A 104,499-nucleotide genomic window follows, 5' to 3' on the forward strand; every position below is an offset into this window, starting at 1 on the left:
ATGACCTTCCACGATTTCTTTTGTTTAGGTTTTATTTAGGTTTTTTCCATTCAATGTCTTTTCAGACATCCCACTGGACTGTGCCACCAGGTTGCCTGATTATTTACACTATTAAACATTCCAACAAGGGAGCCAGACTTTAAAAAGTGAATGCTTTATAAAAGTGATATTACAAAAAAGGAGTATGCATATTACTTCTCAGTTGGTAGCTGTGAAGTGTTGGGACTGCAGGCCTGGAGAGCTAAACTGATATGTAAAGAGGTGTGACATGACCCTCAGTGCCAGGACAATTTCTTAGCTTTTCTTGCAGTACTTCACTGTTATCTTTAAATGTAATCTGAACTATGAATATGTAGGAAAATTAAAGCATTTTAAAAATTTTGTCCATCTCCAACCAACTTTTCTTTACACTGTTTTCAAGAAAGCTCAGGAACCTTAACTTGGCAAGAAAACAAGTTGAAGGAGATGGTAGTCACAAAGGTATAGAGGATTGATATTTGATTTTGCCTGTTCTGCTAAATAGGTGGGCTTACGTTCAATCTCTGAAGACCACCTGCTGCTTAGGAGTAGCCCACTCTCTAAGGACTTCCTGAAATCCTCTCCTCAGAGCAGTGCAAATATATCTGGAGAGCAGCTTTACAGATAAGCAGTGTCAATTACTGAGAGGTCAGTGTTTCAGCTGCACCCAGCTGCTATTTATTTTTTTCATTTAGCAGTATAAATATATAAGCAAAGTCTTCCCTCCAAGTTAATGCAGAAAGAAAAGTTTCTTTACTGGTTGTTTTAGCTCCCCTCACGTAAAGTCACTTCAGAGAGGAGATATATTGCAGGAATCTCCTTGTGTTAATTAGTAGGAGTGACATCCGTAGGTTCAAATTCACTGTATATCTGCAAATGTCCTACAACAATTCTTGAACATCATGCCATGAGCCATTTCTGCAAACATTTCAGTACCTTATGCCAGCCAGCAGCTCCTAGTGGCCTGATTATTTAAGATCATTTTTCAGGGGAAAAAAAAACCAAAACAACAAAACAATTTCAGAATCTGTTCATTTGGCAGTTTCTGAAGTTCTTGAGGGTTCTTGAGTTTCTCCTTTTCACAGCCTTTGACAAATGTTACAAATGTTCTTTTGGGTTTGAATCTTTAGGAAAAGGAAAAAAAAACAAACTCTAGCATGCCTATGGCTTACACCTAAATCAGTGTTTAACATAAGAGAAATTAAACATATAAGATGAATTCCAGACAGTTGGATATATTTACAGGTGGAAGTCTCAAATAATTAACATAAAATCAGGCTGGTAAAGTCTCAGGACAAAAGGCTGCAAAATATATTTTTAAAAAGTCATGAGCCATTCTACTAAAGTAATTATGGATGTTAAAAATGTTCATTTCTTATTTATTTATTTAAATTTCTTCTGAAAAGATTTTGATTTAATCCTAGTCATTTTCATTTCTTCATCCATATTACAAATGTCAATGTCATGAAGAAAAAAATAAATAATTTGCAAGACTTGGCAGCTGGTAGATGACCTCCTGTTGTTATAGTGATGTCCTAGACTTCACAAAACTGAAGAATTTAGTATCTTGAAGAGCAAAGCACTAAGTTTTGTTTATGTTTGTTACAAGAAAAGCATAAATGAGGCATAAATGCAGATTCTTTTCTCAGATGAAGGTGCTTCCACCCCCTCCCCTGTCAGTTTGTCAAAACTTTTTTCTAGCGATTAAAACTTTAGTGCTACCTTAGAGTGTTATATACAGTGACAGGGTGTTCTGGGACTTCAATACCAATTTCTGACACTGGGTGGATCTCTGAAGTCAGGAGAAGAAGAAAATGAATCTTTAATTGACACTGTTCTGGCATGAGAAGAGTGGGTGGGCTCCACCCTGTTTGTTAACGTCTTGATTTCTCCATTTTTAATCTGCTTTAGGACAGAATGATTTCCTGTGGCATCACTTTACTGTTGTTGACCAAAAGAATGGGAATAAATTTTCACAGCAAATAGACAGTGCAATACTCTTCCTGATGAGAAACTTCAGTTGCTGAAAACATTTGGAATCTGCAATTCTTTGTCATAGGACTTAAACTCATCTAACTTTTGAAATACTCTTTCTGCATCAGTTCTGCTGAATCTGGGCTGAAGAGAAAAAGGTAAGAGATATTTCTGCTTAACTTTGAATACGCGTTGTTATAGCCACCTCTTTTCAGTAAAACTTTCTTTCCTTATTCTGTAGTTTTAGTTTTCCAGGATATTTTCACATTTCATACTTAATTATCCAGTTTCTAAACAGAAAAACTCTTCAGTTCCATAGCAGTGTTGGAAGTTGGATGTGTGGGTATTTGCCCTGGGAGAACCAGGACCAAAATTCTGTACTGCCAAAATCAGAATATTGTATTTGCATGACTTATTTTTTTTTAATTTAATAAGTATTCAATGATACAAATTCATTCTTTATTAAAAAGTAGATTTCCCAAAATCCAATTGATAAATCACAGAGCACTTGCTGCTTTTGTCTATCTGAAAAATACAGTTATATTTGTAGTGCACTTGGCAAGTGCATCATCTTCTAATATTTATCTCTCCAAGGGAATAATACTTACCTGATTTAACAAAAAACTGAACATTCTCCGAGGTAAGATACAATATATAATTTTTCAGATACAACCTTACAAATACAAATTCACAATCTACAATAAATCTAAGAATTATGAGTTTTAATTTATATTATAAACTTCATAATAATTGCTGCAGTATATGTAAGAAAAATAATTCTCTCCCAAAATACAAGGCACCACTGCTGTCCATAGTAGTTTTTAATAGGCTACTACTAAATTATAGGGTCTTCTGTGGCACAAGACCAAATCAATACAAGATTTCTACATCATATTAAATGTGGAAAGTCCCATTGTGCTGTGGATTTGAATGTACATTCAACCCACAGGCAGATATTTCCCTTATTTCCTTATAACTTCTTTGGTAGTTATACGGGTAACAACTGAAGAATGATTTTATAATTTATTTTATTACAGGATCCAGTGACTCTGCTTAAGGCTCGAGGCAACTTTTACAAACATTTAATACAATGTTTCACTGTGTATTAAAAAAATGGCAGATCATCTGGGTTTATGTAGTTGTTAAATTTTTCATGTGATCTGGAACAAGGCATTGACCAATATTACTTCTCTTCCTTAAACTTTGCCCATTTGTGAAATTTTTTAACTTCTTCTGATTAACTGATACAGAAACGTAAAGTACTTGTTGCTATTCATAGAGACACAATATCCTCAGTATTTAAGCTGCATCTTCATAGGTGATGCTTGTACACATAACATCCATCCATAATGTAACACTAATAGTGCCTTTATTAAGTTTTAATATTTATATTAATTTTGAAACTTCACTTTCAACTACTCCATGTTTTTAGTAACATAAAAAGATGAAATAAAGTGCAAGGTGATATAAGAGGCATTTTACATGCTTTAGTAGATTTTATATAATGGAGTATAAATGTAAATTAAGAAATATAACTGCAGAAAAGAGGTATGACAACTATTTTTTTATACTTCCCTAGTCAGAACTAAATTAAGGTCATATGCAGTAGCCTTTACTGTGCCTCCAATCTTAATCAACTAAAACAGACATAAATGAGGGCTGCATTCATAGTGGACGAAGTGAAGAGATGGTTACTGTATTTCTCCTATCAGAGCGACCAGGAGGCCATCAGTATTCATCACATGGTTTCACACTTTTTGATGGTGTTGATATAATCTCCCTTGAGTTTTTGAGTCAATCTTCACATTGTATCACCACATCTTCCCTGACTTGCATGGCATTGCAGCATTGTACATCCACAAAGAGTTCACACCAGAATGCATGAAGTCTGTTTTGTTAAAAAAGCATCCCACTCTCTTCCCGTGGATAAGGCAGAGAACTGGAGTCACTATAGCTTAGAGCTTAGAGCAACTGAAAACAATGCTGGCAAAAGGCAATGGGGAAGATATCAAAGTCATATCCTGACTGAAGACCCAACAGATGAAACACTATCACCCATTGATTACACTGGCAGAGTTCATCCTTCAAACAGCCAGTGTGTAGTTTAGTGCTGTTTTATTTCAGATGTAGGTAAAGACATTATGAGCAACTCCTTGAAAAGTCTCAGTCAAAAAGTATTTACATACACACAGCATTTTGGTACTTGAGCCATTGTTCAAAGAAGGCATAATTTACCGTCCCATTAAGGAGATTATTTTTGGAACGAGACACACGTTTTCATTGCTCTTCTTCTTCAAGTGACTCACAGTGTAGTCTATGTTTTGAACTTCTACAAGGAAACATAAATTCACGAATAGTTGGACTTTACAGCCTGTCCAAGTGGTTTCTTTATTAGGAAGAAATGTTTAGGAATACTAAATTTTTTTTTTTCCTTTTGCTAGGTGCTGCTGAGCTAATATAAAAGCATATCAGTTGTAATTGATTTTTTTGGGTTTTGTTTTGCTTTTTGTTTGTTGAGTTTTTTTGGTTTGGATTTGGTTTTTTGTTGTTGTTACAAAGCTTTTAAACTCAATACAGAATGCAAACAAAACTTCTGTAGTACAGACATCCCCCAGAAAATCCATTAGTCTGCTGGTTGGAATTGTTAGTTAAAAACAGTACATCAAATTTCCATCCTTGTTCTGCTTAGTTCTGGCAAGTCAAGACTAGTAAGCATTGGTTTTCTACATGCCCAATGATTTTCAAGTTGTTGATAAAACTGTCATGTCTGCAGTCAGACATCTCTTTTTGAGTACATTACATTCAATCTTGATAACCAAGAAGACACAATTTTATTTTTTTTTTTAATGCTTGGCAAGCTTGGAAGAATCCAGGCCTGATCACTAACAACCTGTAGGCAATATTTTTTTATTAAGATTTTACTCCGTATCTAGCTCTTTTTCTTCAGGCAGGAAAAGCCGATCTTTAATGTTGCAGCCCATTTTTATACAGTTTTCAAAGACATCATGTTTAACTATGGTTATTAACTTTCTTGCCAGTCAGGTAATTGGTTAGAAGGTGCTTGTGTGCGTACATGCCAAGACTCCCTTTCCAGAGGTGTTTACATATTTTCTTTGCAGATTCTCATGGGATAGAGTTCTTGTTTTTACAGGTGCAGATGACTTTTTTACAAGAATAGATTGTTGTGCTAACTGATTCTCATTGTCCTAATTCTTTTTCCTGGGAATTAACAGGCTAGCTATTAAATCAGCTGCACTTATCTGAAGTAACAAGCCTAAGCCATGATTTATAAGGCCTTTTTTTTAATAGGGGTTTTTTACCTACATGCAACAAGTATTTACCAGAATTGTCTGCTAAACAACCTAAAGGTAAAAATGACCAAATTCTTGAGCCGAAGAGCTGTCCTGGTTTAGACTGGGATAGAGTTAATTTCTTCTTGATAGCTGGCACATTGCTGTATTTTGGATTCGGTATGAGAATAATGCTGATAACATCCTGGTGTTTTGGTTGTTGCTAAGTTGTGTTTATCCAACGACTTTCTTGGTCTCGTGCTCTGACAGTGAGGTAGAACACAACCAAAAAAACCACAAACAAAAAACAAAACCCAAAACAAACAAACGAAAACCCCACAAAAAAACCAAACCAAACCAAAACAAAAAAACCCCAAACCAGCAACAACAACAACAAAAGCCAAACAAACAACCCCAACCAAAACAACCCCCTCTCACACACAAAAAAAAGAAAGAAACAAACAAAAAAACGCACCAAAAAAACCCCCACCAAAACAGAAACAAAACCCAAACAAAAACCCCACACAAAACGGCTGTGAGGGAGCATAGCTTGGGCAGCTTATCTGAACTGGTAAAAGGGATATTCCACACTATAGACCGCCCTGACTTGTTGCATAAACTGAGGGAGTTACCTGTAAGGGGGCTAACTGGGGTTCAGGGATGGTGTCTGGCATTGGTCAACATATGGTGAGCAATTGCTTTGTTCATAATTTGTTTTTCCTTTTTATTGTCATTATTATGTCTTTCTTTTTTTCCTTTATTTCAATTATTAAACTGTTCTTATCTCAACCTAGAAGTTTTGCTTTTGATTCTCCTCCCCATTCCACCAGGGTAGGGAGGAGGTAAGAGAGTGACTGTGGGGTTCTTAGTTGCCAACTAGGTTTAAACCCCAGCAAGACTCTAAAATCTAACTATGACCAGTGTGGGAAAATATATATATGCATAGTTCCTTCACTGCTTCTCAGTCTGCCTAAACAAGTTAAACTGCTGACTTGAATCTTTATGTATGACAAGTTACACCTGCTTGCTGTGGCAGATGTGGAGGACATGAGTTTTCACAGGATAAAAACATATGTAACTTAATGATTCTGAATCTATGTAACAATGATTCAGAATCATTTAAAAGTTATCTCAATCTAAAAGCCAACCAATCCTGTTCCCTGCATAGCTATAATTCTGCACAGACTATGCTCTACATTATACAGCAGAGATGCAGCTCTGATGCCAGTCAGTGGTACTCTACCAAGTAGACCCTTGAAGAGACTGGTCTCCTCTCCTGAAGTCCAGGCCAAGTGAGCTTGCTGTGCACCCTCCTCACTGCCCTAAGGATCTTGAAAGCCACCATTCAAGGACAGCCAAAGCTGCCCTTGAGCGTCATGCTGCATCAGCAGCCCCTCCCTGTCGGTGAGAACAAGGCCCAGCAAAGAACTTCTCCTTGTTGGCTTCTGTGTCACTTGGAGAAGGAAGTTATCATCAACACACTTCAAGGACCTCCTGTACTGCTTATGGCCTGCTGTGTCGTCCTTCCAACAGATATTACGGTTGAAGTCCCTCGGGAAGGTGAGGGCTTGTGAATGTGAGGGCCCTCCTACCTGTCACTGAAGAGATGCATCCTTCTGGTACATCTGAGAGTCTGTATCCTTCCATTCTAACACTAGTCATGGGAGCCATCCCGCCATGTCTCCATGGTTCCAGTAAGAGTGTGACCCTGTGGGCATGTGCGCAACTTTAACTCCTGTTGTTTATTTCCCATGCTGTGTGCGTTTGCATAGAGCCATGCAAGCTGGATCCCCCGATGAAGCCAACTCACTGGCTGGAGTGGCTAGAATTCATTTGTGCTGCTCTTCAGGTGCTCTCCTGCTAACCTATTGTTGCCTAAAATCAGAAGAAAAACTTTCCAAATAATATTAGAATGGATAACATAAAGAGCAGTCTTTTAATAAAAGCTTTCAGGTGCACAGATTATCCCTATGTAAACACGCAACATCAAATTCTTACAATTTTTATAAGTTTAACTAATTAGTACATCTAGCTAGTGCATCCAATGGGAGACTGGTTGCCCTGATAACCCACCCTTGGACCTGCCCCACTGGAGTCCCTCCAAGGGGCTCTTAGCCCTGTATCTTATTATGTCTCCCAGGTGCTGATGCAAAACAAGATGTCCTTGTTGGAAATCCTTTTCCTTGAAAGTAAGACCAAACAGCATTTCAAAAATGTGACATAATGTGTGAGAAAGGATAGCTGCTGTTCTAAAGTGTAAGAAAGTGCTAGAAACTATATAGCTATATATCAAAATCTACAAAGCTACAGATGATAAAGAAGCTAAAAATCTTTAGGCATCACTATGATCCTCCTCCAGGTTCTGGGCATCTCTTACAAGGGCACTGGCATCAAACCAGTGGGACTGGAATGGAAGGAGGCTCTCCTCCCCTGGCCTCTTTACCATTTTGGCAAGTCTATGACTGAAGATGGTCATTCCTGGTGCATAGTCCTTTTAGATCTTTATCTGCCTTGCTTACTGTTACCCTTTCCCATTACTGAATTACCCACTGCTGAACTCTTTTTTTTTTTAATATTAATTTGTTTTTGCACTCTAGTTTAATTCTTTAACTTCCTCCTCTGTAAAATGCAAATATACTAGAGATACCACAATCTTGAACACATGCTGCTTTCAGTATGTTGGTCCTTTCCTAAATTACTTGATAAAGTAGAAAAACACAGCAAAAATACATAGTAAAAAGGTGGATCATTTGTAATAAATGATCAGAAAAAGGACAATTAGACTACTATGAATAAATTTAATTGGTGTCATTGTCCTTGGATAAATTCATTTAACACAAAGCAAAAGCCTATCCACACATACTTAATACATTCAATACTTAAAGCTTCATTCTAGGTTCTGTTCTTTTTTGGTAAGCAATTTGGATATTTATTCTTCATTTGCTGCTTTATAGACCACAATCCAAATCCTCATATGAATACTTCTGCTATAGTGTTAAGCACTGACATTTTTAACTGCCTCAAAAATGTTAGGAATTTATCTGTAAAGCAACTCCTTCAGGACGAAAATTACTATTTGCAATTTGGTTGGTATTTTCACAGGTGACTACTAATTGTGAATGCTCCACTTAAGATGAATATCTATTTGCAGTATTACTTTTCCCTTCCTGCAGTATAACTTTTCCCTTTCTGTGTTTTCTGTAGCTATCTAAATACATTATCAGCATAAAAATTTATAGTCTTACTATGCTGTCTTTTCTAAAAGTGTGAGTATTATTCAAGGCCCTTGTGAACAGCTATACTTAATACAATGTTAACAATGTTTGCAAATTTATAATTTCATGTATTGAAAACTATTTTGTCTTCAGTTTTTGATTATTGAGAAAACAAGATTGTCAATGGAGAATAAAAGATGTTTAAATTAGTACTTAACTTTCAAGCTATATTATTCATAATGCATTCTATCAAGCATAAATATGAATAATGTCTTAAGCAGTAAAGAGAAATTGAAAGTTCTGTCTCAGAGATACAAAAAAATAAGGCAGAAAGTCTATTTCTAAAATCATCATGAAAATTTAAAATTGTTAGGCTGTATTATGGCAATTCTACTAAATTCCTAGGAAAAGAATGACTGTAAAAGAGTTATTAGCACACTGTGTACAGTAACATCATATTATCTTCTTCCTGTTGCACTGCTTTTAATCATCCCACATTCCTGTCTCTTATTAAATTTTTTTTTTTTCTCATAGACTGCATTGGCAGTGCTTTGCATCCTATAACTTTGGTAAAAGGTAAGAAGAAACTCTTCTTCTATATATTGGGTAGCTTATAATTATAATTTTTTTAAAAATTTAAACTTCTCATATTTTTCTTATTCCACATATGAATTTGGATGGAAAAGCATGGGGGAAAGTTTTCAGGTCTATTTGTCATAAGCAACTGTTACTTGCTGTTTTTTTTAAATTCTCAAGCTTATCACTACTATTAGGTGTGAATAAGGAATAGGGAGAGTGTTATAAGTAAAACCTGATTATGAAATGAATGTATTGCATGTATTAAATATACATAATGCTTTTCTGACTCATTCAGGATACATTTAAATACATTCATTCTGTATTCACAATATTGTAAGCATCTAGATGGCAATTTAAGTTTTTTTTTAAACCCAGCTTTTACTAATTAAAAGTGGTGTTGTTATTATCACTATCATTATTACAGGACCTAGTGAAAAAAAGGGCAACATCTAGAAAAGAGGAGTTTAAACACAATATATGGAGCAATTACAGAACTGTTGTAGATATTACTCTCAAAACTGTAGCTATTTCTTTCAGCTTCCAAATGTAGAAAAGTCTAATTTTGTGTGCCTTTCTTTCTTGTTTTCTAATCTGCTTGTAACATTTAACGTATACCAAGCTACTCCAGAAAAAATTGTTGGTAATCAGAAACACGGGAAGAGGGATGTGTGAAGCCACATTTAACAAAAGCTGAAAAGGGAGTCAAAGCCAACATTAATCATGCACTGGTTAGACATTGCCTGACCAGAACCACCTTTTTCACATCAGGGGTAGAGAGCTGTGCTCCCTTTTGCTGTTCTTGCTCAGGTGAACTCCAGCAGCAGCACCTTTGGCTTAAAGTCAAGATGCAAGGTGTGTAGATAAACCAGTGCAATATTCTGGTATGTCCCTAAATCAGTGCCAAGTGCTACTTCACATGTGTACAGGATCTGTGAAGGACACTGAAGAGTCCTTTAAAGCTCCACAAACCTGCCCTCTCTTCTCACCAGCTTGTGTGTTACCATTAATCACAGTCCCACAGTTCTATAGAACCACAGATAACAACCAGGGCTCTTAGGATTCCTTCAGGAACATTTGATTCTCCACCAGAAATGCCAGTATCAGTCTGTTGCAGTTTAAAAAACAAAAAGTAAGCAATAAATTAAATAAAACAATTTATTACAGTTAGGGATGTATTTGAATGAGTAAGCTTATGGGAGTTGGTTATACCAGAACAAGCAGCTGCTTCAGCCACCAGTTTAAGTAGAGTTGATCTTGTTCTGGTTGAAAATCTCAGCTAGTTAGATTTTGGCAGAAGAACCTAAGCAATGTCATTAGTGCTATTCTTGAATGGTGTCCCATTTTTACAAACCAGCCTAGCTACTGAGTCCCTAATTCTTAGATCTCAAATTCATACCTCAGATGGATATTTAATGAAAATTTGGGAGGCAAGAAGGAAAACTAGATATACCAAAATCAGTACTCCTACATTAGTATTATTGTTTTAGGTATCTCTTCTTGAGATAAATTTTGGGTGTTACCAGTATTTGCTACCAATAAATATAGCAGAAAATAAAATACAGCCTTGTCTAAGTAACCTGTTGCAAGTTTTGTCTCTAATTGCCTGGAGAAAATACACTGTAAGCACCCAAGTATTAACTTTAGCCTCTACTTTCTTCAGCTAAAACCCAGGTATCTGTAAGTCTTTAGGGAGTAAGTTTCTTAGCTTAGAAAACATCTGAAGAAGCAGCTCTGAGTCATAACTATTAGTTTCACAACAATACAAAAATATATCCAAGTTTATGAGAGAAAAGAATCATGTTCTTTTTCTGAGAGAAAAAGAACACATGGACTGTCTTTGCACCTTGATAGAAACCTACTCCAGATGCTGAATGAAAAATAAGAAAACATGCCTCAAAAATAAATAGGTGCCATGACCCAGAAACACTCCTAAATTAACTACAGAAATTGTCATCTCTTAAATTAGAATTGCTCACTTGAATTTTCTAGCTTTAAAAACTACTTCTGTTGTATATCAAAGATCTTTTATTGTCCTTTTTTGTACTACTCTGCCTGTCACTGAATACTTAAATAAATATTCTGTTCTGCTGCTGCTGCTACTTGTCCATGAGAAAAAAGCACGTGAGGTTATTGATGTTCATGAGGTGAATCATCTGGACAACTTGAAGGTTTTGGTCTACATTCCACTGAACAAGTGCTGAATACATAAATGCTTCTTCAGCATTACCTCCTGGGTAATAAGCCTGAAGTCTTATTTATTTCTCGTTTATTTTGAGGCTGCTGCCTCAAAACAATGGGTTTTTGACAAGTTGTGAAGTCACCTCTTTCTGTGCGTTGTTGACAAAAGTTCTAAGTGTGGAAACAGAAGCTGTGCAGTCCGTCCCGTAGTAATGTCAGCTTATTTACAACTCGAGCGTTTTGGGAGTCATCCTGACGTGCCCCAAAGAAAGCCACCAGGCAGGTCTGGCATGTTTTCATCCCAAATCAACTTTAGCAAACGTTTTCAGCGTCTTTCTTCTGCTGTTAATGAACTTCGAAGTGCTCCAACAAGTTTCAAACCTCATCCAGGTACTCATTGGTCTCATTAATTATCCACAGGCCTCATGCCTTTCACAGGCGTGTCGCTCCTGGGTTTATTTCGCAAACCGGACCTCCCTTGGCGGCGCCGGTCGGAGTGACGCCGCCCCACGGCAGCCCCCGGGCGGCGCGGCCGCCTCCCGAGCGCGGCCCGGCCGCAGCGCCCCCTGGCGGCGGGCGGGCGCCGGCGGCGCATGCGCGGGGAGGCGGCGGGGCGGGTGTGGGCGGGGCCCGCGGCCCCGGGGAGCAGGTCGGTGTCGGTGTCGGTGTCGGGGCGGGCGCCTCCGGCCGCCCAGCGCTGCGCAGCGCAGCCCGGGGCCGCCGGCCGGGGTGGCCGCAGCAGCCTCTCCATGAGCGCCTCGGTGCATCCCGGCGGCGCCCCGAGGGAGGTGCGGGCCGGGCCCGGCCGCGGCTCCGGCCGGGCGGGCGGAGAAGGAAGTGGTGGCGGTGTCTCTGATGCCATGCGCCTTGTGTTTTCCCATCAGGTGTTGTCCTTCTTGCTTCCCATGTCCTATTACCAGGAGGATTCCTTCAGAGAATACCTCAAGATGATGGCGAATATGGTCATCCTGAACTTGCTCATTTGTATTTCGCTGGCGTTCTGGATCGTGTCCATGACTGCAAGTACCTACTACGGTGAGTCCAAAGGCCGGGGAGAGGCTGGCGTGGCACGGCCACGGGCGAACCCTCCCCTCCGGCCTCTCTAGGCAGGACACAAAACATGGGAAGAGGGATGTACACGGCCCCTTACTTCGTCAGTAGAGCTGATAACCTCACCTTACCGCAGTAGGAAATAGTGGTTTAGAAGATGCTGACTGCTGCTTACTTACAGCTCCACCCAGGGATCACGTACAATTTAAAATGTTGGCGTCCTTTGGAATTTCTTTCCCCGAAAGAAAGCAAATAAAAATTAAGAAGTGAATAGGAAGACCGAGCTGTCAGAGGTCTTCCTATATCAGGCATAGTACGTGACAGCACGGGGGGAATGCACTAGCTTCCAAAACTCTTTTAGAAATCAGCAACATCTGCAAAGTGCAGAACAGGGTGTGCAGGAGGACTTCCTTAGTCGAGGAACAGAGAAAAAGGAAATGGTATAAGAAGATAGGGATGTATGCATGGAGTGGCTGGCTTAGGTGTGTAGTGTCAGCTCAGTGTTCTGCTCAGGCAGGCTGTGTTGTGTGTAGTTGCAATGACGCAAGCCCTCTCTGTAGTCTCTCTTTTCGGCTCTAGGACCATTCTTACAGCAGTGTGTAAAAGCAGCTGGTACTGCCTGTAGTATCAATTTTAAGCCTACAAGAATTTAACTGCTTTTCCAAGACAGGTAAAGACATTATTCAGACCCCAGATGGTTTGATGCAGGAAGAGCTCCAGTGTCATTGCAGTATTGCTGAAAGTGCCTAGGGATGCAGTGTGAACACCTTCAACTGCCTAGTGTCACCTTGGATCCAGAAGAAGCTATAATAAATACCCCACCAGTATAAGTTGACTTTTGTCGAGGCAGTTGCATGTCTCTGCGTAGTGTTTTTAGTGCTTCAGTTTTTTGGATGGGTTAGTTCTGGTACAGCATTAAGTCTGTGTTGTCTGGATGCTTCTACTTTGGCTTGTAGTGAGATGCCAGATGTGTAGAAGGTATGCAGAAGCAAGCTTCACAACCAGCTTTTATTTGTGTCATTTGTAGCTACCCAAGTTGAATTTAAAAATGCAACTTCATTTATGTATGTCTGCTCTTTAAGGGTATGGCTTTTCTGACAATTACTGTATTCTAGTCCCTGCTCTCTTACGTGAGTGGGAATTTGCAGTATAGCGTGGAGAGGCCTGGCATTAGGTGAATCAGGATAGGGCCTAACAGAAAGGAGAAGACTGTGGACAAAGCCTCCTTTTTGTAGGGAACAGTTATGGAACAAGAAGGACATAAAACTTCTGCTGTTCATTTGCCTGAGACTGGGGAAAGACCTTGGCTTTTCAAGGAGGTGAATGAAGCATATTGTAGTTAATGGGCTTAAAATTATTCAGCCCCTAAAAGTGAAATTCACAGTCATTAATATATAAAAATACTACAAACATACTTTTATTAATGTATAGTTTATAGTAATTCTTAAGCACCAAACAGTGGGCCAGATGATACTGAAGCCAGACTGTCAAAGAACACATTCGTTGTTTTATTAGAGATCCTATCTTAGTCTTAGTTGCTTACATTTAGTAGTAATTTAATACAAATACTTTTCTCTCCTACAAGGAAATCCAGAAAGGTTAGTATAAAAATGACCTTGAAGAGATGAAAATTCTGTTTGTTAGCCAAGCAAAAGGAACTCCTTTGTATTCCAGTACTGCTTACACTCAAGTTTGCACCAAGAGCTGCTTGGTTTGTGATAAGCAATACCAGGCTACAGCACTGGAGGGCTCTTCATACACAGCTAGTGCTTATCTTCTGAATTTCTGACTCAGCCCTTGGGCTCCTTGCTCACCTACTATGGCTTGGGGCTTTTCAGTACATGGAAGAGATTTTTTTTCTTGTGAATCTTTACGTTGCAATGAGTGTTTTACTGTGGTTTCACAGACATGTTTGTCCTGCTTTGCACCAGGGAGCCTATGTTTGTGCAAAGGCTGGGGTAGGGATGACACAGAAGTTATTGTTGAGAAAACCATCATCTTTATCTTTCCAGCATGACAAGCCTCTGTGCCTGTGTGAAATCTTTCTTTTACAAGATCGAGACTTACTTTAATGCAGGATTTGTGATGTCTTGTATTTGTACAGGAGATGTAGTAAATAACTTGTCAAGAAGTTCTTTTAATTTCAAAACATACGTTAACTATTGGCTTTAGCTTTTAGAAGTTTATGGCTTTTTCAAACTGGAACTGTCACTTCAAGTCTTGTCAAGGTAGTCAGCAGCTCCAAGTATATTTTAAAGAGCCTTACATTAGGGTCAGAAGAACTGAAAGGGCTGAGGTTTCATAAAGTGGTCACACTACTTTCACCTAGCAGACTGTTGTGCTTGGGATTTTTTTGGTAGTGGAATTTTGTCACAGTAAATTCAGATGTTAGCTTTTGAAGTTCATTAATCCCTTTTAGAATGAAAAATATCACCATATTTATTTCTTGTCACATCTTGCTATTTTTTGGTAATTAATTTTAGTTCGTTAAATATATTTTCATTTGGTAGCTGAATAGAAAAATTGAGTAGATAATTGCAGATATATTGTCTTTCTGTCCATATGAATATCTTTCTTCTGAAGGATAAAAAATTTTAATCTCAGGATCAAAATCTAAGTATATACCAAGAAATAATGACTTTTCAGACATAAGACATAAAAAAGGCTTTATGAGGTTCATCTGTAACCCAGTTATTTGCTTTATCAGGTACTTTACGACCCATTTCTCCATGGCGTTGGCTTTTTTCAGTCTTGGTTCCACTAATTATTTCTACACAGGGTTTTAAGAAGAAGAGTCTTGATCACAGTGGTGCATTGGGAGGTATGTTTTTTCTGAGACTTAAGCTTAACATTTAGTAAACTAAAGGTCCTTTTTATTGTTTGCAGTTTAAGACTTTACCTAGTTCTATTATAATAAAGTATAAATGTAAGCATAACTACCCCAAATTCATACTGGGTTTTTTTTTTCCTCATGTCTGTTTAAACAGTCATGTCAAGTTAATTCTGTGCTACTGTTTGTAATTGATTTGATTAATATTATTATGCTTATATAAACCCAGAAGATTCTTTTAAACTTCAGTACAGTATGCAGTTAAATCACATGGTTTGGTTTAACATATAGAATTCACAGAGAAACAAAGAAATGGCAGAGGTAGTGGTAAAGAAACATTCTAAACTGATTGTGTCAGCAGCCTTCCTGCTTGGTAGGTAATCAGTTCTCCTTTCTGTAATAAAAGCAGTTCTAGGCATTTTTTACCCTGGCAAAAATAAGAAAATTAAATCTGTACTTCACCCAAAACAAATGACTATTTCTGAAAAGTTTTTCTAGACCACATGATAAAAAACCCAGTGTAGTGTATGATAGTGTTTATTGAAATCTGATGCAACGTTTCTGGGTGAGGTGATTCACCCTTGTCTTGTGACATTGTCTGAATTCATGTTCAGTGGAGTAAAACAGGGCCTCAAATCCTTCCTTCCCATGTCATCCATTTTGCAAATGTTCTGTCTATGAGAGTTGAGGGAAGCATTTTCTACACTGACAAAAATCTGACTTTTCTGTTCTGACCTCTTAACAGCTCTACTAGCCAATTTATACTGGCATTTGCTCTTAAATGCACCCATTTTTCTTTCAGTCCTTTAGAATTGTAATCTCATGGTGAGGAGTGAAATTAGGCCTCCCCTGTGAATGGGGAATAAAAGTAATTGCATCAAGGAGATCAAATACTTTAAAAAACTACAAAAATAAAGGGGTGGAATAAAAATTAGAAACTAAAAAAGAAAAGAACAGAGAAGCAGCATCTACTAGGATATAGAGGAAAGTTTTGTGAGTTATCTTAGAGACCTTGGATGTGGGATTTGATACGCAAACTGATGATTGTAAACTTGCTGATAGAGGCACAGCCACAGCTATATATTTGCTCCTTATAAAAATATTAATATTATTCAGGCAGAGTACTTGAATTTCAATTTTATATTTTTTGGATTCTGTGGGTTTTATTGCTTCTGTTATTTTTGCACAGTATTACTGATTTGTGGCAAAATGTCTTAAAAATCACGTGGTTCATCAGTTACAATAAAATTAGCAATTTGGCAATAGAATCTCTCATTGCTGATTGTCTTAGGTTTATCAGGAAGATACTCATCATATTCAGAAAATCTGAGATACTTAATTGCTTTGCAGAGCAACCACTGTTACATGAAGGAACTTGTATACTTCTTTTTTTTTTTATAGGACTGGTGGTTGGATTTATCCTTACAGTTGCAAATTACAGTTTCTTCTCTTCTTTGTTTGTATTTTTTGTTACTTCTTCAAAACTTACTAAGTGGAAAAAAGATATAAAGAAGCAAATAGATTCAGAATACAAAGAAGGTAAGCCAAAATACTTGAATTCTTTCAGATCCCTTGTGGAGAATATATACTGCACTTTCTTCTTCCCTTCAAAGGGTCAGATGAGATGTAACATCTAGAATAGGGAACACTGCTGAGATTCCCCTCGACCCTATCCCTCTGAATGTTAGCAAGCCACTTCGCTTTTGTTTCTGTTCTTTTTAATAAATTTCCATTGTTTCTTTTTTTAGTGTGTGTCATTTAAAATTTTACTTCATATATGTGTTATTTTGCTTTTGCCTCATGCTGTTGACTGAAGTGACTAAAACTCATTTTTTTATACTTCAGGTGGACAGAGGAATTGGGTTCAGGTATTCTGTAATGGTGGTGTTCCTACTGAGCTGGCTCTCTTATATATGATAGAAAATGGACCAGGTGAAATTCCTATTGACTTTTCAAAGGAATACACAGCATCGTGGATGTGCTTATCCCTTTTGGGAGCTCTGGCATGCTCTGCTGGTGATACATGGGCTTCAGAGATTGGTAGTGTTATGAGTAAAAGTAAACCAAGATTGATAACAACCTGGAAACAGGTTCCAGTAGGTAAGGTGTTACCTCTTCTACATGTTCTTAATATTTTGTTAATCTGTTTTGAATTATGCATCAAACTTGAAAAGTTCCAAGAAAGACATAGAAAAACATATTAGAAATCTGGGATTAGAAAAAGTTATCAGGAATGTATTCTCTGAAATGGAATATAGTCAACTATGTTTCTTCTGCATCTTGTTGATGAGATGCACAAGCATAGCAACCATGGAGCTAAAGTCATCCTGAATGCTGTCATCTCTAATCTTTGACAATAGTAAGAGAGTTATATTGCTTATATGAAGAATACAAGTTATCAACTGATATTTTTCAGGCATTATTTTAATCGGTAGAATACATATGTACTCAACAGAGACACTACAGAAAATTGACTTATTAACCAAATCACTAATTTCCTTTAATATCCTGCTAAGGATGAATAAAGTGAACTCTCTGTCAAGTGTTGTCTCCATGGTGGGTGTCATGGCTGCTTTAAAGCAGTATGCCTTTTTTGAGTCTTGCCGGCAAATTGATCAGAGGTACACATCTTGTTGGATAGGAGTTAAATGAATGGGAATTTTTTTTTCTTTATATATGTTCTTCAGATTTTTATTCAATGAGCTATCAAACATCTCTGTATATGGATTTAGTTCTTTGATTTTTAAATGTGTTTGTGAAGCATGTCTTAGTATACTACTTCTGAAAGAGGGCATTGCTTTAATGTTCACATCTGAAGATCTGGTTTTTTTGAGGAAATCTCTTCTTTGATTAGCCCACCACCACCTAAGCAGTGACATTGACACCTAAGGTGTGCTATCTAGTTTTGTTTAATTTAATGCTAGTGAATATTTCTAGAGAACTAGCCCTAGAGACAGGAAAGGAGTAGTAACAGGCACTAATTGTACAGGTTAAGCTGCTCAACAGCATAATGGGAATTGTAAAAAGCTGCAGTAGCGGAGGCTTCTGGATGTAAGAGGAGAAAATCGCTATAGACAATTATGATTTCACATAAAACATTTCAGTTAATACAAGTCTTTAAAACAAGATTGTAAATCCACTACATTTTATTTGGTTTAGGTACTAATGGAGCGGTTACTTTAGTGGGCCTGGTCTCAAGTTTGCTTGGAGGCATGACAGTAGGTATAGCCTACTTTATAACTCAGCTCATTTTTGTGACTGATCTGGAAATGTCTGCTCCGCAATGGCCCATTATTGTGTTTGGTGCAGCAGCTGGCTTACTGGGATCAATTGTTGATTCGTATTTGGGGGCTACGATGCAATACAGCGGTAAGAGTCTTCTTTCTTTCGGTTTTTTTTTCTCTATCTCCCAATGTAACCTAAAACTGGACTTGAACTTCAAGAAGGGCTGAGGATATGATTTTTAAATGGAAAGAATACAGAAATGGCAGCATAAAGGAAAAAGGGAGCAAAAGTAATGGACATAGTAACGAAAAGGAGCAGGGATGGTTGGTCTTTTTCTACATGTCGATTTGTTTATTGTAGTTTTTTGTCTTGTTGATAGCTGAAAGAGACAGAGATATCCAACAAGTTACCTTGGAAGAAGCAATTGCTGCCCTCTCCTTTTCTATATGTCTAATTATAGTAACATTTTATAAGAAAAAATGTCAGTTTAATTTTATCCAGTTACTTGGATTAAGCTGTCACTGCAGAAGCTCCATTCCTAACTCTGAAGTCTTAGCAATAGGCTCAAATTTAAGAATTAGAGAAGAAAATGTGAATAACAGTTTACCTTCTGGATTTTTTTACTGCTTCCTGTGGAAGCTCTGTAATACAGAACACTGTTTCTTATAAGTTAAACTTATCACAAACTAGCTGTGACTTTACATAAAAAGACAATATGCATTCTAAAAAAAAATGTTGACTGGCTGGTTCTAAATTATTTCAGTATATACTCATTGCCCTAAAGGATCATTACCTGTGAATAAACACTACAGACAACCTTTAGGTGAAGCTGTGAACGTATCCAATGTTTCAGAATTGTTTGGAAACCATATATGACACTGTTGTGTTTAACAGCTTGTTTAGAGAGAGAACTTAAGTTTCCAAGTTTCATTGTTGATATGCTTACTAATTGGAAGTCAAGGTGTGAATGTGCAGATGAATTGCCTGAGAGACACAAGTCCTTTAGGTTGGCCATTACAGTGAGACCTACAAACTGTTGTTGATGCTCTGGGTTTGGCTATGCAGCATTTTTTATGCTCTATTCCTTTTAATTCCATGAAAGTTTAGACTACAATGGAGTGCTTAACTATTTGATGAATTTTTAGATGTTTCTGTTGTAAACAAGAAACTTAAGCACGCAGACACTGTTTCAAGCTCCTAATGAGGCAGATGCATTAAGAGAATGGAGTAAACCTAGCTAATGCATGCCTCCATTTATCAGCATCTATTTCTTCTTCGTTTCATGTATTTTTTCCATGCTCAGCAACTTACCTTTTTAGCTGCAGCAGAGACAGTATGCAAGTTCCACAGTTTCTTTTACAAATTCATAAGCATTGCTGGAGTTTGTATACTATGTTGTTCATGTATATACTGTGGTATATATGTGATGTGATACAGACAAAACTGTGCTGCTCATTTGTCTCTCTTTCAGCCTACTTTTTCATTCCCTTTTCATTGTGGACTCAAAAGAAATACTCTAGTCTCTTCAGCATCTTGAAAAACAATAAATATGGCAGTGGGAATAAAGACACAATAAATTGTGTCTCTCTTTTTAAAAACTATTCTGCTAATCCTTTCTGTCAATATTTTTCCTTTGGATAATATTCCTAGATGTGGTATATATAATAGCCTGTGATACCCACTGTTTCTGAAAGAAAATTAACCCCTGCCTGCAGTTAGTAATTAAAACTTTGAATAGCTGTGCAGAATAAGATTAAAATTTGCCTATGTTGTCAGACTATACTTATTCTGTAAATAAAAAAGCAAAACTTTTAAAAGTAACAAAACTGTCACTTTACCTACTTGTTCATGCTCAGATTATACACTTTATGTACACTTGAGGGATATATTTAGAAAAAATTATTTCCAGTTTTTCCTCAAAAAAAGTACTACTCTCTTAAACATAGTGAGTGTTCAGAGTTAAACTATTAGGCTTTTGCATTATTTAAGGCCAGGTTTAAATGCATGTTGCAAAACAGTATTGCAAACTATATTACCTGCCAAGGAGGTTTGTATTGGGGGTTGGGGGGGGGGGTTAAGTTTTGTCTGAGGTGCAGAATTTTTTTTTTTTAATAAAGCAGCAGCTTTCTTTGAAATTTCTAGGTTGTGAGTGTTGACAGATAGTTAAATCTAAGAAAAAAAAAAAAACTATAAAATATACTGATTTGGTTTGGAATGTTCTAACCTTAAATGTGTGCATGTCCACGTACCCAGTTATACTTCACTACAGTGTGAGTTAAAATCAAGCGTTCTAGGTTGCTGTGCTTTTATCAGCATACAGAATGGAGCAGCTGGACAAAACATAGGACAATGGTGTCTGTACAGTAATAGCTAATAAAGCACAATATTAAAGTATTTGTAATACAGAGGCAGAGCAAGAAATTACCTAAGTACTACAGAAAGGATTCCAGCTGTTAGTAGTATAAAATTGCTGTGTAATTAGAATTTATAAATTCAGCCTTTTTAAGGAGCTTGTTTTCTGTCAGATTAAGTAATAGTTGTTTCCATAATTTTCCTTTTAAAGCTAATACATCTTCTTGCTAGAAAACATGTTGCTAATAAGTGTTTCTGTTCAAAACAGCATCTTTTGCTTTAGAGTGATGCTTTTTTGTCTTCTGATTTAGCTTGTTTCATTCTTTTCTTTGCTGTGAAACCACATAAAAAGAGAAGATTTGACAGAAGTGCAACTTCTCAAAAGAAGTAACTTCTAATGTAAAGTATTGCATTTATACCCCATAGATACCTCTTTGAAGGTACCAAATTAAATTGACTGTAATTTAGTTTAGTCTGATGATGTCTTCTTACAGAGATTTAACACTGTTACAGTAAAGTAAATTTAGGAAGGTGTATATACTTGGTTACTAAGTTTCTCTTCATTTTGGTTGGCTTTGTAAAATGAAGTTTTTATCTTTTTCCAGGTTTTGACCAGACAATTGGCATGGTTGTTAACCACCAAACAACAGACTCCAAGCACATATCTGGAAAACCTATATTAGACAACAACGCTGTAAATCTTTTTTCTTCTGTAATCATTGCTCTGGTGCTTCCAGGCACGGCATGGTTTTTCTGGCCAAGGCGTTGAAATGGTTTACGGTTTTCTGCATGCGATTCATTTATGTTCAGTCTTGCTCAGAGACTCAAAGAGTTCCAGTTGAACTCTCTCTAAGAGATGGATCTGAAACATTCGGAGAGCCAAAGGACTTTCTATCTCAACTTGTTAAGGCTGTAAACCTCATGTGGCAATCAGCAGCTCACAGAAAGGTCCTTTGCCAATAACATTCTTGCTGCTCCTCAGGTGGATGTAGGCAATTTAGAAGTCAGGTGAAGCACTTAATTCATTTATCCTCCATTTATGGAGCTGAAGTGTTGGTGTCTGTTCTCTCCAATTTCCAGCATCTGGAAGAGCAAGAAGCTGGAAATAGAAGTCTAATCCACATCAATCTGTGTGATGGAGCCTTGTGGCTGTTGTCCAAACTAGACACAAAATACACTGCAGCTTCATATAGGCAATGGTAACATGGGTAAAGTGGGTGAATTCTGGTATTTCCCATTATCTACACTTTGTAAGTTCTTTTGGAAGTATTTGGGCAGGGGAGAGAGAATTCAGCCTCATTGCCGCATACTATCTCCACTTCCCTGAGAATAGGTTTCATAAAAAGGATGATCCATACATAACATTTGAAGCAAAAATCTAAATTGAAAGTAGAAACTCACTAGCTGTTCCAGTAAGAATTATAAGTTTTTCTATGCTTTTTTGACATTTTTGTTTCAAAATTGATGATATTTATGAAGATTTGTCAATACTGTGGTATTTACAAAATAATTGAATTATTACTTATTAAAAATTATTTTTAAATTACTGTGGTAATTACAAAATAATTTAAAATGAAAGATGACAGTTGGGAATTCACATTCATCTCTTTAGGTAGAGAATGCTTTTTTCTGTAAGTATAGAATTGTTCCATGTTTGGCATTCTAACCAAACCATACTCCTTGGTTATTTCTCAACAGTGGAAATGTACCCCATTTTGTTCGGGGCTTCTGTTTGGAGATGATGGCCTCAGCCAAAGAAGCTACAGATGTTATCCTTGTAGCAAATGGGGGAAGTCACACTTACAAACCGTTTGACAATAGAAATTAATTTTTGATGCTTAGGTAATTCTGTCTCCCGTCATTCATTTATAAAAGTTGTGGAAGTAACGTAGCCAGTACAGATTGTATTTTAACTTTAGAGATACCCTCATAATAACATCTCAGTGTTGATATTCAGAAGCATGGGCCTTTACTTTTAACTTACGAAAAGCTTTTTCTTTTATTGCAAGAGATAGATGAATATTTTGTATTGAACATCTGGTTTTTTTATAAGTGTCTTATGTATATTGCCTGTCTTAATTCAATTGACTTTTTTATTTTGTCACCTTTTATGGAAATATTAAAAAACTTAAGCACCTTCCATACTGAGTTTACTCTTTTGAAATCTATATAAATCTGGAATTCATCACTGGAACTACTTCACTATATTACTCAATTACAAAGATGAGATTTCAAAGTAGTAAAAGCTTTCTGAAATGAACAAATTGTGTAGCTGCTCTGTGTCTGTTCCTGTGGAAGGGCACAAAATTATGGAAGTAATATATGCACTTAAACTGTAACAATAAACATTGGCAATTTTATGCACTGTTTGGACTTACGCTGCTTCTAAATAAACACTGTATTAGTTATCTTGTAAGAATTTATTAATACTGTTGTGGTTTCTAGAATTGAGCAAAATAAAAATTTTGTAAGATACTTTTTTTTCTCAATTAAATGCCTTATTTTTATATTCTTTTGTTTCCTGAAGTGAAGTGTACTTTCAGCCACTGAAGTGGACATGGTCAGCTTTTTTACTATTTTTATTAGCTCATTTGAAAACTAGCTTACCATAGTGAGAAGACATCTGATTTCATATTCATAGCAGCATGAAATGCTTTGATCTGTGATCATATGAATTAATGTGATCTGTAGTTAACATCTTCAAAGGCCATTATTTTGAATTTTTTTTCAGTCATATCTTAGTGATGACACTTAAGTTGCTTTTGAAATTTCCACTCATAAGTTTCCGGTATACAGAAAGATCTGAGCACACTTAAACTGTGAAAAGGACAGCGGGTATATTGCCTATACCTTAGGCAAATATTGTTACATTTAACTACTTAGTAGCTGTAAAGCTTTGGGAGAAGATGGAGGCAGGAGTAGGAGATACTAGGAAGAAGTTGCAGAATGTGACAAACTGCCTGTAAACTGGTGTGGGTCACTAAGCAGTTCCTGGGCTCACAAGGCAGGAGACAGAGATACCACCTGTCCAAGTGCTACTTGGAGAGACAGAAAATGCAGGAAGTAAAAAGAAAAAGGGAGAGTTAAGAGAAAACCAGGAAGCTGGTGGTAGATTTGAAACTGCAAAATGTTTTACTGCAGTTAACAAATTTAATTTCATTCTTTAAACACTTGAATTCTTCTTTAGCTTCAGAACCATCAGTACCCCTAGTATATACTCCTGTCACTGATTTTGCATTCATAATTAAGTGGTATCAGTATTTCCACAGCACCATCATAATTAAGTGGTATCAGTATTTCCACAGCACCAAGGCAATACACTGAAAAATTTTTTAATTTAAGTGGTTACAATTGTGAGTTACAGATCCTCATGCTTGGCTTGATTGGTAGATGGAACAGATACCTAAGTAAAATTTTGACATAATTGCATGTAAGAAATCTTTGGCCAGGTCTCACCCAGACTTGGTGCCATGATTGTTGAAATACACTGGTATCAGAGTCACCGGTATCTATTTTTTTTAATTTCTATTTTATTGTTACAGCTGCAGATTGTTTTGGGTCTGCACATGCTGCATTTGAGTGGTGCATCATTACACAGTTTGCCAGAACAGCAAAATAAAGTGGTATAAAAAACAAAAATGGTATACCACCTCTCTTGGGTATTAAGGACAAGCTGATTCAGCAGACTGTCTTTTTCAATAAAGGGCTGAAATATCATGAAATACTGTTGGTATTTTACAGAACCAACTTGGGCACTATTCACATTGCAATCTGTTAGGACTGGACATCTTAGATTTGCAAGTAGGATTTGTTTTCCCTGCATTTCTCCCAGCTGTACTTAGGTCCCCACACAGCCTTTTCTTTACATTTCATTATCTAACATTTTAAACTGCCATTAAGTCACTTTTCTTCAAGCAGGAGTTAACCTGTTTTACAGGAAATTTATTCCCTTAAACCTTTGTAGGTATGTTACAGTCTCTGCTTCTGGCTATTGCTATAACTGGATAATAGTTTTCAATTTAAATACTGCTTCTATTGGGAGATAAGGTGCAGCTCTGGGATACAATTATGGGTCTGTTGTAATCCATAAATCAGAGAAGGTACATGAATTCACTCAGACTATGTGGATCACTGCAGCACTCCCAAGCCTGCAGCCACCCTCAGTAAATATTAATGCAAATGCCAAATGAGGATGAATACAGAAATGTGGAAACAAAGCTACTGAGCAAATGGCAGCTTGTACTTGGGTATTCCCAAGTCTGTAAAACTTGATTCCAAGTGAAGAAATTCCACCAGGAATATTCGGTAGCTTTTCTACAACATTCATCCCACAAAGTCAATTTTCAAATCTTCCCACTACAACCACTAATTAAATCATAGAATCACAGAAAGGCCAAGTTGGAAGGGACTTTTGAGAGATCATCTGGTCCAACCTTTTGTGGTAAAGGGATTTTTGGTGGGATTATCTAGAAATAAGCAGTCTGTCCAATCACGTTTTGAAAACCTTTGATAACGGGCACTCTACCACATCCTTATATATCAGTGTTGCTTGAAACACAATAAGGCAGATGCACAGGAAAGTAGTTGACAACTGTTCTGATCTCTGATCAGGAAACATTTTGTGATTCACTGACGGTATGAAGCAAATGTCATACGCTTAATCACTTTGAAAATATCTCCATAATAAATGTATTGTCTTATAGCAGACCACCCAGCAGCATGGCTTGATTTGTGCTATTCTGGGATTTGCCATTTTAGGGCAAGGACAAGTGTTTGCTAATCCAGGTAAGTTTCAAAGAGTGAAGACTATTAACTGACATGTGGAAGAACCAGCCTGAACAATGCTGAGGGAAGGAAAATACCACCACTATGGAAACAACTGCCTGTTTGCAGGGACCTACCTGGCTGGACCTGCTGAATCACCTGTGAAGCCTTGCATAACTTGTTTGCACCTCTCTCCTCTGGTGGCTGCTTTTTTGTGGCTTTGTTCAAACAAGCATAAAGCATAATTAAATACTGCAATGTGATCACTGTCCAAATTGGTCTTGGAGGTTCAAACCCACATCATTAAGCAAGGATGACAGTGGTTTAAAAACCCAGAATGTATCCTGCAATTAGCGGAAACATCAGTAGAAAGCAGTAAGAAGTCTTCTAGTGCTCGTTTGTTAATACCCTTTAGTATCTTCAGTAACTATTTTTGTAAGGTATTTGCAGCTGCAGCCCTAGCTGCAAAGCTGGGAAGATAAAAGGACATCATAAAAAATCATGCGATTGTGCTCTGATGTTTCTTGGTAAAGGGCTCTTGCTGTGCTGGCTTATCAGAGTTTAGCCCAGTACTAGAAAAGCAATTACTTCTGTCATGCTATTCTTTTTGTCACTACTACTTGTTTTCCTGATATCTCACTATTTCACTTGTTGACTTCCTAAGTCCTGAAATCATTCCACTGTCAAAAGCTGCTACCTACAAATGCTCCCCCGAAGCAGCAGCAGTTTCAGTCTGCCTTAAACTGCCAAATGCCCTGGTTATGGTGCTTCCAACAGGTACACATCATCTCATTCCATTAAGTGTCTCATCCTAATATAATTTAAAATGAAAAAGTGAAAGGAGCTGATTCATGATACACTGGGATGAGAAGCGTGAGTGTTACCTCTGAATTCTGGAAACTCTGTCTTTTGGTAGGTGTCATAAGAAAACAAAGATATGAGTGTCAGCATCTGACATTGCACTTGGTGGTGTCTACTCAGGGAGCACTGTAGTGTATTTAGCCTGTGCAAAGCTATTCCAGGAAAAAAATTCACCATCAACCAAACCATAAAAAGTGCCCAAAGCCCTTACCACAAGACAAAAATGAAGTGTATTGTATTGTTCTTTAGAGTTTGAAGTTTAATGAACAAAAATATTCTCACATTGTTTGCCTGCAGATTTGAGTAATTAATACACCACTCACATTCAAATAGGTTTGATTTGAAGTAGATTAACAAATGTTCCATTTGGGTTCAGAACTCACCTGAAATAAGAATGTAATCTAGATATTAAACTTATATGTCTTACCTTTTTCTTTCCTATCTCTAATGAAGACAATTTTTATAATATATTTTGGGTTTTCTCCCCAGTGGCAAAAAAATGGACGCATTCAGTCTGTGCCCATGTCATGGAAGTCCAAAAAATAAGCCCTGCACAAATGCCATTTTGGAACTTTTGTCCCTAGTTATTTGCAATTGTAATCATTAAAGATCTTTTACAATTGTTAAATATCCCCTCGTGTTTGTTTTCTGCCGTTATTTGAAGAAAGCAGGTTGGGTTTAATTTCAGTTTCCTTTATCTCTTTCTCTGGTTTACCACCCCAACTCCTGGACTGGATTCTGCAGCTCCCCTCTGATCCTCACTGTGAGTAAGAGGAACCACAAAACAATGATTCTTTTCATAGCAGCAGATACAAAGTCAGTGTCTACTGTTCTGGGCATGACACAGGACTGATCTGTTTTGTGCAATTATTTTTCTTTGCTAGTGCAAGTAGTCATGTAAAACTACTATTTGATGTCCTCTGGGACCTATAATGTTTCCCTTTCCATCCAGGTTTACAGAAAAGTGAAATGTAAACCCACAAAGCTGGCAGCTATGGCTGAAAGTTGCAGAAATCTGAGTTCCACTTTTGCATTAAAGATTCTGAAGAGTGCTAAGATAGCCTTATATATATGAGAGTTTAATGCAGAATTTAGGTTAGAAGGCAGTTCTAAAAATATTAGCTCAATGTCTTCCCCAAAATCACAGCATCAGGTCTGTGTGAGGCTATATAAGGACATGACAGAGACAGATGCGCACCAGGATTGTTTTATTACTCTAGCCAAGAGGACCTAGAATAGGTTTCTTCCCAATTTTTTTCAGCCAGGAATGCTGAAAAGCAGATAAGTAACCCTGTGCCGGCGGAGGCTTTACAAAGCCCTGTTCAGGGGTACAATGCAACTTGGTGTAGTGCTCTCACTCACAGGTGGGTGCAGGTGGAGGCTTTGGCCAGAAACACATCACTGATGCTGCTTGTTACAACATAGTTCTCAAAAATGTAATCATAATCTAATCAGGCAATGGGGGACCCCATGGGACCATTCGTGTTCAGAATCTCTTGACAATGCATAAGATTTCTTTTTTCCTGCAGAACTGAAAAGACAGATGTAAACCCCCAGCCCCTCATAATGCCCCAGAGCATCACCGGCTTCAAGCGTGGGTCATACATACTTTAGCATTTTTCTAGACAGAAGGTGAGACCAATATTTCTATCACTACAGCTCTCCACTTCTAACAGCAAACTGCCAACATTTTGATAGAAAATATTTCATTGGTCAAAGTAGCAAGAAGATGCTGGTTTTAGAGGAAGCATTCTGCTGAAAGTAATATACATTTGATTTTGATAAAGACTTCTTTGCATTTTGTCTGTGTGACTTCCTTGAAACTGGGTTACTTAGTGTGATTAAAAGCAGCACTGGCTTTAATTAGAAATTTCTAAGGGAAGAAATTATGAAGGAAAGGAATAAACTGGCTGATTCAATTCCATTTGTTCAGTCACAGAAAAGAAAGCATTTTAGGAGTTTACATGGTCATCCTGGTATCCAGTCACTTGTCCTTTACGCTTGTCCTATTTTAAGATGTAGGACTGAGCAAGGGTGATAATTGACCTTGTTGTTGCCAATTTGTTTATCTGCTCACTGCCAGTATCTGCTGAGCAAAATACATCAAGGAAGACTTCACAAAAGAAAGTGTCTGCAAAATTTATGTATTTTAAGAGTGCAACAATAAATTTTATATCAATAGTAGGAGCTAAATGATAATGTTAAAATGATTTATTAAGTCTTTTTCCTTGTTTTAAAGGCTACTTTAGGATAAATTGCCTCGATTCAAGCCATACAATGTCCTGGGATTTCTCCACTCATTCCTATGAAGTATATGTTTAGAATACGAGTTTTCCTTTAAATTTTAGAAGTCTCAGTTGAAAGCTCTACGTTTTAGTGGGATGTGGTTCTCATTTGGTCATTAATAATTCTGACTCTTTTTTCAGCAGTGAATATGATGCATACAATATCAAAATAATAAATTATTTAAAATTATTATTAGATGTGAGAGCTGGTAGAGATAGTCTCCTGTGAACTGGGCCTGAAGACTGCCTGAAATGCTATCTGTGTCTGGCCAAACTCACGTCACCAGGCTACCCAACACCATCACACAAAGCTGTCAGAAAATAAGGAATTATTTTCTTCACTTGGTAATTGGTCATGGTTTTAAAAACTTGTCTTTTGTTTTGAATCTGAATGTGTCTGGCTTTAGTTTCTTGCTATTAGTTCTTTCCTTGTGCCTGTTCCTGCTACAGCACTGATGAGCAGACCAAAGTGAGCCCTTTCCTGCTCTCTGCCCTATTTTTAAACTGTGTGCCAAATTCCAGTACAAGTTTTATCAGTGCCATGCACTGAGATAAAAAAACTTATTCATTACTTCCTTATTTCATACCCAGGAATTACCTCTGCCTTTTTACTGCAGTCATATGCTTAAGATACCTGCTAGGTTTTGACTCTTTAATTTGTTACATTGACTAAGAGGTAACACTTTTATATTCCTTATAATGTTTCTACTTTTCATTTTCAGATGATTTTTCATTTTCATCCAGTTTTTGCTGGATACCCCATTCTTGTCACTGTTTATCACACTGACAGTGCCATATCACTTCAAGTTTGATTAGCATTGATTTTATATTTACTTTACAGGCCATTTAGGAAACCCAAAAGGCCCTAAAGGAAACATCAGTTTTCAAGACAACTGTCTCACCAGTAACTACTCTGAACTGCTCATCCAGTTTTTGATGCAATACATTTGTCCTTCACTGCATCAAAAAGTAATTTTTTTCGGATTGTTAGCATGTAGGTACTAAGTCAAGCTCCTGAAAAAATTAATACAGCTATGACCTCACCTTTGAACAGCCAAAGACTGTAATGTCTTCTTAGGTTTCTCTGATGAGACCTATTTTTCCATTAGATTTTGTTGACAGTCACACATAACATTTGAATGCTTCATTTAATTATTAGTCTTTCTTTTGTTTCATTGCTTTTCTTTGTGCCAACATCGGCTCCTCCCCACAGCTGAAGGTGTGACTGCCATGGTGAAGATGGGTGTATCAGGGCTTATGTGAGTACAGAAGACTGTGCAAGCCTGTGTGCAAGAGGCAATTACCATTGCCAAAGAGTAGGTCTGCGGACAGGCCGGTTGGTTGCTCTTACACTGATGACGATTTGGATGAAGATGTATAGGTAATTAAGTAAGCCTTCCATGATTCAAAACAGGCCTGTTTTGCTCGCAGTGGCTCATTTCTATCTTCACCTTAGTTTAGCTGAACTAAGTGTTACTGAGTTTCAGTTCAGCTGAAGCTCAGTAACACTGAAACTGGCAGGTTTTAGAATGTCCCTGAGGAACCCTTTTGGCACCCACACTTCATTTCTATGTTCCCATTCCTTTATAGAAGCTCTTGAAAATCTGGCTTATCACCCAGTAAATGAAAACTTCTCTTTTACTATTGCTGCTGTGGCCCATAGTCAGCACACTGCAAGGTCTTGCCAGGGATCTGCTTGCACACCTCTCACCCCGAGCAGTGTGTGAGGGAGCCTACAGGGCCACTGACATCCCCATCTCCTGCTGTACCACACAGCAGAGTTATTCTGGTGCAAAGTTCCATTCTTTATACATCCCATGCAATGAATACTGCCCTGTGGGTATGTTCTTGAACCTACCTGCTTCTGTGTTTGAAAACATTGGCAAGACTGTTTGAACAAGGTTTGCCAATCACTGGCATTATTCTAGGTAGTTTATGATTGTATGGGTCCCATTTTTACTTTTTAAATTTTAACCAGTTCTGCCTTCCTCTGGAACTTCCCTGGTCTGCCAGCATGTGTTTAAAAGGAGCATTTCTGTTCCTTTTTTTCTTCTTTTTTAATGTTTACATTCTTAATACTGTTATAGCATACATCTAGTAAACTGACTTCTGCAGAAGGGAAGTCTTGTCTTTTGTAACCCTGACACTTTAAAACTATTACCTTTTTATAAGCCATTGGTTTACTCTCTCTGAGAGGGTTACAGCCTCTCATTTGGAGTTGGAACATTGCCTTTGCTCCTGAAAGTAGAAACACCAATATCAAAGGGTCAGTGAAGGGTAGAGGGGCATGCTTGCTGTTCTTAGCATGCATCCAGGATGCTGCTTGTCAGGAAAGGGATCTGTCATGATTGCATGGGGATGGTGTTTGGCATCACCGTATGTCAGTGTGGGTGTATGAAAACCATAATGCAAAGAATTCAGAACTGCTTTTCCTGGGGGGGGAATGACATTTGCAGACAATTCTGCTTCAACATGGAGAACTGAACTTTTAGAAAATAAAAATCTTTTTCTTTATGAGAAAGAAATAACATTGCTTCTTGCTGGCATTGTTTCTTAGGTAGAAATCAGATTCTATGTTTTACTTGTTTCTTTAAATCAGAAAAAAAAATTTCCTGCTGCACAAAGTTTTCAAGGACATTATTGAACCTGTCAAGTACATCCCTGTGGGTACATGGAGTCTCTCAGCAGTGGAGAGGGGGTAAAAGACATTCAGAAAACTCCCTCCAGGTCAACAATCTACTACTTCTTCTCTTCTCTTCTCTTCTCTTCTCTTCTCTTCTCTTCTCTTCTCTTCTCTTCTCTTCTCTTCTCTTCTCTTCTCTTCTCTTCTCTTCTCTTCTCTTCTCTTCTCTTCTCTCTCTCCTCTCCTCTCCTCTCCTCTCCTCTCCTCTCCTCTCCTCTCCCTCCTCTCCTCTCCTCTCTCCTCTCCTCTCCTCTCCTCATCCTCTCCTCTCCTCTCCTCTCCTCTCCTCTCCTCTCCTCTCCTCTCCTCTCCTCTCCTCTCCTCTCCTCTCCTCTCCCCTCCTCTCCCCTCCCCTCCCCTCCCCTCCCCTCCCCTCCCCTCCCCTCCCTTCCCTTCCTTTCCCTTCCCTTCCCTTCCCTTCCCTTCCCTTCCCTTCCCTTCCCTTCCTTCCCTTCCCTTCCCTTCCCTTCCCTTCCCTTCCCTTCCCTTCCCTTCCCTTCCCTTCCCTCTTTTCTCTTTTCTCTTTTCTCTTTTCTCTTTTCTCTTTTCTCTTTTCTCTTTTCTCTTTTCTCTTTTCTCTTTTCCACATGCTTTGTTCTTCACCTTTATTATTTGTCTTCTGAGCTGGAATCTTTCTTTTTGACAATATTATTAGTTTCATTTTAAGTGGGTTTTGTTGTTATTGTTGGGTTAGGGTTTTTTTCCTGTCTTGATTTCTTGCTTTTTTGGACCTCTTGTATTCTTATGGACATTGCTCTTATACAACTGTTCATTATTTGGCTGAGATTTTGTAGTATGATTATTTTCCAAGCAAATTCAATAAATTCAGAATATTTTTCTTCAAGTAAATCAAATTATGCCCAGAAATACTCTCCAAAGGAAAAAATGGAAAAAAAAAAAAAAAAAAAAAAAGACTGAGTTTATCTGCAAATCAACTGGTACCATTATAATATTCAATACATAATTGTCCCAGAAATGAGTTGTGAGTTATCCACAGCTTGGGAGGTGCTGTTTATGCTGCTGTAGGTTTGATCAACTAAAGTATCTCCACTGACAGCTACTGTATACGCTGAAGTTCACAGTGGAATCAACACACTTAGTATTTTCGTAAGGAGATCTAATAATGCAAGTTGAAAGAACATTATTTTCACTTTTAGAGATTATACCACTTGTGAAATAAAACTCTTGAGTAGTCTTACCAGAAATGACAATTTTTTTTGTTTGTTTGTTTAATAACATACAGAGTATTGTAGTATCTTCATTAAATATAAAATATATCTTGAAAGGCATTTCTTACACAGATATAATCAGCAACATAGATAACACACAATGTCTGTACAAATGTTTTTAGGAAGCTGTGTAAAAAGGGGAAGCAAAATAAATTGAAGGAAAAGGAACCATTCTCTTCTCAAATTCTCTGAAACAAAATAAACACTTCCCAAATTAAATTAGCACTATTAAAATAACTTTGTAAAAGTCACAGATAGTTAAACCTACAGATTTTACAAGGTTGTGTATGAGATTACAGTGAAATGTGACACTTCAGGTAGCTCTGACAGAATTTTCTGTTCTCAGCCAGATCGGCTTTTTAATTTTATTTAAGACAGGTGACTGAAGTTTTGGAAAGCACAGGACTTCTCATACAACAAAATCAGTAATCACAGGTTCTACACCAGAGAAGAAAGTAGAAGTGGTGGAATACCATAGCTACTTGCAGCGGTCTAATGTCAGCAGGAAATGCATCGTTTAACTCTGCACCATTGCAGAGGATTCTTTGAAAATAGCCAACCAGAACTGAGCTTCAGTCAGTGTCTTGCTTTGGTGTGCTCTCTGTTAGAAAAACAGGGCCCACAGTTGTGCTGTCAGGTGCATTCAGCATTCATACCAGGTATCTCTTGTGCAGCCTTTTCCAAAGCTTTGGCTCTCTTTCTCACTGGAAGATAGCCTCTATCTCCACTACACTGTTCACTGTAGTGATACATTTAGGACTGATGAAAAATCACCGAGGCAGAAAGTACCCTTTTAACAAATCAGATGTATCAGTATATGGACCATTTCCAGGCAAAGAAGAACTGAAAAGTACAAATCAGGCACCTTCTTCAGTACAAACCTGTGTATTTATAAAGAATGTACATGGAAACTGGTTTTGTTGAAAACAGTAAAAAGCTGTAATAACAGGAAGGTTTTCGGAGACAGTCCTCCACACAGCCAGGTGTCTCAGCAGATGCATTTGCCAGGATTTACCCAGGAAAACCTCAACCTGCTGGGCCCTGCAAGCAGCTTGTGCTCATGAGCACTGATTTCCATTGTCTCTGGCAACCTTAATCCAAACTCTATTTTGCCTCCTTCTTCTATTCAGCCTGAAAGGATAATTAACATGCTGATCAGTTTTATTGCCTGTCTGCAGAAGGCATGTCTGACAGGAGCCAGGATGACTTTTCAGCAGGACAGGATTTTTATAGCAACTTGCTGGAAGCACCTACATGCTAATAAAACTGGAAATTTATTTGAAGAAAAGATATACCTGAAGATTGTGTCCGCATTGGGGTTTTTTTCCCTTGTCCCATTTTCTTTGTTTACTAAAAAGGTTTACTTTACTTACATCTGGAGGAAATAAAAACAATCCATTCTGTGTGTGAATGTAATACTGTTCAGTGACTTCTTATTTCAGAAAATCCAATCCTTGTTCTCCTGGATGCATTCTCTGTTCCTTGCTCTATTCTTTCTCATACAACAGAGCATAAATACTGTCTGACAGAGAAAAGGGGAATTGCATTATGGAGCCCTTTCACAGACATTATTTTTCTTACCACTAAATTATCTCTAGAGAGAGGTCGTGCTGCAGCTGTTTGGATTGGTTTGTGAGGATTGTTTTTATTAAGGAATGATAGCCAGTTTTATAAGGCAGTTATCCAATCCTTGTGTATGAAACTCTACTGGACCCGTGCAGTCAAAGGAACTCGACGGAGGAATGTTTTTCCTTTTCCCTCACCTGTTCCCACGCCCCTGTTTTAAGGTACTTTATGACGGACTTTTATTTTGCAAACATTTAGAGACCAGCGCTGCTCAGTTCACAGGAACGAAAACCACACAGAATCCGTGCCGGTGTTTATCTGGTGCTCTCGGTTTCCCGGGGCACGGCCCGGGCGGTGAGCGCCGACAGGACCAAACCTCGGCCGGGGCCGAAGGGACAGGTCCGCACGGCCGGCCCCGCCCCCGCGACGGCCCCCGCCCCCGACCCCGCCCCCCGCTGGCGCCAGCCCCGCCCTCGGGCCCGCCCCCTGCGCCAGCCCCGCCCCCGGCCCGCCCAGCAGCCACGGAGGGGGCGGGGCCTCCTGCCGCCGCCGCGTCCCCGCCTCCAATTGGCGGCGGGGGCTGCGCGTGACCGGGCGGTGCGTGACGTAGGAGGAAGGAGCCGCCATTAGGGGCAGCGGGGCTGTGGGCGCGGGGTGGATTCGGTTGCCGTGTTCTTTTCCAGCCTCGGTTTCCGCCGCCTCGCCGGTGACTCCGCATCCCCGCCGGTCTCCCTCGCGGGTCCCCGTCCGGGCGGGCGGCGGCGGCGCCGCGGTGCGGCCCGTTGATGTGAGGCGCGGCTGGGCGGCGGGGCGCGGATGGCGGCGGGGGCCGGCGCGGCGGCCGGGGGCCGCAGCTTCTCCTTCAAGGTGGTGCTGCTCGGGGAGGGCTGCGTGGGGAAAACCTCGCTGGTGCTGCGCTACTGCGAGAACAAGTTCAACGATAAGCACATCACCACCCTGCAGGTGCGGGCCGGGCCGGGGCGGGGCGGCGGTGGTGTGGGGGGTCCCGCTGTTCTCCCCTCACCTTGCGCACCTCCTCGCCCCGCTGGCAGAGCCTTGTTTGCAGCTCAGCGGCAGCCGGAGCCACCGTCGCCTCTCGCCAACGGTGGCTGTCCCCTACCGAGTTTGCTGGATGCCAGTTTTCTCGTTCTCTTCCCGCCTCAGTTCTAAGCTTTCAGTGTTTAGGCCTCCTTTCTACTCTACATATTAACTGCTCTGTTTTTTCCATTTACGTATATGAGTGTCTTCATTTGAATCTTGGAAAGTATGATGCAAAAGTAATGTTGTTATTGTAACCATTGTTAGTGGACTGATGACTAAGTGTTTCATACGTGCTGCGTTTCTGTTAATCACAGTCTTCCTCATGCTCTTAAATCCTAACACTAGCACTATCTAGACGTTTCTGGATAAGGAGAACAGCTTTCACAAAATGGTTTATGAGATTAAGGCTTATGATTTAATAACAGCAAAGATTCTTAAAGCTTAACTGCTTGTCACGACAGCTCCCTGAATTTTGGCTGGATTCTCCGTAGTCTGCTGTTATAAAGAACTAGAAAGTGACGTTCTGGTAATGAAATGTGACAGGGTGCCTGCTTGAAAGAAATGGTTTTTTTTCATGGCCTACTAGTTAGTGATGGATGGCGTGCATGACATGGTACAGAAAAAACTGCTTGTACTGTACATGGTCTCAGAAAGCATGTTTTGAGGTTTGTGTTGTGAGTGGTGTGTTAAGTCTTTCAGGATGTCATCTTGCATAGGTGAAAGTGTGGTTTTAATGTATACTACTCTTAATTTTTTTTTTTTTTTAATAAAGAAACAAACTCTGCCACTTGGTGGACCAGTAGTGGGTTTTGAACTAATTTTTAGTTTCTTGACGTACAGAAGAAATAGTAGGTGATATTAAAAACGAAAGAGTTTTAAGGTAGCTATGTGCCATTCCCATGCATTTAGGAGATATTTCTTGAATCATGTCTCACAGAAGTAATTAATAGTGAAACTTGCCCTTAAAACCAAAGTAGCATTATAGATACGTTAGAAGCAATACAGGAAATGTTTCATAAACAGGTAATGTAGCTCCATTTTTGCTGTGAAGAGGTAAAAAGAATATGTTTTAGACTTTGTTATTCTGTGTTCATATCCAGCTTTTGGGTTAACCTATTGGTAGGTTTACTAGGCAAGGTATTTAGGAAGCTAGTTGTAGCTGTCATGCCACAGAAGTGCCTGATAGCTTGTAGGTGTCAGAGGTGCAGTAAAACTGTAGCGTTGAGCAAACAATCAGTTCAAGTGCATCAAAATAATCACGTGTATCTGAGTTCTCATATCACATGTTTTAAGAGTTGGTCCAAGTAGATTGTTATGTAATGAAGCTTATGCTTGTTGTTTGGGTTTTTTTGTTTTTTAAATCTATAGTGGAAAACCTAAAATTATAAACAGAAACTGGGTTGGAATACAGGCTTTGGTCACAAATATCATTAAACATACTTCTAAATTGCTTCAAAATGCTGATAGGAAAACGTCTGTAGATAGCATGGCTCCAAAGCTTTTGCTTTTGACTGTCTGGAGAAGGGTGTGTTGGGGAGTGGAAGCACGTGCTCGCAGTTCCTACTGAGATTTTGTTTCTCCATTGTAACCAGATCTGTGGTTGCTACCTCTTTTAACTGACTGCACATTGTTTATCGAGTTGTTTGCTTTTCTGTTCTGAGCCCCTTTGGCCACATATGCATTTTACTGTGTGTAAAATACAATGTCAAGTGCGGTTGAATCTTATTGTGCATCGTGTGCACTTGTAAATTATTATCTTTATTACTTTTATTGCTCTACATCTTACAGTTCTGGGAAAAAAATGAAGTAAATTAGAAGATAATTTAAAAATAGGGTGAGGAGAAACTAGGGTATCTGATTAAGCAACGAAGGAACATGTTTGCAAAGCACTCTTTGGTTTTTTTAAGATAAAAGGCTTAATCTGATAAGGTTGCTTTGTTTCATGGCAACAGTTCAAAGTATTGCACCAAATTCCTTTTGTTCCAATAAAGCCAAAATTAGATAAATACTTTGCTTCTGGTCCAGCAAAGGAGTGACAATGATGAATCATCTGAAGATGATCGCTAGATATTGAGACAAGAGGCTCTCCATCTACAATATTCTCTAACTTAAAAACAGAAAGTATTGCGAAGTGCTTTATTCCAGTATGCAACAAAAAATGTGGTGAGACTGTAGCCTTCTGGAAACTTAATTTAGGGATGTTATTGTGCTGTGAATTTATTCTTTGTATACGCAAGTAGGTAAGTTTCTTTGGTGCTAGTAACAGAACACTTGGACTAAAAGGGAGCAGTTTCTCCTCTCTGTCCACTGCCCTTCTCTCAGTGCTAACCAGAGTGCACTGGAAACTCCTCTGATTTAGGAGGCTGCTGGGATGTGTTGCTGCAGTTGTATTAGTATCAAGTCATGTACTTAAGATATTGATGATCTGCATGTTGAAGTTAAGGTAGCTATTGATTCACAGAAGAAAGCATCTAGTTAGAACATTGTGGAAAAGCTGATGCAGGAAAAGTAGGGGGTTTTGCACACAATTGATATAATTCATAACCTGTTGGCAGACCTGGCAGGGCAGTTAGAATTGGTTCTCATTGTTTGAAATATTAAACTAAGTCCTCTCATCTTGATACAATAATTGTAAGATATAAATTGATATCTAGTGAACTGTGCTGGAGTTACTGCAATAATAAGCCTACTGTCAAAGTATTGGTTTTTTTAATTGGGTAAATACTTTTAATTATTTAATTACCCAAGATAAATACAGCTTCTGAATATTGCTCTCTTAAATGTGTGGAGGATTGTGGAATATCCAACCCAAGAGAGCTGCTGATATGGTTGTAATTGTAGAGTTCCTGATTCCTTTGATGGACCTGGCATAACCTGGAAAAGCTGTCTTTGTTATCAGAATAGCTGGGGGTGATGGAAGACAAGGTAAGGAAGTTCAGTGCTGTTATGCACTGGTTGTATGCCTGACCTGCTTCTGTTGAACATGGGGCACTCAACGGCACATGCCACACACCTGCTTTTGTTCAGTGACTTTCAGGAGACTCTTCCAGCTGTGTCTTCCTTGTGTTCTACTCAAGCCCCTTTATCAGCTCCTAGCAGGGCCTGGTGGGCATACAAAACTGAACTCACAGAATAAAGAAAGTATTTCCTACAGCCACATCAAAAGATTGGAGTTGTAGCTCTTATAATTGTGTTAGTCTTTTCTAAGTGCCTATGTATTCTTTAAACCAGTCATAAGACAGTAGAGTCAAAATATGAAAATTAGAAGCTTCAAAGAGTTGTTTGAAATTACTTATCTTTGAATTAACCATGGTCCTGTGAGTTTTTGAAAGTCCTAGCAAAAATGAGCTATCATAGTTATTAATGTAATGTGGAAAAGAGCTTCTGATTCTAAATGAAGTCACAACTCAGACTTGCAGTACTCAATTCAGTAACTTTTTGGGAGATTAGAGAAAATGTTGAAGATTTTTCTATGTGCAATTGCCTAATGTCCTGTAGGAAGTCAAAGGTTTGACTTTGAAACTTGACAATCTTTAAAATCTTGACAACTGATTTTTTTCTTTAGACTATCTGAAAACAGAAGTTAAGGCTCTTTCTTATGTGTCGGGTTTTTCCAAATTTCTAAAAGCTACATAGTCCTGCTATTCACTTGGTTGGTTGTTTTTCTCCCTCACTACCCTCAGAATGGTTGGGGAGGAGTATGTGTGTGTTGAAAGGCTAAAAGATATTAGTTGGTTTACCTTGGACATGTTTGCCACTGTGGATGTAAAATATGTTTTATTGATGATAAATACACCAAACTTAGGCATGCCTACTAATTAATGAGCGGAGCTTGTTAACTGTATTCTTCAAGTATGTGAACAGAATAAAGAAGAATGTAGCATTAAATCTGTAGTATAGTATTGTGACACTAAAAAGCCTTACATGCATGTAGGAGTCTTTTAGTACTGGGGTATATAAAAAATGGAAATCTCTATCTGAGTGATAAAGGACAGTATTCCTATCAAAAGCTGTAGTACCTGAGGTTCAGGTTATACTGAAGCAAAACTCACCTATGTAGATAAACCTACTTTAGTTTTTGGTTTGTCAGGTAGGAGATATACTTGTGCTATTAGCTGGGCGATTGTCTAAAGCTACAATGATATGACTTTATGGATACTGAGTTCTCTGTGTTTTGAAATATAAATACTTTCTGTGGAAGATTTTTCTGCTCAGAAATTGATTCTCAGATACTTGTGTGAAATTCACATCAACTAAGCAGATTTGGATTGTTGGTGTTATGACAAAAGCAAACATTGCTCAGAAAAGCTCTTCCTTTGAGATTTGCAGTAGAATATTGAGTACTTTAATACAGCAGATCAATAAAATATTGTCAGGTAATCTTTCTTCATTTTGTCTAACAATAGCTTCTCTCCCTCTGGCCCAAGTGTTGGTGAATTAAAACTTCTGAAGTTGCCTCCATGCTTTTGGCTTTTAAACTATGGTGTAATACAACAAATGATGAAGACTACTGATGAGTTAATCGTCAGGGACAGCTGTTTGAAAGCCATCAACTACTTTCTCTAGAGCTTTTAATTAAAGAATGAAGTTTCTGATGTTGAAGATTTGCTACTTCTCTGTTAAACTGTTTGTTACAGGTTCACTAGAGGGTCAAATCCATTTAATGTGCTGTCTGGAAGTTTTTCCAGACTTTTTGACTCACTACTACAGTGAGTCCCTTCACTGTAAACTGAGGGAGTAGTGTAGTGTTAATACTTTAGTTATGTTGGTCACAAGGGTTGTAGTGATCAGTTCTTTGCTATCTATTCTTGGAAGGTATCTATTTTTCTTCTGTTCTTTTCTCTCTCTGTTCTTTTTATCAGACTTTATGGAAAGGTGTGGGGGAAGGTGCAACTTAAAGATGAAGACAGTTTTTTTTAATCATGTCATCTTGGGTCATACAGATGTCAGGGAAGTAGCTGAAGAGCTGGAGCTGCTCTAGCAACTGAATGTTGAATGACTTTAACTGTAGTACAGGCAGCACTTCAGAATGGCACTTTGACAGCAGTTCAGGCTGGTGTACATTGAACTACTGTGATCTTCTGTGTGCATTCTGGTTGCTTGTGTAGTTAAGCAGCAAGTTGGTTCAAGCAGCTCATCTGGCCCATGACACTTTGCATATATGTGACTCTTGGTTCTGTGGCTGGTCAGTGCTTGTACAGAGAGCTCCTCTTGGGCTGCTGCAATCCAGCCTAAAATAATCTGTGATGAATGTCTCATAAAATACCACTGAGTACTTGTTTGAACCAAATGTAAACTGAGGTAAAACTGAAAGGAAACTGACTAATAATTTAAGGCAGAAGACACAAGTTAGCCCTTGGTAACTGAATTGTTTGATATAACATGTTACTGCTAGTCTTTAGAATGAGGGAGCAGGTTTGTAATGCATTAACACCTTGAGACCCTCTTCTGGTCCATTAAATTGTATTAAATTATATTCCCTTTCTAGCTGTCAAATTACAGACTTGGTAACAGAGGTGGTGTCTGAACATGTGAATCATACAAGTTTGGAGTAAACCAGACCTACTCAAGTTACTGCAGTTAGATTAACCTTGCAATGTGCTCTGGTCCTGTAAAACATTTCCAGAAGTTAAAGTAGTGGAATTCTAAGGCAGCTTGTATGCTAATTCTGAGGCTTTTCAGCTCAAACGAACAAAAACAGAAACAAAAAACAGATGAGGGTGAGTTGTGGGCTCACTTCAGCAAAAAAAGGGAAAAGTTACAAACAAGGAAACTGGTGAAATACTAGTGTTCCAAGATATTTGGAGATAACTGAAAACAATAGTTTATGGTTCTCGTAGCTTACTAATAGTGAACTACTTTGCCTCATTCCTGCAGATTAAAAATCCTGTTAGACGGGTTCCTACCCAAACTTCATGTACTCTTGTGAAATGCTTTGAGTTCAGCTTAGACTTATGTTGTGAATTCAGACTGTTTCCACACAACTCATCCTTCCCAAATCATTTGAAACAACAGCAAAAAGATCTAGTAAATGATTTGCTTAACCCAAATTTTTTTAGAATAGGCTGCTGGCAAACTGTAGTGAAATGACTAACCAGCTTAGTATTGACTTAGCCTTCTTGCTTACAGTCTTTCGATCTGGAAATACGTTTTTTATTGATTCTGATGCTTTATTAGTAAATTATTTTGAAATCAAATTATGTATTTAGTATGTAAAACTTAATTCTATTCTGTTTTCCTTTCCAGGCGTCTTTTCTTACAAAGAAGCTGAATATTGGTGGAAAAAGAGTAAATCTTGCAATATGGGTATGTTTACATTTCTGTTTTTTTCCTTCTTAGCTAATTAGAATTTCTTTTTTTAAACAAAAAAATTACTTAACCTTACTGTATAACTAGTCTTAGGCACTTATTAAAGTAAACTTTCCCAAGTATTTGGATTTCCTTGAAGTATTGTTTGCTTTAAATGCTAACAAGTGTATCTTAAATGCAGGATACAGCTGGTCAAGAAAGATTTCATGCATTGGGGCCTATCTACTACAGGGATTCCAATGGCGCTATTCTAGTATATGATATAACAGATGAAGACTCTTTTCAGAAGGTACTGGCAGCTTTTACATCTAAACTGTGAACTGGTGGAGAGATCATCTGTGATATGTGTAAACAGAAGTCTTCTGTTTTCAGCAATATATATTTGTAAATCGTGTAATGAAAGTATATAGCTTATTAGTATTCTTTTGAAGACCAACTTCCCTGCTATCAGGTTATTCAAAGAACACCAGAGGAGTAGTTCAGTTTCTTAGAGCACGGTGCTAATAAGACCAGAGTTGTGGGTTTGATCCCTGTGTGGGCCATTCATTTAAGAATTGCACTTCATGATCCTTGTGGGTCCCTTCTGACACAGAATAAACTGCGATGTAGCTGTGTGAGTTACCTGTGACAGGCTATAAACATAAACCTGGACTGTTCTCATGGTATGCCATACTGATCTTTACTGTATAAACCAAAATACTAAAAGCTACTAAGTGATGTCACCTTTTACGGATCTGAGAACTCTGAAATTGCAGTACATGGTAGTGGAGACATTCCTTCTCTGTGATAAGTTACTTGTTCTTCAAATCCTCATAAAAATGTGTAATGTGATGGCTAGTTATTTTATGGCTGTATTAGTTTATTAGTTTGGTCAGGTGAGGTTTTTTCCTACTCTGTGTCAATCTGTGCTCCCACTCTAGGATGTTTCAGCTGAAAACTAGTGACATTCTTTTCTAAGCAAGTTTGTCTCTGATTAGATTTTGGCAATGCCAGTTGGACTTCTGTGTAGAGAGAAGTGAGAAATTGTGGTTGTATGGGCAAGGCTTGGGTTAGCAATGATAGAAATAGATGTAAGGGTACATACGGATTGACAACAACTTAATTTTAAAAGTCTGGTGTAAGGCAATTAAAGCACTTGTGGTGGCAGTTAAACACTTGCTGCCACCTGCAGAATGGTGATGACTTCTGGATACTGCTTCAACTTGTGCCTTTTCATGCTGAGCCCTACACAGTAAAATGAGGAATACCAAAACATTTAAATGTGCAGAAGAGGGAAGGCTGATTTATGGAAGATTCTGCAGAAGTACTACTGTATCACGTAGCCTAATTTATTTTTAGGTTCTTGAAGTGATTTCCTCTCTTCACAATTATTCCCTTAAAATAGCAGTTCCTAAGTCAATGCAGTTATCATACAACTTTCAAAGCCTGAGAACAGATTTGATAAGATACCTTACCATCAGCTGACTTGACATGCTTGTCCCATCTGTTCTCTCATGAAATAAACATCTGTTATAATCTAACCTGAAAAACTCAACTCAGGTGTCTCGACCTTTAAAGTATTATTTGTGGTCTGTCAGTAAGTGCCTGTGATCTCATGTCTGACCCAAAGTGGGCCATGCAGTGAACTTGCTATATTGAGCGTGAGTTATATTTCTGGAGTAATTGAACCATTTTATCTAAGTAATTTGCTCTTAATTTCACTTGCAAAATAAAACCTGCTGAACAAGGGCAATGTATTTTTCCATCTATCTTGTTGTAAACATTTTTGCTTTAAGTTTAGAGTAGATGGTTAATGAAGGAAGTGGGATGGTTCCACATTGCCTAAGTTAATAGTATATCAAGTGAAAATAAACTCATCTCTGTTCTTTTTGCAGGTAAAAAACTGGGTTAAGGAATTAAGAAAAATGTTGGGAAATGAAATCTGTTTATGTATAGTAGGTAAGTCCTTTTCAACATAACTTAATTGAAACACATAGCTTTTTGATTAATAGCATCTTCCAAATGCTGGTTTGATAGCTTGTACATGTGAGGGGTAAAGCTTATGTTAGATATTTAAAATTAAATTGGAGCTAGACTTTCAGTAGATCACATTGAGGAAAATAAAGAGTTTGATTGAAAAAATAAGCTTTTTAATTATACACTATCAGAAGGGCATGGTCCAGACACCTGCAGACAGTAGTTCAACAAAAAATATATATTATCCTTTTTTCAAGTACTCTAACTTATGGCTTTTCTTGGTGGCATAAGCTAGGTGCTTGTCTGTTTTGATAATTAAGTGCTTGCAGGTTGGAGTGAGTTTTAAAGCTTGGCTATTTCAATGCAAACAGAATGCAACAGAAATGCTTGGTTTAGATTTAAATCTGATCTAATTACTAAAATACTTCCATGACGTTAGATATGTGGACATTCTACAAAAATTACCTCTGCAGGTAAGGTGCTAATAAGTCACCAAAAAAAGGGGGGCAAAAAGGCTGAATTGTGTGCTTTATATGGAGGCATTTAGCTGTCCTGATCGCTATACAGAAGTAGCACTTCATTGCCTGTAAATGCTTGTGTGAAATGAGATTCTCAAATCATATTGTCCTTGAAAGTGAGACCTGGGCAAGAGCTGATGTTTACTGGGACAGCTTGAGAAAATGGAGTACCATAATTACATGTCTGCTTTCTTTTTTGGGTAATTTTAAAGTACAAAGACTTAAAAGATTAACTTGCTTTCAACAGGTAACAAAATAGACTTGGAAAAAGAGAGACATGTTTCAGTGCAAGAAGCAGAAATGTAAGTCACACTTATTACTAATGGAAACAGTCATTGCAGAATTATGCTGGAGTAATAAACTCGTGATGGTGTTAACACAGCAGCCAGCTAGGCACTGCTGGCTTATGCCTGCCAGTTGTTGAATGTTCTGTTAGTGTCTGAGTCACAAGGTGTCCTGACTGACCAAACTGCAGCTTGAGAGTTGTTTGTGATTAAAGTTGACATTTGCAGTTTAAATCCATTTTTAGACATGAAATTTTCTTAATTTCATCTAGTGTGTTGCATCAGTCCTGGCTGTTTTAAGCACATAGCTTTTTTTTTTTTTTTTTTTTTTTAAATTAAATAAGCATGTGTAGATGGACTCACAAGTCAGAATGAAACCTCTTGTGATCATCTTATTCCTTCATATAAAGTGTATTAGAAAGATTGAGTCCTTTTCCTACAATGAAGCTCTATATCTGCATTTCTACAGGTATGCTGAATCTGTTGGAGCAAAACATTATCATACGTCAGCTAAACAGAACAAAGGAATTGAAGAACTGTTTCTTGACCTTTGCAAAAGTAAGTATTATGCAGTTGATTGGTAAGGAGCTCATTTATAAAACACATCAGGCTTCAGAAATACTTTTCAGGCCATATAGAAAAGTTTTAGTGTAAAGTACTACTTAGAACTTCATTTCAGTCTACTTCAAGCCACTTGTATTCTGTCACAGCTCTGGAAGCTTGATCTGTGGGTGCTTACAATACTGTAAATTCATGCTGTACTCCAAAAATGTCTTGGTTATTTGTTGGATCACTGACTGCTGTTCCACTTACCATACATAAGTAGTAACCCAAATCAGACTTCATGTTACTGGTCTCACCACTGCTTGCTTCAAATCCTCTGTTTCAACCTCTTTCAAAAATCTTCTCAAGTAATGTCAATTACAAATCATAAACGCAAAGCTTAAATTAATGCAAGTTTTACACAGAAATCTAAACAAATGGTATCAAAGATCATGATATGTCACAAAAATGCAACATAAGCAAGTAATCCTATTAGTTGTATTTCTGTGATGAAAGACTTTAAGGAAAAGGTCTCCTGCGTTTCTGAAGAGGTAATTGGAGGAGATTTTTTTGGGAGGGTGGAGTTTGGTTGGTTGGTTGGGTCTTTTTAACAGTGTTAATGATATGGATGGGTAAATCTAGCTTTTGAAGTTGCTAAGTCCAGGAGCACCTGAGGATCTCTATGGTTTCTCTTGGTTACTAGGAGCTGCTTTGTGTTGGGTGCTTTAGAAAAAATATTTAGTATGTTCTTGCAGCTATGCCATGTGATACCTGAGTACTTAGTTCTGCGTAACAAATAGGAGAACCATTCTTGCTGAACTTCTGTCTCTGTGCATGTAGTTCAGATAGATTAAGGTAGCAGAGTCTTAATCTAAAAACTTAGTGGAATGTCATCTAATACACTTCTTTCTTTACAGGAATGATTGAAACTGCTCAAGTGGATGAAAGAGCAAGAGGCAATGGCTCCAGTCAGTCAGGAATGGCAAGGCGAGGTGTACAGATCATTGATGATGAGCCACAAGTACAGAGCAGTGGAGGGTGCTGTTCTTCTGGATAATTATAAAACTGTGCATCACTGCCCTCTCAATATGAAGACTGCCATATTCCAAGTCACACATTCTTTACCAATGGAGTAATAGAATTAACAGTATTTAAAAATAATCACATGTAACACTGCAGAGACCTTAAGTGCTAAACTAGTGGCGTCTGTGACCAGAGAATTGGCGTTTTCTACAGTGGTTAACAAAGCAATTACCAATGGCCTTTTTACATATTTTTCTTTAATGAGGAATAATATGCATGTAGAAAAGACCTACTTAAAGGCTTCATTTATATTCTTTTAAATCAGATCATTATTTAATAACTTATATACATTGTTGTTGGAATGGTATACGTTTTTGCAGCTCTTTGTATTTTGTGGTAGATGGAATTGTATCACTTCTAAAATGCAAATTGATTTTTTTTAAATTAGCAGATATCTGAATTAATATTTTTGCAGGGCCTCCACAAGCCTATAACTCAACTACTTTGATATATTCTGTTCATCTGTATGCCAAGCTGATAAAATACATTGTAAATTACATATTAAATATTTTATCTGCTTTTACAGTTGCAGGTGCAGAAATATGTACATCAGTCTTGTCAGTGATTGTGAAGTGAATAAGTCAGTGAAAGATGCAAGCTTTTCATGTGCACTGTTAAATTGCTCATTCTATTCCCCTACCTGAAAACAGCTTTGGTTTTGGATGCATCCATAGCTACAGCAGTTCTTTAATCCATTTCTGGCAAGCAGCAGTATTTAAAGTATCCCCTTACTGGAAGAGAATGTTTCCGTAGACTGCTGTTTAACACTGAGGTGTTTGACTCACAGCTAGAACAGTTGGTGCATGCACATACCTTGCCTCTGCAGTTACTTTGTCCTCTCAGAAGATCCCCAGAAAGTCAAAGCAATTTAGCCTTCATCTGTCTGGTAGCCAGTAAACCAGATGCATGGGAAACTTTTTAGCTGCTTTAATACATTTGTTTCCAAAGACAGCTTTATAAACTATTCATGAGCATATTTTTTCCCCTGCAGGGCTTGAGTGAACACTTAATTGGCATTAACTACAACTTCTGATTCAGAGTGATTAAATTGAAGATGTGAAACTTGCCAGACGTAGCTGTAACTTTGGGGGTTCTAGGCAGAATTGAACTTACTCTCAACTTGCTCTTTCTCCTGTAAAACATTTTGAAAAAGCGCATTTAAATTTCAGGAGGAGGGTTTTCAGAAAAAAGTGTAAACTATTATCACAAAAACACAAGTGGTGGTAGCTGAAACTTCAAAATGTTTTGTGCTCTTGACTTTTTTTTTACTTAAGTTGTCATGCTTGGAAAAACAGTAAAGGTGATGTCTATGACAAAGTAGAATATCCTTGGCCTTCCTTTTTCTGAAAGGTAGATTTAGTATTGCATATGAATGCACTGAATGGTGTGGGTATGTTCTGATACACAGAAAAAGTAGTAGTAACAAATTAGTCTGTGTAAGAGAAGTGTGCTGTCTTCGATCTGATTTTTATTTTCTCTGAAATAATAGGCGGCTTTGATACAGACTGATCCTGGTGCATTTTTTCCTTTTTTGCCTTAACTGTGGTGTAGGTACTTTTTCTTAGACTACCATTGCTGTGCTCTTCTGATGTGTTTGTATGCATGATGGAGAAAGGTGGTCTGTTCATGATAGTGAAGATAAAGTTTCTTGGCTGTGCAGAGCTTTGGTGTGAATCTAAAATCTGTGATCATATGTGTCAACATGTAGCAACACCATTAACTTTCACATATCTAACAAAAGTCAGCTCTGACCAAGTTGAAAACCAGATAGATACCAGTGTTAGAAGAAATCAAACAGCCTTGTAAGTGTTACAATATATGAAGATGCAAAGAGTGAAATTGTCAAGTCTTGATGCTTGAGAATAGGAGTTTCAGGGGTTTTGATTCAAATTTAATTTTTTCCATCTCTGCAAATAAAATCCCAAACGGCCCAACTTCAACTAAACTTAGTTGAAGCAGTTGTGTAGAATGTATCTTTCTGCCTGCAGCTAAAGAGTTTTTAAGTATATTGTGTAGTAGTGGCATCCCATGTGACTTCTAGCAATTACAAAACTGTCACAGGCATGTTGATACTAGTGTTTAAGTCTCTTACAGAATTAAAACTGTTACTGCTGAAAACTTTGGTGGGGATAAAGAAGTCTACAATTTTGTAATACTAAAAAGGTTCTGGTTGCTATTAGTGAAGTATTTTTTCTAAGAAAATCTCAAGTTACTTTTCTTAAGCTACAACATAAAGAAACTCACTGGAAACCTTCCTGTCTGAGCTGTGGTTTGGTTGGACTTTATTTATGAAACTTAGAACTTGTATTTGCAGGGTGTCATTATATAACTGGATGAAAGTATAGCTTTGCAAAGTCAGGGAAGCCTGGTTGAAGACTAGACAGAGGTGAAAATATGAATTATTTAGACTGATCAACATAAGGCTTCAGCTATTCATTGTTAGCAGACAAAATACAACAGTTCCAGGAAAAAGCATTTTTGTCAAAGATACTGAGAATGTTCTTTGTACTTGATACACAAAAAAGCACAGATAGCTTGATTTTCCTATATTTGAGTAGGATCTTACTCAAGTAACCTGGTGTTACTAGTATGTGGCTTGCTTTTCAAGAACGTTGAATCTTGCATTTGGTCTAGATTGCCTGGTCTGTACGTCTGAAGGAGAACTGTTTTCTTGTTGTTGACTTCCATGGCTGTAAACAAATAAGCTATTTCTCATTCTTTTGAGAAGTGAAAGGGAACAAGGCTTTGTTCTTTACAAAGTACCTCTGTTGTGGGGCAAATAGCCAGATGTAGCCACATGCCTGCTATAGCATGTGTAAATCAACACTGAGCATGCTTCCTCAGGGTTTATCTTGACAGAGATTACTCACATACATACTAAAATAAAACGGTCTTACTTTGTACCATACCTTTCTAAAACAACTTTTAAGTGCTTGCTCACAGTCTTGATGCTGCTACTATGAATACATGAGCTACCTATGAAACTTTATCCCTTGCTGAAATAAAATCCAACAAGCCAAAGTCCAACTGTTTTAATGCAGCAGTATGTCTCTCTGATAGTAGTTATTCATGGACCTTGTGTACTGCACTTGGACTTCACTTCAGAAGCTATAAAAGATGGGATAGACTGATTCAGACAAGGACAAGCAAATTCAGATGTGTAGCATTTGGGCATGACTGTAACTAGCTGCAAAGACTGGAAGAGATAGCTTCATCTGGTTAGCAGTGGTCTTGCACATGATTCCAAAATAGGGGTATCCAGATGAACTGTATGGGATGGTCTGTCGAAGCAGTCAAGTAATTGTGTGTTACTTTCATTATATTATATGATTTTCTTCAGTGTTAACACATTGTGGACAGGTATTTTTGCATCCTACCACGCTGAAAACTGCCTACAGTTCTTAAAGAACTTAGTAATTACATTTCTACTTTAGTTTCCAAACCAGATGAAAAAAGCTTTGCAGAAAGGTATGAAGTTATGGAAAGTGGTTAGATCTCAACTGGAGTTCTCAAAAAATGTGGGATGCTCTCAGGAAAAAAAGTTTAAATGCAGCTCTGGCGTCTCCATAAGCTGAGACCAGTTAAGTGATATGAATAGTAGAATAAGAGGGAATAAGAGTTGGAGCCAGCCACAACCCGTTTTTCTGCTTTTAGTGGAATTAAAAGGAGAAGTAGGTAAAAAAAGAATGTTTGAAAAACGGAGGGGCTGGTGGTAGGCTGCTGAGTAAGGTGCTGAGCTAACCTTTAATTTAAGTTGCTACAGAGCCTCAGCAATGGCAATATCTTATTCAGAACTTCTAATACCACCTCTTGGGTTGTTCTTACTTCTGTGAAATACCATTTTTGCTTTATTAAAGAGAATGCAACTAACTCTGAGTAGGCTTTCAGGAACTATGCTAACCTGCTTAAAACTTATTAGAATATGCTAATGTATTTACTATTTACATTTCACTGACTTTGTTAATCTTAGTTTGCATCAAATCCTACAATTTTTTTCTTGAGGAGTCAAGAAGTATATTGTGCTATGAGAGTAACTTTTACTTTACTACAATTGTGTCAAGGAGTAAGACGATGACCAAGATCCTTAGCACTACTTGCTGTGCAAGCTCAACAAGGTCCCCAGACTAGCTCTTAACAGTGCTGGGCACTTGCTCCTGCTACTCTTTGGAGGATTCTGCTCAACATCAGGATTTGCCGCCTTTACAGGCAAGCCTGTACATATCAGTGATGTAGCTGTCTAATAAATTTAAGCTTTTTTATCAAATAACAATGTATATTCTTTGCTCCTGCATGTTTTGGAGCTGTCACTGGCCTCTGTATTGAGCAGAATTAGATGGAGATGATTTTGAGTGTAGCATAGTATATGGAATGTTTCTTGTCTTGAGATGGCTTGAAAAGTGACAGTCCCTGAAAAAGTCATCATGATGACAAAGTATTATTCTGCGCAAGATAACAGAAAATAGTTTGGCTTGGAGAAATTTTTACTGCAATATGATTAAAATGATGAATTGCTCTACTTCTAAAATGAAAACTTGTTTCAAGCTGATCTCGAGTCTTTATTTTTTTAAGACCTAGCTTTGCTTAAGTTGGCCAATGCATTAAATTGATTGCCATGTTATACAGCCATAAACGTAACTTTGATTGTTGGGAGAAACAGCATACTTGTTCATATTCTACTGACCAGTTTAGATCTTAGATTGTGTTTATTCAGTACCAGGATGTTGAAAGATAGACTGAAAAAATAGTTGTTTTAATATATTTCCACTGCTTTGTGCACTCAGGCAAGTCGCAGGGATGTGATGCAGCTGCAGGCTCACTGTGAAAAATGGACTTCTCTCTCTTTTCCTGCTTCTTGGCTGCATTGATCCTTGCTGCTAAATTACTGTGACAGGAAACTGGGTGCTGTGCAAGAAGAGAAGTGCACCTTCTCTCCTTGCTTCTCTAGCTCTTCTAGACAGTAATTGGCACTACAGCAGTAATACCCAGTTCCTCTCAGTTTGGTAAGATTTCTTTTTTCCTTGAGAGGAGCTTTTCTTACATCCTGACAAATACTTTTTTTCAGTTTATCTAGTCTCACTGATCCCTTCAAGGGATTTTAGTACTTTATTGTAGGCTACCAAAAATTGTTTAATTTGAAAGCATGACAAGGAAGGATAATGAGTAGCAGTTTTACAGCAGTCTTCCCTAACAATTGGTCATATCCCATCTCCAAAACAGTGAAGAGAGAATATTGAAAGTTTAATGGTGAGTCCTTGCTAGCTCTGTATCTGACTCTTGATTCTTGGCTATTAAAAGTCAGTTAAAAGAAATCTCAGTTGAGAGGTTTTGAGAGAGCAAGGGCTCTCTCATCATCAGATGCATTCCTCATCAGATGTAAATAGTTGGTATCCTGTGACAAATCCAACGTCATGTTTTTGAACTGTTGAAACTGTTAAATCATAGACTCTTCTTCAAGTTAACAATCACTTCATTCTGATAAGTTACCGAATTTCAGAGTTGCAATGGAAGAGAACAAGTAGTTTCTTTTTCAGAACAGGAAATGTAAAACTGCCTAATAAGGCTTGTTTTAGTAAAAAGAGAAGAGAAAAAGCATGTGATACCTAAATCTTTAAGTGCTGTCAGTGCTATTTGATCATAGAGGCATTGTAATGATTGTCTTACTAGATTTTTTCTCATCAGATAAGCTCATTAACCTTATCAGTCTCATTCAGATGGAAAGAAAACAATAGCAGGGCAAATCCAGTGCTGAAAAGGATGCAATATTTTTAATGTCAGGTAACTTAACATTGTCAAATGTTGTAGGAATATTCTATCTGGCATTTGTGGATAAAAGAAATTTTGTAAAAACATATTAAATACCTGGCAGAGGCTTGACAAATTTAAACTTTCCCAGTGCATTTCTGCACTTAGAGTTCTTAAATACATCTTGATGTATTTTATTTACCAGTGCATTTACAGGAAGATATTTCTGTGATAAATTAATGCCAAATGGTCAATGAACTATAAAAACAAGGGGTTCTTTTGTCATGACTATTGGTTTATTGATGCCCAATATTAAACGTGAAAATGCACGGAAGTGGATCAATAGGGGAAAAAAAGATGTGCTGAAAATCAATACAGAAAGAAAACATTGTCACTTCTTACATTTACAGAATGTTACAGAATTTGAAACTTGTTGACAGTCTATAATAAAGTGGCCATGAAAGTTACTGGAAATTGGGGGGCAGTGACTGAGACCACAGATTTTTTTATGTTACACATGTAATGTAATATTTCTGAACCCACCTGAGCATGATGTGTCAAAAGACGGCTTTAAGATGTCAAACCAGGCTCACTGAGGTTGCTGTAAATTATGCTAGCATATACCCCAGAGACTGTAGTGTGAGCATATCCCCAGTAAAATACAGCTTTGATTCTCAACACTGGTCTTTGGCATCTCAGAACAGAGGAAGGAGCAGTTGCTGTTGAACCACATTTATGTTTAACAGTAGCCTCAGGGATGCTTCCTCTATGCAGCAAAACAAAGTCAGACATGGAACCAAGGCTAAGGTGGGAATTTTCCACCAACTAGTACTGTATCTGTAACCTACTGCAGTCTTGTCTGTGCCATCAGTGCTTGTTCATGCTTCCCTAGTGCAAACTGCTGGTCGACTGATGCTGTGGATTTGAACTGGGTGGACATTGTGAGTGAAAACAGCAAGGAACAGGAAAAGCACGCAAGATGAGAGCAATTTGCATGTTTCTGCTTTGGCTCTTCTTAGCCTTTTCACTTGCAGTTCTAAAAAGTCAGCAACTATATCCTACTATCTTCTTGTCATAATCACTGAAATTGTCAGGTTCGAAGGGACCACAGTGGGTCATCTGATCCTGCAGGGTTGCCCTAAAGCCCATTACATGGAATTGTCCAGGCAGTTCTTTAGTATCTTTAGTAAGGGAGACTCCACAGCCTCTCTTAAAAAAGGTGTATTTTCTAGTTAATGAGAAATTTTTTTTGTGCAGGAAACTAAAATCTGGAGCGTTTTAGAGTAAATGTAGTTCTTTCATAGATTTAGTTGTTCCAAAATCTGTCAGCATTCCACTAAAGGGATTATATTAAGTGGTGAAGAGCAAGTGTACTGCTTGTAATTAACATCCTGTGATCAGAGTCCTAGGGTGAATATTTCAAACAGCAAGAGGCAGCAGGGTATCTGATACACCTCTGAAGTCCATCTACTCTCCCACTGTTTTGTGACATAAAGTAATTGCAGAAGAATTCTCAACTGTAAGATGTGCCCATCCTGAAGTTGGATTGAGGTTTAAAATTACTCAAATCAATTGCCTGCAAGGATTCCTTTCAGTACGTGAATACTGCAGTGCTTAGCACTACGTACACCTATTTTTTTCAGAGACTTGGAGATTCAACCTGTATGGGAAATGGAGTGATCTCTGAAGTCGATTACGGTGGCAAATGAGGATCAGGAAGTAAACATTGACTGCCCTTACCCTAAAACAATTGTTCTGTTAGTTTTCTGCTCTTTCCGGGAAATGTTGTTTGCTGCCATTATGATGTATATGTAGAAGTGATAGGATTACGACTGTTTGTCTTCCCTGCTGCATTCCTAGCTCTGGCACTACTCGTGTGCCAATCGGCAAACAACAGATCAGTTTCTGTTTAGTCATCACACTCGGATAGCTTCCAGCTACATGGAGGCTGATGCAATCATGAATTTCTCCTTGCATGACAAATGCAGAGCATTCATGTTAGCATCTGCTCTGCTTCTTTCTTATTTAAAACCCTCACAATTTTATGCCCAGTTGAGAGAAAAAGCTATTGTAAAGTGATAGTTAGTTACACCAACCATAATATTTTCTTATGTATGTTTTGGGTTGATTAATATTCTAGAATTGATTGATACACTGATAAAAAAATTCAAGTTCACAAACACAAACTCAGTGCTGTGCTTAAGGATATACAAATGTGACAGTGCAAATGCTTCAAGGAATCTCATCATCCAGCATACGTGCCTTTGTGTCTTGTTACATCTCCATGTGTTCACATTCTAAATGCAATTAATTCCGTTGAGGTATGGCATTTCCTTCTTTTTAATTTTGGTCAATGTATACTTATTTTGTTGGTCTCTATTCTTGTCTAACCCTGTGGCAGAAGGCAGCTAAGCATGGAACAGTAGTCTGTCTGCATCCTCTACTTGTGCAGGTTTTAGTGCATTTTTATGTTTTCTTTGAGAAACAGGTTAGAAAGGCTATCATATATCACTCAGTTTCTGCTTTGAGGTAGAAACAACTGATAAGTAGAGAAGATCCTAACTGGTCCCAGAGGCTACATTTTTACTAGCAAATAAATTAGGCCAGAATGCATAAGGAGCTCTGGCCTTGAGAGCAGATGGCACAGTGCAGTTTTAATCCAGGTGCTTTAGTCCTCTCCTGCCCTTTAAATCATATTTACATGCTGCCTTCTTGCCTTCTGGCTGTGCTGTTCCCAACTGTCTCTACGTATTAGTAGTCTGAGAAACCTTAAATGGTCCATAATTACATAAAAGAGCAAACTAGTGGTACAATGCAAATGATGACTGTACCCCAGGGGCTTTCTTGGTTGACCTGTATGGATGTAGCCAGAGCCTGATCTCCCTCCTGCTCTCCTAATTGTGGAATAGGATGGGAGGATTTTTTCAAAATCTTTTCCTCTTGCATGGGGAAAATAAAAACATTTCACAGCTAAATCCTTGGGTATTTCCTTTATTGTCTACAATACAATTCATTCTGAGGACTGGTACCTCTTAAACTATGGGGAACTTGAAAAGCCTAGTCTGCAGTTATCTCCCTGGTGTCTTGCTGCACCCAGAGTCCAGGACAGCACCCCATATATTATCTCATTGTGATCTATGACAAATTGGAATAGCCTAGAAAAATTGTGGGTTGCATCTGTCCATGCAAGGCTTGGAATACATCCATTTCCTATGAGGAGAAATAAAGATCAAAGGGAAAGATATTTTTGGCACTATTTTTCTTTGTTCCTCTGCTGTGGTGTTGTTTGTACAAATTAAGCCTGTGATGGAAGGACTTGACAGAATCTGTACTTGTCTTGTGTGGGCCAGGTTTTCGTGTGGTTGAGCATGTGGGCAGCTGACACTTCTGAATACAGGAAAGTATCTTGGAACTCTGCTGAAATAGCTGTGTGAACAACAATAGCAGCTGCTGCAGCTTTTGGCACAGCAGTAATAGCTATGCTTGCAGCTGTGACAGCAACAGAAGCCAGGGGAAAGCCTGGAACACTCTGGCTGCACAGTCAGTGCTGGCTGGTGTGCTGTGACTACCTTTTATGTGACAGAAGTATTAGAGCAGATGGTTAATTAAAATCCAACGAAGAGTGAGCCCCCAGGCTAATGATACCCTTCTCCTTAGATCCCCATCTGTGTAGTGTGTGAAAGGTTGGACTTCAGCATAGAGCTACAGACTGTCCCGTTGTTTTCTTTAGGGGCTTATGGAGAAGGGAGAGGAACCTGCTAGCACTATGTCAGCCTGTGGAACTTGCTGTTGTTATCATTCAGGTTTGTAAAGTGCAATGGTGTAATGCACCAATAGTGTAGGCTGGGAAGCAGCTTTGCACAAAGGTATCTGAGTGTCAAAACCAGTGCACAAGTCAGTCATGAGCCAGAAAATAAAGCCATCCTGGGCTCCCTCAGGAAGAGCACTGCCAGCAGGCTGATGGGTGACGATACTTCCTCAGCTGTGGTGAAAGAGTCCTGGAGTGCTGAGTCTAGTGCTGGATTCCCTGGTAAAATAGAGACTGACATCCTGGAGTGAGACCTGTGAAGGTCAATCAAAGGCAATTAGGAGACTGGACCATCTGTCATACCACGAGATGCTGACAGATGTGAGACTGTTCAGTCTCTAGAAGGCTCAGAGGATCTTTCAATGTCTCAAAATAGATTATGAGAGGGAGTAAAGAAGACAGGGCTGGTCTCTTTAGTGGTATTCAATGAAAGAACACGACAAAATGGACCCAAACTGAAATACAACAAATTCCATTTAAACATAAGAAAAACCTTTGGTATTCCAAAAGCAACCAAACACCGATTAAACAGTTTGACTGAGGAGGTTGTGGTTATTCTTGAAGAGTCTCAAACCTCAAACTTTATAAGGCCCTGAGCAATCATTTGTAATCTGCTCTGGGCACGAGGGTTGGATTGGATGATCTCTTAAAGATTCCTGCCAACTTTAACCTTTCAGCAGTCCTTTGATAGAGCAACCTTATAACAAAGAGTAATTTTACTCCTCATCTTCAGTAAGAATACACGCATTGTTAGGCAATGATAATTTGCTAAAGAACAAGGGAGAAAGCTCAAGATGGATGTCTAGAAGATTGGGTAAGTGCCCAGAAGATAGTCATATATCTCATGGAGAGAACCGGTCTGTGGGACTGAGAGTTCTCTGAGATACACCAGCCTTCTTGACACCGAGGTAAATGGTGACTGGCATGCTGAGAGCAGCACAAATGGGATGCTTTATCTTTTAATTTTTTACTTAGTTGACAGCTCCATGAAGGTCAGCTTGAGGAAAAAGCTTTTCACACAACTTGTGTGCAAACTTTACAAATAATAGGCAAAGTCTAGCATTGAGCTGACTTGATAGAGGCAGGACCTTTGGCAGTAAGAGTGGGCAGTAATTGTCCTCATAATGAGTAATGGCATTTTATCTTGGGCCTTGTAGAAGCGTGAGAGTGGGTAGATGAACAGGAGGAGTTAGATGAGAGGTTTAAAATAATAAGGGCTGGATGAAAGACAAAAACATTCCACAGAAGTCTGGACATATCAAAATGGTATTAGTTACTGTCAGCAAACAGAATGTTACAAGAAAAAACATTTAGCTGTATGGATAGATGGGGAAAGCTATGATTTAGTGCTGTTGTACTAGAAAATGTCAGCAAGGGAGTTAGGTAAAACATGGATGACAAAGTCCAGAGAATTGTCTAAGACTAAGGCATCAAGCTATATTGAAAAGAGAGAGATGAATGCCAAGAGAATCTGGAGGAAAGTAAAACCGTTTTGTCTGTTAGCTGCCTGCAGTGATAAAAACAGATTTTAATTTGGATCAGAATTAATGTCTGTAGTAGAAATATAGCAATGACTCATGAGATAAATATGTATTTGTTGACACAATTTCCTACAAAGAAACAGAGGCTTTGATTTAATATGCTAGTGATCAAGAGACAGGAGAACTAAAAGTTGGCAATTATGCTAAAATAGAGAGCAGACCTCAAGGAGTCCATTGTAGATTGTGGCTTGGCTAATGAAGTTGTGATGTGACTCAATTTTGAGCTTCTCCTATGAAAGAACTCTTCACAAAGCAGTTTCATTGAACGGCCAGAATGAAGGGATGCAATGGAACTAATCAAAGGAAGTCCTCAGTGTTTATTGCAAATTTCAGGGAAGTTAGAGATGAAAAGGAAGTGTAGAGGAAATAGGATTACAGATGGGTGTGAAACTAATGTATGGCTATATTGCAAGGAGTAAGACACAAAGGAAAAGGGTAGGAAAAGGAAAGGATGAAAATGAACATGGGACTCCAAATGATATGAAACCTATGTAGATGTGAAAGATGGCTAAACAATTGCACCCCTCATAGCAATTAATTTATGGTGATGCATTTTGAATGTGTCCCTTATATCCACCATGACACTAAGTTGTGTTCTTATTAAATTTAAATAAAACGACCACCAAAGTTAAGGTGTCCATTTTTTGCAACACTAATACAGCTTTCCAGACCTAGATATTGCTACAAGAACTTGGGATCTGACTGTGTTTTTATTTAGTTTTCTCATCTTTATGCATGTTTATATACAGAGAGTCACAACAGGCTTTTCCAACTTTGAAGCAGATCAGTATTTGTCTTGAAAATTGCAAATCTGGTTTTTCATGGTTAGTATGGTATGGGCATTAATCTAACTAAATGGGTTTTTAATTTGAAAAGTCAGAAGTGAATGATAATGCCACTTTATGACAGAAATAAAAAACCCCAAGCAACACATCCCAAACCCCAACAAATTACCTTTGCTGCTTCAGAGAAGCAAATCACTTCCCTGCAAGCATCTCTTGTCTCTTTTAAATAAACAGTATTTGGGGATATACTGTTTGCTCAAAATATTTTATGGTAGTGTTGGGATATAACCAATGACTTAAAAACCATCTTTATTATGTTTCAGACATTAGGCGAAAGCCAATTTTTTAAAAATCCCCCACATGATATACTTTTCCAGATAAAGAAGACAAATCAAAATCCATTGACTTTTTCAGAATTCTTTCAGACTTTATAAATCTGTACACATTTGAAAGCTGAATTTCCTAACATGGATGAGATTGTAATGAAGATTTACCTTTGTCCCTTGATGTGTTGAGTGCATTATGTGTTGAAAACTACCATCTTGAAGGTGGTGTGTTTTTCACTAACATTAAAGATCTGGTATATGAGTATTGGGGAGGCTTAGTAGTGCCTGTGGGTACTGTGATACTGAGATCTTAAAGCACCTTCCAGTACCTAAAGGGAGTCTGCAGAAGAGATGGAGAGAGACTTTTTACAAGGGCATGGAATGGTAAGACAAGCGGGCATGCCTTCTAGCAGGCAGAGGATAGGCTTAGGACAGACACTAGAGAAGTTCTTTCCTGTGTGGGCGGTGGGACACTGGGACGGCTGCAGAGACAAGTGCTGGGTGTTCATCCCTGGCAGTGTTCAGGGTCAGGCTGGATGGGGCTTTGACCGACCTCGTCCAGTGGAAGATGTCCCTGGCCATGGCTGGGGGGCTTGGAATTACATGATCTTTAAGTCCCTTCCAACCCAAACTATTCTATGATTCTACGACTGGAGTATGATGTGCGTTTTGTATCAACTACAGAACGTTGCTCAATTTATAACTGCAATCTCAGGGAGCTCTGAAAAAGCTTTAAGCGTGAGAGAAAAAAAGAAGAAAAAAGAGAATAGCTAGAACGATCTCCTCCTCGCCGCCGTACTCGCAGGCTGTGGTGGGGCGGTCCCCGCGGCTCCGGCCGCACACTGCCACCCTCCCGGAGCGCTGAGCGCGTACCACGGACCCGGTACGAGCGGCGGCGGAGCGCGGCCCCGGCACACAGGGCCTCAGCCCGGCCCCGCCCCCGGCCCCGCCCCTCCGCCCCGCCCACCCCGCGCAGTGCGCGTGCGCGGTCCGCGGCTGTGACGCCGTTGTTGTGGCGCGGCGGGGAAGCACGTGAGGAGTGCGACGTCACCATAAACACTCGTGGGCAACATGGCGGCGCCGCCGAGCGGCAAGGTAACGGGGGCGGGCGGCGGCGGGGCCGGCCTCTCCCGCCTCTCCCCCCGCGGGACGCGCCGTGTCCGGCGCTGGATCGCCCGGGCCGGTGGGAGTCGCGGGAAGGGTGGGTAGGGCCGCGGAATGGCCGGGCGGGTGTGTCCTCACGGGGCCGCCCCTCCGGGCAGGGGCCGTCCTGGCCTCGGGCGGGCCGGGCGATGGCCGCGGCCGCGGACCCCCTGCGCTCTGCGCCGGAGGCGGTGGCGGCCGGCGGGCGGGACTCGGGCCCTTCCCGCACCTGCCGCCCGGGCAGCGCCCCGCGCCGCCGCGGCACTCGGCTCCGGCCCCGGGTAGCAGCAGGAGGCCGCTCTCCGCCGGGGGCGAGCGGCGCCGCGGCCGCGCCGGCTCTCGGCCTGAGGCGGGGAACGCGGCTTGTCCCGTCTACGTGGCCGAATGTCCCGGAGGTGCTCATGGACGGTAGTGGCCATTCCCGCGGCCTGCGCGCTGGTAGTGTGCGGGAACCTGCCCTCGGCGTGGGTACAAAGCCTTGTCAGTCCTATAGTTTGGTAATTTAAACATTTTTTATGCCGCGGATTCTTGCCGAGCGTTCCGGAACGAAACATTATTGCTTGACAGAGACTGAGCTCGCAGAGGGGGAGGTACAGGCAACACCCACTGCTTCCCTCCGCCCCCGCCAGCAGATACGAGTTGTGTCCGTATTGGCTTTTTTAGAAATAGTTTTATTTCATGGCTGTCTTCAGAAAGCGTTGCCTTGCAATGCGGTGTTCTCCAGCACGTGGATCCTTTTTCTAGTATTTAAAATCTCAGTGTCGTGTCCGACTGCATGTAGTGGCCACGGTGAGCGTGCGATAGTCTGCGGTTTCACTTTTCCGGCATTGGGCAGAAGATGATAGTTTCAGCTCCCGCTGATCTGGGCGTAAGAGAACACACGTAATTAGCCACGTCTGCGCTTCTCCGAGCGTGCTGAGGAGTGCACTTAGCTATAGCACGAGAAGAATGTAGAGTTCTTTCTTTGTGCCACCTTAGCATATCCATTTCAACCCAGATTGTTGGAGCAGGCGATTTGTGCAGCTCGGGTTTTTGCAATTTTGTCTTTATGTCCTTCACTGCTGTTATGTGTATGTTATGTTAGGTGTATAAGTCTAAAGATAGCCATACTGTCCGCCTAGCTGTTTCTAGCACAGTTTATTGGATGAAGAGAAATATTTTAATTTTGACATAAATATTTTAATATTTTAGTTTTTCAGGTTGGTTTTTGTTTTCCACTTAAGCTTTTATCAGGATCTTCTTCAGGATGTTTCTCGTGAAAGCAGCTGTGTTATGATGGTTTACATGAGATTGTAGATTAGTTGTTTGTAAATTTGCTGTGTATTCATTGTTCCTTTCAGAGAAGCCTGTTTGCCTGAGATTAAATCTCTAAGATGTTGCAAAACTGTTTCAATTATGCCAGGTCTGCAATACTAATGCAACTTGTTGATGCACATTGTCATTCAGTAACATTCTTTCCATGTCTCTTTTAATACAGAGAAAAAAAAAAGACAGTTGTGTTTTCTCAAACTTTGTCAAGTGGCTGGGCTGGTTTGACATTTCGCTTCTCTCAGGTGCAGTTCTATCCTTCGCTCTATTTCCCCGCCTGTGTGTTGCAGTATTGCTTTCTTGGATACTGTACTCATTTGATCTGTCACTGATTAGACCTGCAAGCTGAAATAACTCTGCTTTCTTTTGTCAGGGTTAGTTTTCTGTTAGGAGAACGTTGGACCACGAATTGTTCCTTTGAGTGGCACCAGGATTTTGGAAGCGCTCACAAACTAATAAAATTCCACTCCAGGTGGAATAAATGCAGTGTATGTTGGTACAGACCCAGCACTCTCACTTCAGGTCTTTTGCACTTCAGTGTCTTTTTAAGATGTGGATGTCCTAAGTTAGCTGCAGTGTTCCTTCTGACTGTGCAGTGTTGTAATGGGGTGTTTCAGGTGGTAACTTTCTGGAAGAACAGCAGGCATTAGTTTGTGGGGTGCTTTAGTCTCACATGGCAGATCTTATGGTATGAAAGTAATGTATTTTAAAGTATGTGCTCTTTTCTGCAGAATATTACACAAAGTGGTTCCCATGGAAAACATGTGGCAGTATATTAAGCAGCTGGGATAACCTGCACTGTTTCAGCCTTCACAAAATCTTGTTTTAGGAAACCAGATAAGATTGTGGTTTCTATTACATTTTTGCCCTGTTTGCCTTTCTCTTCTCTATAGCAGGTATTTGGGGTTTGGACTGGCCTTGTTCGTTTTTGTTTTGTTTGTTTGTTTTTCTTTTTAATTTTATTTCTCAGGCATTATTACTATCAGTAGATTCAGAATCTAGCTATTTCATGTAGTCTCTGGTTTCTGTTCCATACGTTAATGGGATATAAGTTACAAATTTGGTTACCTCATGTACTATTTTACCTGAACTTTTGTCTTTTTTTTTTTTTTTTTCTTGCTGGAACCTCTCATGAGTTTCTTATCAGTGTTTTTCTCTGTATGGATGGTTAACTCGGTTCAGGAAAAGTTAATGCGCTTCAGTTCTGGAGTTGTGACTCATTCTTTATTAATGACCATCTGCCCTAGAACAGTGTGAGCTTCAGTTTTTTCCCTTTCTTAGAGTTGCCAGTTTTTTCTGGAAGTCACTTGGTAATAAGGCCTTTGTTTTCAGAGCTTTTGACTTTATGCAAACAGGTATATTTATGTATTATGGATATATTAGACTTTATGAAAATTTTCTCTCATTTTGTTGCTTAGCAAATGGCAGTTTGTTTACAGTATTCAGAGAACTGACTCTGGATTCACCCTTATAACAGAAAACCATGTTAGAAAATGAACTAAAAGGTTGTGTGTGGGGAGCATTTCAGTGTGTCAGTATACAGGTGATTATTGCAGCTGATCTAAAGACAGTCATGATACTCTGAACTCCAAGAACACTAAAAAAGTATCTTCAGCACATGGGCTGTTAGGTCTTTCTCAAGTTACCAGTTGACACATGGGCTGTCAGATAAGTTATTTTTCACTTGCTTGTGCTCTTGCTCCTAAAGTTAAAGTTTCAGAGTGTTAACTGGCCAAACATCTCAGCTTTATCTCTGAGCTCAGATGTCTGGCCAGTTCAGCAGCTAGAAGTGTTCAAGGAGCAGTGTAGCTATTACTAAATAGTAGTGGTGTTAATGCTGTATTGTTTGGTGAGGGGATTTGTGTTTGCAGTGGAAGGGGGTTTTTAATTTTTTTTTTTTTTTTTTTTTTTTTTTTTTTCTTGTAGCTAAGAACTAGCCAAGAGATTTTAAATATGGTATGTTAAAATTAGCCTTGCATCCTTCAGGTAGTTTGTTGGCAGAGATATAGTGAATTATTTTAGGTGTATATCTATTTTGTGGGATAGGCACTGTCTCACTCTACCTTCTACTATTTAAACTTAAGTGCACAGAAGCTCCTGTACTATGCTTTTTTGTGCCATTTTATTAAGTATTTGATTTAAAATATTTGTTATATCTTTTTCAGCCTTTATAATTTACTGGGAACAGAATCATAGTTCTTTTTGATTATATTGTACCTTGTGAGTTTTCTTTGTAAGCTGCAGACTGTCTCTCTTGAATTTACTTAAGGTTTTATTGCTTGAATGTAAAGCAGTTCAGTGATAATTCTGAAATTTCTGAGAGCTCTTGCTCTCAGTACCCTGAACAGCTTGTATTTTCACTGATACCCCACTATTGTTGTGTAAGTAGCAGAAATAATTAATGGTTCAAGAAATCTTCAGAGCACAAGGCAGAGTTTGAAATAGGTACTGTAGTCAAGTAGGAAACTTTTTTTAGTATATGTAGTTCTGGTGTTGAGATCTTTCTCATATTTGTCACAACATGAACAACATTTGTGGGATTCTGCCTCTCTCCACCCCACCCCTACTTAGAAATAGGGTGTTTTCGAGACTGGCAGGGTGTGAAATTTTACTTTCTTGGGAAAAAAGTTGAGCCATAGGCTCAGCAAACAAAAGGTTCAACAAGGCCAAGTGCAAGGTCCGTAGGGCAGTCCCAAGCACAAGTACAGGCTGGGTGGAGAATGGATTGAGATGAGTTCAGGGGAGAAAAACTTGAGGGTGTTTGTGAGTGGAAAGCTCAGTATGACTCAAATGTCCACCTGCAGCTCAGAAAGCCAACTGTGTCTTGGGCCACATCAAAAGCAATGTGATCAGCAGATCAAGGGAGATGATTTTCCCCCCTCCTGTGCCGTGTTAGGACACCACGTGGAGTACTGTGTCCATCTCTGCATCCTCACTGTAGGCACATATCTTATGGAGCAAAAGAGGGTTATGATGATGGTCAGAGAGCTGGAGCACCTCTCCTATGAAGGAAGGCTGAGAGAGTTGGGGTTTTGCAGTCTGGAGAAGAGAAGGCTCCAGGGACACCCTAGAGCACCTTCCAGTACCTAAAAGGGCCTTACAAGAGAGCTGCAGAGGGATTTTTCCCAGAGGTATGTAGTGATAGGATGAGGGGCAATAGCCTTCAGTTGAAGGGGGAGCATAGGTTTAGATTGGATATCAGGAAGAAATTCATTGCTTTGAGTGTGGTGAGACAGTGGAACAGATTGCCCAGAGAGGTTGTCTGCTCCCTGTCCCTGGAGGGGTTCAAGACCAGGCTGAATAGGGCTGTGAGTAACCTTGTCTAGTGGAATTCCCTGCCCATGGCAGGGCACTTGCAGCCATATGATCTTTAAGGTCCCTTCCAACCCAAACCATTCTGTGATTTGTATTTTATTATGGTTCAAATGCCAGATGTTGTAGCATATCTTCTGTGGAGCAGGAGATCATGCTGGTCAAGTAATGTTAGCTTGCTGCTTTGTGGAGCACTCAAATGCACTGGCACCTATTCATTGGAAAAAGACTCTTGATGCAGTGGTACTTCAGTGTGCCCAGTGGCACTTTAGCAGTGGATGTGTGAGAAAGCTTTGGACAAACATCAACTGTTCCAAAGAGGAAGATGGAAATTCAAGTAGTGTAATGTAGACTTTTATATTGAGTTATATTTCTTTTTAGTTAATGCATAGTTCTAAACTAAGATGCTTTCTTTTGTGGGTGTAAGGTCACTTAGTCCAGCCATTGTCTAAATTGAATTAATTTTATTGGCCTGTAACTGTTTCCTTACAGTGTTGCTGAAAATAAGGTGCTGCACAGCTCCTGTATCTATTGATGATGTTTGTGGACAGAGGCATTTTTCCTTAATTTGAAGTTTGCAGAGCATTCAGACTTTTTTACTCAGTCATTTTTATATGAACATGCCTGCTTACTTTTCAGCTGTTGAATCCTTGGTGAGGTCCTTTACCTGAGGCAAAAAATGAAGTAACTGCTGTTGAAAAGTTGTTAATATCAGTATTTACACAGCGCCATAGTTACTGACTCCAGAGCAGTGTGTGATTTACCATTTAAGTGCTTCAGGCTGTGTCTGCTCTGAGACACTGGATGGCATCTTGGCAGAGCAGTGCTGGCCTTGAGCTGCGCTCTCTGGCAGAAAAGGGGAGTGAGTGGAACACACTCTCCAAGAACACAGGGTGAGAGTATGAAGTGTCTGAAACATGGGACAAGCTGGGAGAGTTGCAGTCCTCCTCCTTTCTCTCAAGTGTTCTGTGTTTGGCAGGTTGTCGGTATGTGACAGACTCAGGAACCGGAGTTAGAAGATACGAGCAATCAGATCACATGGTGGCAGCTAATACTTAGGTGCCCAGCACAGGCAGGGTAGAAAATTCATGAGTGAAGGTAGCAGGACCATCCTGTTCTGTGGTAGCCCCAGGTCTTAGCTCTCCTTTTATTTGGTGTCTTTCTTTGTCTTTCTTTGTAGTATTTCATTGTCTCAGGGTGCAATGTTTTCATCTTTCATTAGCTGGTAGCACAGGGTTGTAAATTGCTATCAAATGGCAAGCATTAAATCACAAGGCTTTGCTTATATTCTGGAATATATTGTTGTTGGTGGTGTGGCATCCTAAAGGCCTTCTGCTCATACATGTTTTTGGCAATAAAAATGCTACAAGTATTGCCTGTTCGCTGCTCACTGAAAGCAGTACAGTAGGAGATATTTGTTGTCCATGCTGTGTCCTTATGGTATTAAGAATGATAAAATTTATTTCTTGGAAAATGTTACTGGGGCAGTGGTGGGACTTCAGAAACCTATTTTTTGCTGGACACGGACTATAAATACTTGAAGAGTTTTCCAGAACCTTGACTAGCATATGCCATGACATGTAAACTGAGCCTACATCATGCTGCTGCTGCTGTCTGTTTTTTTATAGTAGGTGGGTAGACAGCTATCGCTTTGTGCAGCTTTCCTGAATTTTCTGCTGTGGTTCCCTGTTTTTACAGACCCTCAGTCAGGATACAAGTTGGAATAGCTGTTGTCTCCGTGTGGTACAGTGCTTTCAATGATAGATCAGAATGAATTGTGAATTTGCCTTTGACCTCTGTAGCACCCAGGGGGGAAAAAACAGGTCAGAGTGGCTAACTAGGATTTGGAAACTTGCGTAAATTTTTAGGTTTTGGTGAGGTTCTGGAACAGACAGGCAACGAGTCTAGTTTTCATTCAGTGGACAGATAAATATGCCATCAATTGTCCTTGCTTGTAGGATGCCAGCATGGATTTCTTGACAAGTAGGAAAGACTTATGAGCATAAGCTTCTTGAGTACATCTTATTTCAAACGAGAAACTGCAGGATTATTAAAAAGTAATACTTAAATCATACACACTTTTTTCCTACTGTCTCCATCATTTTCTTAGAGAAAAAAAGTTGCCAACCGAACACTTTTACAGTCTTAAGTTGCCTTAAGTAATGCTTATGATTTGAAGTATTCTAGGAACTTAAGGATTCCACGGATGGATAAATTTGTTCCACTCCACAACTAGCTTTAAGCTACTAAAATGTCTGAAAATCTTCCAGTAATTCCAGTGTACTGCCACAAGATAAAATTTGACATAAAGTCATTTCCAAAGTTGTTCAGCTCCTGTTACATCTTCATTTCCTTTGGTTGTGTTGGTGTGTGTGTTTGATAAACACTCTTCTTTTTTCATCTGTGTTTTTTTTGTGGAACCAGCAGAGTCTGGCTTTCATGTAGGTAATAACGTCTAAACCTGTGACATACGCATCTCTGTGGGCAGTTCAGTAGATGTTTGCAAACAAGTATAGAAGAAAACAGAACAGTTGCTGTTTAAATCTGTAGCAAGGCCTGTCATTGCTGGACAGCTGTTTTGGCCTCGAGCATCTGGGCAACACAAACGGCTTTTGTTCCCTGAGGTTCTGTTTCAGAGGCCAGTGGATAGACTGTGCAGAGCACAGAATTCTTACTAGCTGGATGGGTGGAAGGGCTGTAGCACAGGGGTGAGGGGTACTTTTGGGATTTTGTTAAAATCCTAGGGATGTGTCACCTTATCTAGTGACCTGCGGTGTGCACTTATTAACATTAACTTGTCTTTTTTTCATGATGGGCTTATTGATTTTATGTAGATTTAGGGGAAGAGTGAAGTCTCTAATCGTATGAAAAGAAAACGAAAGGTTGAGCTTGGCTCTATCTACTTCTCACCTTTGTAAAGGAGCCCATGATGAATATGTAAAATAATGAATAGTACAAAACCAAGGTGAGCCATTAGTGTGTTTTCTTGTCTTGTAATACAAAAAGCATAATAGACTAAAATGAACAGATAATAGTCTTTAAAATTCTTTCACACAGTGGGTAATAAGGCCTTCCTAGTTCACTGAAGGCTAAAGGTTATCAAGATTTAAAGGGGGTTAGGTTGCTTTCCCATGCTGAGGGTGTTGACAGGTAGTACGGAAGCAGATTTGGGTTGGGTTTGGAGAGATTATAGTTACTTCAAAAGCTAATGAGGGGGCACCAGACTCATTATCTTGCCCTGCCCTTGTCTAGTTCCTTTTACCATCTCCATATATAGCAGAATTTCACTATATAGATGTTGCATGCAGACCTTACACAAGTCCATGGTATTTTACTGATGCTTCAGGTCATCCTGCAACACCTGCTGCCTTTTTGCATGTTCTGCAGTAACCTACTTCTTAGGCGAGAGGCACTGTGTGATGCCATTCCTTAGTTTTGAAATCTGTTTCCTTGAATGCTTTAGATATCCAAGTGTGCTGACTGATCAGGCATTTCTCTGAGTTTTGGGCTGCAGAGGCACTGAGCAAAAAACCTTTGCAGGCCACATGGTGTATGAGATTGAGTTACAAAGAGTAGTAGCTGTTGTTTACTGATGGATGGGGCTTTATTCAAATCTAACTGTTGGTATACTGTCTTTCAATCTGATACTTTCCTTAGTACTAATTACTTGTACGTGTAGTTTACCATTACTTTTAGTCTTTGAATTGACTTTGAATGGCTTGCCAGTGTTGCAGTACCAGAAAACAAAAATCTGTGTAACGAGCTACATTTTACTGTAAGGTACTGTAAGAACACCTAATAGCATTTTTGAATTTTCAGCTTGCTAAGAACACTGTGAAATAGCCACCCATTGGAGCTAATTTTCAGGTGCTACCACTGTAGAATTACATTTCCAAACTCAGTTTGTTCAAATGCATTTATGGAGTCATCTTACAAAGTACTGCTGAATAGAGTGGCTCAGTATTTTGAAGAATTCAAGATGATAACTTCCAAAATGTTATGCAGAGGGATTAACTGTGGAAAAACATCTAGATATTCTTTTGTATGATCAATGTTATCTTTCTTCTAATTAGTTACAGTTCCAGTTAACAATTGGAAAAAGTAAATAAATAGATCACCCTTGTGATTGGAAAAGAAAAATTGCAGCAGCTTGGCTTTCTGGCCTTTCAAACTTGGAGAAGATTTTCTCTTAAATAACAGTATGAGGGGAATAAGGTGCTTTGTGACAATTCCTCTGTTTTACAAACACCCTCTGAAGTTCTGAGGATGTGCTTTGGTTTTATCACTTGTTTTGGTGGAGCATGGCACAGGGAGCTGAAGCTGTTACAAAGAGTGGTGTAGAATTTTTCAGTTGCCTGATGACTGTGGCATTGGAGACACTTTTTTTTCTCATGTAAGGAAATGTTTGTCCTTCTGAGATGGGCAGAAAATGATAAAAACATTAGATCTTCTCTAGAAGATCTAATATCTGAGAAGATATTCTTTATGATACTTGCTAACGTTTTTGGCAGAAGTGGGCTTCTACCAGTATAACTCCTGATACAAATAGATTTCTTTTTCTGGACCAGTTGTCCCAGTGGTTGATAACTGCTTCATATTTCTGACTAGTTTTCATGATAGATCAGGTCCAAATAGCTAGAAGGTAAAATTTAAATAAATGTCAAGGTTCCCTTGTTTGAACAGAGACTGAATTTGAAAACAGATAATTGGTAGAAATAGAGGGAGGATCTTTTTGGATAGAAAAGAGAAAAAAACTGTAATAGAGAACAGGAAAGAAGACTTCCAGTATTTGAAAGGCAATGATGTTAATAATCCTTCAAGAGGGAGATGTGCTAAGTGACCTTTAGAGATTTATTTCAAGTGATATTTCTGTTTAAACAGGACACTCCTGAAATTTCTTGCTTGTGTAACAGGTAGAGAAATTGAAGTGAAACTAAAACAGAAAGGACAAGTTAAGTGAATTTTATTGCTCTATTTAAGCTATGTTTTCTCATCTGGCTAGTTAAGCTTACACACCTAACCTTTAGTTTACTGGCCTGACTGCAAGTGTAATGATTTTAAAAAGCTGACAAATGAGAAAAATAGCTCCTGGTATTTTAGAACCAAAGAAATAAATATCTGTCTCTGATTAGTTAAGAATTTCTAGGCTTTATATGAAAAAATATGCTTCTTAAGGCTGTGTTTGCAGCTTGATGTGAAAATGAAAATGCTTCTGAAACAATTACTGTTATTTTTTGATTTATTTAACTTCTACAAAATCATGGGGACATTTCACTCTTAGTGCTGTATAAAATAGGACCCATTGACAGTTATTTATAGAGCTTTTAAGAGTATGTGTATGTAGCTTTGAAAAGCCTGCTAAATTTTGACAGACAAGGGCTCTCTGATTTTATTTTTTAAGAGCATGATCAGAATACTCTGAAGAGTTTTGCAAATGCTTAAATGCAAAAGTTATGTGGGCACTTGTAGGAGTGTGCACTCCTACAAGCCTTTCTTATTAAACTGTTAAATATTCTGCCTTTCAGGTGGAATCTTTGCCACTGGCCCTGAACGTAGGATTAGGCATTTAATTTCAGGGTGTAGTTTTTTATTTCTCTAAAGTTCATCTTTTTATGCTGTTTGGTCAATTTTTAATTTAAATTAGTTTTATAATTTCAACATGCTTAATGGCAGTGCCAGAAGGGCAGACTGTTTAAGAAGGCCATTTAATGTTTTAAAAGCTGTATAGGACTTTAACTAACCTGTGCCTGCTGATATAAAAAAAACTAGGTATTGAATGCATCTTGTTGTGCTGTTCTGACAAAGTACTAGTAGTCAGTATGTTGCTTAGAGGGTAAGCTTGACAAGTTCCATTTTCTATTGTTTCTTGATTTAAGTAAGTGAACGACTTGGATCTTGGACTCTTTGTAACAAAATTGCTGACAAGACAGAGATGTTTATTTCAACTTCTGTAGCGAGTCAAAATGATAATGATGGGGGATAAACAATTTTAATTATTTTTAAACATTGTTTTTTAAAATTTCATTGCTTATTTTGTTATAGGTTGTATATGAGCAAGAAGGAGTTTTCATTCACTCCTCCTGTGGAAAAAATGATGACCAGGACAGCTTGATAGCAGGAATATTGCGTGTCATAGAAAAGGTATTTGCATTATACAGTTACAGAAATTTTGTGTATTTGTTGGTAGAGCACATAACAAGTTCGGCAAATCTTAGTTGTCTTTTTGAAGTGTAATAATTTGTAAATGAACAGACATCACATTGTGTTTGACATTGTCATCATTTATATGTATATGTAAGTTCTAACATAATCACACCATGACTATATATGGCAATAGGTACTTTGCTGTGTGGTGTTTAATTTTTTGTGATTTGTGTTGTAGGAAAATGAAGTGGTAGTAGACTGGAGACCACTGGATGAGACTTTGGATACTTCTAATATCCTCTGTGCTGGAAAGGTTTGTTAGTTAGTTAGCAGTGCTCTTCTTTATGTTTCTTTTATTTATTTAGATTTTATTTTGTGTTAACTAACATGTAGGTGATCTCATAACTGGAAGCATATTAATGCTTATTATTTGTTTTACCACCTATATGTAGGAACCTTGTTTGCAGACTGCAGCTCAGTTCAGGTTATTAGAATACATGCGTAGGTTGACTGTATTTAGTTTTTACTTGGTTCACAAATAAAATAGTAGGGGGTCTAACTATGAATAGTAAAACCAAATGAGTGCAAATATATCAGTGTCACCAGTCCCTCTGCATCTACTGTGTCGTAGTTTGGTGATTCACTCTTCATAGTTAGACAGAGAAGTGAGAGGTGCTGTTCTAATGCAGAATAAAAATAGAAGTCTGTGGGGGTTCCAAGATGCAGTGATATGTGGTATTTAAGCAGTATTAAGAGGATGTGACTAAATAAAAAAGATCCAAGTTTTACACTTAAATGAATAGTTTGTTGTGTTCACAGAGTCTGCAAGAGAGGCAGAGATATTTTAGGATGTTGGAATTTACTTAGTAAAACCACATAGTCTTAGTCATAAGTCCAAATTTCCTGTATTGAACTGTATCATGTTTCTGAGGTTTTCAATACCTTTTCTTTTAGTCTATGAAATAAAGATGCTGATTCTTCATGTTGAATCTGAGAAATCAGGTCAATTTTCATGCCTTGTGTTTTTTGATAGTTGCTTTTGTTGTTTTTCTCAGGATTCCAGTTCTGTTGTGGAGTGGACTCAAACTCCAAAAGAAAAATGTTCCCGAGGAGCAGACCGTCCAAGCAGTTATGAAGCAGAGTGGGACATGGTCACCACAGTCTCTTTCAAGAAGAAACCTCATTCAAATGGAGGTACTTAAAAAGAAAATGTGGAGGGCTTTTTTGTGTGTAGAGTGTTTTGGTTTTCTTCTGTGATGGTAACTTGTGACTGAAGAATTGCCTTTTAGATACAGTAAAATGGAATTTATTAGGACTTGGAAGGCTGGGATTCATTTGTGGTAAGTGATGAATCTGTAGGTATGGAAGAAGTTCACAAATGGAATAACTGTCATCTGCCTCTTTTTTCCTTTGAATTAGTAGAGAACTGTGTTGAAAATTAACATTAAAACTAACTTCTTGCTTCATCAGTAGATGTAGTAGCAGTTTTATCTGCACTGGGTTTGCATTCTTTAAAACAAATGGAATTCAAACTAGATGTCATGTTAGAAACAAAAATCGAAAAATAAGTGGTTAACTACTCAAATGCCTTCCCATATTGCAGGAGCAGGGGGAGATGGAATGTAGAGGTCACATGAGGTTTTTATATGGTCTTTTTTACTTGGGCAAATTAGATCTATAGCTACACTATTTTTGTTATAGTGTCTTAGTAGAGATGTTGAAAAATGAGTTGTGGCAAAAGAACAGTGATTCTCAAGTAATATTTTTTCTCTGATTCTCATGTAGTGTTTTTCCCTTAATAATACTTGCTTTCCGTGTATTATTTCACAGCCTGTAACTGGGGGACTATTGCGCTTGTTTCACCATCTTTATAATGGTTTTAAATGTCATGTCTGTCATGTAGGACTACAGGGTTTGGATGTCAGGTTATGAATAAAGTTTTTGAGTAAAGCACAGTCTCTGGCTTTTACACACACGCACACACACACACACACACAGCATATCTGTTGGGTAAATGTGGTTTATCATATCACTAGGTTGTATTGAATTTTCATCTCCAGTCAGCAGAGCATGTCTTCATCCATAGTGAGCGTTACTGAGCACTATTGACTTGGATTATGCTCTTTGCCGCTTCTTGCTTATTTCTGATTGCTGTAATTTGATGGGAGCAGGCCAGGGGATGTCTCAAATTCCTTCTGGGCATGCTGGCAATTTTGTATCCTCTGGTAAAGTACACTTTAATCCCTTCTCCTTGAATATATACAGTCTTGCACAGCATGTATAGAAGCTTGCATGCCAGGGGAGGAAGTGGTGAGGGGGAGATTTCCAATTCCTTTGCCTTAATTTGGTAGCAGCCTTACACAGCACGTGGCCAATAACTGGGCAACATATAGGTTACAGGATTGTAGTGCATATCATGTGTAGTTTAGTAAGTAGCACTACCTGGTGGAAGTGACGGTTGGATCTAGCTTGCTGCTGGAATTTGATACAGCAGATGTACAGTTAACTGCTAGATCACTTCTGTAGGATCACAGAGTATCTTGAGTTGCAGGTGACCTACAGGGATCTTCAAAGTCCAGTTTTTGGCCCTGCACAGGACAACTGCAAGAATCGCACCATGTACCTGAGAGTGTTGGCCAAACGCTTCTTGAACTTCTGTTGAGCTTAATGCCATGACCGCTTCCCTGGGAGCCTGTTGCAGTGCCCAGACATCCTCTGGGTGAAAAACCTTTTCCTATAAACTGTAGGTACAGTTTTAGGGGAGTAGCCTGCTGGACTTGTTGATTGTTTCACAAGTCTGTAGAGGACAAGGAGGCTCAAAGGGAAATCCGAAAATAGCAGTTAGAAGCTCATTTTATTATTAGAACCAATGCTAGTGTTTATGTTTTGAGGTTGATTTTTAGGAAGAGTGACAGCTATAATGTATTTATAATTGCTAACACTGAAAGTCAAACCGAAATCATGTGCTAATTTTTTTTTTTTTTAAGATGCTACAACTCATGCAAACGGAGAAAGCAAGTGGTCGTTCCTGTTCAGTTTGACAGATCTGAAATCAATCAAACAAAACAAAGAAGGCATGGGATGGTCTTATTTGGTGTTCTGTCTGAAGGATGATGTGAAGCTTCCAGCTCTTCATTTTCATCGTGGAGATAGCAAACCTTTGATTAAATGTCTTGAAAAGCATGTTGCACTGAATGAGTAAGTATCAGACTGCTCTTAGTTCTGTAAAATACAGAATATTAGTTTACTTAAATCACATAATGCATTTCAGAGTAATACTTCCTGATTGTTATTCCCTTCCGTTTTTTTATTAGTAGAAATAGTTTTCAAGGTGACTGAAAACTGTTTGGAATCTAAGCTGAAGTTTACAAATTGTTGGATTGATTTATGAAGTATTTTAGAATCTGAAGTGTTATTAGCTCTGAATGCCTCAGTTGCTCCCTCTAGTGGGTGCAGAAGCTTCTTGTGAACATGCAGTGTAAAAGGGAAATCCTTCATGAGCTACTTCTGTAAAATGGGATAATTTGTGTTACAATCTGAGATTGTCTTCTTTGTGCAAAATATGCGCGAGTATTTACATGAGTGTGCAAGGTAACTTACAATACTGTCAACTAAATCAATTGGTATATAAATGTTTTCCCTCACAATTCTGTTCCCCTGTAATTTCTTGCCTAGTTGATGTTTCACTTTTGATCTGTACTGCACAAATCAACTTTCTGAGTGTAAATATAGTTAAGACCTTATCATTCTGTTAAATACTTTGGGGTTGTTATGTAGCTATATTGTGTTACCCCCAGGTTTTTTACTAGGATAAAAGCCTTTTTGATCTGCATGGCATAAGTGCAGAATAAAGTAAAATTTTGTGCTCTCACCATGCAGGCGAAAGTATAATTTAAGAAGCCATCAGGTAAATAAGGTTAGATAGAATATGAAGAAATAAATGCAATGTGATGTGTACCTATAAGAGCTGTAATATCAGTGTAACATGTAATTGTTTTCAAGTGTTTTGCTATTGTCACTTGTAACATAATAGTCTGATGACAGATTTAAAGGTGGACAGTGAAATGGCTGTGGGAATCCTTACAGAGGGCACTTCTTACACTAGTAGATTGCTGAGGTCAGAGATGCCTTCAACAAGTAGGGCAGGCTGATGCTGAGTAATACTGAGGAAAATTTTGTGGAGAGCGAGTCAGTGAGTGGTGGATATTTGTTGGACTGATTTGTGAAAGGCTTTGACAGTTTCAAGACATGGCGTTGGTATTTGTGATAATCAGAAATTTTCAGCTGCTTGGAGAAGCTGGTCAGTGTGTCCAGTTGTCCTGAGTTAGGGCAAATTTGGGAGGAAACTTTTGAATGGGATTTTTCTGGAGAGCAAACCTAGAAGGCCCCTCCCCCCAGCCGGTCTGGGAAAAGGACTGTTTCGGAGAAAAGTGGAAAAAACTATTTATTTAACAAACAAAATGTTCACAAGCATAAAGAATGAATAATACGAAGCAATAAAACCTCTCATCGCTCTGAAGAGAGATGGCAAAACTGAAGAAGTCCTTGCTGTGGGTGTAGCTCAGCTCCCTCAGTCTCTTACTAGTGTCAGTCTCTCCGGAGGTCCAGGCCCCAGTGGGCCGCAGGTGCGAGCCCTCGGTGCTCCTCTGGGTTTTTAGTTCAGAGCAGATTTAAACAGTCTCAAGAAAAAGGGAAAGAAAACAGTTTAGGGAACTTCTCTGCTTAAGTTAGCTAAAACTAACTAAAAGCACAGGAGATCTTTGTCCTACCACTGTCTGTGCTTCAGATGAGCAACACTGTCTTGAGAAAAAAAATGCAGAAGAGCGAAGGCTGTTTTTTCAAAACAAACTGTGCGCTTTTTTTTTCCCTGCTTCGCTCTCAGAACCGGTCTTAAAGGTACAGAACTCAATGTACAGCACACACAGAACAGATGACTGGGGATACAAGCATCATAAAGTCACTCTAGGATACCAGTTGGTGTAATGGTACTGGCTGTAGCATTGTATATGAGTTTTGTAAAGGAAGACCAAAGGAGAGGCTAATGGGGGACAAGATTAACTTGTAAATAGGAATATTCTCTCTACAGCTGTGGGTTAGAAAATCCTGAATGACAACGTCATCTTAAATCCTGAGGGTTTTTTTTTTTTCCTCTAGGTTCCCCTCCTTAAGCATCTTTTCATTTAGTTTGGTGATTTCCCAGCCTCTGCAGGCATAGAGAAACATTGTTGTCCTGTCATCCCCCTTCCTCCATTCCTTTTTCCCCCAGGAAACTGTTCCTTTTTGAGCATCCTGCTGTGTTTACTTATTTGTGAATACCATTTGACTAGCTGCTGGTAAGGTGGGGCAAGTTTTGGGAGCAAGTGATGTAGCAAACACTGGAAAAAGACCTGAGTTATATGGTGAGTTACAGAAAGCTTTGTGTAAATCTATTGCCTGTGGACTGCAGCAGCATATTTGAAATTTTCTAACTAATTTCTAGGATAAGACAGCAAAACTTGAGGTGATGTTCAAGCTTGCAGGATGTGTTGTGCTGCTTGGTATTGCCACTTTGAACAGTTGTAAACATTAATGAATGCAAGGGCAGATACTTCAGGATCATTAAAGCAAAAAGCAATGACAGCTACGGAAATTCAATCTGGATGGCCTTAAGCATTCACCTGAGCAGGAACTTCCAGTTTTAGTTTTCTTATTCATTTAAGGTCTCCTCTGTCACCAAATTCTCTTCTGTTGTCTAGTTATGAATTATGACAATTACTTTTTCTAAGGAAAGAGAAAAGAACAAATAGGCCATTCAAGTTATGGAAATGACAGAGTCAATCTGTATGTTTCTGTTGTTTCCTAATGGTTATTTATTCTTTAGTACATAATGTAACTCAGCTCACACACTCATTTAGGGAAAGATGTTTGCTCTGCTGTTTGGATGCCACAAGCAAATATTTGTCAGTGTAATTACTCATTATTCCAACTTGTAGTTTATAAAATGTGTGATATTGATATTAAGGCAAAAATTCCAGCTTATCTATATATCATCTTTATGTTATAGGTATTTTCCTATATTCCTATTACTTCAAAAGATTTTGTCCTTCTCTAACACTATTCTTTATAAAATATCACATCATTGCTGAAATCAGCATGAAGCAGCCAAACTCATACAAAATAATTGTAAGTTGTTGCCCTAAGGATTGTGTGCCTTCTAGTTGGATTGCCCCAGTCTAATATTGAGAAAATACCACGTGCACAGGATGGCACTTTCTAAGTTGCAGCCCTATGAGGAAGTGTAAAGAAGTGTATAGCTTAAAAAATTTTTGAACATTACCTATAGGTAATGCCTGCCTTGCTGTCCAGAAAGTATGTGTAATTAAAAGGGAGTTATAGTAAAAAGTTTTAGTTCTTTTAGTTAAGGAAAACATAATACATGACTCAGCCTTTGCCCCTGTGCTGCTCTTTAGAAAAAGCCAGTTGAGCTTCATTAACTGTTGCTCCCTCAGAACCATGACTGTGATGTCTGGCTGTCTCAGAAGATCATCTCTTGTTGCATTTCATATCCGTCAGTGTTTACAGTGTCCTGTCCTGTTGGAATGGGAAAAAGATAAGGCTTATTAAAGTTCTTATCTTTGACTTCAATAACATGGTAGATGATGCAGGTGCTAATAAAAAGGAAAGTAATTTTTCTTTCAGAGACTAGAAATAGCAGATTTAAACTTTGTGAGAGAGCAATAAAGAGATATTTTATAAATGTAAGTCTGTGCAATGGATTAGGGTCAGATGGCAAAGTGCTTGGCTTTCTGCTGCCTTGATACAAACTCTGAGGCTTGAATGCCAGCCTGCTTTCTGAGCTGTTCTCTCTTCCGTCACCTACTGAGCAGTAAATTGGTGATTCAGCAGCTGCTTAAGGAAGTAATGGGGTACCTGTGCTGAAGAAGGGGAAAAAATGGAATGTTTCAGGGGGAGTAGGTACGAGAGCAAAAGAACATATTAATTATTAGGAGCAGCACAGTTTCACTGCCTTTGTTGTCGCTATTTTCATCTACCTATGGAACCCTGTTGAGTAGCAAATTGAGCAGGAGTGTACAAATACACTAGTGAATTAGGCCAAACTGGGTTTGTGTTTGTTAAGCCTTTGGAGTGGACACAGAAATATGTTTGCAGGGCTGTAGTGAGATGGTTCTGTTTCACCGTCCAATGGCTCTGGTGTCTTTTAAGCTCCTATCAGGATGAATCTTAGAATTATTCCGACTGGATCTGTTGTAGTACTGTTAGTTAGAAATTTGTTGATGTGCTTTTATATATTGAAAACCAGTTTGTATTTTGTAATGTTTTGTAAAAACAGTTTTATATTCCTCCATGTTTTACAGGGTGCCAAAATACAAGATTTACTAATGGGTAGAAATAATTACTTAACTGTATGGGTGACATAGGCTCTTTGCACTTCCTCTATTATGTTAAGGGAGCTTCATCATATAACTGTGTTGAGGCTGACTTTGTTTCGCTACATTTCCTGTGTCACATTTTTTTGTCCATTGTAAAAAACATAAAACTGTACTTGAAGACATTTTTGTCACCTACATGTAAATGGAGTTATCTTCCAGAGTAATTCCTAAAAAAAAAATTCTAAAGCTTCATTTTTCAGGGAATGAAATAGTACAGTTCAGAATTAATATGGAAATTACTAATCTTTTGAAAAATGAAAGTTGTGTTTTATATAGCATTAGTTGGTTAACTTGTGCCAAGGACTAAGAATGATCTTGCATCAAATCTTTTATTTTCTGTACAAAGCCTGAAATGTGACTACAAAAATCCAATAAATTTTCTGAAAACTTTACAGAAAAAAAAAAAAAAGAGTTGCACCCAGACACCCTTTTTTAATGTTATTGTAGATCTCCAGATGATGAGCGGGTTCTTCTTGTGAAGACTCAGAAGTCACTATCTCAGTCTTTTGAAAATCTCTTTGATGAACCATCATATGGCTTACTACAAGTATGTATTATCTTTGAATTTTTTGTTCTGAAGACCTGTATTAAAAAAAGCACCCCACCGTGTCACAGGAGTATTGACTGAGTAATGATTTAATGCTGCTGTAGAAGCAATAATGCCGTTTATTATATTGTTGTTAAGTATTGCCAAGAATAATGCCATTATAGAAACATTGACTGTATCCTAAACCAAATGCATACTGTAGAAAGTACATTTAATTGTAATTTGTTTTCTGTGATGTAATAATTTCTCTACTTTCCTATGGTATTATTTCAAACTTATTCAAGTTAATGTTCTGTGATTCATACATTTGGGTACAGAAAGTCTTAGGGGGAAAAGAAAAAATTTTAGGAGATAGCAAAATGTATAAATTCTAATTTTCTATGTTTTCTTTGATTAAGTATTCTTTTCATTGATATTTTCTGAGACTTTTGAAGGGATAAGGGAAATACAGCAGCAAAGAGGACAGTATTGGCTAAAATATGGGGGTTCTTTAATACTACAACTGCTTTTCATTTGGTGAGGCTTATAACTTGGGAAAGTCAGCAGCAAAACTTGAGTGACTTAAATGGGGCCAGAGGGTTGACCCACTGATGTGTTTAATTAAAGAAAATCTTCGTGAATTAATTACGTTAGTTTTTGGATTTAGTTGTTAAATCAAGATTTGTGTGAAATTCCTAGCAGAGTACATGATGGTTCAGACTGTTTTCTCTGTGAGGGTAGGGAAGCTGAGTGTAAGATCTGTTTTGTGCCAGAGTCACTGGTAGCAAACAGTGGAGCTGATCCACTTCTATGTGTAGCTCAGGCTTACTGAGGACACTGCTATCCAGTCTTTCAAATCAATTAGCAGTATTATCTTCATACTTAAGATACGTTTTTTAATCATGAGATGATTGTTCTGTATTACTACCAATACATGAAACTGAAATAATTTTGAGATCTACAGTACTTTTCCTGATGCTTTGCTTTGAGTACAAGAATTACAAATAGATAGATATATATTACAAATATATTATAAACACAAATGTTTGTGTTTCGCGTGTTTTCCTTGTTGTAACAGAAGTGGAAGAAAGATCCGTACATAGTAACAATGGGAAAATTTTCCAAAGTCACAAACTATATTGTTGGTAGTTTACGTTCAAGTGATCCATCAAATCAGAGGCGACCACCATCAGAAATGGCAGACTTTTTCAATGATACCATTCCAGGGCTGAAGATAAATCAGCAGGAAGAACCAGGATTTGAAGTCATTACACGAGTGAGTCTATAAATTAATGATACAGATACATTGATTGTTTTTATGCACTCCTTTAAAAGAATGATAAGACTTGAAGCATGATAAGTTATACTGTTTATGCAATTGTGGCATTTTACCATTTATTCTCAAGAGTTAAGATCATAATCAGTTACTTTTGAATGTCATTTTTATGCATGCAAATGTGAGTTTTCTTTGAAAGGAAGTTTGTAATAAATGAAATAGGGACTATAGTTGTGTGCTACCTTAATGGGTGACCAAGGCTGCGTTCAGTATTTCCTCTGAGGTCAATTACAGCTACATTAAGTAAAATTGTAAAATGCAGGCTAATAACCAACTTTCTTGGCTAATAGCTCCTAACATTTCAGTTTCTTTTAAGATTAAAACAAAATACTTAATTGGATGATTAATGTCTATAAATGTGTATAAATTACAGATTTATGTATGATTTAAACCAAAGCTAGAATGACCTTAAAATTGGATCATGAATCACTGTGGACTCCTGTTGGAGTCTTTTACAGATATGTGGAAAAGGTTCATTTTTAAATGCTTGTGGTTATTATTTAAGCAGCTTACATATTTTTAAAACATTAAACTGTTTTACATGGGGGATTTTTTGAGTTCAAGCTGGTGTTAATATCTTAGCAGTAGCTGCATGAACTATGTAATTCTAAGTTGCTGCCTTGCACTTAGTTAATTTATCAATGAGAAAAAGTATAACAAATGCTATATATGTAAAACAGCATTGACCTATATGTCTTCATGTCACAAATGCCTTGGACTTCTAAAGAGTTAAAACGCTGATACGGAGGTTGCTATCATAAAAATATTTTTCGGAAGTAAGAATTTACTTTCTGCTGAATTCTCATGTACTTAGACATGCAATTTGGGAACTGAGAGACTAAGTACAAACTGCAACTTTTGATGGGTGTTATAAATTCTGGAAGTACATACATGCTTGGGATTTTTAAGAGGTTGTGTACCAAAACTGATCTTTCCAGTCACATTGTGCAGTCTGTGTAGAGGTAGCACCTCCAAACCCAAGCTGGTTTTCAGTTCTCTCATAAGTGGCACTTGCGTATCAGGAATGTGTTTTTGAAGTGAAGCTTCTGATTGTCCTTGTGTTGCATTAGTTTATGGGAAGCTAGCTCAGAGCCATTTGTGGAGTTAGAAGGTTATTTAAAACACACATACATCCTCCAGAATCTGAAATATTAACATGTATAGCCATGTCCTCAGCACCAAGTTCTTACTCTAAAGATTTACTTTTGTTGGCTCGCACTACTTGCTCACGTGGGTGCAATCTTAAATCCTTAGAGTGGCTAACTGAGGTATGTGCATGTGGAAATGTAATTGCACTGAATATAAGAAACTGGCAAGCTCAGTACCATTTGTGCAGTTGTTTGCAGCTACTGAAGCACCTTATTGGGACTCATGTAATGCCTTTGTGTGTGTTTCAGATTGACCTAGGGAAACAACCTGAAGTAAGTAGAAGAGAGCCTGTGTCACCTGAAGAATGGGCTAAGAATATGGACTCTGAAGGAAGAATTTTAGATGTTGACTACATAAAACGATTGATATTCAAAGGGGTAACTAGTTTTTCTAAATTCAGCAAGACCTATGGCTTGATTCTGGCTTCTACTTTCCTTCCCAAACCGTGGCTATGCTGCTTTCATTACACTTGTAATGCTCCATGCAGAACTTCAAGCATGACTCAGACAGTCATTATTGAGAGACTTCATAAAGCATGGTTTCATGCCAATCAAATACCTCAGCAGTCTTGCAGCTATATAAAGTGCTCTGGAAGGAGAGTGATCTTACTGTGGTTGGCTAAAGGAAATGAGTTGAAAATACTGAAGCTTAAGTGATAAAACAAATGGAAGTGGTTCTCAGGAAAAAAACCAGCATATTAGTGTTAGGATATTTGGTTTATTCTTTTCTCTTAAAAGGTTTTTTCTTATCCTTCTCCAGAAAAAGCTTCTGTTTTTGCCCAGCAGTTTGGTGGGATTTGACCCTCATCAGAGAAGTGCTAAACACTTTTGCTGATATTTTTAATTGAACTGAGGGGTTTTGCAGTAGGAGTGTGAATTTAATCTCAGTGATGAAAACTTTGAAAACTTAATTGTGTCCTGTAGCTTTTTCACCTAATGTTACTTCAGTTTTTCTGTGTTTTGTTTGGAATCCAGCTGCCCTAAGGCATGCATTGTGTTCCTGCTGATGCATATTTGCAAGCAGAAGTAGAGAATAACACTGTGCCTTAATATTCATGTGCCTGATGTGCCCAATTAAGGACTCGTCCACAATCTTGAGAATTAGTACAAAACTTTTCTTCCTGTATCCCACTTTCCTGTCATCTCTGCCCATTTCCAGGAGAGCGAGTGCTCTCTTTTATGTATGACTCAAGATCCCCCAATTTGGGATAGCAAAAGTTCCTTGTTCTTATGGTTGTACTGTAGGAGTTGCAAGAAGCTCTCTTGATGAGGGCAGAATATGATTCAGCTCTATACATTTTTGTTGTCTAAAAGTGTTGAGCATTACTTGGAAAGACTTCTGACTAGCAGGCTTCTTGAGTGGACACTACTAATTTTGACTGAAAGGTTCATTGAAGGTGGGCCATGTCTTGTGAGATAAAAATATTTGTTTAAAAAACCAAATAAATGGAAGACTAGTCCTTAAGAGCACCTTGTGGCAAGACCAGAAGTTTGGCATCTGTAAGCAGAAGCACCATTATATTTATATAGACACATTTTAAATGTGGTTTTTTTGCTTCGTAAAGTCTGTGATGCCTGTAAGGTTTTTATTTTTAGCAGTGAAGCAAAAATATAGGAAGAAAATTATTTTCTGAAGTTCATTTTTTTACCTAAGTGTGAATCCAGTGCTTCTACAATTTTCTGGTTAATCATACTCTTTTCCTCCTGTTTCCTCTCAGTGTCTCTCATATGAGACTTGACTACAATGTAAAAAATACTTTTGTTGATGCCTCATATCCATTTTTCCCTAGGGTCTCTGCCATACTTTAAGAAAAGAGGCGTGGAAATTTCTTTTGGGGTATTTTCCTTGGAATAGCACTAAAGAAGAGAGAGCAAATCTGCAAAAAAGGAAAACGTGAGTACAGTGACTTTTTTTCTTACAAAATAAAATTTAAAAGCAGCATCTTTTTTAGGATGTGATGTAGAAAGCCTTCTGAAACACGGCTGCTAAAATTGTTGAATGCAAGAACATGTGGCATTTTCTTGAAATATTATATATGAAAGACATTACATGAAGAGGGTGTTGTTATTCTATTTATCTCGAAGAATTGATGGAATGAATGCTTAAATTAAAAAAAAAACCGTGAATGTTATGTTTCAAAATTGTTTTTCTTCTTCAGGGATGAATATTTCAGGATGAAATTGCAGTGGAAATCTGTCAGTGAGGAACAGGAAAAGCGAAATTCAAGATTAAGAGATTACCGCAGTCTTATAGGTAAATTCACATTTAGAAACATGCCTAACTGCACACCTACTTCAGAAGTACCCTTTCAAAGAGCCTGCATGAAGAGGCACTAATAACAAGATGTTGCTCTTTTCAGAGGTGTCTCAACTTGGTTTTATACTTAATATTAAAACTTTCTCAATGAGAGTAACTCAGAGCTTTACATATTAGTGTTACATACTGGCTGGATTTTTAAGATTCCTTTGTTTAATAACAAAAGATGCTTCATTTTGTGTTATGTCGTAATGACAGCATTTTTACTGGAAATGTTAAAATAATGACATACAGTAAGAATGTGAAAATGTGTGTGTTCATAGTTTATAATTTCTTATAGGGATTTGTGTATGTGCATTATGACTTCTGGGGTTTTACACCTACTTCTAAAAATTTCATCAAATTTGCTGCATATTAGTAGTTTGTATCCTCAGTTGTCTTTGGTAGTGAGATTAGGGCACCAGTGTTTAAGATTACTAAATATTTTTTCAGGTAACAGCCAAGATTTCTTTGTTATTCTGAGAGAAAAACGAAACTTATTTCAGGCAGTTATTCAACAGGCAAGCTGAAAGGGTCAAAGTAGTCTGGTCTTGGTAGATGTATAAACTACATTTTTAGAAAATTGTAACAGAAAAAAAAAATATTCTGAGTTTAAAAAGGCTGGGTGTTTGTTTCTGTTGAGACAATTATTTTAATTTTTAAGCATTTGAAATGTATGTGGCAATATTAGGGTTATGTAGTAAAATAGATCCAAAACTACAAAATACTCCCTTTATCAAACTGCATTAAAAATTTCTCAAAATTTCAAAACACACTGGTCTTGAATTTCACCTTATTAAAGAGTACACTGTGTGCTTGGTATGTTTCAGGCATCAAAACTGCCTGATGAAAGAGGTGGTTTCATCTGTTATGAGTTACAGGAGCTTGTTACACAGTATTTATAAAATGTTGTTATGAACTTTCACAGTATCTTTGAGCTGATCATGTGTGAACTTTCCAACTATGGCTTATGCTGCATTGCATCAGTATTCATAAATGCCATTGTAGAGTTAACTCGCATAAAATTGATTTTAATCCTCTTAATGTAAAACATTTTTGCTGAGTTATAATCAGGATTTTTCCATAAAATGCATTATCAAAGGAAAGGCAGAAAGCTTTAAAATATGTTTATGAGAACATCCTTTCATTGCAGATAGGAGGGATTTTCTTTATTTTAAAATATTCATGTTGAAATTACATTCTGTTATGCAGTTGTCTCTAACACTTCAAAGCTTTGCAGCAGTGTTTGAGGAAGAAATCATCAGCTTTGACATTCTGAATTAATTTGATACTGGCTTTCTAGGACTGGTTTTGAAAGTGTTTTTAAATCTGGACTGTTTTCTTAGAAAAAGATGTTAACAGGACAGATCGAACAAATAAGTTCTATGAAGGCGAAGATAACCCAGGACTGATTTTACTTCACGATATCTTGATGACGTATTGCATGTACGATTTTGACTTAGGTAAGTTGTGTCCCTCTGAATGTAAAAGCCTTCTTGGCTTCTGATGCAGCTTTGCTTATGCTAAGTCCTATTAATAGAATTGAACTTATGTTGGATACAATACTTTTTGTAAATGTTTTAAGAAAGATTTAATATTTTGTGATATTTAATGATGTAGATAACTTTGTTCTGTTTTTCTTCCTCTTCAATTTGTGCCTGTCTTAGGCATCTGAACTCGACAATTATGGTGGGATTGGGAATTTAGTGGTTGGTTGTCTTTACCACAGATCTACTGCTGTGGGGTTCTTTTGTTGTTTTGGGGGTTTTTGTGTGGTTTTTGTTAAGTTTTGGTGGTTTGGGTTTATTTGTGTTAATTTTTTTTAATAGAATTGAAGCAGGCTTGCCTTTTCAGAGTTTTAAACGGGTTTTGATCTTTGGAGCTTGAGTGTTATATATATGTTTAAGACTGATAATATCGATAAAAATGATAAGCCAGCTGCCACTGCTGTAATTAAAGCTCAGCCTGCTGAACCAGCTGTTTGTAATGTGGTGTTCTTGTGAATATTTTAAAAGCCCATTCTTGAGAAGTGCACTTAGCAATCTGTCAAAAATTACATTTTAGTGCATGCATCTGCTGCAGAGGGAAGAGCATATATCATCTTGCTTTAATCTCAGTGTTAATGTGATGGCTAAGTCTTGGCGGCTTGTTGATTATCTTAAGAGGGAGGGAAAGATACTCGTAGCTGATTCCCCCTCCACCCCTGGCATGAACATTTGGCTGTTGCATACTTAGGAGATTTTGGGGGTATTCTGTATCAGAAAAGTTTTCGGATTCTAGAAGCGCACTTCTTGCCAGATTTTGAAAACAAAAAGTAAGATTAATTCTTTAATTGCTAGTAAACATGCTGCAAAGCTGTAGCTCTTGTCAGCTTCTTTTGTTCTCTCTGAAAGACAGTCTTGATTTTTGGCTTAAAAAAAAAAAAAAAAAAAAAAGAAAACTATAACTGATGTAGCTCTGTTTCACCTCTTTCCGCATTTCAACATTCATTAATGCACAGTGGCATTATAAGTGAAAGTAAAGCAGATTCACCACCCACTCTGTTAAAACATTGTTGAGATGGCTTAAATGTGCACACTGGGTAAATCTTTTGTTTTATAAGCAAGTAGAAATATTGGAAATACAGTAAATTTGACATAGTAACTGTCCAAGGCTTCTACACATTTGTGCAGTGCTGCTTTTAATCTTTTGACTGCAGCTTTAGAGGGGTCTGAATAATGCCCCAAACTGTTGGATGGGGGGGAGGGGGGCACAGAACAGCTGTTAATAGAATATTTTTCTGAATTAATTCCTTAAGTCTACATTAATGAAGTTTGTTTTATTATCAACTAGACTTTTAAACTGTCTTGGACAGAATTTTCTCTGCATTTATTTTTTAGTTAGCTGTAGTATTAAGTATGTGGGGAACAAAACAATTTTTTTCTTTTGACCTTTTAATTATTTACCTGTTTGCTGTTAGTTTTTTTTAGTTTTTCTTCTCACAGCTACTCCATAATTTCAGTTATTGACTAATTTTCTTTTCAGTTACATAGTTACAATTACATCCTTAAGAAACAAAGTTAGCCAACTGAGAAATGTTATGTTGAACAAATCACTGATGATAGATAAACACATCAATTTTTTTTCTGTTATTTAGGGAGGTCAGCAACAATTGGGCAATAGATAAGCTGACACTAGCATCAGTGGTAATTGGAAGAGTTGGGAAGAAGGGGAAAAAATGACCTGTAAAAATCATTATGCTCTACTTAAATGGACTATTAAGTGCAAACAAGAAAGTTGGAAGAAGCATTTAAAAACCAAAAATTTAAAAACTTCTTTTGTACAACTAAAATTTTATAGCTGTTTGTAAAAATGATATGCTTTAGTGGGCATTTCTTTCTCCCGTTAAATGAAATCTTTTCTCGAAAGCGTGTGAGTACTTTTTAGGTGGTATGAACTTTATTCACCTATTCTGGGCACAAAACCTAAAAATACGTCCTTGAATGAGATCTAGATATGCATTACTTTTGTGCTTCTTGGAGGCAATACTTTACTATTAATTCCCTTTCTCACTTTGGTTGAATTCTTCGTTGTTGTCTGCCTGGTTCTAAAAAAGTACAGTCCAAGCAGAACAGTCCCAACTTCCTTAAATAAAAGAATCTTTAAAGCATGTTCAGTGACAGAAAAAAAAGGTGTAAAATGCAAAGTTTTCTTCATAACAACCGTTGCACTGTGATTTTCTGGATTTGCCACTCAACATCTCTTTAAATGAATTTAAGAAGGAAAATCTTCATTGAGGGTAGGTGAGGGAATGCAAAGATATTAAAAAATTTTAAATGTCTAGAAGAAAGTAACCAAGTACAAATAGAAAGGAGACTATGTACAGGTTTGTTTTTGTGATGGCACAAGGTATAAACTTAATTTTAAAAATATCTATGCTCCTGAGTTCTAAATAGGAACATTTTTACTAAAAATCTATTGTGTACAAACTCAATTTGTACATATTTTAACAACTACTAGAGCAATGTGTTTGCTTTATGTTCTCTTTAGATTGGCAGAAATAGTTGATAAATCTTATTAGATCTGCTGGATGTTGGTGCCTATTAATACAAATTTGGCTTTACTGGTAGTTGAATTGGAGAATTGTAGTATCTGTATGTGCCAACATTTGTTTCATTCAGTCATTCATCACACTTGAAAAATTACTGTTTAACTTCTGAGTTTAAATTCCTTTTTACTTTTTTTCCCACTCTGCTTTTTTCTCCATCAAGGTTATGTCCAGGGGATGAGCGACTTGCTGTCACCTGTCTTGTATGTTATGGAGAATGAAGTAGATGCCTTTTGGTGCTTTGTATCATACATGGATCAAATGGTAAAATGAGCCTTTTTTTAGCTCACATAACCAGATAAGCTACAGATAGTATTTGGGGTTAATTTTACTTTATAAATTTCACTGAGTTTTTTGAATTGTTTTAAAGCAGTCATTTTATGTTTGGAGTCAATACACTTTTGTTGATTGAGATTGTTGTGGATTTGCAATAATATTGCTGTACAATACAGGTATATTTGGCTCTTAAAGAATTCCAAAGTAACCATCACAGACAAATTTGTGTTTATCACGAGTCCTCAAGCAGGATTTTCTTCAGCATAATGGTTTCATTGTATACCTGCCTTTTGGCTTTTGTTAAATGCAGTTTAGACTTAGCACAAACTGAAGTTTTTATGACTTTTGCATGTGCCAAAAGAGCCACAAGAGAGACTGATATGAAAGTAAAAGAAAATTTGGGTTTTTTGTTTGAGTGCAGTCATGCTGCTTGTAAGTACCAAGCTTAGGCAGGTTTAAACTATCATTTGTTACATACAAAAATGTTAGCAAAGAAATACAGTTCAGTGCTTTAGTTAAACTTCTCAATAAAAGGCAGACATTTCATTAGAAAGAAGTACAGTTAAATATCTGTATGTTGTGTACGTAAAGGGTGAGGAACACTGTTGCAATAACAAAACTTCTTCTAAAATTGCTGCAAATCTCAAAATTGAGTTAATAAAAATGACAGTGCAAATGTTTTATTCCATACAGCATCAGAATTTTGAAGAACAGATGCAGGGTATGAAGACACAACTAATTCAGCTGAGTCATTTGCTTCGTTTACTAGACAGTGGATTTTGCAGTTATTTAGGTAGGTGTATTACTCATGCACAGTAACTGAAATAGCTCCCCATATTCTATTCCTTACCAGTGAAAATATAATTCCAGTAGTATATGAGTACAGGACTTGTAACTTTATAATTTTGCCTAAAATATTTCAATAATTGTTCTATGCTTATTGAAAAACAGGGTCATCCTTTTACCAGTTTTAAAAATATGCTCTGCTGTGGCAAATATCTTTGAATCAAAAAGGGTCTGCCATCTTAAAAATTAATGATGTGAACATGTACCTGTAAAGTATGAGATTTATTTTCTTTTTCCTGTTTCAACCAAATTTGATGATTCTGAAATGTCACACTCTTATTCCTAGAATCTCAAGACTCAGGCTACCTTTATTTTTGCTTCCGGTGGCTTCTTATCAGATTCAAAAGGGAATTTAGTTTTCAAGATATTCTTCGACTCTGGGAGGTAAGGAAATATTTCATTACACAAATTCCAGCAGTTTTTGGACTTTAGAACAAAAAGCATGGATCATTTTGCAGGGTATTTAATACTCTTATTAAAAAAAAAAAAAAAGTATTTAGTACAATGATCTGAGGACAAGCAAGTATTTCTTATGTCTTTTTAGCCTAAAGAACAACTTGTGAAGTCAATGAAAAAATATCTACTAGAGCTGGTTTGGATATACTAGCTTTTGCAAAAAGATTTGGACAGTAGCCTTCAGCTGAGACTCTTAAGTGAAAATAGTAAGTTAACTGTTAATGGAAAGCAGCTTATGATAAAAGAAAGAGCATTTGTTTGATTAATTTCTTGGTAGTGGTAATTCTTTATAAATAGACTTGAAGCCCTGTCAGTGTAGTTTGTGTTAGCTAAAACCATGAGGAGGATGATGTCAGAAGATTGTTAATCTTGATGATAAGGTCTTGTGATGCCAAATAACATGATGTAAAACATCAAAATGTTGAAGTTCTGATAATTCTGGGTAAATGGGATCTTTTTTGATTTAGGTGATCTCGGGATCAGACGGAATAATTAAGATGAACTAATATTTTTGTCTTTAATCTTTTTGTTCTGAGAAAATTGAGAAGTGTGTCAACAGTACAGTCTTATTGTCTAAGATGCATTTAACAGGGGCACAATATTCACTGAAAACTCAGAAGAGAATAAATGTTCAGATGAACGGAGGGAGTATTTTCTAGGACATAACATCATGTGTATTGGGGAGCAGAAGGGTAATGAAAAGAACAGGGCTGAGATGCATAAAGTTTGTACTATAATGAAAAATAATGTTGTTTCTGGTGTGATGAAAAATAATGTTGATGCTTTTATTTACTTCTCCACTAATAAAAAAGGAGTCACATAAAGAGGAGGACCAGTATTTAAAACTGTCTAAAGTAAATATTTTTTAGCTTTTTTATCATCACTTGGTGGAATTTACTATCACAGAGTATTGAGGTGGTATTTCAACCAGAGGACAAAAACGTTTATGGATAACATTGATAAATAAGGAAACTGATATGTACAAAACCAGAAGAATTCTCTTATTCCAAGGAATAAATGATAATGATTTGGGAGATGCACTCATCTCTTCTCCCACATATTATGTTGTCTTCTCAATATTTTTTTAAGTTGATGGCAACAGTATTCTTATTTATAGTTTATAGTCCCAAGCTAGCATGTTTTTATCACCTCTGCTTTAATGCATATATATGTGTGCATACAGAAAAGAAACACTATTTCTCTCCCAAGTTTTTTTTTTTTTCCCTCTCTTTGGGAGACCATGGAAACCTATTGATCTATGATAGTCTTGTAGGTTTCTTATAGCACATCATAATGTATGTTTACTACAAGTATGCAATTTCTTTGCTAGGAGATAAGGAATGGGAAAGGGAATATCTTGTTTTCCTTTTCCAAACAAAGTAATTAAGGTATTATGTTGATGTTTTTATGTGAAAGCCAGTGTCACCTTGATCAGTCCAGCTTACAGTGGGCTGTTTTTTTTCTCCTGTGAATAGCCATGCAGCTCCACTGGTATCAGTAAAGTAAGTAGGATTTACAAAGACTTCTAAATTAACTACTTTTTTGGGTATTTGGCTGAGCAAACCTCATGTCCAGTTTTGTAATAGCACATGAATTGAGGGAATCCATTTGAAAGCTATATTACACTGTGACATACTCACAGACCATAGAATGGCATGAAGGAGAGGTACCATCTGAGATTTCAGTCCCTGGTTCTAGGACTTCTGGGGCTTTTTTGGTCTAATGTGTTAATTTCAGGATTCTGGTGTACCTCTATTTCTGTTCTCTGACTTGTATGAACCACTAAGTTAGCATCAGATACTTTTTCCCTGTACCCACTGGCTTAATGACTTCCAGTGTTTTATCACAAAAAAAGGAATGAGTAAGATGCTTCCCTAGTCTGGTTTCTCCTATCTCCATTCACCTTGGGAGATACCAGTTCTCATCATCTGGAGTAGAGGCTAACTCCCAGACTTTGCAGTTCCTGAGCAAGAGACATGATCAGATTGTGGCAGAAAATGTTAGTGGTTGTTCGTTGCTCTGTGACAGTTGCACATGATAGAGAGGTGATGTTCCACTTTGTGTGGATGAGCTGAGACATGTTATGTGAGTGCAGTTATTTGTGATGTTACATGCAATGCATTTTGTGTGTGGGTTAAACTTCTCTGGCTGCAGAAGCGTTTACGTATAGCTCATTTTAGCAGCGCTTCTCAAACGCAGCCCAGACAGCCTACTGACTCACTGCTTGGCTGTCCCAAAACTGAGAGTAGTTCAGTCCCTCCTTGACCCTGGAGAGACAGGCAATATCACCTGGTAATTCCAACCAGTTCTTAATCTTCTGTTTGTACAGTGGGCAGCTTAAAAGAAACCCAGAAGAAAAATTCTGTGACAAAATTACAACTCGCACCTAGCTCCAGTGTTATTCTAGTACCACTTGCATAACATAAAGCCAGAATGACTTGGAAATCAGTTACTTTACATAGATTGGTTACAATATTCATGGCTGCTGAGGTAGCCCTAGAACAAAGGAATTCTTACTTGTTATTGCTCCTTATTTTTATATTACTTTCACACTTATAATTTAAATGCTGCTTTTTCTTCCACCTTTCCAACATGTTGTGATGCTGCTGTTATGTATTTACATACATAACCTTAACTTTCTGCTCTACTCCAGACTTCAAAAGGTTTATCAGAAAATGGTAGCAATGGATTATTTTTTTGCAGCAACTTGATGTTGAACCAAATCAATGCAAAGCTGTCAATATTTCCTTCTTATGAATTAGGAGTAGAAGAACACAATAGTGTGTAGACAGACTGTTTTTAGTAGATTATAGGCATTTTCATTCAATAGTTAATTGTTATCAGCCTACTTGCATTCCAGTCTTTTTCCTGGAATGAGAGAATGCTTTAAGAGAATATTGGTTGTCTGAAAAAGATGCGAAATTTAGTTTCTGAACTGGATCTTAATTGAAACATTCAAGATTAATTGCACCTTATTTTGGGTGAACCTGGTTTGGATATCTTTGGGTTTTATGCAATTCTCTTTACAGGTTACCTTTACTAGTGATGAAAATTCAAGTATAAGCTCTTACTCAGCTATAAGACTTTATTCCATCAATAATGATGAAAAATGTTTTTTGCTAATGAAGTAACTAATTTTCAGCAATCTGATTTCTTACCTGCCGTTTTTGAGAGTAAATCCATTGCCTTAAATCCCTTTATCTGTCAGGGCAATTCGTGCAAGTAGACTTCAGCTTCTTTCTGTTTTGTTGGCGAAATTGTTCTGCAGCTCTCGGCCCACCACACATGTTCTTTTCAAATACTTTTGTTTTAGAAGATTTTTCTGAATCTACTAAAATAGGGTATTAGTAGTGAGGTTGCACTTTTCTGTCCCAGTGAACTCAAGAATGATTACTTGTGTCCTCCATGGGACCGAAAGCCAATGTGTCTTCAGTCAGAAAGGAATACCCACTCACCTCCAGTACCTGCATGTACACGTCATTGGGTTTTCAAAGTGGTGGGATTGGGAACAATTTTAGCACCTTATTTATAAACATTAGAGCCTTTTTAGCTGTTGCTGGGCATGACACATTTCTGCCAATTCACACATAATGCAGATACTCTAAGCCACACAAATAGTTTGTTAGCTTCAGTTACTTCTCTTTCACATGAACTGAGGCAGAGCCCACACTCACAAGACCACAAGCTCAAGCAGTTTAGTAGCATTACAATGGACAATGTCTTAAGAACCAGATAAGCATTTGGTGACTCACACGTACAATTGTCTCTAAAGAGCCAAAAGTAAAATTCCAAATAATTTTACAAATTCTTAGTTGCTTTCAAAACCAGCTTATTGTTAGTTAAGTGATGTGGCTGGAGGACTTATTTTCTAAGAACTACTTTTCAGAAGAAAAGCAAAAACATTTCAAATGCGGGGTTTTTGTATTTCAACAGGTCATGTGGACTGAACTGCCTTGTCAGAATTTTCATCTTCTCCTTTGTTGTGCTATCCTAGAATCTGAAAAACAGCAAATAATGGACAAGCACTATGGCTTTAATGAAATACTAAAGGTACCAAATTCATATGCATTATTGTGCTTTTGTGTGTTTTGGCTGCAGTGGAGTTGTCTTCCTAGTGGTTAGTATGGGGCTAAATTAAAATATTAATTAACTTTTTGGAGTGAATGCAATATGATTGTGGTTTATGTTGGGGGAGGGAAAGGTGCATGCTATCTTCTGAAGGGTTAAATGTCAACTGAATGTCTGTCCTGCAGGCTTTCAAAATGGTATTGGATGTCTGTGTTTAGTGATAAGATCATTAATAGATCAAAAATGGTTCTCCCCTCAGATGACTGCTTATTATATTTTATACTAACTTTTGCTTTATCTTCTATGATGTAATTTATCACCTCTGAAAACGTGAGCTGCTGAGGGAAGTATGTAGGAGGGCCAGATAGTATGTCATGTTTAGAGGTACTATGGATTCCTCTTGCAGACCTTGGATGCTGGTGAAAGGCAGCTGTTCTATATTGTATCTTTGAGTAGCCTTAAAGCTTATAGACTATGTCTAGCATTTCACAGCTTAAGGGGCAGGCTAGTAAGGTGCAGCTCAGTGCTAGTGTGCAGTAGAATATTAGTGTATTTTGGGTAAAACATAGTTATCATTTATCTCATGCCTTGTGAATCTATTTTTAGCATATCAATGAATTGTCTATGAAAATCGATGTGGAATATATACTCTGCAAAGCAGAAGCAATTTCTATGCAGATGATGAATTGCAAGGTAAGGATATCTATCTACTGTGAATGTTTATGGACAGTAAAAGTATGTAGTTAGCTGTAGGTGTTCATGTATGACTTGTGAAATAATTGAATGCCTGGGTACAGTAAAGCATGTTGTGTAGCTATGCAATGCCTATGTTCAAGAGGTCTGTAAGCAAGAGTGATTTTTATAGAGTAATACCGTTCACTGGAGGAAAGCTGAATTGTGCTTTTTGGTTGTGATTTCTCAGCTCTCTAGGTAAGATCAAGAAATTTGATGTTTGGTGTGCTTGAGAAAAACTAGTTGAAAGGTGCATTGCATTGAAAGCATGCCACACTTATTAGGCAAAAACTAGCAGGTCACTCAAAAATAATTTTAATAACATGAAGTGTAATTGTAATAATTAATTAGACTTTTAATTTTGTAATGAAGATTATATTGTTAATCAGGAATTGATTCCTGAGTGTGTTCCTTTTGCTGTCTTTTTGAACAGCCGCTACAGAAAATGTTGTTAACTGTAATGTAAGTATTGCTGAAAGAGATGCTTTCAGTACAGTTAAGTTCAGATGAATGATTGCTCAGATGAATGAGTACTGGGAATGCAGGATGGACAGAGGGGACTTAGTTGTTAACTTTTTGCATTTAATTACGGTGATTTTTAATATTTCCCCTGCTGCCTCCTTTCTAGGAATTGCCTCAAACAGTGAGTGAGATCCTGGGGATAGAGAACAGTTCAGTAACACCGGATTCAGATACTGGAGAGGATGAAAGTGGAGCTGAGTTGAATTGTCCAACGTCACTCTATCAGAGTATCTCAACCCCTGTGGTCGCTGCCAATGGGACAAGGGACGGCGCTCCACAGACAGCCGAGACTCCAAGCCTGACACCTGCGTAATTACACTCGGTCACGATGGAGAAAGACTTTTACTGAGCGCGTTTTGTCCAAGCACTTGAGAGATGGATATTTAAATTTGGTGTTGATTAAGCTTTAAGGTTGTAAAGAAAATCTGTACTGTAATGCTTTTGCATTAAAGCTTTACAACATGACTCAACTATTTTTGTAGTTTCTTCTACCAAAATAGCCTTTTGTTTTCAATAACATTCCTTAATATTTTTGTAGCCAAGTGCATTTTCTTTTTGCTGGTAAACTGGAAATGGATGATGATTTAAGAATGAAAGAAATTTCTGCATTTTCTGGGCTTTCACACATATTAATCTAAGACAGTGTGAGCTCTTTGATTTGAGCAGATTCACAATATGCCAGCTGAAGCTGCTGTACAAAATTTTCAAGCTGAAGTGATCCCGATGTGCTAAAGGAGGATTCTTTTGTAAATGGATTTTCCCTATCTCAAATGTTTACAAAAATACTTCTAAGTATTTGTTGCTGGTTGAATGTAGATTTGAAATGGACATTCATACTTGCACAGTTTAATGTCCAAATACTGAATTTTGTGTAATTGGGAGTGGATGAACAGTATATTTTTACATTAACATATCTTCACTTTATATATACATATATATATTTACACACATACACACACTATATACACAAATGTTTGTGAATACTAAAAAGGATAGTCGTATTTTCAATATCTGAATAAACTTGACTGTTCATTCATATGAATCAGTTTGACCAAATTAATGCACAGCTCCAACCTGGGCCCTTTTTCAAAACTTTTCTAACTGAAGGTAACTTTCATGTGAATACATTCAGTACTACACTTGATGTAATTTTGCAATTGATATCTTGCAAACTTTACTAATGTTTATATTTGCTAATATATTAACTGATCAATTAACTACTTACACTGTTTTTATGACAACATTATTTGGAGAATTAATAAGCAGGTCATAAATATCAACCACCAACCCACACACCAAAATAGTGATCACAATTAACATTAATGTGTTTTTTGTATCTGCAAAAGGCAGTGAGTTTATTCCATGCCATGCTGATGTCCTTTGACGTTATGTGAAATTTAACATAACTGATTAAGTGTATTCATTATTTGGTAACTATTGTACATATATAAAATAAAAGTCAAAGCTGATTTAGTGTTTTTAATTAAATAATATTTAGAGAAAAAAATCTAGTTGTCTGGTTGTTAATGTAAGAACATGAGACAGAGGGGAGAGCTAGTGGTTAGTCCATGGATATGACATACTTTGTGGGCAATGAAGGGTTGTACGAGTTTCTGCTTGTTACTAGAGAGTGGAACATGCCTTTCCTCTCTAGGTAGTTGAAGTGTGGGATATGGCAGAGCTTTCTTTTCTTTTGAGCAGTTTACTTGTACAAATGTTATTTATGCCATCTTAAGCAAATACAAGTAATACAAAAGGCTGTAATAGATAAATCAAGTTACAATAATTTGGGAGTCGATTCAACTTCTCTCACAAGTTGTGTGCAAACACTGGACAGCGGAATCAGTACAGATTTTGGTTTTAATATCGTCAATGTGCTATCTCTCATCAGTTAATAAGAACTTGAGTTCTGTGCCGTGAAAGTCAAGGATTCACAGCTCAGCGTTATCTGTAGCCTTTCATTTCCTTCCCAGGAAATTACTGTGAAGCGTCATGCCTTTGTTCCCTGCTAAGCATTGTACTTCTTGGCAGTTAATTTAATGTGACAGAATACAGAAAGGCATTAGAACTTAGATATTCAACACTTTGCTTCAAAGATGTTAAGCAAGTTAGTTTCAGTATTTTTTGGAGCACCTAGTTCACTTTGAAGTGTACTTGCAAAATATTTTTCATCAAAAATTATGTTCAGTGAAACTAAGGAAGGAGGAGGGAAATGTCTACAACAGAAATGCAGCAGGCAAGCTGTCAGTTAACTGTGCGTGCTTCTTAGTTTTTCAGGATGTGCAGCCACAAAAACTCTATTTGAGATCTTAGTATCTTCAAGAATGCCATAACTGACTAAACATGGATATTCAAATGTTTGGGAAAGGCATATTTAAGTGGAATTGTGTAATTTCTTAGAAATATAGCTGTGGCTTGTAAGAAGGTCTACCAGCCCTTGAAGTAAAGGTTGCCTTTCCTTTTTGAGTATAATTGTTCATCCTTTCCCTTTGTATTCAGCACTTGGATGTCAAGGATGAGAAGGTTGCTTGTGAGCTAACAGTGAGCAGCTGCTGTGGAGGGCTCGGGGTAGGTAGGCTTGCTCAGCTTCCCAAAAATAGGATGAAAGACCTCTTGCAGCATTCATTATCTGTAGTTTCCTTCCTGCTGACAGGCAGCCTTCTGAAGAGTTGCAAGAGGAACCTCATCCTCCACCAAACTATTCCTGATTGTTAGGGATGGATTTAGTCTCAGTGGAGACTACAAAAACACTGTGAGAAGCATTACTCAGGATCGTGATGGCTAAAATGCCATGAAATGCTTTGGGTTGACTGTTCAGGCTGCTTAAATTTCTTTTGTATTTGAATGACTTAGATTGCTTAGAACTAATAAATGTGAACTAAACCAGAACACAGTGTGGTCACAGTTGTCAGGCCATAAAAGAGGCAATACTGGATTAATTCCTGCAAACCTGTTTCGGTTTCAAGATACTTACCTGGTGTGGATGAGGTTTAAAACTTCATACTTTTCAATCATACCAGTTTTCCAGTGTTACGTGCTCGAAGGTAAAAATTACATTGACCTGGTTCTTTGAAAGAATTTATTTTCTCATTTTGCCTGCTTTGAAAATTTTATTTGTTTTCAATTTACATTCTTGAAGTTATTTTCTTCTGTTTGTGAGCAAGGTGATAGCTTACCAAACAGAGAAATAGAAATAGCTTACAAAATAAAGCTGGAACTTTCTTGGGAATTTGGACTAATGTGAATGTTTATGAAATGGTTTTGATACTGGGAAGTTAAAAACTATAAAAACAGGATCCTAAGTTACCCATCACTTAAAGCTTCAGTTGCATTGAGTAGTGCCTGTCCTGTTCAGTTACAGTGACTGTGTTTGCACCCAGTGAATGTTGTAGCCAGTGGCCTTCAATCCTGTGTTGTGTTTGGAGGTTTTGTTTTGGTTGTTGCAGGTGATCTTCATAAGGAATATAAGGTTATATATATGTTACAACAGATCCTGATTGCTTTGAGAATGAGATGTAGAAATAGTGTGAAAATTGAACTGCAGATCAAAACAAAAGCATTGCTAATACAAAACATTGTATTAGCAATGTTTTTGTGTAGTTTTAATTCAAAGTAAGGTGTTAATGTTCAACAGAGCCCAGTTTTGTTGCTAACAAGATTTTTCTTAAAACGTTTAAATTTTTCTAGTGGACAGTTTTAAAATGCTGATGGTGCCTCATGAATTATTCTCTTTTGTTTTTCCTCACACATTACTTGACAAAATTCCTTGGCCCCAGTCAGCCAAACAGCAAGGAACTGGTTTCCTCATTACTTTCAAATATATTCTTGAGCACCAAATTAAAGCTCCATTGATGAAACTTTTCAGAAACTTGTAAGAAGTGGTCTTCTAGCTCCAACTTTTTGAGATAATACTTTAGTTCAAAATATGTGAGGCACTTATTCCTCACTTGTCTAAATCATTTTCTATTACAGTTGCCTAAATTGAAGATTTTATTTTAAGGAATTTAGCATTCAGAATTTGGATTATGAACTAGTTTTGGTATTGCTAGTGTGATTTGAGCATACTGCTGTGATGCAAATGAAGCCTGGGGTTGAATTTCTGTAGCTGGAAGCTATGTTTTCCTCAAACCATTCCCTGCTGGACAACAGAGATGACAATGCTGAGGAGGTTAGTGACATTTTAAAAGTGCAGCTGCAATCTAAATAGGATTGGGGAGAAGCAATTAAGTGGGCTGAGTGGAAGATTAATTATTTGCTCATGTGTTAATTTTTCCTCAGACTCCATTTTAGTCATTGCATTGATGCAACTTAAAACTGTGGTTTGGTCTGTGGGCTGCAGAAGAGTTACTGGTAAAAGTTTTACCTATGGTTGGCTGAATATCTTAAAATATATTTTTCAAATCTGTTTCATTTTTTTTTTCCTGAGTATTTGGTCCGTGTCTGGTGCCATCTCTGTGTGAAAGAACCATGGTGAGAGAAGTCAGTGCTTGTTCTTACAAGAAAAATTCCATGAGCTGGTCTATGGTGGCTGAGTTTAAAGCCAGAAATCCTAACCTTTGGTTCTGTCTTTGCAATTATGTCTAGTTCAGTAGTTGGCGTGACCATGAGCTTTGTACATGAGCATTGCTAAGATGATGAAACATAGATACTTAAATAAGCACTTAACAGACAAATTTCATATATGTGTGATACTGTATTTCATTTGAAGATGTTTTCAAATGGTGTTGTTTTTTTTTTTTTTTTTTTTTTTTTTTTAATGGTGTTAAAAGATAAGTTGTGCTTCATGTTTAGTGGGACTTCAAAATGTGCCATTCAATTAAATGATATTATTGCAGTGCAGGCCATGTATAAACTAAACTTGAATTTAATTTTTCATTCAAGTGAGCGTTTTATTCTTAAACATTTTTAAAGAATGTGTGCTATTTTTTCACATTAAATCACAATATCTTTGGCACAAATTGAATTTTTTTGATGAATTGCAAACAAAAGATATATTGTAGGATGTCAATTTTTCCCTCATCCAAAATGAATTTCACAGTTGAATCAAATATATATTTCAGATTTTCTATGTAATTCAAATAGATGAATTCTATTAATTTTATTCTTCTCTTCCTTTCTTCTAGATGGGTTCTGTTTTGAAAAAATCCAATTATAGTATATATTTTGATTATGCATGCCTCATACCATACCTTAACATTAGCTCTGTTTCTACAGGTGTATCTTGTTGTTAACCAACCACTGCAGAGCCTGGTGTGCACAGCTGAAACTGCTGCCCAGGCTACAGCAGTTCAGCAAAAGGTGGTCACTTGTGTCCTCTTGGAATGTTGTAACTGACCCTGGCCAGCAGCCGTGCACCCACCCAGCCCCTTGCCTATTCCTCTCTAACATGGAATGGGGAGAAAATAGAAGGAAGGCAGGAAGCCTCATGGACTGAGGCAATGACAGTTTAACAGGAAAAGCAAATGCTGCACCCACATGGAAAGCACAAAGAGGATTCATGCATTACTGCCCATCAGCAGGCAAGTGTCCATGCACCTCCTGGAAAGCAAGATCTCACCACAGGTTCCTTGGAAAGATAAATGCCATGGTCATGAGTGAAGTGCTGTGACTGCTTCCTCCTTCTTTCCCCGAGCTTTTATTACAGAGCACAATAGCACGTGGTGTGGAATGTGCCTTTGGTCAGTTTGGGTGAGCTGTCCTGGCTGTGACTGCTCTCAGGCTCGTGCCCCACCCCGGGAAGCAGTCAGAGAACCTCAGTGCTGTGCAGTGTTCAGCAGCAGCTGAAACCCTGCTGTGTTACTGACACTGACCCAGGCACAAGCCCAAACACATCATCATACAGGCTGCTATGAGGAAAGTGAGCTACATCCCAGCCTGACCGCTTTGGTGCGATGATTCTTGATGATGAATGAGATAATGTTAAGAAAAAATCCTTGCTGTATTGAAGAGGACACTTTAAAAGCAACCATCTAGATCTGGTGAAAAAAAAGGTTGTATTACATACAACTGGTGTGCAGATGCTCTGTTTTGCATGCCAAAACTCAATGAGATGCAACACCAGATTTTTTCCAATGCACTCTTGGTGTATGAATTGGTCCAGATGACCTTTAGTTTCTGTCAGTACCTGCCACCTTTGGGCATTGGTCTTGGAGAGCTTCCACACACTCCTCTGGTTTTACCACTCCAGTAAGTGAGGCAGGAGGACAAGTCTTTAAAGTACAAACCTTTGGGTTTAGGGACTTGATAGTTCCACAAGCAACAAGCAGTGACCAAAAACAAACTGTGACCAAAAGTGGCAATCCCAGTTCTTTGGACTCTGCCCTGGGCTGCTACACCCTGTTATGTAGCATAACCCTATATGCTGTTATGATTAACTTGTGCAGCATATGGTGAGCAACATAAAGGAGCTGATAAATTTCAGACCTAAATTATCTTAGCCAAATCAATTACATTTTTTCATCATGTGGTGAATACCCGCATATATGCATACAACAAGTTTGTTAAGTTTTCAGATTTGCAATATTGGAAGGCACTTTTAAAAACTTGTCAATAATTGATTAACTACAGTATCTCCTGTTGGAAGGCATGTTTTGTGCTAGATGCCTGTCTAATCCATTTGCAGGATACCTTTGGAGATCCTCCTGCACTGTATTATGCAAGCAAGTTTCATGTGTTTGTGGATTTCCAGGTTAGATGGGGTGATTGCATGCAGCTGGAGAGTTTCTGTAACTTCTGACTTCTCTGGTGATTGTGCAGCTGATTATCTGTAAGCAGCCCCCTCTGCCCCAGCATCTGTTTGAATTTTGTAACCATTACAGCATTTCTGAGGTAGGTACAGTCTGGGAATTTACAGCTGGGCTCTAGGGGTTTGTGTAAGGCTTCTACTAAACAGTATAGGTATGAGCGCAGGTACTCCTGTTCTCTGCAGCCTTCCATTTAACTGAACCCACCCCTTTGTGTGATCTGTTACTTTCATCTGTACTTGTTTCCGTATCTCTCTTGTGAGAATGTTATGAGAGACTATGCCAAATGCTACACTACCATCAAGATGAATGACATGCATTGTTTTGCTTTGGTCCACAGGACTGTCATAAGAGGAAATGAAATTTGCTTGACTCAATTTGTTCTCTGCAAATCTGTCTTGACTGTTTAATCATCTGTTATCTTCTGGATCCTGACAAATAATTTTGGTACTTCTGTTTTCTCAAACAAATGAAATTAGACTGGTCAGTAATTCTTCAGTCTGTCTTCCTCCCCCTTATCTTCTTGGAGACTGACATAATTTTGGCATTTTGCCAGCTTTTTGTCACTTGTCTCTTCCCCATATTTCTTAAAACAGTAATTGATGGCAAAGGTTTAATGAGCCTCCTCTGTAAGTAGTTTTTGTGCTCTCATTTGCTATGATCAGACTCGTCATGAGTAGTCTCCAACATTGTTTGTTCTTGTTAAGAGCAAAGAGCTTATCTCTCTGCCTTTGCTATTAGTTATGATAGACACCTGGTCACAGTTGATTCTTTAACATAGACTGATGGGAAAAAAGTGCATTAAATACCTACCTAATTTTAAGGGATTTTTTTTGTTTTGTCCTTTCCTTGTGTTCAGTGCTCTGGCAGTTCACTTCTAGCTGTTGCTGTAGTTATTTTTGGACAAGTAACTTTTGATGTCCTATATTCATGACTTTGAATTTTGTACCACAGCCTTCAGCTTTGTGCTATTCTGCCTGTATTTGCTTGGCATCTCCCACAAGCTCCTGTTTTGAATTGAAAGTAATGATGAACTAATAACTTATGCTACTACTAGTAAAAGTGTAATAGAAGACCACTTTTCTTCTGTAATGAAAGTTTCCCGATTGAACTATGTTTTCCCTGGAGCATGCAAAGAACTGTCTGTCTGCTCTAGGTTCTCTCTTCTTGGCTCTTGTAATAAATGAATTTATTGATTTTTTTTTTTAATTGTCAGTTTCTGCTTTTTTCTCATAACCTTTCTTTTGCAGAAGATTGTGAACTCACTTTATGTTCATTATATCATCTGTGTTCCCAGATTTTCCTAGCCAGTCTATCTTTTGGTAGATATCCTTGCCCAAAGGCTGATACAAGATCTTGGAATGGTTTTGCTGGGTTTTGCTGGTTGCTTGAAAACCCATGCTTCCCATATCTTCATGACTTAAAAATTAAGCGTACATTGTCAGCACAGATTTTTCAGCAGACCTACATTACTCAGAGAATTTGTCTTAGGAATTCGTGTATCTCTGGTAAACAGGAACAGATTGTACATCTTTCTTTCCTTGTTGAAAAATCTCCTTTGTTTAGTCCACTTGTCAATTGTTTCACAAAGTTGTTGTTTTACCAGGAAAATTGGGATTTGAAAAGGTATTGGGACTTCCATTTTCTGCTCATGTCAACATCTCTTATATGAATAATCAGCAGATCTGTTCTCTGCCCTGCCTTTTTGACCTGACTTGAATAATGGTGGTGTGTTGGGATTTTTTTTAGGGAGTGTTATATTTGGATTGATTGAGGGTGAGCAATTCCAGACTGGGCCCTTTGACTGCAGAGCTCTGGGCCCCTGAGCCCACAGGGCCTTCAGGCCACAGTGACACAGTTAGAAATTCACGGTTGTGGCACAGCAGAAAACCTCACAGTTTATATTAAGGTGTTCTGGGAAGTAATGGGTTTCTAAATGTAGAATTGTAGTTCTAACACTTTAGCCACCTTAAGACTTAGATAAATAAGGGTTGTTTGCATTCTTTGTATAGCCTGTAACTGTAAACTATGCGGCAAACCTATATAACTCACTGTGGGCTGATAATAAAGGGGAATTTGACATGGAAGGTGTATCGGTTAGGTGTGTTGTCTGTTCTGTCCGATCTCCTAATAGTCAGGGACCCTTGCTATAGGGTTGTTTACATTTTAGATCCTTGTGGAGGCCATCTTTCTTTATGCTGTTTTGATACCTTTCCATAGCTTCATTTCTTTCTCTGTCCTGCCACGTGATGACTTGAGAGTTCTCCTTCCTGCTGTGGCATGCCTTGAGACAAAGACTTGGTGGTCTGGGAGAGCTGGGGTAAATTGAGATAGGTTCTTGGTCAATACTAGCTGTCCTGCCCTGTGAATTTCATCCTCCAGTTAAATCAAGCTATGGTAAATGTTACAAATATTTTTAAGGAAAATATGCTGAAACTGGCAGTTGATATCCCTTGTGGGGGTATAATGACTCAAACATTGACAACGTCTCTCAGATTTGCTTTAGGTTTCAATTTTCACTTGAGAATTTTGCAAATTTTTAAGCTTAAAAAGTGCATAGCTGAGGATTTCAGGCAACAGTGACTCTGCTGTCACATGAGAAAAAAAAAAAAGTGTGTAAAGTAAAGAGGACCTTGCCGTTTTTGAATTCTGATTATAGGCTACCTTTTAGTAACAAGACTAAGCTTATCCATTTCTTACTGTCAGCATTTCCTCTATTTCCCAAGATGAAATAGCATTACTGAGTGACATCCTGACATGCTCTAGATCAGGTACTTTTGAATAATTGCTTTGATGAACTTCTAATCTTTTGGTCAATGATTTTAAGAATTTGCTTGGTCTAAATGTACAGCACTGTGAACTATAGAAAAGTTGAGCTCTCGACAAAATTTGTAGTTTAGCAATATTCCCAGAGCTATATACCTGCCCTGTTGTACAGCAGCTAGAACAAAGAAGAAATAAACATTTTCAGTCCATAAAGTCTTTTGGTCTGGTGCTGGTAGGGAACCTGCAAAAATACAAGTTGCAAAAGAAGAACTTCCTTTCTAGGGAGATCTCTCTGTGGGCCACTCGGGCAGACAGCATGGTTAAAACAGTTGAAGCACTTGAGTCCACCTACCTGTTATTTACATCTGCTGACACAATGCACCTTTGCTTGTCTTGCATTCAGGAGTCATGCAGAAGAGGTTATGAGAGACAAAACCTGTGCTCTGGTTACTGCACAGAAGGCAACAATAACAAGGCTTTGGAGCAGGAGGGTCATTGATTTGTGTGATGTTCCAGCTGCAGAGCCAGGATCTGACAGTAGATAAAATCATGCTCTGTCACACCTGTAGGTGGAAAGGCAGCTCAGTTGTGCTCAGTTTTGTCACTGGAGCATTCAGAAAGTGCTAAGCAACCTCACTCTTAAATTGTTCAACTGCAGGAACCATGTGTATGTATCTCATGCACAGCAGATAGGAACATTGAAGTCCAAAGATGCCAGCTTGTTTTCCTATCATCAAAGTAATGAGAAAACAGGACGCAGAACATCTCTTCATAACTTAGGATATGAGACTGAGCTAATAGTACGTGTAGACATGCTTTTCTCTGACTGGGAAAATGAAGTAAAACTTAGTGGGCTAGCATAACAAAAATGATTGATTTGCATTAAAGGAGCAGGTAGAGGAACCAAATATTACAAACTTACTGCCAGCAATAAGAAAGGATCTTTATTACCTGTCACTCATGGGAAACTTTGGACAAGTGAGTCTAAAAGAGTTTATTTCTGGCCTCTCATGTGTTCTGAGGCAGCTGTGAACCTGTCCTGATCCTGAACATCAAGAATGACCATCCATTTCAAGAAGAGGAGCATCTGATTGACAGCAGCCAGTTTATACTGGAAACTTTTACTGGTTTTTCTTCAGTGTGATAAAATGTAATTCCATGGTACTCAGTGTGAGAAAAAAAAATAACCCTTCTAATCTTCTGTTGTGCTTCCATATTGCCCATGTAGAAGAGCAAGATGATTTCCCTACTGATGCTGATATGGAAATTATATTTATATGGTGCAGAGTCTTTCAGGGGTGAAGGCTTTGAAGCTGTGAAGGGGG

At 38.1% G+C, this 104,499-nt stretch overlaps 3 protein-coding genes across 8 annotated transcripts; all 3 read left to right on the forward strand.

Annotated features, from left to right (window-relative positions):
* The first annotated feature begins 11,952 nt into the window (after window positions 1–11,952).
* TMEM19 (transmembrane protein 19) lies at window positions 11,953–23,071 on the forward strand. Of its 2 annotated transcripts, XM_066319182.1 has the most exons (7): window positions 11,966–12,042; window positions 12,139–12,289; window positions 15,012–15,125; window positions 16,536–16,673; window positions 16,980–17,234; window positions 18,294–18,503; window positions 21,317–23,071. In XM_066319182.1, exons 1-7 carry the CDS (start codon window positions 12,004–12,006, stop codon window positions 21,478–21,480), a joined length of 1,071 nt encoding a protein of 356 aa, XP_066175279.1. In that variant the 5' UTR covers window positions 11,966–12,003; the 3' UTR covers window positions 21,481–23,071. The 2 variants fall into 2 exon arrangements, with proteins under 2 accessions (XP_066175278.1, XP_066175279.1); XM_066319181.1 differs by having other exon boundaries at window positions 11,953–12,289.
* An 11,609-nt stretch (window positions 23,072–34,680) lies between these two features.
* On the forward strand, window positions 34,681–47,494 carry RAB21 (RAB21, member RAS oncogene family). Its single transcript, XM_066319183.1, has 7 exons — window positions 34,681–35,062; window positions 41,387–41,446; window positions 41,631–41,738; window positions 43,324–43,387; window positions 44,171–44,225; window positions 44,677–44,765; window positions 45,668–47,494. The coding sequence occupies exons 1-7, from the start codon at window positions 34,916–34,918 to the stop codon at window positions 45,805–45,807; spliced, it is 663 nt and encodes a 220-aa protein (XP_066175280.1). The 5' UTR covers window positions 34,681–34,915; the 3' UTR covers window positions 45,808–47,494.
* An 11,496-nt stretch (window positions 47,495–58,990) lies between these two features.
* On the forward strand, window positions 58,991–95,134 carry TBC1D15 (TBC1 domain family member 15). Of its 5 annotated transcripts, none has more exons than XM_066319189.1 (17): window positions 58,991–59,130; window positions 69,841–69,939; window positions 70,181–70,255; window positions 70,998–71,136; window positions 72,930–73,140; window positions 77,820–77,919; window positions 78,977–79,174; window positions 80,632–80,760; window positions 82,173–82,276; window positions 82,542–82,636; window positions 84,025–84,141; window positions 86,929–87,029; window positions 87,735–87,834; window positions 88,174–88,271; window positions 92,277–92,393; window positions 93,018–93,104; window positions 93,772–95,134. In XM_066319189.1, the coding sequence occupies exons 1-17, from the start codon at window positions 59,107–59,109 to the stop codon at window positions 93,976–93,978; spliced, it is 2,001 nt and encodes a 666-aa protein (XP_066175286.1). In that variant the 5' UTR covers window positions 58,991–59,106; the 3' UTR covers window positions 93,979–95,134. The 5 variants fall into 5 exon arrangements, with proteins under 5 accessions (XP_066175286.1, XP_066175284.1, XP_066175285.1 ...); XM_066319186.1 differs by lacking the exon at window positions 58,991–59,130 and adding an exon at window positions 59,655–59,675; XM_066319187.1 differs by lacking the exons at window positions 58,991–59,130; window positions 84,025–84,141 and adding an exon at window positions 59,654–59,675.
* The last annotated feature ends 9,365 nt before the right edge of the window (window positions 95,135–104,499 follow it).

Source organism: Sylvia atricapilla, chromosome 5 (assembly GCF_009819655.1).
Source record: "Sylvia atricapilla isolate bSylAtr1 chromosome 5, bSylAtr1.pri, whole genome shotgun sequence".
Taxonomy (NCBI): domain Eukaryota; kingdom Metazoa; phylum Chordata; class Aves; order Passeriformes; family Sylviidae; genus Sylvia; species Sylvia atricapilla.

Excerpts from the sequence above, each read along its gene's own strand:
- RAB21 (XM_066319183.1), top strand. The coding sequence starts at position 34,916 with ATGGCGGCGGGGGCCGGCGCGGCGGCCGGGGGCCGCAGCTTCTCCTTC. Across the intron at positions 41,447-41,630 it reads GAGTAAATCTTGCAATATGG|GATACAGCTGGTCAAGAAAG; the intron begins GTATGTTTACAT and ends TCTTAAATGCAG. Across the intron at positions 44,766-45,667 it reads GTTTCTTGACCTTTGCAAAA|GAATGATTGAAACTGCTCAA; the intron begins GTAAGTATTATG and ends CTTTCTTTACAG.
- TMEM19 (XM_066319181.1), top strand. The coding sequence starts at position 12,004 with ATGAGCGCCTCGGTGCATCCCGGCGGCGCCCCGAGGGAGGTGCGGGCC. Across the intron at positions 15,126-16,535 it reads TCACAGTGGTGCATTGGGAG|GACTGGTGGTTGGATTTATC; the intron begins GTATGTTTTTTC and ends TTTTTTTTATAG. Across the intron at positions 17,235-18,293 it reads CTGGAAACAGGTTCCAGTAG|GTACTAATGGAGCGGTTACT; the intron begins GTAAGGTGTTAC and ends TATTTGGTTTAG.
- TBC1D15 (XM_066319189.1), top strand. The coding sequence starts at position 59,107 with ATGGCGGCGCCGCCGAGCGGCAAG. Across the intron at positions 73,141-77,819 it reads AAGCATGTTGCACTGAATGA|ATCTCCAGATGATGAGCGGG; the intron begins GTAAGTATCAGA and ends ATGTTATTGTAG. Across the intron at positions 88,272-92,276 it reads ATATTCTTCGACTCTGGGAG|GTCATGTGGACTGAACTGCC; the intron begins GTAAGGAAATAT and ends GTATTTCAACAG.